The sequence below is a fragment of the Squalius cephalus genome (assembly GCF_949319135.1).
Source record: "Squalius cephalus genome assembly, chromosome: 8".
Classification (NCBI taxonomy): domain Eukaryota; kingdom Metazoa; phylum Chordata; class Actinopteri; order Cypriniformes; family Leuciscidae; genus Squalius; species Squalius cephalus.
Genome location: NC_137129.1, coordinates 32,538,105 through 32,660,053, shown reverse-complemented (window position 1 = coordinate 32,660,053; position 121,949 = coordinate 32,538,105). Strand labels below are relative to the sequence as shown.

Sequence of the window (121,949 nt, the reverse complement as noted above, 5' to 3'; positions counted from 1 at the left end):
TTTAGACATCAATTTTGCAAGATATATTAATACATATCTTTTCAAAGAATTGGTTTGGTTCTGAATAAATTGGTAATTATGTGCTGGTAGTTCAAATGATTAAAAAAATGATAAATTGTGGCATATTGCATGCATGGCAGCTTTTTGTAAATCAGCGTAATTTGGCCCGGTTGTTTATTTGAGCTTTATTACATCAGCTGGATATTTCACAAGGAGTTTGAAATTGAAAACTGCATGCAATCACAATCAGTTGCAGTTTACCATTGGTTATGTGCTTATGACCTTTTATTTTCCGCGTTCTTTCGCTCTGTCACAGACATGCATTTAAACAGGATGAGGCAGAAACACCCAAGATCTGATAGGAAGAGGTAGCGTTTTACATCCTGCGCTTCAGCATGGACTTTGACTACCAAAAAATTAAAGGTCAGCTATTTCTCACCAGCTTTTGAACTTACATACACATTCTTTGAGGTAGAAATTGACTGTTTTAGTATAGAAATAACAAAACACAATCCTGATGGTTTTGAGATGTTGTGTTTACTTGCTTTCTCTGACGATACACTGAAAACTGCAAAGGCTTTCTTTTAAAGCATTAAAATATGAATGCCAGAAACAACTGTTATTTTGTCAAGGTTATACATTTTTATTTGATCATTTGGTGAAGTTAAATATTCTTTTGGTTATACTTTATTTTAAGGTGTCTTTGTTACACTGTAATTATACATTTAAGTACTGAATATAACTACTGAATATAACTACTGAATATAATATAATTAAGTACTTACTTAGGATTAGGGTTTGGTTTGGTTTGGTTTAGGGTTGGTTGCATGTAATTATCCATAATTTATAGTTATTACTATAGTAACTACATGCAACATATGATTAGAATGAAGCTATATGGTGCTCAGGCTGTGCTTATTCTATTTTAATGTGTTAATATAGTTTATAGGCAATCTAGCATTAATATAGAATTGAGACAAAAAAGCAGAATTGTCCAAGACTTTTTGTTGTACAAAACATCAACACAAATCTACATAATAACCTACTCCTCAATATCCTAGACTAATTCTCAAAAACATCAACTGATTCTGACTGTATGTCACATAATCTTTCAACAGCATTAGTGCTATGGAGCCTGTAATATTTGTAACATTATTACTTTTTTTGATTTCTTTGATGTCTAAAAGTTCTACAGATATGCATGTTGGTGACGTGCTTGTAAAGAAAGTGACATTTCCGTTCGAGGGGTTATTTTGAGCCTGACTGTACTACTGTTATTCTATCTCAACTTCTTTAAGCTCACACACTGACATCTGCTATGTTCATATAAAGAATCTGAATGTATTTACAGATAAATAGATTTGAAAGAACATTCAAATCAGCAGGCAGCAGGCTGAAGGATTTATTAAGATAATCATTTTAACAAATTCAATTAGTTTCATGTCCATCTTTTTTATTTACTTTTATTTACGTTGATGTTTTAATGATCAAACTGCCCTTATTTTGTGTGAGAATGAGTAAATGTATTGCTGTACAGATGCTGAATCTCGGCAGAGAGAAGAGCGGCTGAGCGCTTTTTCTGTCCATCACCCAATACCAAAGCCCCGTCCATCTGTAGCTCCAGAGAACAATCCCACAACCAAGAAACCTCCAGTAAAACCCCGGCGGAGCATAAAGTGTCGTCCCGCAGCACAACAAGAGGCCGAGCAATTACACCAGGGCCAGCAGAAGGAAAATGAGGTGAAGATATGTAGACATGACTTAAAAAGTTTGAAAAGCCCTGTTCCATGAAATACCGTTAAAAAGTCATAATATTGAATTTAAAAATTGAAATAATGCTTAACATACTTAAACTACCCGCAGTCTGTAATATAGTACCTATTTATATATTAATATAGTATAGATTTTCTTAATGATTTTAAATACAACACTTCAACATCTGATATTTAAATGCATATATATATATATATATATATATATATATATATATATATATATGCATTTAAATATCAGATGTTGAAGTGTTGTTGTTGTTTTTTTGTATATAGATGCATTTGAAAAAACATATGAGGTTTGCAAAAACCTTACAATGCCCTCAAAGATTAAATATGCATACGCTACAATTTCCTCAAAACAAGATGACTTCTGTCAGCGGTTCTGCTGCTCTACATTATCTCTAAAGAGCCTTTTGAAGCAAAGAAATAGTAAATTGGTCAGTACAGCATACAACAAGGTCAAAACCGACGCTTTTAACTTTTAGGCAAATATATTATACAATATTTGTTTATGTTTTGTGATGTTTAACGTCTATCGTGTGCAGTTGACATGAATGTTTTCTTTAATCACAGAACGATATGCCCTGTAAATATTATTTGCATATTACAACAATATGTGGGGACTTTTGAAGCCATATTTACGGAAGCGTATTGCATTCACTTGAGGAAAAAAAATCTACTCTGTTTTTCTGAATTAATGAGTTAATTATCTCAGAATTACGAGATAATTTTTCATGAATAAAAAGTTTTTGCTCTGTTTTTCTGAATTAATGACTTAATTATCTCAGAATTATGAGATAATTTTTCATTTAAAAAAAATGTGTTCTGTTTTTCTGAATTAATGACTTAATTATCTCAGAATTATGAGAAAATTTTTCATTTAAAAAAAATTTGTTCTGTTTTTCTGAATCAATGACTTAATTATCTCAGAATTCTGAGATAATTAAGTCGTTAATTCAGAAAAACAGAACAAAATATTTTTTTATGAAAAATGATCTCATAATTCTGAGATAATTAAGTCATTAATTCAGAAAAACAGAGTAGATTTTTTTTCCTCAATGCAATACGCTTCCGTACATATTAGTTTAGTTTCATTTGAATTTTTGTAGCGCACTTCTTCACACTTCTTCATCTTTAGGTCTATTTACATCTCATGTTCCTCATGCGATTTTTAGTTTATATACACAGTACTCACTCTTAAAATATAAGGTTCTATATTGAAACTTAAAGGGTTCTGTCAGGATCTTCAGGTTCCCATCATGTGATCATTTTATGGATTTAGTCTTAATTAGATAATTTTGTTTTAATTAATTTGGTTAAATTTTATGAATTAAACAGCTCGTAAGCCTACTTTATCACTAGAAAAAAATGAAATAATCTGTTAAACGTAAAAGTATTATGTAATAATTTATGACATTTTATAACCTTTTTGAGTCAAGAACCCTAGGGTTCTATATATAGCCTATTTTCTAAGAGTGTGGTATTAAATTTTCTTGTATAGCAAAGGTACATGTAAAAGACATTTAAATGATCTAAATCACATCATACTTGGATTCTCTATGTTAAAGCCGACAGTGAAGCGAATGGATCCTGCTCTGGTTTTGGGTCCCGTGGGGCCCCTGGAGGCCCTGACTTCATCTCTGCGAGCTCACACTCTGCTGTGGTTTGAAAGGACGCAGCTGCCTCGCCTGCACTCACCCGGACAGCCTCTCCCCTGCTGGCTCCATGGTTTCGCTACACGCAGGTTACACCCACATTGGAATATTCTGTAAAAAATATTACAGAAAAAACATGTGCACAAGCAAAGTTGCACACGTACAGGTGTGAAACAGTGTCAAACACATACTACTCGGTTTACATTTTCACACAACCTGTCTTTCTCACCATCTCAGGGAAGCGGAGCAGCTGCTGGAGGATAAGCCGCAAGGCTGTTTCCTGTTGAGACTCAGCGAGTCAAAGATAGGCTTTGTGCTGTCTTACAGGTAGGCCTACTTTCACTCATACGATTGGTTGTCTGATACGTATTTTGGACACTGAAAACCATTCTTAAAATGTCATTCTTAAGGCCTGTTCACACTATGTTACTATAAAGATAACTATATCAATAACATCTCGGTTCCGTATGTAACCCTTGTTCCCTGAGTAGGGAACGGAGACGTTACGTCAGTGACTGACGAAATTGGGGTTTCGCTTAGAAGCCTATCACATTCGAGTTCTACACAATGACCCAATGGCATGGGAAATGCCATGGGTCTGCGGAATTTGCATGAGGGACGTAACGTCTCCGTTCCATACTCAGGGAACGAGGGTTACATACGTAACTGAGACGTTCCCTTTCGTACGGTCACTACAAGTTACGTCAGTGACTGATGAAATTGGGAGTCCCAGTATAATCACGCCACATCGGCTGTCTTCCAGTGCCCTGCGCAAGACTGAGCTTCCTGTCGTGAGACTAGCACGGACGAAGGGCTAGGCTAAATGCAGGAATACCAAGGCCGGGGTCTCAGGATCACGTGAGAGTTAGCCGGCCCGAATTCCAAGCACGCTTCATCAACCGCAAATGCCTGCAGGTCCCCTACCCTCTTGATGGAGGCCAAAGTGTCAGGAGCGCTGTTGACAGGAACTTAAGCTCCACTGACCATCCATTTATAATCACGCGTAACAACACAGAATAATTGTAATTTGACCATCGGGTGCAGATACTTAAATCAGAGAAAATTATTGGGGCGGGTGGATGATTTATTTTTGGCTGCGGATTCCGGTGACGTTGGACAGACTAAGGAAACCGCACGGACGGATGACAGTCGTTGCAGAAGGGCCTCAGTCTGCTTCTGGGCGGTCGAAAACTGTTGGACGCAGTCCTCAACCACACCGCCGAAGATGGCGTTCCTGGACCACACACATGTGGACATCACCTGGCCGAGGGATCACGCAGTGACCTACGTCGCCCGTAGAGTAGGCCAGGGAAGGACGAGCGTTCCTCGGCGGCCCGGGCTGACAGAAGTCCCGGGTCAACACTTCCTCACCCAGGGAGAAGCACACACACTATCAGCAGATCACTGCACAGATCAGCAGCAGGCAATGTGATCTCGCTAGAATGCGCCGTTGCACTAACACACTGCGAGCCACTCGTCTCGTAGAGTGAATATAATTCAGAATGGTTTGTGGGAGTGAAGAAAACTCTTGGCTCCAAAGCGAAAACATAATGCGAGATTGCCGGCGCTCCTCCTTTATACCCACGCGGTGGAGCGGAGTTGCGCCATGCAAATTCCGCAGACTGATTTCCCATGCTATTGGCTCGTTTTATAGAACTCGAAGGTGATAGGCTTCTAAGCGAAACCCCAATTTCGTCAGTCACTGACGTAACTCATAGTGACTGTAGTACGAAAGGAAAATATATTACATAACATACAACATAACGGTTATTAAAGCGCATACTGCAGTCATGTTGTCTGCCACTTTTTAAATGCTCAAGCTCTTGGGGTGGGGTGGGGTGAGGTGGATTTTGATTGGCTGTCAATGTATTTCATCATTTTTATCAGCTGAGAAAAGTTCTGAAAGTGATTCCAAAGATTTCGTTCCTCTTTGTCGTCAATGGTGTAGTTTTAATTCCCTATTAGAACAATTACCAAAACTTTATAGTTGTAGTTATAATTGTTCTTGGTGTGAATGGGCCTTAATAATGTGGATTTAAAACTAGTTCAATAAACATACAGTAAATATTGAGTAACTTACATTTTGGACACAGTATTGTCATTTACATTGTCTATTTTTGCTCTGCTTAAAATGGTTCTAAACAAAGCCAAAAGCTGAATCGTCCATTTGCCCATTAGTCAAGTCAAGTCAAGTCAAGTCAAGTCACCTGCATTTATATAGCGCTTTTAACAATGTAGATTGTTTCAAAGCAGCTTTACAGTGATCATAGGAAATTAAAGTAACAGAGATTGTTTTGGCTTTATATCAGCTCTAGAATAAAGTTATTGTCCAGCTAAAGTTAGTTTTGATTGATTCACTTCCGTAGCAAAGATCATTAGTTATTAAGGGGCCGCTAACATGGCACCGTTCTAACAGAAAACCCTCAATGCACTCCGGCCAGCTCATTTGCACAACAACAGTGCCTGGTTCCAAGGTGCAAGCCTTGAAAAAATTTAGAGATTTATATAAGTTTATAATGTGTTATGTGTATGCTAGGCCAAAGATATGTGTTTTTAGTCTAGATTTAAACTGAGATAGTGTGTCTGCTTTTCAGATAATGTTTGGAAGACAAAGTTTTGGTAAATAGGAAAAGGATCTTCCGCCAGCAGTCGATTTTGATATTAGGTATTATCAACTAGACGGAATTTTGAGATCGCAATAGAATTGAAGGACTATAATGCGTTAAAAGCTCACTCAAGTACTGCAGATCTAAACCATTTAGTGCTTTGTAAGTGATCAGCAATATTTTAAAATTTAAACAATGTTTAATAGGGAGCCAATGCAGTGTTGACAGAACCGGGCTAATTTGGTCATACTTCCTGGTTCTAGTAAGAACTCGAGCTGCTGCGTTTTGGACCAGCTGTTTATTAAGCGTGCAGGGCAACCACCCATAAGAGCATTACAATAATCTAGCCTTGATGTCATGAACGCATGAACTAATTGTTCCGCATTAGTCATTGAGAGCATATGACGTAATTTAGATATATTTTTAAGATGGAAGAATGCGGTTATACAGATACTAGAAATGTGACTTTCAAATGAAAGATTGGTATCAAAGAGCACACCCAGGTTTCTAACCGACGACGAAGACTTGACAGAGCAGCCATCAAAAGTGTTAGACAGTATTCTAGGTTATTACGTGAAGACGTTTTTTGTCCAATAATTAGAATCTCTGATTTTTCAGAATTAAGTTGTAGGAAATTACTAGTCATCCAGTTTTTTATATCAGCTATGCATTCCGTTAATTTTGTGAATTGGTAAGTTTCGACAGGGCGTGAAGAAATATAGAGCTGAGTATAATCAGCATAACAGTGAAAATTAATGCCATGCTTCCTAATGATATCTCCCAAGGGTAGCATGTACAGAGTGAACAGCAATCTGTTCTGTTCCTTAATAATTAATAATAGTGGTGTTTAATAATAGTGGTGTTTTTGTTCCTTAAAAAAAATCGGCATTTTTGAACGAATTGAGTAGCCTACATAATCCAGTGACTCACTAATATAATACTAACTTATTTTGTTCCTGTCTGAATCAGTGTTGGAATAAATTGGTTGAGTGAATGATTCAATGACTCTCTAATAAAATAGTCCCTTGGGGTGCTTCTCAAATGTAAGGCTGCATCCTAGTAAGGCTGTGTCCTTCCTAGTCTAGAATGTCTAGTAAGTGTGCATTGCTACGTCACACATGTTCCAGCCCCCACGGCATGAAAATATTAATAAGATATATAAATGTATAAAAAAATACTGTCTGTGGTCTCCCAATGGCTTATATTATATTTCAATTATATTTTAATTAAATATATTTTATTTATATTATATTTTAATTAAAATTCGATCAGAATTTTTTTATGACGGATGAAAGTTCCGGAGGCAGTGTGTAAACAAGACTGACACAAAGTGAGGTTGTATTTATTTTTTTTACGTGTGAAAAATTTCGGAAGAGAATTTCGGACTGCACTCAGTGTGACCATTGTTTTGTTCCTGCAAGAAATCAATGTATGAATTAATCAGTTGAGTCAATGATAACGACTCATAAAGACAGTTTTTTGTCGCTTCTTATACTGGGTACCAATGTTTCTTTAATCTTTAAAAAGCTGCAGAAGTGTCATCAAGTGTCATCTGCTCACACTTCCCTTTTCTGAGCAATTTTTTGGAATTGCAATACTTTTTTTCTTTACTTTATCTATTATCTTATCATTTAAAATCTAAAAAATAATTAAATCTCCAGAGGAGAGGACCGATGTCGTCATTTTATCATTGAAGAGGAGGAGAGTGGAGCTTCTGGTAGTGTATATCTAATTGCTGGAGAAAACAGCCGTCATAAAAGCCTGGACAACCTAATCAGCTACTACACCCTTAATCCAGTGGGGCCCTTTAATGAGTTGTTGACTGTGCCTTGTATGCAGGTACACACACTTTTGTATGATTTTTAATAAAGAGAGGGGGAAATTTAATGATTTTATTTGTGAATTTTCTTGTAATCCCACTTCATATACTGTATTTTTTGCTATCTAGCCTAGTGGTGGCTTTGAGGAAATTAATAGGTGGAAGGTGAATGACAGGGAAGCAGAGAGTAATGGAAAAGAAACTGATCAAGAGGAGCTGACAAAACTGCCCATGGCCATCGGTCCAGCTGTTCTAATCCCATTACCCACAAACCTCTCCAATCAGATCACTTCTGCTACAGGAGAGTCTGTGCAGTATGCAGCAGTGAGAAAGCAACTAAAAAAGAGCTACTCGTTGCCAGAGTGCACAGCGCCTCCTGGCTTAGAAGTGAGTAATTACTGACAATGAAAGCTAAAACTTTTTCCTCTTACATTTCTTGTACTAAACTCTGCAGAATGATACAAAAGTAAAAATAAAAAAAGCAAACAAACTTAATTTAAATTCATATCTGGGGACATTAATATCATCATAAAATTGGGCTTATTTGTCAATTAGGCAACCTTTTTTTATAACCAATAACCTTTATAACAAACCACCTAGTTATACCATAGCAACCAAACCAAATCACCATTGAGACAATAACAACAAACTAACTGATTGACTCTGATTCTTTTAACCCCATAGCTGTCACCACCAGTGAACACTTTAAAATGCTATGTAAGTTACCTACTCACATTTTCTAGTTAACATAGCTGTTGGACAAAGTTTCTATTGTCCTGTGCCATCTTCTCATTATTACAGTTGTCTCTGTGATGTGTTACACAAAGCTTGACTAACAAAGGAGGTGGCTTGTGCTCATGACTTTTTTCATTTGTAACTTTTAAAGTGTTTAATGGGAAAGTTATTATATTATACACTAACAAGTCACACTATTTATTTGCCGTCTGCTAGAATGACAGTTCTGAGCTTGCTGAAAGACCCTCAGATGATCAAGTTCCTCCTGTGGATGCCCCATATGCCCGAGTTAACAAACCCCCCAGAGCAGTAGGCCCATCAGAAAATACCCCCAACTTCAGTGCCCACCCTCACCCAGACCAACAGGGAGCGACAGCTGCTTTTACCTCTTCATCCATCCCAAGCTTTGACACAACAGCAGCAGACCATAAGTACTGGAAAATGGAGCCCATGCACACCTATGAGGAAACCCCACACATACGCAGCCGTCCTGAGGAGATTGACTGCTACGCCATGGGGTGGAGGAGGCAGGTGGAAGGAGATGTAGGTAAGAATGAGAAAAACAGGCATCAAAACTCACTCAAGACTTGCTGATTTGAATCAGTTTCTGTTATGTAGTTCATACTTAAAGGGATACTCCACTTTTTTTGGAAATAGGCTCATTTTACAACTTCCCCAGAGTTAAACAGTTGAGTTTTACCGTTTTCGAATCCATTCAGCCGAGTTTCTGATATTTAGAAGAATATCAGTAGCCAGACAGTTTCTGGTCTCATTGACTTCCATAGTAGGAAAAAAAATATACTATGGAAGTCAATGAGACCAGAAACTGTCTGGCTACTGATATTCTTCTAAATATCTGAAACTCGGCTGAATGGATTCGAAAACGGTAAAACTCAACTGTTTAACTCTGGGGGAGTTGTAAAATGAGCCTATTTCCAAAAAAAGTGGAGTATCCCTTTAAAAAATGATTGGAATTGGTTTCAAAAGAACCACATACTCAATAGTCAGTGAAATAATATACAGTATTAAGCATATAAAAAAGATATATTAAACATACTTATTTGGTTTCGATAAACCTTTATCTGTTTTGATCCTTTCCTCAGTGAACGTTCCAAATAATCATCTGTATTCAGAGGTGAACATTAAGGGCGCCCAAGAAGGCGGTGCTGTACCAAGACCCGGGCCTAATCTTCCTCTTAGACCACCCCCAAGATCTCCTCATGGCCCTTTGCGACCAGAGATCACTGGGCAGGTAAAGTTATGTGCAATATTCATTCAGTATAGTATACAGTGTTGTCTATTATAAAACAGATCAAATTTATGATTTTTCCCTCAGAGTTTTGGTGTGCCCCCACTAATGGCTCAGACCCAGTGCTCTGGTTTCCATCATTCAGAGCAGCCACATCTGGATGAGTCCTCCAGCTCTATTTATGAGCAGATTCCACAGAGACCTACCAGCTCTAGACCATCTCTGCCCCCACCTCCCCTCAAACGCTGACCTCAGGGTTGTATAGACCTCTAAAAATAAACCAAAGCAGCATTTAGTTAACATATCCTTGAAAAAGCTTAGTGATAAACAATAGGATGACATGCATATCTGTACCAATTACTTATAACCTGTATATACATTTATAACTTAACTTATATATAAAACTGCAGGCTTGTGAATACAGTTGTTGGCATGATCTGCAAACATCAAGGGATTATTTAAATTTATTTTATGAAAAATATATATCCAGATTCAGTCACTCATTCAAATATGCAATTACACAGCAAATATTTTATATTTTGATTAAACATAATTCAGATTGCTCACTACTGTTTTCATTTGTTTCTTATTAATGTATATGGACTGCAGTCCTCTCTAGTCCTTTGTAATCAACCCAATGTTTGATGATAGCCTCAAGTGTGTTTAATAGAACTTTTTGACCAATGATAAGACCAAGAATGCACTAACCACGGCATGAGAAAAACATCACAGAACACAGATGAAAGCATTTTTCAGCAAATGACCAGACACACAACACCATCTCTGTAAAACCTTTTTATTTCCACAAACTAGCCCTACATTGATCATGAAGGGCTGTAATACAGTTCCGTTGAGCATTTGAGCATCATTACAAATAAAACAAAACAAGATGGTGCACCTGAGGCCGCCATGGAATGGCCACTTTAATGTCAAAAGCAAATGTCATTGATCCTACTTTATGCTTCCATCCCCAGATCTCTTAAACAAATTATCTGATGAAGACCAACATCACTTAAAATCTGGTTAAATCATTGACCATTTACCCCAATATGGGTAATTAAATGTATTCAAAAACAACATTTTATGCCCACCATAATTCTCTCAACACCCCCCTCCCTCCACACTCACACAATGATCCCTGATCTGTTTTTGTACTGTGATATCTCAGTTCTTTTTGCTCTTCGGTGAGTCGTACTTCCTCTTGCTGGAGTACCACAGGAGCAGAGGAATGCCAATGGAGGGAAGGGTCATGACACCAAAAGCTGCCCAGTCCAACTAATAAATAGGAAAAAAAAAGAAAAGAAAAAAAAAGAATTACACTTAAATTTCATAACAGGACAGGATACATTGATGGCCACTTTCCATATTAAAGTATTGATGAGTTACTTACGTAATGTGGAGAAAAACGTCTGTCAAACTCTCTCTGGGCGAGAATGCCTCCCTGACCCGGAGCACTTGTGTAACCAACCTGAGAGATGTGAAGAATGAGAAAGACTTAGCTAACAACCAGTAACTATAATGCAATATTTTGCACAATTTTAAGTTAATTATTTTTTTAATACTGTAATTTTAAAGGAACACTCCACTTTTTTGGAAATAGGCTAATTTTCCAACTCCCCTAGAGTTAAACAGTTGAGTTTTACCGTTTTCGAATCCATTCAGCTGATCTCCGGGTCTGCCGGTATCACTTTTAGCATAGCTTAGCATAGATCATTGAATCTGTTTAGACCGTTGGCATCTGTCTCAAAAATATGACCAAAGAGTTTTGATATTTTACCTATTTAAGACTTGACTCTTCTGTAGTTACATCGTGTACAAAGACCGACGGAAAATGAAAAGTTGCGATTTTCTAGGCCGATATAATGAAGGAACTTTGCTGCCGTACCATGGGTGCAGCAGGCACAATGATATTACGCAGGCCCTGAAAATAGGCTAACTTCCGTCAACACAACAACCTGACAACCTGCTTTGTCGGCTGCAACTACACAAACTTAGTGCCGGTCACGTTGGAAGTTACCTAGCTGGGGACTATTTTCAGGCGCTGCGTCATATCATTACGCCTGCTGCACACATGGTACGGCAGCAAAGTTCCTTGATTATTACACAGGAATGAGAGTATAGTTCCTAGCCATATCGGCCTAGAAAATCGCAACTTTTCATTTTCCGTCGGTCTTAGTATACAATGTAACTACAGAAGAGTCAAGTTTTAAATAGTAAAAATATCGAAACTCTTTGGTCATTTTTTTGAGAGAGAAGCTAACGGTCTAATCAGTTTTTTTCCCCCTCTCTCTCTCTCTTTTATTCTATATATATAAAAAATGAATTATGGTATAAGTAATTAATATATTTTGCACTATTTTTCAATAGAAAATGCTATCATACCATTATTACCATTCAATATTATGGTCTGGTGTATCTAACTTATTAATTAGAATAAAATCAATGGTCAGATTAATGCAGAAAAATATTCAATGGTGTAAAAAAAGCCTTACTGACTTGCATTTGAATCTGACTGAATAAGATGATTGTGTATTAAGCCACAATCAAGGCCATTTTCATATTATGGCTAATTGAGGCAGTGAAAAAAAGATGTCTTCCTTATGCTGGCTGTGTATATGAAAGGTATCGGATGACTCAACTTACCACAACCTGTCCACCTTCCTGTGCCAGGTAACTAACTGAAGCAGAGGTGAAGTTGAAGTATCCAGCTTTCAGTGGCCGCAGAACCACTGTGTGAGAAACATTACTGGCACTATAGAGAGGAAGAGTTAGGGAACATAATCTACTAAAGAGCAAAAGTAAAAGCACTGTGACAGTTCTGATGATGTTAGAAGGTTTAATGGGATTACTAATAGAGTGTTTAGTACTCAGAATGCACCTAAACAGTGTAAAAAAAGAAAGAAAAAAGTGTAATCTTTATACTAAGCTTATATACACATACATTTATAATATTAAACTTGTATACATATATAGGCTACACAGAATGTGTGTTTATTATAAATATATATGAAAAGTTTAAAACGGGATAAACAGAACAGCTATTGATTTTAGGAGGATACGGAGCAATACGATCCCATTTCACATTCAGCATTCCTGAGACAATGCCAAAATCTTCAGGAGGGAAAGAGTCATCCGACAACTCAACCTCCAGAGCAGCACTAGGCAAAACAACAAAAACAAAATATTCAATACAGTTAACTAGATTATAAATCATTCCATTAGCCATTACCATCTGTTGAAAACGATGTGCTTAACTTCTGAGAGAAACAGGACAATACCTGGTGCCCACATTGTAGATGCTGTACTGCAGGGTAAGGTCTCGTCCTTCTACAGCGTATCGGTTCAACAGGGACTTGGAGGCCAACAGACGAGCCCCTTCTTCTCCTGCCACCAGACTCACCGCAGCAACCAGAGCAAATATACACAGCAGTCTCATCTGTGGGGGAAATGGCATATTTAATATACATAACAGACCAACTGCTAACAAAATACAAAGATAATCAACATTTAAAGTCACTCGATAAAACAGCGATTTATATTCAGTCTTACAGTTGGTTGAGCTATAATATAGAATAGAGTGTATTCTATGTAAGGCAGCATCAGAATGCAAGGAACGATCAATGACATTTCCAAATAAAAAGCACATGTTGTCAAATATCGGTTACATAATACAGAGACCTGTTCTTAAATATAATACATATTTTTAAACTGAGATTTAATATGTTTTTTAAACAAAGAGTTCATTTTGTATGCTTAACGTTACGTGTACAAACCCCTACAAACTACTGATTTTCAGCATCATTACTGAACGCGGCTAATTGTATTTAATGCACTAGAGTAAAAATATTAACCAAAACATTTAAATTAGTGGAAGGATGAAATCCTTTTATAAGTTAATAATTTAAACAAGGTGACAAACTGTGATTACGTGTACTTCGCATTCGTCTTACGACTATTATACAGACAACGTCTACCGTTTACTTGTATACAAATACAATCACAGAGCAAAGTGTTTTCATTTGTCATTCTAAGCGTATACGGTTTTTTTTTTTTTAAATATAAAGATTTAACAGCCACTTTACCTTCATCTGCTGGTTTGAGCCTCAAAATTACGAAGACAGTTCAACGCACGCGCAGATGATTTTAGTCTTCCGCTAGCATGACGTGTCCACTGTGTGTACGGATACACGCTGAATCCCACAGCGCCGCCTATTGCTTCGGGTGGAACTTTGTTTCAAAAGAATTACTAGACAGCAGCAAGAAATCGTTATAGACAACTATAGACTCCAGATGGTGGCGGTAATGCACCGAAAGCTGGTTGCCAACCGCCATATAAAAAGAAGAAGAAGAAGAAACAAAGTTCCACAAGTTAATTTTTGCTTTAATTGTAGCCTACTTTTAATTTCAGCTTTACTGTATTTAATATTCACCTCTATTTCAGGCTTCTCTGCTGCTTTTTTCGCACATTTGTCAGCCAATTCATTACCTCCTACACCTATATGAGCTGGTACCCATATAAATGTAGTAGCCTACTAATACCAAACTTAATCAGATTGTTTGCTAGTTGCATTATTTCAAACACTATGTCCTGTCTAGACTCAGAGTGAAGATGCTTAAGGCTTATCAATGCTGAGCTGGAGTCTGAAGCTATCACAGCTTGTTTAGGTCTATTGCTCTCTACCCACATCAATGCCATCCATATTCCTATCATTTCTGCTGTATATACAGCTAAATCATCATTAATTCTTTTAGCAAATTCAATGTTTAATTGAGGGATAACATACGCAATTCCCATTTTCTTATCAATCCGTTTAGACGCATCAGTATACAATATAATTCCTTCTTTATATTTGCTTGTTATATACTTCTGAGCCCTGTAATGATCTATTCCATTAACCTCCTTTTCCTCCAATAAGCCTAAGTCGACTGAAACTTCTGACAATATCCAAGGAGGTACCACTGGATATATTACCGTAGGGCTTATTTTCAGATCACTGATTCCCATTGATATTACCTTCTGCCTTATTGTCCAATCAAAACTTATTAGGTCATTTTCTCTCTCTTGACATTGCCCTAGAACTGACTGACTCATATGTTTTTCAGTATGACCCCTCAGATTTGCCCAGTACACAATAGATAGCTGATCTCTTCTCAGATGGAGAGGCATGAAGCGGCAGTGGATTCCAGAATCCACTCTTTCAATTTACCAGTGTTTTTCCTGACCAAAATTTCCTGACCGTGACATCCCTAAGCACATGGTTAGCATGAACGTGTTGAGATTAGCGCACTAGTCCGCTATACGTGATAAATGATCAATATAGCTATAATTTCAATCAATATGTCTTTATTAAATGCAATTCATCAGACATGATGGATTGAAGAGTATTCATTTGATAGCATGCGTTATCTGATTATATTAATCTGTTTATTCAAATGTATTGTTAAAAATGTGGTTTAAACCAAGTAAAAGAGAATTCATATTGTTTTTATACATTGCCTTAGAACATGATCAATCTGTTGTATAGTATATTGACATTTGTTATGATGCTATGTTTTAAGTTGATGTAAATGTTTCTTTTATTCAAGGTAAACCACCATTGAGGAAGCACTGCATTCATGTCGTTCCTTTAAATATTTTCTCCTGTTTCAGGAGTATTACACCCACGTGAGTAAAAATTTCCTTTCGCGAAAATTATGCTGACAAATGGGCCATAGATGAAAAATAACTATATATATTAAAATATTTTATATTATCAATAAATTATTAATTGAATGACTCACTTCAATAGATCACCGCAACCCCTTTTCTTTTAAGGGTAGGGATTTTTAGGGATTATTCATGAAGATCCTGTCACTACCAAAGACGTTTTATCTGCAAAGATTGCTCAGGTTGTAAGAAGAGAATTTCCTGACCCATTTGAAAATGACAAAAAAAGTCACGGGCACAGACGAAGATCTTTCTCAGGACTGTTGGACATAGCGAGAATAATACCTTTGTTGAACAATTAATTAGCTCCAGTTTGGAATTACTTGTGTTTTAGATTATAGCAATAGTTGTTGTTTTTTTCTACACAAACTGACAAACTTTCAAGCCATTAAAGCCATTAGCACATTTCTGGCATGTTATTCAGAACTCTCTTCAGCATCACTGAGAAAATCTATATTGAAAATATCTATTAATTATAAATGCTGTTGAATATGCCTGTCACATTTTAAGTCTACACTTTAGTCTCCAGTGAAGCAATTAGTACAGTTCTGGCATCTTCTGCTATGTCATTCAGAGCTTTCTTCAGAATCATTGAGACTGTCAGATAGGACCTTCGTCCTGCCACCACACTGCCGAGAATGGGTATAAACTCAACTACCTCTCCAGCCACAGACTGTGATGTAGCACCCAGTAAAGAAAATATTGGGGTTATCCCACCATGCAGAGGTGACTTCATAAGACTCTTCAGTTCCTCAATGTTCTTCCCAGATTTCTCACAGAGCTTCTGTAGGGATGGATCATCTAGACCAAATGTATTGTAGTACTTTTCAATCTCTTTTTTGACAATGAGTAAATCCACAGCAACTGAAAGACCAGGAACAGGAACTGCTGCCAAAAAAGCAGACACTAAAGCTACTTTTCCAATATTTGCCTCTAGAGATTTCTTCTTTTTCTCATTAATCTCCAGTGTAATATTCTGCAAAGCCAACATCAGCACACGTCTCTTATGCTGTGGAAGCTCTTTCTCCATCCTCTCCTGCATCTGATTTAAATCATACTTGCCGAGCTCAAAACTAGAGATCAGGAACACAACAGGATCCTCTATACCAATTTTTCTCAGACCTACAGAAACAAGAAAGGCATACATGACTGTTGTGTATTATATAGTTGTTAATGTATCTTAATAAATTATTATTTGGATAATAATATTATATTCCTGAATCATTAATGGATAACTGTCGCCAAAATGCAACCTAGGGTCTTTTTGTTAATCTACCCGAGGCAAACTTTGAACAAAAAGAACGATTTTGAACAACTGACTGTAGCTGTTACGTAATGCAACGTAACAGGGAGGAGAGTAACTTTGGAAAGCTCCTATAGATTAGTTCCATATAAATTCACTAACTTGTACTAATTTGTTGTTTTGTCGTTAGTGAAAATCAATACTGACCTTGTATAATATTTGAAAAAGGATCCTCATATAAGAAACAATACTAAAATTCAGAGTCAGTTCATTCACATTCGGAGATTGATTATTTTTGACTGTCAAAATGCCGGCGGATTTTCTTTTTAGTAAACTCTGTGTACACAAACAATCCCTGCGTCCCAATGTGCATACTATCCACCCTATCTGCCCTAAATAGTATTTACAATTACTAATGTCACATACTATTTAGGATGGATAGTATGCACATTGGGACGCAGGCAATGTTCTCAATGCTCGAATTCATGTGTAGGGCCCCTGGTGATACTTCGAGCAAAGTTTCATGTTGTGTCGAGCCTCATAAGTGTTTTAAAAATAGCGATTTTGATGCTATCATAGTAGTGCCCCAAGCACTCCTATTCAAAAGGCAATTTGACCAAAAACGAAAATACTGTCAAACTTAAAAGCAAACCATTCTAATTATACTTTTAAACTAAAGTTTGCCTCGGGTAGATTAACAAAAAAGACCCTAGGTTGCATTTTGGCGACAGTTATCCTTTACAGGAAGACTTTACAATAAGGTTAATTGGTTAACACTAGTTGTGTATTAACTAACATTCAATAACAATGAGCAATATATCTGTTACAGTATTTATTAAACTTTGTTAATGTTAGTTAATAAAAATCCAGCTGTTCATTGTTTGTTCATGGTGCTTAACTAATGTCAACAAATACAACCTTTGATTTTTATAATGTAAAAGTAAATGATGAATTTAATATTAACTAAGATTAATAAATGGTGAACAAGTATTATTCATTCTTAGTTCATGTTAACAAAGGTAGTTAACTAATCTTAACTAATTAACCTTATTGTAAAGTGTTACCATAATGACAATTTTTTTGGATAGACAAAATAAATGTATTCAGTACAGCAGTTTTTATTTAATTACATGTTCATCTCTATTATTACATATCACTCCCACTCAATTTAACACATTCATTATAAAAGAACAACTACTAAAGTAAGTTACTAGGTATCATAAGAGAAGATTCCAGCATTCCTATTTGCAGAACTGCTTTAAGATTTTTCTACAACAGCATCTAAAGAATGGAATTTATTGCCAGTGCATTAAAGAAATTAATACTTATTGTTCTTTTTTCTTTTTTTTTTTTGGTTAGTTGAAGGTCAAAGGTAATCAAAGGTGTGAACACTGTGATATCCTAACTCTTTACTGATGTTTTACTTTTTTGTGCTTTTATATTGTGGTTTGTGCTGTATTGTTTTTATTTTGTGGTACTGTTTGAGAATTGATCTGTATGTATAATTTGATGTGACAACATATTTTATCTTATTTTTAGATTGCCTTTTTAAGAACTGGCCAGGGACAACAGAAGATAATTAGCCAATATTGGCTAACTCTGGCTCATTTACAGTGTCTGTTGATTTATGAGCACTGTCCCTGTAAAATTGTATATATATATATATAAAAGTAAATAAAGAAATTAAAGAAATGCAAAATAAAGGCAATATTAGAATGTGCTCTTTCTGCCAAAATATTGTCATGTCATTAAAACTATAAATGAACTTACAATTTTCACAATCCTCTCGGATGGTATCCAGTGCCTTTTTCTGGTCAAAGTTCTTCTTTCTCTTCTCAGCAATAATGCATGAGTCAATCTTAGAACGAACAAAATAAAACTTTTTCCCCATGTTCTTGATCTCTTTGGCCAGCTGAGTGTGGCATTCTCTGAACCGATCTGAAGCAATGATGATGAAAAAATCATAGCGTTCAAACTGAACCAGTTTAAGATACTCGTCGGCTTTGAAGTTTGGTGTTCCAATGCCAGGAAGATCCCACACTTTCACATTTTTGTATTTAGGGTGAAGGTAAACTTCAGGCTCCATAGTGGTTTCTACTAGGCCAGTTTCAGCAGAGCCTTCATCTTCATCCCCTAAACCCCTGAATGCATTGACAAACGTGGACTTTCCAGAACCTGACTCTCCCGTCACACCAATGTTAAGTTCTACAAGATCTTGCTTTTTGAGGTATTCTTTGATTGTGTTTATCGCTGATGGGAGATCCTGAGTAGATATGGATTCTTTGAGATCTTCCAATTCCTCCTGTGATATTGTACAATAATCTTCAAATGCAGTCAGCTAAAAATGAATCACATCAATTGTGTTATTAAAAAAACATTGAAAACTTTTACAAATATAGGTATATACTGTATGTGCTCAACATGATGAGGGATGCAAAAAGTGAACACTTGTATAAATACAATATGAAGTTGACAAACAATATTCGAAGTTGACATTTAATATGCTTAAAATCGCATCACTCCACCAGATTCCTGTAATTCTGTAAAAAAAGGCAGCTCATGTTGCCAACATTATGCAATTTTAACATTTAAAACATGTTGTAATTTGCAATATATTTTGTGTAATATCTATTACAAAATTATATGTAATATCTTTGTTTCACAAATATATATTTTTCTATATACTGTATTGTAGAATTCCTATTGTGAATTCAGGTAAAAAGGACTACTTTTGGATAAATCCTCAAAAGCAGCATTAAATGTAAAATGCATTTCCAGACAGATCCTTTAGTGTTAAATCAGATATCTTACCTGCTCTCCTCTGATCCTTGTAGTTCTCTGAAATAAACATAATAATTAACAACATGCTCCAAATGAACAACAACTTAGATAAGTTACATATTACCCGGTTACATATTGTATTACAAATTAATCTACTGTTACAAAGTGGGATACATTTATTTCCCTTTATCTGAAATTTTATTGTTAATCATACCTCTCTGATAACTTTGACATCACTGTATGCATTGTAGTCCAGTTTTCCCACTGCCGCACATTTAATCTCATACTCAGTGTCTGGACTGAGATCAGTCAGAGTAACTGTCTCTTGATTCGGCAGAGCAGGCTGAGATTTCCCTTCTGTCTCTTCTTTCATTTTGTACAGCAACATGAACTCCTCTGTAGCAGGACATGGTGGAAGTTTTAAAGGTGGAGCAAAGCAAACTGCTTCATCAGATCCTTTTTCATACAGGAGAATGCAGGAACCAGGATGGTCTTGGTGATCTTTTGAAAAAACTATACATTTAGTAGACTGATTGCCATTTGAAGTCATGAGCTCTTTAAATATTATCAAATGTGTTTTCATTTTCAACCGGATGCCTTCAGTGAGCCATGTCTGAGATGCTGAATAAGGGGTCTTCTTTAGATTTCTCCTTATCATTAGAGGTCTTAGGTAATGTTCTTGTTCAGTAAGCAAACAATCTGGCTGCTCAAGAGAACTGAATGTGTAGCACAACAGATTATCCACCTTAACATCTGACAAAAATGTATCAAAGCTCTTGACCATTTCTGCTCCTGAGTCTATTAACTGCTGAAGAAACTCATCAATTTCTTTCATTTCTTGTTCTTTGATTGTAATCCACTCTACAAGACCACTTTCTTTAAATGGAGACTCCTCGTGAGCTTGTAGAAGATCTGTTAGAGCACACATCTCCTTTTCACAGGCTTGAACAGATACAATCAAAGATTTAATTTTGTCATTTAAAGATTGTTTGTATGTTTGGCAGTATCGCCTCATATCATCAATTTTCTTTTGAAATGCAATAAATGTCTTTGCCCTGGGGTCTCTCAAAAGTTCACTGCACTTGTTTTCAGTCAAACTCAGATGTTCAATGATAGACTCTAAAAACCTGATGAGATTCTTGTCTATGACTCTGAGGTGGATGACATCACTGTGTGCATTGTAGTTCAGTTTCCCCACTGCTGCACATTTAATCTCATACTCAGTGTCTGGACTGAGATCAGTCAGAGTAACTGCATCTTGACTCGGCAGCACAGGCTGAGATTTCCATTCTGTCTCTTCTTTCATTTTGTACAGCAACCTGAGCTCCACTGTAGCAGGACATGTTGGAGGTACCTTTAAAACCACATTTCCATCTCTGAGCTGTTCAATAATGGGAGTGTCTGGTTTTGATGGAGGGGTAAAGCAAACAGCTTCATTACATCCATTTTCATACAGGAGAATGCAGGAACCTGAATTATTACCCATTTCTTTTGATGCAATGATAAACTTGGCTGGTTTTCTGTCTTTTGAATTGATCAAGCATTTAAACAACTTCAAGTTGCTCCTCATTGTTTTTTTTATTTCAGGAGTGAGACATTTATTTTGCTTGGATTCAGCAATGCTCTCATTGTAGTTTCCCCTTGATGAAGGACTCAGGTAGTCATTTTGTTTAGAAAGGAGCACATCTGACCTCTCAAAGGATGTAAAAGTATAGCAGACCAAATTTTCAACTTCCAGATCCATCAAACTTTTATCTAGGTTGATTTCTACCCTTGCTCCAAAATCATTCAGTTGTCTGAGCAAAGTTTTAATCACATCTGATTCCTTTTCTTTCTCTTTCAGCCAGTTTACCAGATCACTTCCTCTGAATGGAGACTCCTCATGCTCATGCAGTAGATCAATCAGAGCTGTATCATTTTCCACGTCCCCACGGATTTTCGGCAAAAGAATCCCAAGTTTTTTCATGAGACTCAACTTGTAGTTGCAACAATTTTGCTTCATGTTTTGTACTTTGTCACTAAATGCAGCAAAAGTCAAAGCAAGTGTGTCTTTTAGAAGGTCACTGCATTTCATCTCAATTGCACTTAAACTCTCAATGACTGATTCAAAGGTTTTCATTAGATCTATGCTGATGTTTTTTTTAAGTTTTGCAGCTCTCGAGTGTAGTTTATCCAAGGGATAAAGCCACACTCTCAATGGAACGGCCAGTTCTTTCTTTTCTCCCAACAATTTCGGAAGTTCAGCATAAATCTTCAAAGCATCTTCAAAAGAGGCTGGATTAGATGGTAACTGGAAGTCACCATAAAATGTACAACTGAATTTTTCAACTGCAGTTTTCTGATTGTCATCCATGTTCAGATTGATGTTTGCACCTACTGAAATGCCCTTTAGTTTATCCAAGGCAACTTGTACTTCTCCTGCTATTGTCTTTTCATTCTCTTCTGATGAGACTTCTCTATCAAACACAAAGCAGGCATCTGCCCCATACAGCACTGCAGTCACTACATGTGTTGCTGCATCATTCTCAAAGACCTCATGGTGAGTTATATTTCCAGATGCCAAATGGTTCATGCTCAGTTCTTCAACCTTAGAGGTTGAATGATAATGCAAGGTCAGTCTTTGTTGTTTGAAGGACGTCTTGGTGTCATTAAGGTACTTAGCAGCTCCACTAACATGAAGGAGTCCACCTAAAAGACTCAATTTCAGACAGCTGTCAATGTTTAGTATGTTAGATTTGTCTTCAATGGAGTCTGAAGCTGTGACTTTGAAATCTGTATTGATTTGGGGACGAGAGCATATGCTCTGCTGCAGCTGCTCTTTATCCCAAAGTGTGATTCCTGTAATAAGAAAAAGGAAAGCTTTCTTACTTTCAACAATTACAAATAAAATGTATGTCTAAAACTCAAAATATTAAAGAGACATGATCTACTGTATGAAAGCATATTTCTCTACATCTTTCGATTGATTATATGTCTAAAACAATAGTTACGTTAGCAAACTATAAATATGTTAAGACACGTGGTGGTGAACCTTACTGTCTATATTTTGTCTAAGATTTGTTTTTATTGTTGTATACTTTCTTTTCTGTTTGAATAATTGTGTCAGATTTTACCCCAGTTTCCTTAATAAAACTGCTGCTTTTAGGGCTGACCTCATAACCATTTCCAAGCCAGCGTAACCATGGAGTCCATAGAAGTAAAACGTAAGAAGTAAAATGTAAGAATTAAAATGATTTTGGTTGGAAATGAAAGTCGGGTTGACTGTCCGACGTTGGATGTTGACGTCAACTCGACTTTCATTTCCAACCAAAATCCAATGTCTGTCCAACGTTGAATGTTGACGCCAATCTGACGTTGGGTTCTGACGTCAACCAGACTGTCATTTCCAACCAAAATGCAACCCCTGCAACCAAAATCATCCCCTGACTGATGTTACTACTTTATATCAAATGTAGTTAAAGTAAGTAAAGTTTCCAGAAAAAATAATACTCAGATGCTCAAAAAGTGTACTTAAGTACTCAAGTAAATGCACTTTGTTACTGTCCACCTCAGCATAAATGTAATCATAACTTGACTGAACTAAACTCACCTATACAGTGGTTCCATGAACAAGTCTAGACAAGAGACAATGAGAACATGAGGGCTATCTATACAAAGACTAATGACTAACAAGATACACCTGAATCTAACGAACCAATCAAAACGTGACACATAAGACGTGTTCCAAAAACAAGTTCACGGAAATGCAGAAATGGCAGAACTGAAACTACAGAAAGAGGCATCCTGTTTGTTTTCTTTATAATACAAAAGCACAACGTTTTGTTTGTATTGTGAGCGTACATAAACGTTTTTTTTTTAAAGTTGTTTCTGCTGTTATAAGGAGACAAAATCATTTGCCATTATGCCGATTTGTGTCGTGGAAGTCTCACTACAGTCCAGTGATGAAATTTGCATGTCCTGGAAATGGGAAGCCTCAGGAGCCGCTTCACTCACTCCCTCCTTGTGAAAAGGTGAAGTAGGCTCAGATGACAGATTACACTTTTTTCTTCTTCTTGCTCATCTTTCTGTGATTTCTTGAAAAAAACGTAATATTGAACTTTGTCTGTTTTCACTGCATGTTAATGAACTCTCACACGCAAATAATATTACAGCGTAGGCTGCACATAACATGCGATATAATCAAACCAATACATTTGAAAAAAAAAAGCAGTTGCATTTTACTATACAGCATTGGTCAATCTATCAATTAGAGTAATAAATCAACAATTCCTTAATTTGTTATTTTAAGCAATCAGAAATCTGAGGTCTGAACATTTGGATGAGGGCTTCCTCATGGCTATGCTACTGCTGTAGGATCTGTGAACAACTAAAACCGCTGAATTATGCATGCCTGGCCAGTAATAGTGGGTAACGTCACTTTGTAAAGAAAGAAACCCCACGTGCCTGCGCACAAATGCATTCTTTTACAGAGCACTTGTGCCAAATGCACATGCCTATAGACATGTTTTCACAGATTCATGTTTTTGTTGTTTACTCAGAGATGACAACGGTATCATTTTTAAAAACGTGCACTTTGAAACCCGTTTTCAAAAGTTTGCGTTTTCAGGCCCCCTAAACGGAGTTGTCGAATGGCCAAAACATATACAATTTTTCTGTTTTTTAGTTGAAAACGGTGTTGTGCAAATGTTTTAATTAGTCCATAGTTTTGTGTGTGTGTGTGTGTGTGTGGTCTATGTAAACCCTACATTATGGGGAGAAAATGTCTCCACAAAGATGGTAATATATATGAAATCCTTGAAAGGGGTAGATTTACGGTTAGGGGATAGAATACACAGTTCGTACAGTCTTAAAATCATTATTGCTATGAAAAGTCATAAAACACAAAAAAACAAAACATGTGTGTGTTGGTACCTGGTATTAATGCATCTTTTCTGCAGTCATACAGCATGCCCAGTTGGAAGGGTCTCCCCAAAGCAGCAGTTTCAATTACATTCACTCCCACTGAATCCATACTAAAGACCGAGCACAAGAAAGAGAGAAAATGACAAGTGCGATTACAGTTACCAGCTATCAAACCATGTCAAAACATCAGAGGTAAAAGAATAGTATAATGGTCGCACTCAAAAGGAACATCTTATTTCTTTTAATGTATAGAGTTCCATAAATTCTTTATTGCCACTGATTAAAGGTATAGTTCACCCGAAATGAAAATTAGCTCATGATTTACTCACCCTCAAGTCATCCTATAGGTGTATGTATGGAAGCGATGCGTTTGTGTAAGAAATATATCCCTATTTAAAAATGTATAAAGCAAAATAACTAGCTTCCGGCCAAGCGAACATACGGATTTCACTTAAGTCTAAAGCACAACTTAACACTACACTACTTCCGACGTCACAAGTTGCGCTTTAGGCATAGACTCCGTAGAATTTTACTTTGTAACGTTTTAAATATGAATATTTTTCTAATACAAACTTATCGCTTCGCTTGAGAAGGCCTTTATTAACCCCCCGGAGCCGTGTGGAGCACTTTTATGATGGATAGATGCACTTTTATGGACTAAATTCAAAACAGAAACGGCCATTCACTGCCATTATAAAGCTTGGAAGAGCCAGGACATTTTGTAATATAACTCTGATTGTATTCGTCTGAAAGAAAAATGTCATATACACCTAGGATGGCTTGAGGGTGAGTAAATCATGGGCTACTTTTCATTTTTGGGTGAACTACCCCTTTAAGGTTCAGTATCTGCCTTACATTTTTTAAGTACAATCAACTTGGCTGTATAAGTAAATTCAACTTAAATTATATTAAACTGACTTCCTTGTAACTTGAATCCCATATTACTTATAAAAAGTTGAAATTGCTAAAATTATTTCAATGAGTTATTTAATGTAAAAACATGTTGTCGTGACTTATGTGTGTAAGTCATAATGGTAAGTGTACATAATGGTAAAATTCTCTAAAAATCGAATCGTTTGATGAACATGCTTGTAATTTTACAATAAATTAGAATAAAATCATGCATGTTGTCCTTGGTTTAGAGTCCAGTGACTCCAGTCTTAAGTCATTATATTATGGTGACAGTTCCACATTTAAAAGATGAAATCTGTACATTACATTTTAATTTGAAATTAATTTGAAGTAAATAAATACATTTGTCAATTTGAATTATGATTTGTGCAGTGTACATGACATCATTAATAAGCTTCACCCATAATCGTTTATTGCAGCTATACTGTATCAATTTATATTTTTATTCCATATTTAAGAACATCTTTACAGCAAGAAACAGTAACCATATAATCTCATATAATTGAATCTAAATTCAGCAGTAGGTAGTGATGTTATTGTGACTTTGCTGTTCTTTGTTGAAACAGAAGGCTAAACCTTGCTTAGTCTTCAGATTCAATATGTAAAATATAAAAAAATAAAAAAATAAGCTGAATGTAAATGTTGCAACCCAGGCTCACTGAAAATGCCTGTGGCAGCATTTCCGCCAAATTATATCTTGCACATTTTGCGACACTTTTAAAGTGAAAGAATTTTAGGTCTATAGGTCCAAGTCCCTCATCGATTCAGTCTTCTATGTATTCTGTAGCTTATAGTAATACACAAATTTACAGCATATAAGCAGACACTGCAAGGCAAAGGTGCATTTTGTGTATAAGAGGCTGTTCTATGAAGTCCTTCAAAAGTCCCTTTGGAAGCTATTCAAATCCATTTGTCTTAAAAATCTGAGGGGGCATGTTTCCTTGAATCCTTGAGAACCTGGTCTAGGCTGGATGTCATATGTGTGACCCTGCGGGGATCCTATATGTTGCTTTTTTCCATGGTTGCTTCTAAACAGAAGCCTGTGTCTTTCTCTTGGAAGGGCCCATCTCTTAGGAGATTGGTATCACCCAAGTAATTCCATATGCAAACCCCACAAGAATGGTCCATATGTTATCTCAACATGACTCTTTCGGGAAAGGATATGGATTCCGCAGCGATCCATTTCCAATGGAAAAGGCACGCTTTCCCAGTTGTATCCAATAGTCTCACTGAGTCGTGTAGACTTGGAATTAAGCTTTTCCCCATTATTATTTGATTCACGGGACCGGACACCAGTTATCTTGCCAAGGAAAATCTTTATTCTTCATATGTCAGGAGAGAAACTTGTGAAAGATGTTGTATTCGTGCCAGGTCTATGTGTTTCCCGGTGTTTCTCTGAAGTAGTACAATAAGATTGAGCTTATATACACCACTGAGGGACTTACAACTTCCATGTAAGGTAGAAAAACATGTTGCTTATGTTTAAAATGGAATGTATACCTCATGTTTACACATGGTACAATCCACTTCCATATTAAGAAATTGTCCCTCAGTGTATACATTTGTGGTACATTCACATCAGTAGAAAACATTCCTTTCCTTGTAAAGAATATGCCAACTGTACATTATCATTGGAAAACCTTTGCATCAATGGAGTGTTGCATTGCACACATACTTCTATGTTTATATGACTCTCCCAACTTCCCTCCCTTTGTCTATCATATGATCCTTAAACATGTGTTCATGCAGTCTATAGTTTAGCTCATGCATTCTAAATTTCATAAGATAATACAACTGATTATGAATACTAAAGGAGGTTGTTCCCCAAAATCTCGCAATACATTTTCCTCACTGTATATATATATATATATATATATATATATATATATATATATATATATATTTTTTTTTTTTATTTTTTTTTTTTTTTTTTATAATATTTAATGAAACAGTAAAAATACATTGCAATTTCAACTACAACAACAACAACAACAACCTTTATTTATAAAGCACTTTTAACACAATACAAATTGATCCAAAGTGCTGTACATAGTGCATAACAGGACTACACTATAAATAACAACAATTACAAGTTTCCAAAAGCTAAAGAATAAAAATGTGCTTTCAGAGTAGATTTAAAAATGTCCAATGAAGGAGCAGACCTCACATGATAAGGGAGAGCATTCCAAAGCTTGGGCCCAGCCACAGAAAAGGCCCGATCACCCTTTAATTTGTAGCGACTTCGTGACACATTTAAAAGCAAGTGATTTGAAGATCTAAGTGCCCTAGCAGGACAGTATGGCACAATAAGATCACAAATATATATTGGTGCACAGCCAGACAATGCCTTATAAACAAACATAAGTATCTTAAAATCAACTCGAAACTTAATAGGAAGCCAGTGAAGGGATGCCAAAACAGGAGAAATACGATCCCTCTTCCTAGACCCAGTCAAAAGTCTTGCAGCTGCATTTTGAACAATTTGTAAACGAGATAGTGAAGATTGAGGAAGACCACAATAAAGAGAGTTGCAATAGTCTAATCGTGATGTTACAAATGCATGAATTGCAACTTCTAAATCTTTGCTTGAAAGAATGTTCTTCAACTTTGCAATAGATCTTAAATGGAAAAAGCTTCCTCTAATAACAGCACTAATTTGTTTATCAAAAATAGTGAAGAGTCAAAGATCACTCCAAGGTTTTTGATTTGTTTGCATACATTTGTTGAGAGAGGACCTAACTGGGCTTTCAGAGCAGGAGAGGAATCTGCCGGACAACCTAAAATTAAAACCTCTGTTTTATCCTCATTTAGCTGCAGAAAATTATTTGTCATCCACCTCTTGATATCATCTACACATCCCAATAACACATCAAATGGAGCAGTGGTGTCAAGCCTTACTGGAAGGTAAAGCTGAGAATCATCTGCATAACAGTGATATGAAATGTTGTACTTCTGAAAAATGAGGGCCAAGGGGAGCATATAAAGGGAAAACAATAAAGGTCCCAAAATAGATCCCTGAGGCACACCAAACAAAACAGGCGCAGATGACGAGGAACAATTTCCTAAATTTACAGAAAAAGTCCTCTTTCCGAGGTAGGAAGCAAACCACTTTAATACAGTGCCCTTGACACCTACCATACATTCTAGCCGTTCAAGAAGAATGCTGTGGTCAATGGTATCAAATGCAGCGCTCAGGTCTAACAAAACCAGCACAACACAAGAGCCTGAATCTAGAGCTAGCAAGATATCATTTGTAACCCTCAACAGAGCTGACTCAGTGCTATGTAATGATCTAAAACCAGATTGGAACATGTCCAAAATATCAAAAGAATTCAAATAAAACTGGAGCTGTGAGAAAACTACTTTCTCTAAAAGCTTAGAGATAAAAGGCAGTTTAGAGATCGGTCGATAGTTACTGCACATTTCTGGATCAAGCTGAGGTTTTTTCAACATAGGTTGCACAATTGCATGTTTAAAACTAGCTGGAACGACACCTTTGGCTAAAGAGCTGTTTATGATAGTGGTTACCATATGACTAATGGTAGAAAAAACATCCTTGAAAAGACGAGCCGGAATAATATCTAACTTAGAACCAGAACACTTCATAGTAGAGATAATATCAGCTAGCTGAGTTGAAGAGACAGGTTTAAAGTTAAACTAGTAGCATGTATCTTACCAAATTCTTCACACAGCAACAAGACATTTACAGAATTTCTGAAATGCTGAATCCTAACAAGGACCTAAACTTTTCCATTGACCAAAACAATGGCAGAGCAAGATCTGCTTTTTACTTTCATTGCCATAAGTCACCATCAAGAGTTAGAGGCACGAATGGCTTTACTACTGGATAATTTATATTTTTTGCATCAATATGCTAGTATACCACTGATTAAAGGGTTAGTTCACCCAAAAATGAAAATTCTGTCAGTAATTACTCACCCTCATGTTGCTCCAACCCCGTAAGACTTTCGTTCATCTTCGGAACACAAATTAAGATATTTTTGATTAAATCTGATAGCTTGATCACTCCTCCATAGGCTTCTAAGGGAACGAAACTTGCTGGCCCAGAAAAGTTATTAAAGAGATCGTTAATATAGTCCAAGTGACTACAGTGGCTCAATCTTAAGTTTATCAAGCGACGAGAATACTTTTTGTGCGCAAAAATAAACAAAAATAACGACTTTATTCTACTATTAATTTCCTTATCTCTGGGCCTCCAGTGAGTTCGCGTAGTGTTTTAGCACAGCGCGTCTGTGTTGTGCGTCACACGCATCACACACATGATCAGCGTCGGCCAATAGTGAGCCTACGTGGTGACGTGCAACACAGACGCGCTGCGCTAAAACACTACGCGAACTCACTGGAGGCCCAGAGAGAAGGAAATGGATAGTGGAATAAAGTCGTTATTTTTGTTTATTTTTGCGCACAAAAGTATTCTCGTCGCTTGATAAACTTAAGATTGAGCCACTGTAGTCACTTGGACTATATTAACGATCTCTTTAATAACTTTTCTGGGCCAGCAAGTTTCGGTCCCTTAGAAGCCTATGGAGGAGTGATCAAGCTATCAGATTTAATTAAAAATATCTTAATTTGTGTTCCGAAGATGAACAAAGGTCTTACGGGGTTGGAACAACATGAGGGTGAGTAATTACTGACAGAATTTTCATTTTTGGGTGAACTAACCCTTTAAAGCAGCATCCCAATTCAGAGGCTGCATCCTTTGAAGGATGCATTCACAACGGCGCAACTAAGGCTGTCCCAATTCGAAGGATCCTTCAAATGTGGCCTCCAACGAAGATACAGCAGATGGATCCTTCGCAACCTTGCCCACCGGTGACGACAGGATTTTTTGAGAGAAATTGCCGAAGGTGTGTCCTTTGAAGTCTGTGTCCTTCGAAGGATGCAGCCTCTGAATTTGGACTCAGCTTTCATCCATTTCTTTACAGGAACACACGCAACACCACAATAACTCAACCTGGAGCGCCCTCCATAGACAAATGGTTAAGGTTGAATTAACCCAAAAACATCACGCTATGTCCCAATTCAAAGGCTACATCCTTCTAAGGACTCGGATTTTAAAGGACATGCCTTCGAAGGCCATGAAGGTCAGACTGAGCATTGTTAAATGGGATGGTCCAGCCTGCTGAGGACTTTCCTTGTCGCCTAGCAACTGTGACAGCTGCCGTTGAGTGACTAACTTTTTTGCTGGACTTTTTTTAAAGTTGTAATAAATTGAAAATTGAAAACAACTGAAAACAGAACAGGGTTCACAAACTGTCTACTTATATTCACTATGTCCATTTCTGTATATAAGAGTATGAACTATACATAAACACATCTTAGATATGTCAACATTTGGCCTTCGAAGGATGCTGCCTCTGATTTGGGACGTAGCTGTGTTCCAAAAAGGCCATATATGAGACCTTCCCTGCACCCCATTCATAATTTGATTCTGAATTGATGCATGACCTTTGCTATCATTCCCAAAACAGAATTCCTGCATATGACATAGCAGAACATTTTTGAGTCTAGGACAAACGGTCTAAGAGTTATGAGCGATTTTGTACTTTTGGTTGCTGTAGCGCCACCTATGGGCCAATCGGGGTCATACTCTGATAGGTTGTCCCCAAATTGAGGCCTACCATCTGGCCAGGGGCACGTTCAAGTTCAAAACGGTGCGCAACGTTTTGCTACGGTTTCCGGGTTGAACGTCATGTTTCCTGGAAACGGCGTGCACCGGTGTGCAACGGGTTTTGAGATACGTTTTCTCTTGTTTGGTGGGTGTGTCAGAACTGCAGTCCAATCAGCAGCAACATGTATATAAAGCACGCGGTATTAAAGTGAACTCGCACAATGGGTTCAAGGAAAGTAATTTACAAATGTGTTCGATGCAGCTCGGTATACGCAACAACACAACTGAGGATATTAGAAGACATGTTTGTCGTAAGTTTTATTGTAAAAATATAGGATATCAACATGATGTAGTTGTTTATATTTTTAGCTTCATTGCAAGTGTATGACATTTGGTATAGAAATAAACAATGGTAATTAAGTGCTTTTCCTAAAAATGAGAAAGAAAATACAGGGTATTAAAACAGTATGAACTACAAATAAAGTCAGTATGTGAGGCTAAATAGATGTGTTTTAGTCTGAATTAGGTAAGATGTGTGCTTCCATTTCAGTTTCAGCAATCCCTTCACTCGATTGGGATGTTCTCTTTTGTTCTGGGCGGCAAGTGCAGTAACTGTAACATCGGGCATATTTTGTAGTATTAAACACATATTTATACCGACTTCATCAGGCTCAGAAAATTCTTCACAAAGAACACAAAGAATGGCCTTCTCAGCTGCCATAGTTGCAACTCTTGCGTCATCAGAACAGTGTGTTCAACGCGTCACCGTTTCTGTTTAAAAAACGTTGTGCAACGTTTTGTCAGGGCTGAACGCAGCCCAGGTTTCAAGTCTCTAGGCCTTACGGTTTGGCCTGCATGATGCGTTTTACAAATCCTTACAATTACAATAGGGTTTCAGCATTTCATGCTTGAACCCCTAATAAAACTAAACAAAAACGATTTACAGGCCAGAACGAGTTTCTATTTATAACATGTTTGCAGCGTTGAGCAATGTAGCCAATCACAGACATATGTGTTGATTTCTTGAACGCAATGGCCAATGAGATGCATTTAGGAAAGAATCCACTCACCACGTTACTCAGAAAACAACATGAATATTAATTAGACAGGCTAAAATCGACCTGTTCTTGGCAGAGCTCCTGAGAAAGGAGCTATAAAAATACATTGAGATGTTTTTTGGTACTTATACCGCAAATATATATTCTTATGGACATCACAACCTAAAATAAAACTTCAGAAAGGTGTACAACATGGGACCTTTAACAAACTGCAATATCATTTTAGTTGTTACTGTGGCAATAGTTTTAATAGCTTATTGTTGAAACAGCTGATATTAAATCTTAACCTTTAACACAGCTTTATCTGGCCCATTGTAGGGGAGACCGGGGACAGTTGCAACACTTTTTGCATTTCTCTCAATTACTCAGAGACTATTTGGACTAGACCAACCAAGTTTGTATATATTAAACTTGCATCTGTCTGCTAATTACCCATACCATTTAAATATGATTATATATGACATATCGTTCACAGTATTTATTTGAATGGAAGAAGTCAGATGTTGCAACTGACCCCGACCCAGGGGACGGTTGCAACACAATCCAGGGACGGTTGCAACATGTTAAAAATACCATAAATTTAATTAATTAACTTAAGCTTTTTGTCTCAATGAGCAAAGAATTCTGAAAATATTAACTGTTTTAGGCCTACTATAATATTATAGTATTATTTATTTCAATAATATTATTGTAGCCTATTATTTATTTATTTAGTCATATTTATCAAATAACAGTTATTGAGTTTTGTTTGTTCATGTGTAGAACATAGGCCTACACAGATTCAGTGTGCAGGTGTTACAGATGCTATTCAATCTCTCCATATTTAAGTGTCATACAGGAAGAATTGAACAATTTGCAATGCAACAAACTTTTATTAAACATGCAATTTATAACTTGTTGCAACCGTCCCCAACCCTATGAGCCATGACAGAACATCATATTCCTGCTAGACACACTGACTTTGACACATGCTAACCATGTCACTTAGAAGTCAACAAAACAATAATTCAAACAAAGTAAGTTTTGATTAATTCATACAAAATTTCAGGACAGTATGACAAAAATACATCTCATGAAAAAATTTACTTTCATACCTCCAAAACAAGTTTTGTTCAATAAATGCAGCAGCAGATGTTGAATATGTCTACTGTTTTCTTGGTAGGTGGAGGGTCTAACTGTGCATGTGCAGTGTGAGTGTCATCACTCTAGCTTGTTTCTGATTGGAGAAAAATGACATGTTGCAACCATCCCCTGTTACAACTTCCCCGGTCTCCCCTACTTTTACCCTATTTCAAAATATTGGAATGTAGGCTAAATAGCGCTTCTGGAGTTATTAGCTACATTTAATCCAAATAAAAAGTAACTGAATACGATAGAAAGGTCTTACCTTTTTCAGTCTCACTTTTGAGCTTCCGAGGACGAGACGCTGGAAGATTTAATATAGGCCTACCCAGAATAGAAGTGCGTAGTTTCCTTCACAGATGAGAAATTTACTGCTGTAGATAGGCCTACGAATAGATGTTTTAAATGCATTCAATAAATCGAATTACTCTAATGTAAAACTTGTTTGATTCGTTGTAGATTTGTCTGCTAAAAAGAGAAAATAAAGCTTCTCACAAAGGCATTTCACAGCTGTTAAATAGGTTTTATTTCATTTACATTCGATAATCATTCTGTCGGCCGGCCAAACTAGCCTAAATGAGATTGCTGTCAAATGTAAAAATAGCTGCATTGCAATAGAGACAAGTAGCTATAGGCTGCATCATTCTTACCAAATTCTTCTGAGCAATCCACACAGCAAGAATGCACTTATTGAAATGAAAAACGAATTACAAACCTAAACTTTTCCACCGGAGAGAAAACTGAACCACAGAAGAACGAGATCCACCCAAAAAAATACTTTCACTTTCACTGCTATAATCACCGCACGTTCATATTTATCCGGAGTAGGTAGTACATTTAATTTATTGAAATCTGCGCATTATAATTTACTAACCAAAACGCAACAAATCAGAAAGGTATCAGAAAGGTAGGTGTGTGCGCGTGCGCTCTCTTTTGCACTCACATTAACCCCTTCAGACCTGATTTTTCCCCCACTGAGCAACTTTATGTAGGCTACTTGATACTTGCTCTTCTTCAATGTAGAAATGAATCTAAAAGTAAAATACATTTTTTTTGCCAAATTTTTTTTATTCGATTTTTTACGTCTTCTAGGCCAGGGGTTTTCAAACTTTTTGTGTGTGGACCACTATTTGTAATCAAGAATTTTCACGGACCACCTCACACATAATAAAATATGTCTACACAGAGTCCTACCTGAATTAATCTGCACCTCTAAATAGGCTTACTAGCTCTAAAACTATCATTGGTCATCACATCAGTACAACAGAATTGTTAAAAGAAAGTTTACTGCACACAACGGCTGCCACATATTTAATTTATTTATTTACTCAAGCGCCCGAGGGCATAATCAGGTTCATTTGAACAACAGGCTTATTTCCATAGCAATGGCGTATGAAATCTATACAGTAATAAGAACACTGGAATATAGTCAACATTTCAAAACCTTTGGCCATTTTAGGGGATTATTAATCTTCAGTTTTACAAGTCCTCAAAAAGTGAGTTTGTCCACTTAACAGCACATCCGCAAAACATTTCAGAAACGCGAGATCAAGAAACTAACTGGAAATTAAAATAATAACAGGCCTTATTCATTCCATTTATAAATATTTCGTTTCATATAAACTGCCTATGCCTGACTGTGCGTTCACACCGGACGCGAGCGCGTCAAATTCAAAAAGGGATCATATGTCAAATTCGCGCCTGCCGCGTCTAGATACGCTTGACCACTTTGTATCAATTCTATGGAATTAATTTTGTTCCAATAATAATGAACGTAACTTTTCAAGAAACTAATTAAAATATAAATTGAAACTGAATAAAATATCTTTGAAACTGAAAAAGAATCGCAGGCAAATTTTTTGACTTCGTTTTTAATACACTGCATGTTTTGCTAACTATTTCTCATATTGCGTTCGCTGATCTGAACTTACAAATGCGCTCCCAGAGTTTTCGTTTGCTGTTCTGACACATTTCTCTCGTGGGGGCGGGGCTAGTAGCAGTGTGCTCTTATTGGCTACTGAGTTTTTGATTGACAGCTTCTTCACCTGGAAGTGAATACGTCAGTGCTGTGTTTATGTGTGGATGTGAGCGTCTGTAAGCGCAGCTTTCTATTTCATTTTAATGATATTAAGTTTATATCTGTATTTTTTTGCTGCTACACTATATTGTTGAGATGATTTCTTATAGAAGGAATAGTAGCCTACAGACGAATCATTATCATTATCATTAGCCATCGTCGCTATCAGGATACTGGATAGCCTACTCGTGGTAAGTCAGATTTATTTATTTTTAATCAATACTATACTAATACTATTTATAATACAGTACTGGCTTTTTTCAGGTGGAGAGGCATTTTAGAGCTCAGTGAGAGCCCATAACATTATACAGCTGTGTTGTCTTGATGTAACTTAGCCCATTACATGACTTGTTTATTTATCTACATTCGGTTACAGTCTTCGATTAGATCATATTTCCCCCCAGCCACCCCAAACAACATTGGGCTAGAGTAATGTACAGTATCTGTACTGTAGCCTACAGTACAAAAAGTACTGTATCAGTCAATGACCGATGCCAAAGGACCAGAGCGCTGTCAATCACTGCCTGATTCAACTTTGGCAATGTAAAGCCTTTTTTTTTTTACCATGCCAATAAAGCTATTTAAACCTGAATTTCTCAATTGCTGATTAATTTGCGATGCAGAGTTTTTGAAAGAGGAGAGACACGACTTGACCACAGAACACGTCTCTGTTCATAATAATAAACACTCAATTATTTTGAATCTTGAAAATTATTTAATTATTTAGAAATTATTTATTCTGATTACTTTTGTGTGATAAAGATGACTGATAGATAAAGCTATTATATGTAGCTAGTATGAGTAAATGCTTTTTCTGTGTCCATATTTGACTAATAATAATGCCAAAAATGCACTTCAAATGAACATTTCTGAGAAAAATGCTTAATCTTTAATAGTCTTTAATAATAAATATATGTCCAAATTAAAACCTTAATACATGCAAGTAATTATGACTGAAAACATCCAGCAACTAGGGAATACACAGCCATGGATGTTTATATAGGGCTATACAGCCATCTACTGGTTACACAACAGTATTACAGATGATAAATGCTTCATGACTCCCGAGGTAAATATTTAAGCTAGTACTGTAAAATCCCTTAAAACATTTATATAATTTGTTTGGAAAAAATATTTTAAATCTGCAACTTGTTACTGTATGTGGGAGTTCAAAGTAGTTTGTATTGTTAGATTATAATACATTTCCTCTCTCATTTTCCAGGGAGTGGAGCAGCTTTTCCATAAACAAAATTCTGATGCTGACACAGAGTGATGCTGATGGAGTGATAGTACCAGAGATCCACTGTCCCTGTCAGACAATAATCTTACTCTGTTCAGACACATCACCTTTGAATGACTGGGATCTTGATCTTCAGACACCTGATTTATTTCATTTTAATATAAACTAGCAAATATTTTAATTTCCTCTAGATTAAAACAAACACAGTTCACAAGAGGTTGCACTTTATTCTTATTAGTCTATGCTGATCTTGGATTAGCATACCAACAGCAAATGAATGTTAAGGGGATAGTTCACCCAAAAATAAAATTCTCTCTTATTTTACTCACCCTCATGCTGTCCCAGATGCATTTTACTTTCTTTCTACAGATAAACACGAATCAAGATTGTAAGGAAAGTAATCCATCTCTGCGAGTCCTAAAGACGCTTTAAAAACCACACACAGTGAGCGTGACGGTAATCCATGCGAAAAATCACTTCCGACCAACTGTCTTACGTACATGGGTTACAATCCACTTGTATTATGGACTCACAGAGATGGATTATTTCCTTAAAAATCTTTGTCTATGTTTATGTGAAGAAGAAAGTCATATACATCTGGGATGGCATGAAGGAGCGTAAATGATGAGAGAATTCTATTTTTTTGGGTGGACTATCCTTGTACTGCTTGTGTCCAGTCACTGCTTTGTTACTTGAACTGCAACGGGAACGGTTCAAAGAATCATTGCAACATTTAAAATGTATATGAATTTTTAAAATGTATTCTGTATTTGTAATTTTTCATTTTGTATAGTAATGTATCATGAGAATACTGTGCATTACATGTATAGTATGCAGTTAATGTTTTGTGAATTCTGGTCTTTCCTGTCACAACATAATTGCATCCAAGACCTTCACTCTGATACTTGTGTATATGCTTTGGTGATAATAAAGAATGTAAATTTAATTGAATTCATATTTTCAATTACATTAATTTAACTGGTTGTATAAGTCACAATTGAAATGGTTGATGATTGTTAAAATATATTTACAATTTTAAATCTTAGAAGATAGTATTAATTAAATGAAATAACTAAATACAATTATCAATTTAAAAAAAAATGGCAACAAGAACATTCTTTGGGTGACATATGTAATGAAATGCCCTTTGAGGTTTGTATCATCTGACAGCAGGCCACGAGTGTAATTTTCATATTGTTTAAATTCCTCTTATTTAAGTGACAATTAATTTTGATGGTGTAAATGTATATCATGCTAACAGTGAGTAGTGTGATGGCCATGGTTGCCAACCTTGATTACCTGGTTGAGGTTTGACTTTCTTGACGGCTGAATATATCAAACATGTTTACTAGTATTCTCTTTAAATTGTAACAGCTGAACCTAATCAGAGCCTAAAGGTGATGATACACAGGGCAACTTTTTGAGCAATGTTGCTGGGCAATCTTGCCGAGTGATTGTTGCTTGGGCACTTTCCCATTGAAAATGGGCAATAAATTGCTATCTGGATAATTTAGATGGGTCGTGGGCCCTGTGTCTCATCTGGTTGCCCGTTGACAGCAACGTTGCCCAGCAATATTGCTCAAAAAGTTGCCCTGTGTATCATCACCTTAACATGCAAAAGAATCATCAGGAATAAACAAATATTCTCCGAAAACATTGGACACTATACAATATTTTAAGTATTATACAGTACTTTAATGTACAATTACACCTGAATAGACTGAATAGATCTCTTGTGCTCCTAAAAGCTTCTGTCGACAAAGTAGTAAGGATGGCTGACACGAAACAGTCGTTCCGAAGCTTTGCGAGATCCCGAAGCGCAGATGTTTCGAAACACTGATCCGAAGCGTGATTCGAAACACCCATGTCACGTGACTATGACCAAACGAAGCCTCGAAGTGTTTCACTAAGTGTTTCATCAGGTGTGGTCCGCCGAATCAGCGTTTGATTGACACGGTCGGGAACAGACCACACAATCGCACATCTGTATAAAAGTGAAATCAACGCATATTGACCTCGTGGGTTTTTGTTTGGGAGTTTGATTTTGAGATAGCGGATTTTATTATATAGTGACATAGTGAGATTTGATTAGTTAGGCTATTTAGGCTTACATTTAAATTTACACAACACATTGACTGATAGGCTAGAGACTGACAGAGTAGGCTATATAGTGACACATTAATACATAAATATAAATATAGACAGCTAGATTAATAGATAGATACAGATAGATTATAGATAGGCTACATATATAAATATCTAGATAGATTTTATAGGTAGATACATATAGATACATAGATTATATCTAGGTACATATCTAGATACATAGATAGATTATAGATACATATCTAGATACATAGATAGATTCATATAGATAGATACAGATAGATAGATTTGGTTAGATAGATAAAATGGAGGCTCCGCAGTATAGAGATGCCGTACATCTGTGGTGTGGGAGCATTTCCGTTTAGAAACCCCAAATAAAGTGAGATGTGTGTATTGTGATCGGCAGCTAGCCTACTGCAACAATACATCATCCATGATGCGCCATTTGAGGAGCACTCATCCTGCCATTGTGCAGGGTGCAGAGGATGGTATCATTACCCAAGGCCTGCAACTGACACTGCTGGGCCATCTAAGCAATGCACTGTTTGAAATATAATTATAATTGAAATATAATTACAAACTTTTGGGACACTGTTTAGAAAGTCCATAGCCCTATGCCCTACAATCTAATGTCCCAATCACAACTGCCAATCATGTTAAAAATAGCTTCAATGTGAATATAATATAATATAATATAATATAATATAATATAATATTGTGTGAATATACATTTTATAGGTCTACATATGAGACACACAATGCTACAGCTGATGCCACAGTGGAAGTGAAAAAATACATCAGCAATGCATATTTGCCCAGAACTCATGATCCACTAACTTACTGGAAAGAGAGAGCAGTAATCTTTCCTCATTTGTATGTCCTAGCTAAAAAATATCTTTGCATGCCAGCAACAAGTGTCCCTTGTGAGAGAATTTTTTCAAAGGGTGGAGAAATTATCTGTAAAAAAAGAAGTAGGCTAAGTCCTTCCACAGCAGAGAAATAATATTTTTGAAAAAAAATCTCTAAAAAAAGTGAGACATTGTGGCTTGATTTCTTTTATTAATATTCATTTTGCAGGACCAAAATAACATTATGCACAGTGAGGAGCCTATAGGTTACAAGCTTCACATATTAGAAAAATACAATAATAAAAAAACAACACATTTTTTTAATGGCTTGTCAAGGTTGTTTTAGATCAACACCTGCAAGTGACCACTAGGTGTCACCGTTGAGACGGGTGTCGGATTGATTCGAAGCCTCGAAACAATATGGCACATTTGGTTCAACTGTTTCATTGCTTCACGAGGCCTCGATCTGGCCATCACTACAAAGAAGTAGCAGCAGCAGGTAAATACAGATAAAATTAAAAAACAAACCTCCGGTCAATTTTAACATTGAGCTCATTTTTTTGTACATTTGGAGTGCTGTCAATACAGAGAAAAACGACAAAAATCGGTGTTGCCTACACCGAGTTATTCTATTTTTAAAATTTGCACCCTGTTGACTTCAATGGGGCAAGTACTAAACCTGCTTTTAGCCTCTTAACATCCTTGATGTGTCATTACAAGTGCACAGAAAATGTGAGTGATTCCTTCTGAGTGAACACGAGTGAGTCTGACTGCAGTAGATGTGAAAGAAATGTATAAAAATGATGTTATTTAAGCCAGCGCAAATACCTTTGTTTACATCCTGTTTTTCGGTTGAAGTCCAAAGTAGTCGATTGCAGAGTTCACACGCATAGGTTTAATACCTATGATCACGCGCGTGAACTCGGCAATCGACTACTTTGGACTTCAACCGAAAAACAGGATGTAAACAAAGGTATTTGCGCTGGCTTAAATAACATCATTTTTATACATTTCTTTCACATCTACTGCAGTCAGACTCACTCGTGTTCACTCAGAAGGAATCACTCACATTTTCTGTGCACTTGTAATGACACATCAAGGATGTTAAGAGGCTAAAAGCAGGTTTAGTACTTGCCCCATTGAAGTCAACAGGGTGCAAATTTTAAAAATAGAATAACTCGGTGTAGGCAACACCGATTTTTGTCGTTGTTCTCTGTATTGACAGCACTCCAAATGTACAAAAAAATGAGCTCAATGTTAAAACTGACCGGAGTTCTCCTTTAATATCATTAAAATGAAATAGAAAGCTGTGCTTAAGACGCTCAAATCCACACATAAACACAGCACTGACGTCTTCACTTCCTGGTCAAGAAGCTGTCAATAAAAACCTCAGTAGCCAATGAGAACGCACTGCTACTAGCCCCGCCCCCACGAGAGAAATGTTTCAGAACAGCAAACGAAAACTCTGGGAGCGTAAACGAAAACTTCAGAAGCGTAAATGAAAACTCTGGAAGCGCATTTGTAAGTTCAGATCAGCGAACGCAATATGAGAAATAGTTAGCAAAACATGCAGTGTATTAAAAACGAAGTCAAAAAATTTGCCTGCGATTTATTCTTTTTCAGTTTCAAAGATATTTTATTCAGTTTCAATTTATATTTTAATTAGTTTCTTGAAAAGTTACGTTCATTATTATTGGAACAAAATTAATTCCATACAATTCCCGCGTCAAAACAAAAGTTTGAAGCGAAATTTCGTCCGGTGTGAACGTACCATTAAAGGCTATGCGTGTGATGTGATAATGAGATAATATTTGCCTCTGCCCTTTTCTCTTCAGAGAACCTGTTGCTATCCACCGAACCAATGTTGTGGTTCTAACGGCACGAACTTGAATGTCACGGCCGAACACCACTAGGCTATTTTAGTAATCACACAATAACTTGACAATTTAATTAAAATGTTATATCAATATAGGCCTACATATTCTTTTTACTTTTTTTTTTTTATGGGAATTTCCTGGTAAAATTAAGGTTAAAAAAAATATTACTTTATATTTTATTTTGCCTTTCCACGGACCACCTGCAGTACCCTCACGGACCACTAGTGGTCCGCGGACCACAGTTTGGGAATGGCTGCCCTAACGCATCATTTTGATTATCTACGTGTATGTTAAAATCTCCAACAATTAATGCTTTATCGACATTGACCAATAGGTCTGAGAGAAAATCTGCAAATTCTTTTAGAAAATCAGCGTAAGGCCCTGGCGGCAGGGGCGATTCTAGGATTTTATAAATGGGGGGGCACAGGGGGACCAAGAACCAGTGAGGGGGGGCCCATGGGAAATCAGAAAATTCAACTGGAAAAACTTCTAAAGTAGAACAGTCTTTTTTTTTCAATTAATGATTACAGTCTTTACTTACATTGTTTATTCTTTCAAGCAGATATATTTATTTGTATGAATTAAATATAATTAATCTTTATTAAAGCTATTATTACAGTTTTTTTCAATCGCTAACAAGCGCTTACCCATACTTCAGATAATTTTTCTAAACTCTTAACACAGACTCACACCTACAAAACACAATTGGCCAAATGGTTAATTGTCTTCTCAAAAACACATTTTGTTAAATATACACTAACTCTTCATTTCAAAACAGAACACATGTTTCTCTGTGCACACACTAACTTTACCAAAACACTGGAAATCTGACTCAAAATGAAATTATTCTGTCAAAGAATAACACTTGTTTTCACTTCACAAGGTACATGCAGTCAATCAAAGTACACCAGGTTTCAAAATACTGGCTATTGTTGACATTACTAAAACTGCATAGACTTTTATGTTTCAGTTTTACAGGTATCTGCATGCAAAACATGCAATCCACCGTTTTACACTAAACTTCTTGGTTGGGAACTGTATGTCCACATGTACAGTACTGTTCACATTCATAAACATTCCAGTAAAAAGCAAATCAGTTTTTATTCCTTTACTGTTTACTACAGGAGGTACAGTAGAAAAATATCCATGAAACACACAAGAGCATTCTGAACAAAAAAACAACAGCAAAAACATTACATTTTGTCCAGGTCGACGCCTTTTGGCCAGATTGAATCCTGCCTCATCTATGTATATGAATTCATGAGGGGCCTGGTTGGCCTCCAATTCCATAACTCTCAAAACAAAGTTTATGTAAATCATATCATCACTGTATACTATACTGTACTGTAACATATTACTGTGTAGGTTACCTACTTGCAAAGTGCAAAGCTTATAGAACTGGACATTGAATTGAATATACAGTACACTATATCTGGACATATTGTCGTTGTAGCTCCTTGACTCTCTCACTGATATATTGTTTTTGAACTGATATCATTGCAGAAGCAGAGTTTTTTAAAAAAAAACTTTCATATTGTAAAATATTAGTACAATTTGAAATAACTGATTTCTTTTTAAAAATATGTATGTCATGTGTAAAATGTAATTTACAGTATTCCTGTGATGAAAAGCTGGATTTTCAGCATCATTACAGGAAGATGCATATGGACTCGAAAAGCTTGTTTCTTCATGACATTGTTCAAAAGCAACACATTTTGCTAGCAATCAAAATCACATTTTGCTAAAATCATGAAATTTACAAAAATGGTAAAAGTTTCATGTAAATGGTAAATAAATGCAGTCCATACTGTATCTAAGGTTTGGAATATTGTTTTTGCTGTTGTGGGATGTTGTGTGTTAACATTTGTAAATACTACAAAAACACTCTATAATTTTGTTGGGAGGTATAGCTTGTCTGTTAAGAAAATTTAAGCATTATGGAAATGTGTTCACTGACTGCATATTGTGTGAAAAATACAAGAAATATGTGAATGGTATGGCCACAAAAGACTGATGCTGTGCTAATTGTGTTTAGAGTTTTGAAAATGTGAACACTGGTTGGACAAACGCTTGTTAGCGACTGAAAAAAACTGTAAAGAGCAGTGGATGCTTTTCTCTTTTTATTTTGTTGTTTGAACAATATTAAGTGTACAGAAGGCATTTAGGTTTATTACGCACTGTCACTTTAAGACCGAGTGTGCAGATCCAATTGCACTGCTAATGCACATCCGATATTCTCACAACTGTACGTTCTGTAAAGACATAACCGACTGTGTTTACGTGAATACTCTCAAAAACTGACATGTTGTGTGTATTTGTCCATTCAGACGCGAAAGAGAGCTCAATTCAGTCCTTTGCGCGAAGCGCGCTTAGCTGTCTGCAGGGCTGCACTCTTCGGGTCGCGTGTGTGTGTTCGCACAGAAAAACATACCGAATAAAGCTCTCTTTCGCGTCGTCACTCTTATTCAGATCTGTCCATATGTCTGCCCTTCTCTTTCTCCCAGACGTTTACATTTTTGAACGATTTGTGAGACATGCAGCATCAAGCGCATTCCAACTCGTGTGCCGCTGGGTAGATCAGCACGTTACAATTCAAATGTGCGCATCTACCACAAACGCAAATTGTTCTGACTGGATCTCTTCCCCAATCGTCCCTCCCTAACATTTTCGTCTATTTTTTATTCGTTGACGAAAATGTCAATACATTTTCGTTATAGTTGTCGTCATTTAAAACTGTTTTTGATATAGTTATCGTCTCGTGTTCGTCTGTGAAAAAATGTCGTTGACGAAAATAATGGCGAACATTTTTCGTCAACGAAATTACCAATATAATATACTGTAATTGAGTGTGTATACCATAAACAGTGACATGTCGAGGTGTCCTTCTCCTGACTCCTGTTTGAAAAACGCGGACCAGAGATTCTGCTTTGCGAATGGCAAATCAAGCAGTGATTGACAGCGCTCTGATCCAATGGCGTTGGGCATTGTCATGTTGACAGTAAATCTAGCCCAATGATGTTGGGGGGGGGGGGGGGGGGCACCAGGGGGGGCCAATCATATTCCAGGGGGGGCCGGTGCCACCCCGTGCCCCCCCTCTAGACACGCCCCTGTTTAAAATAACAATCAATATAACATAAATATAATTATATTTCTGTCATGACAACTCTCAGAGTGATTGGCATGGTAATGGGTATGACAATGTTGTATGTTTGGTATTGGTGGAATAGATCTGCTACGCTGCTGCTGCTTTTTTTTGCTGCTGCTGCTGCGGCAGAGCAAGTACGGGACTTGCTACTGCCAATACATACACGACACGCTGCTGTGAGCAAGTGAGACATGCTGCTGCTGAACAATATAGCACATGAATTACCCGTAGCAGATCTATACAGGTGGAGCTGGGGAAGGTGGAGGTTTTCTGAAGCGCGCTGCACTGCTAAGGCAAATGCTATATAGAGCAGAAGGTTGAGCAGTGAACTCATTGGCTACTGATACAGCAAGAACCAATCAGCTGTGCCCTATAGATAATGATGTGATTATGAACAGGTGAGTAAAAAAACCTTTTAGCCTGCACCATCTAGAGTTTCATGCCAGAACTTTGTATTTATGAACTAGTATGTACTTTCCGAAAGAATTAACTTGTAAGTATGCAGAATATTACAAACTTTGAAACCACTGGTTAAATATGCTGGTATGTTAAATCTGTCTAATTACACTTCAGTCACCAGTAAAGCCATTAGCACATTCCTGGCATCTTCTGCTATGTCATTCAGAGCTCTCTTCAGCATTGCTGATACAGCCCAATAGGACATTCCTCCTGCCGTTAAAGAGCCTAAAAAGGGCACATACCTAACAACAGACTCAACAGCATCTTCTGTTACCTGCAAGGATACATCTGTTAGTATAGATAAGAATGAACCTGTACATATTCCTTTATGCCAAACTGACTTCATCAGACTCTCTATACTCTTTCCAGACCTTTCACAGAGCTTCTCCAAAGATTGCTTATCAAGACCAAAGACTTTGCAGTACTTCTCTATCTCAGATGCTATGATGGCTAAATCTGCAGCAATCGAAAGACCAGGTACAGGAAATCCAGCCAGACAAACAGACAGCAAGGCTACTCTTGAAATGTTTTCCTCTAGAGATTTCTTCTTTTTCTCATTAATCTCCAGTGTAATATTCGGCACAGCCAACATCAGCACACGTCTCTTATGCTGTGGAAGCTCTTTCTCCATCCTCTCCTGCAGCTGATTTATATCATACTTGTCGAGCTCCCATCCAGAGATCAGGAACACGACAGGATCTTTCGCAGACCTGTAAAAAGGTATAAAATAAAGGTATTATGAGTGATGTAATCATAATTAAAGGAATATTGTATTATTCATGGACAATATTTATCAATAATTACATGCATGTTAATATCTGTTTTACCAAAGATATATATAATGTTATTGACAACCTGATTTTTTTTTATTGCTCTGTTTGTCAAAACATTGCCATATCATTAACTGAATAAACTAACCGTTTTCACAGTCCTTCCGTATGGTATCCAGTGTCTTTTTCTGGTCAAAGTTTTTCTTCCTCTTTTCAGCATCAATGCTTAAGTCAACTTTGGAGCGAATAAAATAAAACCTTTTCCCCATTTTCATGATCTCTTTGGCCAGCTGAGTGTGGCATTCTCTGAACCGATCTGAAGCAATGATGATGAAAAAATCATAGCGTTCAAACTGAACCAGTTTAAGATACTCGTCGGCTTTGAAGTTTGGTGTTCCAATGCCAGGAAGATCCCACACTTTCACATTGTTGTATTTAGGGTGAAGGTAAACCTCTGGTTCTGTAGTGGTTTCCACTACACCTGTTTTGGCAGAGCCGTCTTCTTCATCCCCTAAACCCCTGAATGCATTGACAAACGTGGACTTTCCAGAACCTGACTCTCCCGTCACACCAATGTTAAAGGAACACTGACACTCCACCCATTTGCATTAAGCTTTGCATTGTTAGAAACCCAGTCATACTATTGAATGGTCATGCAACATTTTTTCATTTTCCCCCGAGACGAGAGAAATCTGTATTTACCTCTTTACACTTCCTCCTACAATGACGCAAAAATCGTCATTTTGCGTCATTGTAGGAGGAAGTGTAAGAGGGGGGGATTTCTGTTAAGACTACAAGCACTAGATCCACCCTTTCAAACCCGCCCATAGGGGGTTGGACCTAATGCGCTAACAGACCTATCACAGATCAGTGCGAGTGCGTTTGATTTCAACGGCAGAAACCTGCAGAAAACAGGGACGAAGAAAGCTGAGTAGTAGGGGTTACCATACTCTATTTCCCGGACATGTCCGGCCGTCGAGATCGACAAAAATGTCCGGGATTCAGCTTTTGCTTTCTGCGGTCGCCATCCATTGTTTACATGCTCACCTTTTGTTTCAATCTAACTGAATTCACCCCGATTGGTGAATCTGAATGGAATGTTTACATGAATGCTAAACAAGTGATCGGTTGATTTGCGTTTTAACATTGCTAAGAAAATACCCGCACCTCCGTGAGAGATAGCCCATGAGACCGGTGCATCTCACAGGCGCGCTCATCAGTAATCACAGTAATACAGGGAGCAGGACGAGGCTAGCGCCGCGGGAGAAAGACGCGAGGCCGGTGGCGTGATCGGTTGAAAGACGCGAGGCCGGTGGCGTGATCGGTTGATGTGTGTTTTACCATTGCTAAGAAAATACCTGCTCCTCCGTGCGAGATACGAGAACAGTGCCTCACAGGTGTCGGTCGTCAGTAATCACGCCACCGGCCTCGCGCCGTTCTCCCGCGCCCCTCAGCCTCGTCCTGCTCGCCACAGTAAACATGATGAATGGCGACTGTAGAACGCAAAAGCCGAATCCCGGACATTTTGGGCAAACTCGTCACGGAGACTCACTCGTAGCCTAGCCTTGCCTTGATGTTTTTGTTTTCAACTGCGCTCAGCGCTGTCTTACCGGTAGGCGTGGCTTGGGAGTGGCCTTGTAGGGCAGCGAAGCAAGTGCATTCTGGGAGTTGTTGTCTTTCATCCACATAAGCCAAAAATACATTTTCTGGCTTTTCTCAGTCTAGAAAGCTCCAAATTCAAAAATAATTTCACATTTCTTCTACATAAATGACCCACTTTCAATACACATTCATGTCTCCACGGGTGAAATGACCCTTTAAGTTCTACAAGATCCTGCTTTTTGAGGAATTCTTTGATTGTGTTTGTCGCTGATAGAATATCTTTTGTAGAAATCATTTCTTGGAGCTTCATCAGCTCGTCTGTTATGTCAAAGTAATTGGCAGATGACATCTAAAAATGTGTTGGAATACAAACATAAGCCTCATGATTGGAATATCTTGACATTATTGATGTATTTAACACAAGTACAAATGTGTAGATATCTCATCAGAGACAAACTCTTACCTTTATGCTTACAGATCAAATGCTTGAAGCACAGTTGGTTCCTTCACAAAGGGGTTCTAATGGTATTTGAAGAAAGTTTCATACATTCAGTTAGAGAATTAGTGGAGGGACCTATATAGTAACAGAATACACATAAATTATATTAAATTTAATCATTAGAAAATGTGTTTTATATATGTAAAAAAAAAAAAAAAAAAAAAAAAATTGATGCAGGACGATATACATTTCTCATTCTTACCAATTTTTTTCTGAGCAAGAAGTCTCTGAAAGATGCAACTCGAAGTATCAAAGCTTGTGAGAGTATACACCTAAAAATCAGATATATGATCAGAGCAGGATACACCCAAACCCTTCCACTTGCTTTCACAATCACCAGTAACTAGTCACATGGACAAATAAATGGTTCCTTTGTTAAAGCATATATGTGCAAATGGCATGAGAGGACCAGCACTTGTTATAAAGATAGGACAACAACCTGTAGATTTAATAAATTATGCATGGGTAAACCGTGCAGTTTGATATTGGACTGATAAACAAAATAACAGGAGTACTGGTCTGTAATTGCATCAACTCTGAATTATATTTACAACACAATATTTGTCAATGCTGACCTGTCCCGGGGCACGCACCCCCTGGAAGAAAATGTATAACTCTGGTGCACTTTGAAAGTTAAAAAGAAATTAAGAGCTCCAACCCATATTCAGTGAGCAAATTTACTTGTACCTGAACTGTAAAAGGGACTCAAACCTCTTTTTAGTTGTGATATAGTGTCTCAGTCTACATTACACTACATACTACTACTACTACCACTATTATCCTTATGACAGTAATAGCCATATATTGTAAAACAAATGCACTGAAAAATAAATTAAACTTTCATGATTGGTTTTGTCCTAATTTCTATTCATGCAAGAGATAAACCCGTAAGCTTTTATTTTGGCTGAAAACAAGTTTACAAACACGTCTCATTTCAAATCAAGTAAAATACTGTAATCGTCAAATATGTAAATGTGAAAATAATGCGTAACAGCATTCCTAAACGCACGCTAAACTCACATGCACAGATGGAGTTCACTGCATTCATTCACTGTGAACTGAGACGCGGAGCAGATCAGGTGCTCATCACATCAGTGAAGTGCGCACTTCTATTTGTGCAGCGCAAACAGGCAGTTTTTTGATAAGGACATAAAGCCTTATCGCGCTTTCAATTTTAGTTTGTTTGACAGCAATTGTGCAAAACAATTATTATGAGAAGTTTAAATATATTTTCCGGCCGCCACTGCCTAGTTAATGAATGGGAATGTAATCGCATCCACTGGAGGCAAGATTGGAGAACCCAAATGCAGTTTATTCAAAATGAACACGGAACACGGAACACTAGTGATGTTACATTTGACACACAAGCTTCAAAGCGCGTATCGAGAACGCAGCGCAATTTCTCATGAAGCTCAGTGCCGGAGCGCGTATTACTTTCAGAGAAACATGTGACCAATGAAAAACGAAGCCTCACTTTCTTTCCAGTCATGTGAATGCTTCACTTTGCATGTCGGAATGTTTGAACCCAAACCACTACTCTCACTGTAAAAACTAAAGGAGCCTCAAATATCCTGTCGGATACTCAAGGAACTTAAAAATGTAATTTAAGTGCCTCAAAGCTCTTTCTCCTATAGTAGGGTTACTGGAGGAGCATTGACAATATTTGAGGTTCTTGCTGGAACTTATGGGATCCTTTAAGCACTTTGTATTTAGTTCAGAGGTTCTGGAGTCACCTTTTCATTACTATGAGACCTCGAAGTGCTTTGGGGGAAAATAGAGGAACTTGAATGTGATAAAAGGGTTATTGGAAGATCTTTTAACATTTAAGTGGTTCCTGGAGGATCTCTTATGTTAAAGCCAGCATAGAGCCCTGCACGGGCCTCAAATTTAGGCCCGAGCCCGGCCCTGGCCCGAGACGCTCAAGCCCTAGCCCGACCCGTGTCCGACAGCTCATCAGAATTATCAGCCCGAGTCCGACCCGAGCCCGTTTTTTTTTTTTTTTTTCATTACACAGCGGCAGCCTGCCCTATTTGCAGCCATTAAAATAGCTCAGTTTTGTTAGTTATGTTTCTTTGTTAGTTATGTAAATTAATGTTTCTTTTCATTTCTTTATTAGGTTAATTTAGACAAATGTTTGGAGCATTTTTTTTTTTAAATGACGACCAAGCAAACCGAGCCGACAGCGAGTAAAACATGTTTGATCAATTGAGCCTCTCAAATCAATGCTATAATACTTTACTTGTCTACAATAAAATCAATAGATATAAAAAACTTCAAGCATATCACACAGACAGTTAGTTTAATAAATGTTTATTTATTAAACCACAGTGAGTCAATTTTTTATTATTTTTTTAAATACTGAGGCAGGCTCAGGCTGCTCGCAACAGCGCTTGCAAACGAAATGAGCAATAGCCTATAAACAAATTAAATTAAATTAATTAAAAACAAACTTGCAGATTATCTTACCTCAAAAATGCACCACAGAACATGGCCATTCTTTTTTTCCAGTGGTTTCCAACAGTTAAACGAAAACAAAGTCCAATCAAACGAAAAACATCAGAGGTTTCCAACAGTTAAACGAAAATAAAGTCCAATCAAACGAAAAGTTAGAACAGTCTCTAACAGAGCATCATGGAGAAAAAGAATAGCTAAGCATCCACAGTGGAAGGTTTTAACCCAGTCCTCCTTTCTTCTATCACGAATTTTTCTCACGCACGCGATTTTTCTCTTAATATTCTCCATTATTTGCACATGAGGTGAATCGTGTGGGTCGCGCTGACGGGAAACCTTCTGTGTGCGTGCGTGAGACAGACTGTCATGTCAGTCATATGTCAGTGTAATTTTAAGATTAGCTGATGGCTATAATGGCCAGTATTTAAAACACGTTTTAAGTGCAGGGCACGTCCAGTTCCCGCGCGCGAGCAGAGAGATTCGCGCTCGGCACATTATACTCCGTGTGCGAGCAGAGAGATTCGCGCTCGAGCATTATATTAATGTAGCCTACTTTCACGCTACAATAATGCGCTCTCGACATTTGACAGGAAAATAACGCCATAAGTTATGAGGTTACGAAATTTCTTTCTATGTTTGTTTTTCTATCGTCAACGTCAACTTCTCATTTTTTTTTAATTAATGTCTAAAAATATAAAAAGCAGGATAACCCAAAAAAGGCCCGAGGCCCGGCCCGCATTTTAACTATGACGTGAAAATTGGCCCGAAGCCCGGCCCTAGGGGCGTAAAAAAGTCGGGGCCCGTCGGGCTCGGGCTGAAATGCAGGGCTCTAAGCCAGCATCTGGAGGAACCCAATGGTTCAGTGAGGCCAGAATGATATTATTATTATCCTATTATTACTTAAGTTTGATTCAGTATACATACCCAGGTGAAAAATACGTAGGCTACTTTTAAAAATGTACTTGAGTGTGTTTTTAGTAGGCCTTCAATACAAATATAACCTACTTTAATGCATTTTAATACATTTAACAGTAGCCTACGTCTTTTTCACCTGGGTAGCTTACATTTATTTAGTATAGGCCTATTTTATTGATTAATTTAAACCTTAAACAACAACACTAAATAATAATAATAATATTAATAATAAAAATTCATTAATTATTATTGAATAAATAATAGTAATAAAATAATATTTTTTACTTCTTCATAAATTATTATTTGAAGAAGAAGAACCAGGAGGATAAAGGTTTTATTCTGTCACGAAACTGCTGCTATTCCTCTGCTGTCGTCGCTTCAGTGAAGCTCGCGCTGCTCTTTTTTTTAAATTTTTTATTTTTTTATTGCACTTCAAACAAAACAATGTCAATGTACAGTCAGAATTGCAATATATACAAAATGGAGAAAACAAAAATAAGCAAATAAACAAAACAAAAGAACATACAGCCAGGGGGGGAGGCTAAACATTACATAAAAATATCAAAGGATTCACAAACCAAAATTGTTTTAATTGCTTTCTTATTGTGGGAATGAAAGATAGTTTTGGTATACAATTGCATTTCTTTTTCAAGAACCAAAAACAAAGGTTTGGTTTTACTGTACTTACATTTATGTATAAGGAATTTAGCAAAAATTAAAATTAAATTTATAATATAGTACTCTTTCCTTTTATTTGAGGGACTATTATTAAAACCAAATATAACATTTTCTAAACATAAAGAAAAAGAATCAATTATAAATCTAGACAAATCTTTCCAAAATTTGTTAACATGAGCGCAATGCCAAAACAGATGAAACAAAGTTTCAGGCAATGTATTGCAAAAAGAACAATTCAGATCAATATCTTTTTTAAATTTGACAGCTCGCGCTGCTCGCGCGCAACAAAGCTCAGCTGATCGACGTCATCGAGTTTGAAAGTAACGGCTCCCCTCATCAAAGCTTCCGCCGTTTGTTCGGCTCTCCGTTACAAGGTTTGTAAACTCGCCAAAGAAATATAAATACTCACTATATATTCAAACACACATATATATAAACTCAATTTATTATACATTAGGCTACTACGTTCTCTTACGAGAGGTTCTCTCGTATTGCGTAAGGAACTTACGCTACGGGAAAAGTCATCTTTTCTCGAGATACTGAAGCCAAAAAATTATCCTTAATTTTTCATAATTTGTCAACGCAGTGCAGCAGGCGGCACAGCAGAGCTAGAGCGGGCAATACTGCATGCTCATTGGCTGCCGCGCGGCAACTGCTTAAGCCTACCAGTGAGCCCCGCGTGACGTCACGCCCAATCAGGGCACGCGCGCCCTCGCGCGTCACAGCCCGCCAGAAGGGGCGGCGTCAGAGCGTATAAAAACAGGGCTCGGAGGCTTAATTCTCTGATTTCTGTCTCTTCAGCGAAGCTCTTCGCATCGCTGCACTCTGAGAGAAGCCGTCGCCGTCGAAACCAGCAACGAGCCAGCCTAGGACAGCCTGAGGAAGCCGGTCGAATCTTCGCCGCCTTCAGCCTGCCGTGCCAGCTCAGCTATCCGGCGATATATCCTTTCTCGCTTGCTTTGTGTGTGTTTTTCTTGCAGCACTCACTAAAAGAGCAAGGCGTTTGTTTCAAAATGCCTCGAGTTTCATGCGGTTCATGCCGCTCTCCGCTCAGCGACAGAGACCGCCACGTGGTCTGCGCTCTCTGCCTGGGACGTGACCATGCAGCCGTTGCCTTGTCTTCGGGCGGCTGCGAACTCTGCGAGGAACTGCCGATGTCGACCCTGCGGGCTCGACTCGCCTTGTTCAATGCAGAACCCGCTCCAACTGTCTCCGGGCCGCGTAAGAAGAAACGCCGCTCGCAGAGACCACCGGAGCCGGAGATTCGAGCCAGGCCCTCGCCGGAGCACCTCCCGCGAGCCTCGCTCTCTCCCTCGCCTCCCCCGCTTCCCGACGCGCAGCCGCCGGCTACGGCCCGCGATGCCGTCGCCTCTCAGGATGAAGCGGAAGTGGACGCGCTTCTGGACAGCTGCTCTCTTCTGGCGTCAGACAGCGAAGAGTGGTCCGGTTCACTCCGCTCCGCCTCGTCTTCAAGAGAGTCTGGCAGGACCCATACCGGTGTGGACGCCGAGCTTCTCCGCCTCCTCAGCCGTGCACACGATGGCGGTCCTTCAAGTCCTTCAGGCCGACCTCCTCCGCCAGCTGGACGAGAAGGGCCCCGACCAGTCCACCTTGACCGACCTGCGCAGCGCGACAGATCTCTCTCTCCGCGCTACCAAGGTAGCTGCACAAGCTATCGGTCGCTCAATGGCCTCGCTCACCGTCACAGAGCGCCACCTGTGGCTGACGCTAGCCGATATGGGAGAATCAGAGCGGTCCGTCTTCCTTAACGCCCCGCTCTCCCCCACCGGCCTCTTCGGACCAGCAGTGAGTGGCCTTGTGGACCGGTTTACGGAGGTGCAGAAGGCATCACAGGCTATGAGCCTCTTCCTGCCTCGCCGCTCGAGCTCCGCTGCAGGCCGCTCTAGCACAGAGCCTCCTGCACGCAGCTCTGCCCAGCGCTCTTCCCGCCCTCCGACCACACAGCAGCGCCAGCGCGGCCGCCCTAGGTCCCGCTCAACCAGCCAGCGCAGGCCGCCGCCCCCGCGAGGGCCTCGGCCTCGAGTCTCGCTGAAGCCCGAGCCTGCGAAGTCCTCCTAGCACTCGTCGGGAGGAAAAGACGGCCGGGTCCCGCTGCGGCCGGACCGCCGTCAAAATTCATCTGTCTTCCTCTGCCAGTCCCCTTAAAAAAGGCTACTGCAGTAGTGTTTTCAGCAGCCAACGAGCCAGTCTGTCGACTCACTCGCCTGCACTCAAACGCTGTTTTTACGGCGACCCAGATAAATCACAATATGAGCATAATATCTGGCCATTCGGCTCATGCCGACAGTGTTATGAGTGTAGTAAATATGCCCACAACCCAGTGTTCATTTCTACACACAAGCACAAATCCCCCTGTGTACCCTACAGAGCACACTCGCATAAAGCGCGCTCTTGCCGCTCGAGCGATAAGTGTAGGAAATGTGCCCGCTCACGAGTGCTCACAACCACACACTGCTCGCTCTGTCTCACACATTCAGGGTTCAGATATCGCCACCGCCACCGGCCGTGTTTTAATAAAGAGTCCTGTGCCCGCTCCCCCGCGTTCACACTCTGCTGTAAACACTCACGCGCGCTCTCCCAGCGCAATTCGGCTGGTCACTGCTATCAGCGAGTCCCCGTCTCGCAGCACTGTCTCAGCGCGCAGCGCGCGCCCGCCACTGCAGATTCCTCGTCCCGCGCTATGCGACGGACGGGACTCAGAGGCCATTCGACCCCTAGCTATGAGTGCGAATGCATGGAAGGCTATTCCGGGTGTGTCGACATGGGTGCTGGACACGGTAATACAGGGCTATTCGCTACAGTTCAGTCGTCAGCCTCCGCGCTTTCTAGCCCGGACCGAAACGAAAGTGAACGCAGAAGCAGCCCATCTGCTGCATGCAGAGATAGCGAAGCTGCTGCGAAAAAAGGCGATAGAGAGAGTTCCTCCTTCTCTGACCGAGGCGGGCTTTTACAGCCGTTATTTCCTTGTGCCCAAGAAGGACGGCGGGCTCAGACCCATATTAGATCTGAGACATTTGAACAGAGCCCTCATGAGACGGCCGTTCAAAATGCTTACGACCAGGCAGATCCTCGCGCTAATTCGCCCGAGGGACTGGTTTATATCTCTCGATCTGAAAGACGCGTATTTTCAAATCCAGATTATACCCCGTCACAGGCCATTCTTGAGATTCATCTCTCACAAGATAGCGCTTCTCAGTCATCTGGAAAGCCTGGGTCTTTCGGTGAACTGGGACAAAAGCTCACTTATCCCCAGTCAGTCTATTTCCTTCCTAGGAATAGAACTGGACTCGGTGGCGATGACTGCCAGGCTGTCAGATCAGCGCGCGCGCTGTGTTCGACACCTCGCCGCATCCGTCCAAAAGGGCAGATACCTCCCTCTGAAACGTTTCCAAAGGCTGTTAGGCCATATGGCATCAGCCGCAGCGGTCCTACGGCTGGGTTTACTTCGTATGCGCCCGCTACAATGCTGGCTGAAATCGAAAGTACCCCGCGGAGCGTGGGTTTCGGGCAGCGCTCGAGTCAGCGTGACTCAGGTCTGTGTCTCAGCCCTGCAGCCCTGGCTAGCGCCCGAATGGTACCGTCAGGCAGTGACAATGGGAGCCATCTCACACTGCAAAGTGGTCTCGACAGACGCGTCCAACATGGGTTGGGGAGCGCTTTACGAGGGCAGACCAATCTGCGGCCCCTGGTCGGGCCCAGAGCGGAACCTCCATATAAACTGTCTGGAGATGTTAGCGGTCGAGAAAGCTTTGAAGCATTTTCTCCCATACTTGCGGGGACACCACGTGCTAGTTCGCTCAGACAACATGTCAGTGGTGTCCTACGTGAACCGCCAGGGCGGACTCAGATCCAGAGCCCTGCGCGCTCTAACAGAACGCCTTTTGGTCCGGGCTCAGGGCTCGCTGCGCTCGCTGAGAGCCGCGCACGTGCCCGGGCACCTGAACGACGGCCCGGACAAACTGTCCAGGGACAATGTTCCCCCAGGGGAATGGGCGTTACACAGCCAGACGATACAGACGTTGTGGCTCCGCTTCGGCGAAGCGAAATTGGACCTTTTTGCCACAAGCGAGAACGCTCAGTGCAAAAGGTTCTTTTCGAAGAGCGAGGACGCGCTGGCCCAGGCTTGGCCCAGTGTCCCGTTGTACGCTTTCCCCCCGATCTCAATGCTGCCTCAGGTATTAGCGAAGATCAGGGAAACGCGCTGCGCAGTGCTCCTCATAGCCCCGCACTGGGAGAACCAACCCTGGTTCCCGGAGCTGGTGAACATGTCAGACACAGCCCCGTGGCCGATTCCGGTGAGGAGAGACCTTCTCTCTCAAGCCCGAGGGTCAATTCTGCATCCCCATCCAGAGCACTGGTCTCTGCATGCGTGGGTAATCAACGAATATTCGTTGATCTGCCAGAAGGGGTAGTTAACACGATCTTGCAGTCCAGAGCCCCCTCAACGAGGCGGCTCTATGCGTCTAAATGGTCAGTGTTTAATAAATGGTGTACAGGGAAGAGTTTGAACTCTCAGTCCTGTGAGGTTCCACAGGTTCTGAACTTCCTCCAAGAGCTCTTGGACGCGGGCAGGTCCCCCTCCACGCTCAAGGTATATGTTGCGGCGATTGCTGCGTTCGCCGACTCGGCGCGCGGCCGCGCACTTGGAAGAAACGAACTCGTTACCCGTTTCCTGCGAGGCGCCAGGAGGCTGAACCCTCCGCGGCCACCTTCGGTTCCGATATGGGATCTGTCTTTGGTCCTGGAGGCCCTTAAAGCTTTTCCCTTCGAGCCGCTAGACTCTGTGGGTCTCAAATACCTCACTTTCAAAACCGTTTTTCTGCTGGCCCTCGCCTCAGTAAAACGCGTGGGTGACTTACATGCGCTATCAGTTAGCGCGTCGTGTCTCGAGTTTGGACCTAACGACTCGTTAGTCATTCTCAAACCCAGACATGGCTATGTCCCTAAAGTGTTGGGTACTCCTTTCAGAGCACAGGTTATCTCCCTCTCAGCCCTGCCGCCGGCAGCCAGCGAGGTCGACAATAGCCTCCTTTGCCCTGTCAGGGCATTAAGGCTTTATATTACGCGCTCTGCAGCCTTCAGGCTCTCAGAGCAGCTCTTTGTTTCGTTTGGTGGGCGCACCAAGGGTCTCGCCGCCTCGAAACAGACGTTATCCAGATGGATAGTGGATGCTATCGCGACAGCATACGCGTCCAAAGACCTGCAGTGCCCTCTGGGCATACGGGCTCATTCCACCAGAGGCGTTGCCTCATCGTGGGCATGGTCCAGTGGGATTTCCATTTATGACATTTGTACGGCAGCAGGCTGGGCCTCCCCGTCTACATTTGTTAGGTTTTATAACCTGGAAGTTCCCGCCCTGCAGGCTAAACTTCTTACAGTCTAAAATCATGTTCATGCCCTGCTCTTCGCAGGCTGGATATTAGATTTGACTCTTCTGGTCGAGCCGCACTTTCAGGGAAAGCTCTTATATACAGACCGGCTGCGCCGCTCTGTTTCTCCCTATGGGTGCTTATGTACATGTGTTGGCCCGCGTTGCTGGCCACCTCTCTCCCCACTCTTCACTCCCCGGGCCCCCTCCCCCTGGAGTTGTGTGTGGATGCATGGCGCGCACGGCGTTGACAAAGGGTTCCCGTAGCGTAAGTTCCTTACGCAATACGAGAGAACCTCTCGTAAGAGAACGATACTTGGTTACTCACGTAACCTCGGTTCTCTCTAGAGAGGGAACGAGTATTGCGTTCCCTGCCGTGCTTGCGCCTCGAGCTCATGTCGCTTCATTCGACAGAAACCAGAGAATTAAGCCTCCGAGCCCTGTTTTTATACGCTCTGACACCGCCCCTTCTGGCGGGCTGTGACGCGCGAGGGCGCGCGTGCCCTGATTGGGCGTGACGTCACGCGGGGCTCACTGGTAGGCTTAAGCAGTTGCCGCGCGGCAGCCAATGAGCACGCAGTATTGCCCGCTCTAGCTCTGCTGTGCCGCCTGCTGCACTGCGTTGACAAATTATGAAAAATTAAGGATAATTTTTTGGCTTCAGTATCTCGAGAAAAGATGACTTTTCCCGTAGCGTAAGTTCCTTACGCAATACGAGAGAACCTCTCTAGAGAGAACCGAGGTTACGTGAGTAACCAAGTATCGTTTTTACAGTGTTTACCACTCGTTTATTGTACAGTATCTGGTATGAAGGTTTTAGCCGCGATGCTAACTACGTTGATCTAACGAACAAATGGAAATTATTGACTTATTGTCTTAGATTGATTTAGTCATTCAGTTCAACATATTCTGTACAACTGTGTCTTCAAATTGCTGATATACAGCCTAACTAATTTAGCTGATTCCTGCTGTCGTCATTGGCGTTTGTTATGAATAACAAAAGCAGGTTAATATAGTTTGGTCTGTTTTTGTTTAGCCTAACTTTACTTACTACAGGTGCCCTCATTCTCTCAAATACCATTTTAAAGCCATTTACTGGTCAATAAATATTATGTTGTGAATAATCAGCTTTGTTATTTTGTTTCCCCAGAACAACCAGTACAATGTTTCAGTGGCAACATTGAATTACAGTAAGTTACCTGCACCACATGCAAGTACTTTATTACTATGAACTCTGTGTGCAATTGTATTGTTTGACTGTGTACTTGTTTTTTAATCAGTTATTCTCTGAAAATCTTCTTCCCTCATGCTCTCAAATCTCATTCATGTTACATTCATGTAATATCACAGGTTTGGAGCCAATAATGCTATGCATTTTTTATAGGCTATACCTTAATCATATGCATTTGAATATAAGACATTTGAACCCTGAATTATAACTTCAAGTTTGGTCTTTTTCGACAAAAAAAGGAAAAAGCTATTAAATGGCTTCATAAGACTTACAACACAACCCATAACACATGAGTTGTGAATTCATTGATTATATTTAGGATCTTTTCTGGGACATTTTTGGAGCTTAACCATTTTTACATAAATTGTTGCATTGAATTGAACTAGACAAGTGTGCATAAGAATGGTTTCATGAATGATTTACAAAAATTTTTTCTGCTTGTGTTTCATGCAGTAAAATTGAATGGTGACAGGGGTTGCATTATGCCTGAGATCTGCTTTTGGGTTCCACAGACAGAAAGTCAAACAGGTTTGGAACGTCACAAGGCTGAGGAAATTATTTAAATTTCACAACTATCACTTTAATAACCTTACTAACAGTAAATTTTGTACTTTGCAGGGATCTCGGTAAACTGAAATACAAGTTTGAAGTTTGAACAAGAATAAAAATCCTCCTGTAGACCTAAAAATCATTTAAGTGCCTGGACCATCCACCAGAAAAGAGGAAAAACAAACAGAAAATGAAGCTGATGCACCTTTTCACTTTTCTAACTCGTTAAGTACCTCACATGTCCCTTGTGAAGATTTTATAATTGATTGCATTTTATGTTGCAGTGAGTAAAGGTGCGGTCACATTTTTGAATTTCGTGAAATTGCACAGGCAAAAAGGTCCATTGACCACTGTCAGCAGTGTAGCAATGTAATGTATGAAGCACCACACAAAATTGCTGATCGTGTGGATTCTTATTGAAATGACTGAATTCACCAGTAAACATTCACAGAACAACAGATAATTTTACTGCACCTTAACTCTGTTAAAATGGAAAATGTTTTCTGCTTGTTGTGACATAAGGAATACTGTTTCCGGGTCGAAGCCTCTACTTCTACTTCCTTTATCTTGTTTCTAGATATTGAGAATACTCAACAACCATTTATGGGAACTGTTGATTCAAGTCACACATTTAAGCTTTTCAAAAGCCATACTGTACATTACAGTCTCCAGTCTCACGGCATCCAAGACTTCAACATTTTATGATTCAAAATAGCTGAATAACTAAACCATCTGAGATTTCGGTATAGAGATAAAATTTAGGATCATAATTTTCAGGAATATTACAGCACAATGAGTGTATATTAGCACTGTTATTTGTTTTTGGCATCTGAGAGAGCTTTTGGACTTGGAAACAGTAGCGTCAGACTTAAAGGAGAACTCCGGTCAATTTTAACATTGAGCTCATTTTTTTGTACATTTGGAGTGCTGTCAATACAGAGAACAACGACAAAAATCGGTGTTGCCTACACCGAGTTATTCTATTTTTAAAATTTGCACCCTGTTGACTTCAATGGGGCAAGTACTAAACCTGCTTTTAGCCTCTTAACATCCTTGATGTGTCATTACAAGTGTACAGAAAATGTGAGTGATTCCTTCTGAGTGAACACGAGTGAGTCTGACTGCAGTAGATGTGAAAGAAATGTATAAAAATGATGTTATTTAAGCCAGCGCAAATACCTTTGTTTACATCCTGTTTTTCGGTTGAAGTCCAAAGTAGTCGATTGCCGAGTTCACGCGCGTGATCATAGGTATTAAACCTATGCGTGTGAACTCTGCAATCGACTACTTTGGACTTCAACCGAAAAACAGGATGTAAACAAAGGTATTTGCGCTGGCTTAAATAACATCATTTTTATACATTTCTTTCACATCTACTGCAGTCAGACTCACTCGTGTTCACTCAGAAGGAATCACTCACATTTTCTGTGCACTTGTAATGACACATCAAGGATGTTAAGAGGCTAAAAGCAGGTTTAGTACTTGCCCCATTGAAGTCAACAGGGTGCAAATTTTAAAAATAGAATAACTCGGTGTAGGCAACACCGATTTTTGTCGTTGTTCTCTGTATTGACAGCACTCCAAATGTACAAAAAAATGAGCTCAATGTTAAAATTGACCGGAGTTCTCCTTTAAGCGAACTGAAACACGTTTTAAAATTAAGTGAAGATGGACATTTTTAATTAGTCAATTTTAATTTTTTACATTGATTTATTACATCGAACATGTGTTTTCTATGCATTTTGTTGAGATGTCTTTTCTTGTGTAGCCTATTGTATACACATGGTTGATTATTCATGTTACTTATGTATTATACAATTTTTTTTTTGTGTGTATTCATTGATATTAATCTATTACTAGCTTTTTTCCCCAAGTGCATTGAAGTGTATGTATTAAAATGGATCTAAAATATGTAATAAACAATTCTTATTTTATATATTTTGTATTTGGTTCAGTTTGTTTATTATAATAGAAGTTTATGGTAACCGTAGTAACAACATGAAATTAATTTAATAAAAAAAAAAATAAAAAAAATTGAAATTTGGTTCCTGGAGGCACCCACAGTGGTTCCACACAGTGCTTCATATAAGAGTTCCTCAGGAAACCTGTGTGGTTCCTCAGAGAACCACCCCTTTTTAAAAGGGTGCCTAGAGGATCTACAGATGGTTCCGCCGGTGTGGCAAAGTGAAGAACCCCAAAAGGTTCCTCCAGGCACCTTTAATTTTTACAGTGATACAGGTTTTTGGAAGTTTAAGTCCATTGACTAACATTTATATATATATATATATATATATATATATATATATATATATATATATATATATATATATATTCCTATATATATATATATATATATATATATATATATATATATATATATATATATATATATAGCCTATAGCCTATGTTACATGATCATATATTCTGACATATAAACAGCATAGAAACCATAAAATAATTAGACCACCATTTACTTGCATCAAGCAACTCTGTTGATATTTTTATAATTAGTATTAATATAATTGTTACATTTAATTTATTACTGTTTTCGACACTCTTGATGCTTCGAATCTTTTCCCGGAACAATTAAGAAAAAAGCCTTATGAGGCTTCATTTGCCCATCTCTACGGAACCACGAATACAGTGGTTACACAAACAATACTTGACAAAGTAACAAGGCATACATGAGGGCTTAAATACACACTAGACTAATGTCTGAACAAGACACACCTGTGCTGTGCACAATGAAACAAAGAACCAATCAGAACATGACACATAAGACAATGGAACACATGGCAGGATCACATGACTATAACAGGGAATCACATGACTATACAGGAAACATGACTGAGACATGAAACAAGAACATGAAACAAAACCAAAACAAGACATGACAGGAAAGCACTGAAATTGTGGCGGTCAATGTTGATATTGTGGTTGGCCGCCACAGATAAATCAATGTATGGAAAACACTGCAAAGGACAAGACAAAATAATTAAATCAATGTTCGTGTATCTGTGTGAGTGCGATTTCATACTTTTTGTTATCCAAATGCAAATATACTCAAATATACTCATGCATATATACTCATGTAAATTCAACATCCTGTTTTGATCTTTATCTTCGACTAAGAAAGTAAGCATGAGTTTGTTTGCCAAAACCTGCATACTTACCGTCGATCCCGATCTTCCTCAGCCTGTCTTCAGTCTGTCTACAGAGTATCTTCATCATCTGCATCTGCGAGAGAGAGAGAGACTTGGTTATCATCCAGTTAAGCCTCATACGATTATCTACTTGTTTTCTCACCTTTCACGCTGTGACCGATCCATTCTGCTATTAAAATATCAAACTTACCTTCTTGTCTGCTTCGTTTGTGCAAACCTGACAGGAGCAATTTAGCGAGAACATACACTGTGTAGCTTTTTTGTAATAATAATGTACCTATTATACTAAAACTTAACTAATTTTTAATATAACTAATATATGTAGTTACAGGGTCAGTGGTGCTTCTTACCTTCTTTTTCTATTAAGTTACAGGGTAAGTGTGGCATCTGTGGGCTGTAGGTTAAAGTGGTGCTTGTTACAAGAGTATATTATGTCCCTGGTATAAAAAAAAAAAAAACAGTTGCAATAGTTTTAGTTTTACTTGCCTTGAAACACGGAAGACCAAACTTAATCAATGCAGTCTGTTTCTTCGGCTCAGCTTCAAAGGGCGGGCATATCAGTACAAGATCCTTCCCTTCGGGTTGTGCCTGTCTCCTTGCATCTTTACCAAAGTCGCAGAGGCTTATTGAAATCTTGAAAAAAAAAATGCTATCAGTCAAATTCATCTTTAATTTTTTTTTGTAAAGAATCACACCATTGCATACAAAAGGAACAATTACACTTAATGGCAACCAAGTTGAAATAACTTCCTTCTGTGAACTGATGTGGTTTTATCGTATTCTATACAGTGCTAAAGTCTATGTTGATTGGTATTGCATTATAGATATGTACATTATCCTTATGAAAGTACCCGAGATGTCTTAAAGAACACAGATATACAGTACCACATTGTCTCAATGGTAATTCTCTTCATGTTTCATCATTCAAAATGTCTCTATCTGCATTTTATAGCTGGATGTCTTTGTACATACCGGTATTAGGGATTTTATAGAACCTTGTGGACTTTTTGCGCGAGAGCAACCTCCGTCGTCGAGTATGAATGAAACAAATTACATGTAAGAGTTTAGAGTTCCATAATGCTCACATCGCCCAATTTTGGTTAAAAAAAAAAAAAAAAAACCTGCTCTCTAAAGATATTTGAAGTAAACATACGATAATCCTATAGTTTTCATCAGAATGAGCACACTTTTTGACTAAAGGCCAGAGGAATAATAAAACACAGAAAGGCGTCAGTAGTTAAGAGGCTGATGCAACTTTTCCCATTTTAGGACCAGCAAAATAATTACAACTTGCTTTCTGTACAGTGGCCAAATCTGGCGGAAGGCCTATATTGTGACACTCCTAAGCTTTATATCTTAGCATTTCTCCATTTAGATCCTGTCAAGACATGATTCATGAAACCATTAGATGTTCAATAGTTCAATATGAGTAAATCATACACTCATTTTAAGTTTTGTAAAATGATTTTCCCTGCACGCTTTTCAATAAGGGGTATTGTGTTTATGCAAAGTAAACGTGTAGACATCACAAGACAGAGATCTTAAATGCAAAATTGTTTTCAGAGCACGAGACACACAAAGAATTTAGACGAAGAATAGAGGAGCTGTTGTTTCCTCCACATTCACAAGTACATTCATTCCAGCAGTCCAAATGAATGTATGATTATACAACCTGATCTCACGGGAAAACGTACAAATTCTACGAGGTGGCTAATTCGTACGAATTCATACGACCTCACTCGTACGAATTAGTAAAGTATTTTGCAAAATCGTACATATTTTACGAATTGCCCAATTCGTATGAATTCATACGAATGACCTACCCCTGACCCCGCCCCTAAACCTACCCATCACGTGGGTTTAGACAAATCGTACAAATTCGTACGAGTGAGGTTGTACGAATTCGTACGAATTAGCCAACTTTTTATCATTCGTACGAATTCGTACGAATTGGTCGTGAGATAGTGTTGGATTATAATGTAAAAAAAAAAAAAAGCTTCTAAAATCGATTTTACATTACAGCATTAAAGGAGACTTTATATAAATGAATGTAATTTTTTTTATAAATAAGAAAAATATATTGTTGTGTATAAGATATAGCCCAAAAATTCAGAACATTTCATTTTACAAAAATAAATATTCCTGTCAAAAGGTTTTTTTTTTTATTGTTTTTTTTTTTTCTTCCAAGTCTGTATCTTTCTTACCAAATTCGTCTGAACAATCCACACAGCAAGAAGACACTGACAGCATATGATCTGATATGAAGCGCAGATGACCTTTTAACTTTTCCACTGGACATAAAAGATCCGCCCCCTCCCAAAATAACTTTCACTTTCACTGCCAAATCACCCTAGTAACAGTCAGAGGGACATAAATATTTGCATGGAGTTTGCTGACATATGTGCATTAACACCCATGCGTTGATTTAACTGCAGTCTAAATGTAGGCTACTGAAAAGATTTTGGTTCTGATTGCAGTAGCATGATAATTCTTGTAGATTTCTGTCTGTTGTTTTACAATTGCTAAGTGTCTACAAATCCACAGCAAAATGAAAGACCAGTTGCCACACAAGGCAAGGAAGGCTAATACTCTTACAATATAAGAGTTGAAAAACGTCACACACAATATAGTGAAATGTGATCATTTCAAATCAAGTAACTGTGTCAGTTGTATTAAATAAATGTGATTGCATTGAAAATATAATTAATCTTATTGATTATAAATACAATAGAACCACCAAAGTATTTATAGATTCAATAAAGATTCATAAATGTTTGTAAATCTCTAAAGTTGTTCATAAGTAAATGATGCTGTCAGTAACATTGTGCATTTCGGGATCTATGGAAATATTTGGTTGAACCCCATTTGACGTAAAATACAAGCAAATACTCATGAAATCACTGGGTGGATATCTGCATTCACTGAGGCTTAAAATAGGATGGCATGTATATTCAGCGCTTCATTGACCTTCTTTCTTGTTTCCTGAAAGGAATTAATGAACTATGACTAAAGTACTCTCAAATACACATGAGATCATGTGACATAACACACAAGAAAAATCTGAAAAAAATAAAATAATGTGATTATTGAGCAATGTAAGGGAAACCCAGACTAGAGGATGAAGCTTGAACCCAGATGCAGGTTTATTCAACACATTATATTCACAGGTGAGTGACGACAATGACAGTATATGCAGAGAAATTGGATGACTGAATAACTGACCTTTTAGGTTGAACTTTTGCACCATGTAATTACAGCTGATTTATTTTTTTATTTGTAAACATACTAATAGTATAAATGCTGTTGAATAGACCTTTTAGCTGCCTTAAACTGACTGTTATTGTTTATTGTATTGTTATCGTTTTCATTTGTGTAATTTTTTATATTTTCTCCAACAGCCAAAAAAAAATCCAAAAAATTTGACTTAAAAAAGCAGCTGTAGGGCTGAGCAAATATGGGCAGAACTCTTTACTGCCCTAGTACTTCAAAAAGCTTTTTAAAGGTATATATGTGAATTAAACGTGGTACAATGGCCTTCATCATCACAGTATGCTAATGCCTATCTATTACAAGGGTTTCATCAATATGCTGATTGAGGACTGTTGGGACACTCCAGGCACAGGATGGTTCTGTCGGGAGAGACAGAGTCGTTTGCACCTCAATGACACGTCTGTACCATTTGCTTCACAGGACATATGCTTTAAACTACATACTGTTTATTTATTAGTGTGTTCTAATATGTAACTACGCCATGTTTGATCTCATCTGACAGCTTATAAACTGAAATGAATGGTGGTGAACTTAATAGAGATATTAAAGTATCCTAATGTACAATCTAGGCACTATTGCTTAAACATACATTGAGGAGAATATGTTAATGTTCTTCTCCCCTTCTGGATCTCCACCCATTTGCCTCATCTTTTGGTTTCCTGTCAGTTGGGTTTGGTGTTGGTATTCCACTCATGTTTAACAATGCTTTGCTCAGGGTATAAGAAGGAAAGGTAACTGCTGATCTATGAGAAACTTTAACCCCGCCACTCTCTCACACCGGTGCGTAACCTCATACTACAAGAAAGGCTTTTACGGCATCTTCTGCACGACAGTGCATTATTTGTTACAACTAAGTTTATACAGTATGTTGTTCCATTCTACTGTCTGTATATTAAATGTAACTTAATAATAACTTTGCCTGCTTTAAAGGCTTTGAGAATCTTTCCTTTTATCACTGATTATGTTGAAAGCTAAAGTGATAAATATAAACTTTCGTTATCTAAACGTTCAGGTTAAATCCTACTTTTTCCTATCAGTTCTAAGACCTTCACCTTTAAAGAATAAGAGGTTAAAGAATAACAACAACTTTAATGGAGTCAGATTAATTATATTGGAGTCAGATAAATATTTGAATTATACATGTTATCCTTCAACTGCCTTTTGTTCCGATTATTGGTTTAAAATAGCAGCGTAAGCTTCCAGCCTTACAGTTTTTGGTGAGCCCGACGTGATACATTTTTCACGAGTTTTAATCGCCCGGTACTTTTTTGTATCCGCAACTACTTTGGTTTTTCTCATTTGACACTGGATTATTTTATCCTTGGAGTAATGGCTTCACAGCAATTGGTCATCGAAATGGGATTAATGCTGATATAGGATGGAATAACCTTGAAGTGGGTAAGCCTGTTTTCATTGCTTCATGGCATTGGTAGGGAAAGTCTCCATTTGCATGAATTGTATGAAACAGAGATTAGAAGTATCAGAATAATCTAAGTAGTCCCATTATTGTGAAATCTAAGTAAATTTCCCCAAATATAAATTGGAACATGTGTAATGATCATGTCCTGTTTAATGGTCCAAAAAGGTTGAGCCTACACTGTACAAACTCAGTAGAAAAGGTCTTAACATGGACTCTATTGACAATTAAATTTTCACTTGGTGGAAAACAGTGGGTAGTAAGCAGAAGAAATCAAAACATGGAGAAATAATTGAGGCTTTAAACTTCATAAGTTTTACACGGCTACATGAGTTAACAACGTGTCTATCTTCAAGTATAGATGCTAAATGTAAAGAAGAGCAATCTAAAAATGCAGAGGCACAAAAGTCTGAGGCAAAGATTCAAGATCTTCAAACACAGCTAGATAGATTACTAGCTGAGCTGTTAGCCTTGACTGAAAAGTGTAAAAATCACAAAGACACCATTGCAGATCTTAAGGCTAAGCTAAATGCTAAAAAGTCCAAGTCTCCCAAAACGCGTAACAGCAATGGGACTAAAAATGTGCACTTCTTAGATGAGGCAGCCTGCTCTAATAATCCTGTATCCTGTATCGATATGAAGCATGTGATAAAGTTTTGAAAAGAGTGCCTGTTTCAGCCCTTAAGGTGATACGGCACCCAAATGGCACAGAGTCAACCATTCGGCGTCCTTTAACGGTAACTGAATGTAACTTGTTTAAAGCAGAGATCGGATCATTCCCTTTGAAAGGGCCATTTGAACCATGGTGGAGATGCATTGTTAGTCAAAAACATGCATTTCAGCTTGAACCAAAAGATATTTGGCAAATTGTTATCAGCTCAATTCCAGATGTTCTGATCTATAAGATACCACAGGTTTTGATGACAGGCACCATTGTGCAGTCAATGTATCAACATGAGCCTGAGAGTGAAATCTTTAATAGACTAAAACAATGCCTTTGTGATCTGTGTGATTGTAGTCCTATTGGATGGGAATTGATTTTCAATCGGAAACAGAGTACGGAAGAATCGTTTGAGACATATGCAGAAAATATGTTTGAACTTTTTGAGGAGTATTCTGGAATTGAAGGTGTTAACCACAACAATGTACAGTAATTCTACTTGAATTACTGCTTACAAATGCAGGGCCGCATGTACAGCAATCGCTCATGTGTGGTGCTTCTCCAGCACAAAATACATTTGAAGGTATTGTTAGCTGGGCAACAAAAATTGAGTCAGGCAAACAAATGCATTGTGAGGTAGCTGTGTTAGAATGTCATGAAAATCCTCCATCTGCAGGAGAATTCAGAAAGCCACACTGTGGCAAGCTGAACAGATTCTGTAATTCCTGTCACAAAACAGGCCATACAGAGGAAAAGTGCTGGTCACTGGGCAGAGGCAGACCTCCTCCCTATTTCATAAAATGCAGACAATCACAATCTAATGACACAAACCAGCACTCTGCAAGTAACCAAAGCTTAACAGACTATTTAACAAACACTCTCTGCACAGTTCACATGCCCTAGCCCAAAAAACATGTGGTGACAGGACAAGGCACCCGCCTTGCAATTCTCAGTACTAGGTCTGTAGGCCACGGTGAAGTCGAACCATGTGTAAAACAGATCCCAACGGGCTAGTCTTGGGTTGAGTCGTTTGGCTTCTCTGAGATATTCCAGGTTCCGGTGATCTGTGATGACTTCGAAATGGTGGTGAGCTCCCTCCAGCCAGTGTCTCAATTTCTCCAAGGCGAGCTTGATCGCCAGCAGCTCACGATTTCCAATATCATAATTCTGCTCCGCTGGAGACAGCTTTGGAGTAAAAGGCGCACGGATGGAGTCGAGGAGGCTCACCCTGCTTCTGGGATAGAACTGCTCTAACCCCGCTGGTAGAGGTGTCAACTTCGACCACAAATGGGAGTTCTGGATTGGGGTGTACCAGGATTGGAGAGGTGATGAAAGCATTCTTCAGGCCAGTGGTTCCCAAACCTGTCCTGAAGGCCCCCCAACACTGCACGTTTTCTTTGTCTCCCTACTCAAACACACCTGATTTAACTCATCAGCTCATTATCACATGGGTTAATTGAGCTGATGAGTTGAATCAGGTGTGTTTGATTAGGCAGACAAAGAAAACGTGGAGTGTTGGGGGGCCTTCAGGACAGGTTTGGGAACCACTGCTTCAGGCGTTGGGAGGCTTCTGTGGCCAAGGGGTTCCAGGACAGAGACTTGGGCTGGAGTGAGGTGAGAGGTGAGCTGAGAAGACTGTAATTCTGGATGAATCTTTGGTAGAAGTTCTTTGGAGTTCCTTTATATTAACAGGTTGGGGCCAGTTCTGAATGGTGTCCACCTTCCTCTGGTCCATCTGGATACCTCGTTGGTCGATGATATATCCAAGGAACTGGACGGATGGCATGTGGAACTCGCACTTCATCTTGAGATAGAGATGGTGTACTCTCAGCTTTTGGAGGACCTGCGTCACGTGTTGGTGATGTTCGGCCAGGTTCCGGGAGTAGATCAGGATGTTGATGTAGACAATGACGAAGCATTAGAGGTACTCTCGGAACACCTTATTCATATACCCCTAGAATACGGAGGGGGAGTTGGACAGGCCATACAGCATCACCTGGTACTCGTAGTGGCCTGTCGGATTAATGAATGTCGTCTTCCATTCGCCTCCCTCGAGTATCCGAATGAGGTTGTAAGCACTCCGCAGGTCCAACTTGGAGAAGATGCGAGCCTCACTGAGCTGTTCCAGGGCGGCAGGGACCAGAGGAAGAGGATAATTGAATTTGACCGTCTGAGCGTTGAGTGCCTGGTAGTCGATGCACGGCCGCAATCCTCCGTCCTTCTTGGCTACGAAAAAGAAGCTGGAAGCAGCAGGGGACATCGATGGTCAGATGAAACGTTGTTTGAGAGCCTCCTGAACATACTCCTCCATGGCCTTCTGTTCCGGGATGGACAAAGGGTAGACCTTACCCTTCGTGGAGTAGCCCCAGGCAGTCCCATCGCCGATGAGGTGGTAGACGGGTCGCCAACTGCTTGCTGAAAACATCCTGGAATGCCTGATACTCTGGAGTAATTTCAGTTTTGCTCTCGGTTTCTGGGCTCTCAACAGAGGTGGAGTTCACCTGAATATTGGATGAAGACTTCAAGGTGTGTTGACAGGTCCGGCGGATAGACGGTTTGGGCACAGAAGAAAGGCAGTCCTTGAAGCAGGAATCACCCTATTGCAGAATTTCTCCAGAGTTCCAATTGATGGTGGCTTCATATTGGTTCATCCATGGGCGTCCCAGGTAAAGCGTAACTGTGGGGGAGAAATGACGAATGCGACCACGGCACAGCGATTTGCTGAGAATGGTGTGGATGGCTAGTTCCTGGGACCAACATTTCCTCCGGAGGTTGAGTCTTTGGAGAAATTGATGAGAGATGAAGTTCCCTGCGGATCCGGAGTTGATAAGCGCTTGCGCTGGAATGGAAAGTTTTTGGGTGAGAATTTGGACAGGTGTACGAGTGAGGGGGGCGACTTTTGGGAGAAGCTGGATTATACTCACCGCTGGGTGTGGTGGTTGAATTGGGCAGTTCGGGATGACATGGCCTTTTCCCCCACAATACAGACACAAGTGTTGCAATAGTCTCCTTTGATCCTCCACGCTGGTGAGGGGATATGCGTTGACCTGCATGGGTTCAGGTGCTGGAAGGGCGACAGATGGAGAATGGGCGGTGGATGCGGAGCGGGTTGATCGAGGAACCAGGCTGACAGACGTTAAGAGATGCGCACAACTTTCTAAATTAAACTCTCCAATTCAACGTTATCATCATAAATGACCATCTGGTGGCACACTTCCGGTTTGAGACCCTGGCGAAAAGCTGTTAGCAGGGCCATCTCATTCCACCAGCTGGATGCTGCTAAAGTGTGGAATTGAAGAGTATATGCATTTATGGTGGTTTTACCTTGACGGAGGTTGAACAGCTGATCATGGACGGGATACTGCACATGATACTGCATGCTGCACATGCAGTGCCATATCTGATCACATATACTACATCTATATATTATGATGTGTACTACTGAATATAAAATTACAAACATTACCATATATTAGTATTTTTCAATATATGAAAAGCAGCAATTCCTTATGTATTATTCAATATATTGTAATATATTAACACAATATGGGCCCTATTTTAACGATCTGAAACACAAGTATCAAATGCGAAACGCAAGTAACTTTGTGGGCGGATCTCGGGAGCTGTTGATATTATACCGGCGGGATAAATGACTCTTGTGCCCGACGCAAATCTAAAATGGGTTGGTCTTGTAAGCTTGCGCTCGATCGGCCCAAAACCGGCATCCGACCAGTGCGGAAGGTCTTTATGTGTTACTGTCATTTTCTAGAGGCAAAGTATTTTTTGATTAAATACAATACATTTGAATATGTATTCTCTCATTATTTCATCTGACTCCATAAATGAAAAGGTTTTAATGATATCTGTGCATCATTATATGTGAGCGAATGTTTGACTATTCTTTTTAACTCTTTAATGAAAATAATGTCAAAGTCAGTTAGAATAATCAAATGTAACAATTTATTATGTCAGGTAAATGTATCATGCCAATTTCATAATCAATTCAAAAATAATCGATACAAAACATCAAATTGTTATGTGGTTGAAGGATGAACCCAATCGCAGACAGATTGCAGGACACACAAGGTTTATTTTATACAAATAACGGGGAAAACAAAGCCCACGAGGGGGCAAAACAAGACAAGACAGGACTACGAGTGACTAAACTGAACTATGACTTGACTACAAATAAACAGCTAATACAGAAACAGAACTCTCTTGACAGGGTACTCACAGTGAACAAAGTCTCATAATGAATGATAGTAGATAACATGAAACACTCAGGTTGGAATCACAATGAACCGACGCAAGACAGCAGACAAGAGGGGATTAAATAGGGAACTAATGATACACAACAGGTGACAAAGGTGAAGCAATAATGACAAAACGAGGATAACAAGGGGGCGGGGCTGGGTGACGAGACAACACAAGCACATGGCCCAAACAAATGGCCATGTGCTTGCACATAAAACATGGGCCTGTCATGATCCTGCCTCAAGACCAGGGAAAATCAGAGACAAGGCAGAATCATGACAGAACCCCTCCCTTAAGGAGCGGCTTCCAGACGCTCCCTAAGGGAACACTAAACACGAGACATTACAGACTGAGACAAGGACACAAACCAACAAAACATGACAAAAACTAACAACGGCAAACATGAATAAACAACAGGGTTGGGGTGAAAAATCAAAAACAACAAACAAGGCAGAGGAGGTGGAGACAACACAGAGTTCATGGGGGGCAGTCCAGGGTGGATGGGAGGACTGGGGGTCTTGGGCCTCCGTGACGAGGACTGAGGACAGGGAATCCGGGGGGACTTGACTGGAGATGCATGAGGGGATGACCTGGGGGAAACAGTAGGCAGCTTGACAGGGGAGACAGGAGGCGACACAACAGGAGATAAGACAGGGGATACTGCGGGTGACGATGGAACAGAAACGAAAACAGAGCTCCCCGAAGACGGCTCAGTATTAACGCTCCCCATCACAGAATCGGGGAGATCGTCGTCAGCAGCCGACTGGGGTACGGCGCTCACGGCAGCTGACTGGGGTACGGCGCTCACGGCAGCTGACTGGGGTACGGCGCTCACGGTGCTCTTAGAATCAGTGGACTCAGGACAAGACATGACTGACTTGACGGGGACTTCAAGAATCTGGACAAGACGTTTAAGGTATTCAGACATTGTCTCGGCAGCGACGAGGACAGGCATCTTCTGAGGAGCAGAAACCGACCGCAAGACAGCTTCAGCAGCTGAATCGGCCGCTGCTCTTTCTGCAGCACTCACGACTGCAGACTCGGGAACAGCGCTTGCAGGAGCGGGCTCTGGAACAGCGCTTGCAGGAGCGGGCTCTGGAACAGCGCTTGCAGGAGCGGGCTCTGGAACAGCGCTTGCAGGAGCGGGCTCTGGAACAGCGCTTGCAGGAGCGGGCTCTGGAACAGCGCTTGCAGGAGCGGGCTCTGGAACAGCGCTTGCAGGAGCGGGCTCTGGAACAGCGCTTGCAGGAGCGGGCTCTGGAACAGGAAGAGATGAAGAACGGAAAGCTCCTTTCCTCCTCCTCTTTCTCCTAGGACGCGGTGCAGAATCCGTAGCCGGACTAGCGACCAGTTGGAGATGCTCAGCAGGGACCATAACTGGAGCTGGGAGGGCGTTCTCGGTCAGCGCAGACTCTGTAGAGGATGACTCCGAAGGAGAATCCCACGAAGTCCGTCTCCCTCGTTTGCCACGGAGCTCAATGGGTGCAGAAGAGGCCTCAGGAGAAGAAGTGGAACCAGCCTTATCACCATGGGCAACAACGGCCAGGACGCAACCCTCTGGGATCACAGGTAGCGAGGCAGATGGTGGAGACCTCGAGGAAGAAGCCTGCGGCTCCTCCCGGGAGAAACGATCCCAGAGTTGGGCATAATTCTTCAGGATCCACTCACCCTGGGACGAGAATGGGAGGTTGACCCTCTTTCTGTCGGTGGGAGCCGACAACCAGCATTGTTCACGGATCTCCATTTGTCGCTGGAGCTGGGAGGACACACTGTCTGCTGGGTTCTTTTGTGGTCGGTTCATTCTGTTATGTGGTTGAAGGATGAACCCAATCGCAGACAGATTGCAGGACACACAAGGTTTATTTTATACAAATAACGGGGAAAACAAAGCCCACGAGGGGGCAAAACAAGACAAGACTGGACTACAAGTGACTAAACTGAACTATGACTTGACAAAACTTGACTACAAATAAACAGCTAATACAGAAACAGAACTCTCTCTTGACAGGGTACTCACAGTGAACAAAGTCTCATAATGAATGATAGTAGATAACATGAAACACTCAGGTTGGAATCACAATGAACCGACGCAAGACAGCAGACAAGAGGGGATTAAATAGGGAACTAATGATACACAACAGGTGACAAAGGTGAAGCAATAATGACAAAACGAGGATAACAAGGGGGCGGGGCTGGGTGACGAGACAACACAAGCACATGGCCCAAACAAATGGCCATGTGCTTGCACATAAAACATGGGCCTGTCATGATCCTGCCTCAAGACCAGGGAAAATCAGAGACAAGAAGGCAGAATCATGACACAAATAATCTGGAAAATGAGAAGAGATGCAAACCCAACAATAAGAAATACATGAGGCTGAGAGTTTTGGCCACTCTCAGCCTCACAGGCTAATCTGAAGTACAGAAAGGCCCCGAACCCTTTGCTACTGTGATGGATTTTAATTAATCAACTTTAATTAATCAACTAACATTTGTTTTTCTTGCAGGAATAACATTCATATGCTTTTAATGTGTCAAAACTCTTTGGGAAAAACGTATGACTTTGAGTGTATGTGTCTATGTGTTATTAATAACAGAAAGGGGAACTGAAACTAGACATGACTAGTTCGCAAAAACCTTGTGATAAGTAATCAGAGTTTGCTTATGCCAGTGACAGAGGGAAAAGGTTGGGGCTTTTGAACCAATTGAACCAATTATATTGAAGGTGACATGTTAGTCTTATTTATTTTCTTGATTCTATAAAAACTGTTGTATCTGTGTTTTACGGTGGGATTCTCAATGGAATTTGTCTGAGATCCTCCGGCCTTGCTTCTTGGGAGAGATTCCCTGAGAACTGCTCGGGAAGATCTCCTGGCCGTGATTAAAGCATTTAAAGGACATTTGCAGGTCTGTTTGTCAATTTATTCCTGCGCAGGAAGCTAGTTTAGGAAGTAAGTTAGTTTAGAGAAAACAAGTTAGTACAGGTGATCTATAGAGTGGGGATGTCAGGAACGAGACCCAATAAATAGAAAGAACCAAAAAGCTGGTGATCTATAGAGTGGGGACGTCAGGAACGAGACCCAATAGATAGAGCCAGGTAGTCAGTTACAGGTGATCTATAGAGTGGGGACGTCAGGAACGAGACCCAATAGATAGAGCCAGGTAGTCAGTTACAGGTGATCTATAGAGTGGGGACGTCGGGGACGAGACCCAATAAATAGAGCCAGGTAGTTAGGTTTAGGGAAAATATCCACCACACTACATTCCATTATATAGACAGACCTCTTTCACATGGAAACATGTACTAACAAAAGAAATTTGCATTCAGAGGTTACACCTTTTGGGGGGTAGGAGACCATTTGCCAGGAGACCACCTTCCTTTGTGTGTCAGTTATCCCTAAACTCTTAAAAACCTGATTACCTTTTGTTTTACTTATTTGGAAATGAGACATTTGTACCAGTCGCAATGAGACATTTAAAATGATACTAAATATGTATAATACTCAATGTTAATCATTCACATTAAACTATACATTTTCTTGGGTGAATTCAGATGATCTGATCTGAGAGAGAGGGGGTGAGAGAAGGGGGAAAGAGATGTAGATTAGGATGACTCGGAGGTGAAACTTTTCGTCTCGATAGTGCACGAGGGCTTTTTGTCCTTTTGTCCTCTCAGGGTCTGGTCGCTCTTCAACCAGACTGTCCGGCATCTCCTAATTTCTCAATTCTTACAGGTCTGAAGTAGCTATTTTACTCATAGGTGTGGTTTGGGCGTAACATGCAATAAACCAATCAGAGCATCAGGGCCGTAAAAGACAGAGAAGTGACATTGTATGGGGATGGGAGAAACCCACCCAAATTAGCTTTGGTTAAACAGGCGTATAATAATTTGGTAGCTAGATTGTTGCCTATTTTGTCACATCTTCATGGACACCACAATGATTTCCCTCATTTGGTAATATTTTTCATATGTATGGTTTGCAAAAATGGGAACTGCTGCGTCTGTGTAAATGAGAGCAGCAAAGTGTATGCGCGTTTTGCACACGCTACATTATGGCCAATGCGCCCTTAAAATAGCATCTGAATAACGCGCCACTGACTTTAGACTAGGTTTTCCTTGTCTGTGGCGGAACTGTTTTCTGAAATAGTGTAATATAGCACCAGGGAACGTTTGCGCCGGAACACGCCTCCTCTTTTCGCTGAGCTGCCCCCGGGAGCGCAAGTTCATTCCTTAATTTACCAACGTGTGTCTGTGTGTCAGCTGTGCATCGGGTGCAAAATAGGAATGATACATGCGACGGTGCAAAGTGTACTGCTCATCCTTGCAATTTATTTGTTCACTGAGGTGCAAGTTACCTTTGAAATGAACCAATTTAAACCCAACTTATATCGCCTATCACCTTGTTGCTTTTACCAAATGCTAAATAAAGAGACAGTACACAGTTAAAATAAATTTGAATTAAAGGAACCGTATGTAAGATTGTGGCCAAAACTGGTACTGCAATCACTTTCAAATTACTGTAGAGCGGTGTTGGTTTCTGTTTTGTTTTCATGAACTTTTAGTTTGTAGATCTTTGTTTCCTGTGTTTCGCTTTTGTTTCCATGGTTTCTAGAATGTTCTTGTTAGTCATCATGGCAACCCATTGTTTGATTGATTTGTTCCACCTGCTCCTTGTGGTGTGATTATTATGTGTTTGTTATGGGCCTCTTTAAGAGACAGAGGCTGGGAGGAGCTGGAGGAACCGGGGAAGTTGTGATGGGTGAGATACAGTAGTTGTGCAATAAAAGATGGCAAGTGAGTTAACACGCTCAATGGGCCTGATCTATTTTGTTTAATAACGCGGCACTCCTTGTTTAGTTACTCTGTTTATTTATAGCCCTCAATTTGAGTTGTTCTTGGTCTGTTCTCGTTTATTTTTAATTGGTTTTTATTCTCCTGCATTCCAGTATTCTCCTGTGCCCCTGCATGTTTTTTTTTTTTTTTTTTTTTTGGTTTATTGTTAAATAAAGTGACTGTTGCATCAATAGTCTTCCTTTCTGCAACCTTCATATTTACAAGTGTGACAATAGACATTAAACAGATAAAATAACATCAGACGTAAATACACTTTATTTGACCCAAAACTTTTATTTCCACAACAATCTTAATTGCTGAATTTTCTAAAAAGTATGAATTTTGATGTTACCTTTAAAAGTAAAGTGAAAGTGACATATGGTTTCATGTAGGTGTTCCATAGGATATCTCCCCTGCACCCTTTAAAGTAGTGATGCTCCCTTTCGAATGGAATTTGCCCTACATTTATTTGATTCTAAACATAAATGATGTTTTATTAACAAGGTTCGGGAGGAGCACGTTCAGATAATTAACACAAGTGGAGAGCACTCAGCAATCAATGGTAAGAGGTGTGTATATATACTCAGCAGTCTCACCTCATTCCATTGACAGTTTTGAGCCCTCCCTCCGGACAGCATGCCAAATACTCATTAAACTTTACCCCCTCAAATTATATGTAAGTGTGAACTCGTGAATTTATGTAAGACCTTTGCTATCATTAAACATAAATCCTAATTGGCAATTCTCTTTGGGGCCATTTACACGACATCGTTTTCATCTAAAAACGTAAATTTTTAATGTTTTGCTCATTCATTTGCATGAAACACAGTGTTCTGGGGGCCTGAAAATGCAAACTTTGAAATCTTTTTTTCAAAGTGCAAGTTTTTGAAAACGAGACCGTTATCTACGGAAATTTGTGAAAACGGTGATGTCATGAGCATGCATAGGCCTATTGCTTGTTCAGTCTATAGACATGTAGTGTTTATAAAGTGACATCGCCAACTGGCCTGGCAGCATAGAAAAGCGTTTTTAATAAAAAAAAATTCGCGGATACTTGTGAACAGGGATCGTTTTGACAATGGAGTCGTCTGTAGGAAAAACATTTCCGTTTGTAGTAAATCTGTCACGGGTGGTTGCAGGAAAGCAGACGAAGATAATAGGCTAAGTATAATTCCAACACGAAGTTTAATGATGATAATACAAAGATTAAACAGACAAGCAAGAGGTGATGTTGCAGCATTATTTATCAAAGGGGGAAGTAAATTAAAAGGAAGAGAGGGCCAAAACCAAACATACTATCATTTAAATTTATAGTATATCATGTACATTTATTCCAGCTGGAAAAAAAATAAAATAACAAAAGACCAAAATGAAGAGAAATGCAAGATTGCGTTTATTAAACTAACACATAAATTTGCTACTCCTAAAAAATTTTTTTTTTTTAAAAACGAGCTGTACTTTTTCCCCTCAAATGAAGAAAAAAAAAATTTAGCAGCTACATGTAAATTTCTATCCTGGCAAGTTCTGGCATGTTTACACAGCAGTTCCCACTGAAGCCATAAGCACATTTCTGGCATCTTCTGCTATGTCATTCAGAGCTCTCTTCAGCATTGTTGAGACTGTCATATAGGACATCCCTCCTGCCACCACAGAGCCAAGAATGGGTATGAGGCTCACAACATACTCAACTGCATTTTCAGCTCCAAACAGGACTGCAGAACCCAGTAAAGATAATATTGAAGCTAGGTTTATCCCACCACGCAGAGGAGACTTCATCAGACTCTTTAGTTCCTCAATGGTCTTCCCAGATGTCGCACAGAGCTTCTGTAGGGATGGATCATCTAGACCAAATGTATTGTAGTACGTTTCAATCTCTTTTTGGACAATGACTAAATCCACAGCAACTGAAAGACCAGGAACAGGAACTGTAGCCATAAAAGCAGACACCAAGGCTACTTTTCCAATGTTTTCCTCCAGAGCTTTCTTCTTTTTCTCATTAATCTCCAGAGTAATATTCGGCAAAGCCAACATCAGCACACGTCTCTTATGCTGTGGAAGCTCTTTCTCCATCCTCTCCTGCATCTGATTTAAATCATACTTGCCGAGCTCCCAACCAGAGATCAAGAACACGACAGGATCCTCTATACCGATCTTTCTCAGACCTAGACAGAAACAAGGAAGGGCATCATAAAATACAAAAAAGTACAAAAAGAGATTTATTAAATATTTTATAATAATAATAATTATTATATCTAATAAATAGGCTGTGTACCATATCATCTTTAATATTATAATTGTTGTTTTTTTACATTAGTAAACTAGATTTGTTCAATGTTACAATTTTAAACACAAATCATTGTCATAAACTTAATAACTGACCATTTTCACAATCCTTTCGGATGTTATCCAGTGTCTTTTTCTGGTCAAAGTTCCTCTTCCTCTTCTCAGCAGTAATGCAAAAGTCAATCTTAGAACGAACAAAATAAAATGTTTTCCCCATGCTCTTGATCTCTTTGGCCAGCTGAGTGTGGCATTCTCTGAACCGATCTGAAGCAATGATGATGAAAAAATCATAGCGTTCAAACTGAACCAGTTTAAGATACTCGTCGGCTTTGAAGTTTGGTGTTCCAATGCCAGGAAGATCCCACACTTTCACATTTTTGTATTTAGGGTGAAGGTAAACTTTAGGCTCCATAGTGGTTTCTACTGGGCCAGTTTCAGCAGAGCCTTCATCTTCATCCCCTAAACCCCTGAATGCATTGACAAACGTGGACTTTCCAGAACCTGACTCTCCCGTCACACCAATGTTAAGTTCTACAAGATCTTGCTTTTTGAGGTATTCTTTGATTGTGTTTATCGCTGATGGGAGATCCTGAGTAGATATGGAATCTTTAATATCCTCCAGGTCCTCCTGAGTTATTATACAATAATCTTCAAATGTAGCCATCTAAAAAAGTAAAGTCAATTTTAACAGTGTTATAAAAAGAAACTGTTGAAAAAATGTTGCTTAAAAGAACAGTTTTAAATGTCAGAAGTCCATTTCTCTGTGTTGGCCCATTTTAGCTGAAACTTAAAATCCTTACACTTAAAGGCCCAGTTTTCCAGACAGGGCTTAGAATAAGCCAGGATAAGGTCTTAGTTTAATAAAAAAATGTAAGTAGCTTTTATAAAAGTGCCTTAAAAAACATTACTAGTGTGCATCTTGAGACAAAAGAATGGCATTGACATATTTCAGGATATGTCAGTGCAGGTTGATTTCAGGTAAAACAGCGCAAACATGCATTTAGTCTGGGACTTAGCTTAAAGGAACACTCCGACTTTTTGGGACTTTAGCTTATTCACATTATCCCCCAGAGTTGGATAAGTCCATACATACCTTTTTCATTTCTGTGCGTTCTGTAAGTGTTATTTGACGCACCCACCGCTAGCCTAGCTTAGCACAAAGACTGGATGTAAATGGATAGTGTTAGCATAGTAATCCCAATAAGTGACAAAATAATGCAAACATTTTCCTATTTACATGTTGTGATCTGTATAGTCACAGCGTGTACAAAAAACAAGGCTATATGAGACAGAGACCATTTTTAATCGTATAAATACTGGGAACTATATTCTCACTCGGCGTAGGAGCACAGCTAGCGTTACTTGGGCGGAGTGGCTACTTGGGCGGAGTGATCAGCGCAGCACACGAGACGCCCTGTTCTGTTGATGGTTCCGTAAACAAAACAAACGTGACTAACTCGCTAGACGTGACTCATGATCATGGCTGACTTTGAGGAATTGTCAGACTCAGAGGAATTTTACTGTGTATCAAACCAAGATCCCGAACCATATAGACGAATCCGACGAGCGTTCTGTGTAGGCTGCCATCTTGTGGCGACGCCATTACTGAGCTGTTACTAGTATAAACAAACCTCCGTGATAACGCACCCTCGATGACAGCTACAGCCAGGCAGTATGACTTGTTGGGTTGATGATGTTAGACAGTGGCCTCCAGTCACAGATGAAGGTACAAACGATCTTACAGATTATTTATGAAAATAGCTTGGCAATAACTATGCTAGCTAGGCTAGCTAACGAGGAAACTATAAAAAGATCTGTCCATTTGGCAACAATAAATAAATGAATATCAAATAAACGAATTCATGTTTTTCATTTGTGACCATTATTTATCTCATTTTCACATTTCAAAAGGAAAGGGTGGTACAGCTAACTGCTAGCGTTGTTGGTTCTCAGAGTGAGAGTCACAGTCAAGCAAATCAAACATTAACAACAGACATAAGTAACGTTAATGTTACTACTGCCCCAACGCGCCCCTTCGGTTGTTTTAAAGGTATTCAAGAGTATTTTCTCCTTCGCCTGGCATCCGATGATCAACAAAATGCCAACTACAGGTCACTGATAGAGGGTCAAAATGATCTGAGCTCCGGATGGTTTGGTTAGCTAAATAATGCACACTCTACCAGATGATAAACACATAACGTTAGTTCTAAAAGGACCTGTCCGATTTTCACAGACCATTAACAACACTCATACTGTACAAATAACTCGGCAGAGGAAGAATAGGAAAGTTGTAGATGTAACGTTAGTGACAGTCGTAAATCGCGGGCTGTTTATTCCAGTGGACGCAACCAAACCAATAGGAGGCAATGGCGCAACGCTACCCAGCAACAGCTCAGTAATGGCGCCCGCTTACTTCCGGTAGTTTCGCCGGATTCGTCTATAGGTTTGAGCCAGAATACACAGACGAGGAGTTACAAACTTTGGAAGCTGTAAGACAAGATGTCGAACAGATTGATGTCGAAGGGAGAATCAGAACGAACACGGACTGGTGGTGTAAATGTGGAACATGCCAACCTATGCCCACTATGCCCAATGTATAAAAAATTATTACAGGAATAGATATATTTGAAATGCAATTTATTACAGCTGACCAAATGTAATCAACAGCATATAATACAGTAATGTTAGATAATTGCATTACAATAGCCTAGAATATGGGGAGAGTAATTGCACAAGGCAAATAGTTTTTGCACAATGAACCCACAGACAGTAACGTTAGCCTACTATTTCACAAACATTTTCTCAAAAAAGAAAACTGCCCATCCCCCTCCAATTCATTAGCAAGTTGAATGTTATAACGTTAGTCCTGAGAGTTACATTTAGCGCCGCTCATTTGTTATTGAGCGATACAGTGTGTTCATGACAACACAATAATAACAATAAAGAGGATACACGGAGCCCCTATTCACGTAATAATTTCACTAAGTTTACATTACATTAGCATGGCACTGTTACAGTATGGCTAATGTTAGTCATCTCAAAACATAACGGAACACTTACCGCAGCAACAGGTGATCCAATTTGTCCTGTCTTTATCGATGGGATGGCTGTATCCTTTAGCACACGTTTCATGGTCCGTGTGGCAACTTGCATTTTTTCAAAATAGTCGTCCTCAGTGAAATGTTCTGAGCAAACTAAATACTTCTTGATGGTGTTTACAGGTGTGTTTGGATCGATACCCAGAACAAGTAGCCATCGATTCATCAGGTCAGCGTTTTTGGTTGGAATTCTATGAAATATCATAGTATTACCTGGTCTCCCCTGTTTATTGTCGCAGCTCTTTACAATACAGCGAACACCCATGACTGTAAACTATAAATTTACTATCTAGTAATTGCTGACTCTATTACTCCAACTCTGAGCGAACTCTCTGCTCCTCACCACAGGGCGTCTCGTGTGCTGCGCTGATCACTCCGCCCAAGTAGCCACTCCGCCCAAGTAACGCTAGCTGTGCTCCTACGCCGAGTGAGAATATAGTTCCCAGTATTTATACGATTAAAAATGGTCTCTGTCTCATATAGCCTTGTTTTTTGTACACGCTGTGACTATACAGATCACAACATGTAAATAGGAAAATGTTTGCATTATTTTGTCACTTATTGGGATTACTATGCTAACACTATCCATTTACATCCAGTCTTTGTGCTAAGCTAGGCTAGCGGTGGGTGCGTCAAATAACACTTACAGAACGCACAGAAATGAAAAAGGTATGTATGGACTTATCTAACTCTGGGGGATAATGTGAATAAGCTAAAGTCCCAAAAAGTCGGAGTGTTCCTTTAAGCCTTGTCTGTGAAACTGAGGAAAAATTCAAATTTTTACTGATGGGAGGTCAAATGGGCCATCAACTAAATAGTCTTTTAAAGTTTTTAAAAATTGCTTACACACAATTTCTGAAATGGCTCCATTTCTCAAAGCTCTACACACACAAACTCAAAACATGCACACAAATGGAAAACTTCACACATCTCTCACAAAAGCAAACACTTCATTCAAAACTATTTTAACTCGTCTAATGGTGTTTTTGCATATAACTACACACAAACGATTACATGGTTTTTCTGAATTGCTAAAACACTAAACCCCATTCTCTGAACCAAATTCTCAATAGCCTAAACCAATTTGTCAAATAAATCACCCTTTCTGTAAAACATTAAACAAGTTCAGGTAGTTAAAACACTGTTTGCAAATCTCATGCACTCTTTTTTCAAAACTCTAAACATGTTTTTCACTCACTAATACACATTTCACACTGTGATGCACTTATGTTCAAAACGCTAAACACAGGCAGGCAAAAATTTAACACAACTACAACACAGTTATCATCGTTTACACACAGCGACTAAAAATTGTTTACACTTATTTCTGATGATGTGACCAAACCAATAATAAAAAGTCAGTTCAGAGTCCCAAAATGGACTCAAAATGTTGCACTGAATGTTGATACCAATAATGGATGGAAACAATATACAGTAAGAGGGAAGAGTTTGTGTAAAAGAGTTGGTGAACAAGGAGGAAGAGGATGAGGACGAGGAAGAGCAGGTGTGGAGAATGTTGTCAAGGCTGGATCTGGCTTTAGGGTTTTTCCCTTTGCCTGCAGAGATAACATTGTCTGTGATGTGGACAAAGTCCTCAGGCCATACCCAACATGAATACATGATGCAGCTGAAGCAGAATAAAATCTCTCTCACTGACTGTGATTTTGCAGTTGCAGAGAATGGGGTTTAGTATTTTAGCAATTCAGAAAAACTGTATTTGATTAAATGGTTCTCTGAATGTGGTTTGAAAATTTGGTTTTGTGTTTAAGGTTTTGAAAAATGAATGATGGTTTCAAGAAATGTGTTCTTTTAGCAATTCAGAAAAACTGTAAATGATTAGCCACATAACTGCACACAGATGTGAAAAATGTAAAACAACTATATTGTATCTTTTAACAAACTAAAAGTCAATGAAAACAAATCTAAAGAAAAACCCAACGGAATGTGTGTAACATAGACCTGCTTTGCAGCAGAATTTGACTATTGTGAAGCTACTGCGAAATAAAGGTGACTTGACTTGTATGCATGTATATATTTACAAAATATACAGACATGCAAGGATCAAAAATATATTTGTTTCTCAAAACATCGAGTTTGATTTCTAAGTGAGCAATTGATGTATAAGTATTTTCACATGATAACTGATAACTGTCATGATAACTTTTTCTTTTTTCAACGGTTCCGGATGGCATACTACCTACTGCAACACACAACAATATCTGTCCAACACAAATCCTCATTCACTCAAAATACAGTACACGGGATTGTAATAACTATGATAATATGCAAACTATACAAATAATCCAACAGACTCTTCAAGTTTTTCAAGAATTCTTCGAAACCGTATTGTGTGGCAGCCTGTACACAGCTAGCCAGAATCTTTTCGTCTCAACCACAGCCAGTTGCTGCTCCTCTCTGCTGCTTCAGATAAGTTCTTCACTGTGCAACGCAACTCTTGGCCACTGAATCTGACGTCTCTGAGAAACCGGGTAGTAGAGTGTGCCACAAATCCTCGACAACCCACTTTCACTGGATAAACCCGGACTCTCCATCCTCGCTGTTCTTCTTCAGTGGCTAGATGAGCATACCGCAGTTTCTTCCTCTCATACGCCTCATCTACAGTATCCTCCCATGGCACTGTTAACTCTATCAGGTGAACAAGGCGTGCTGATCCAGACCACAAGACAATATCTGGGCAAAGGTTAGTGGTGGCAATCTCAGGTGGAAAAATAAGCCGTTGATCAACATCTGCCAGCATTTTCCAGTCTCTAGCAGCTTCCAGTTGTCCTAGGCGAGAATTGGTTTTAACGCCTTTTCTTGGTGATTGCTTTCCTGGGCGGAGGAATATTGTCTTCTGTGTGTAATGTTTTGCTACAACAGGTGGCAACTTATTGGTCATGTTACGCTTGTCTTCCAATGCTAAAGCCAAACATTGCAGTTCCTGGTCATGGTACCAAGTAAACCGTCCTTGGCTAAGAGCCACCTTACATCCTGTCAAAATGTGCCTTAATGTGGCAGGTGATGAACACAAAGGACATGAGGGATCCTCTCCTACCCAGAGGTTTGGGTTCTGTGGTGATGGGAGAACATCATATGTTGACCTGATACGGAAACTGATCCTACTCTGTTCCATTGACCATAGGTCTTGCCAGCCCATCTTGCATTGTTCCACACTCTCCCATCTCATCTATTTTCCCTGCCTGGCCTGGGAAATGGCATTTAAACACCTCATCCTCTCCTCCTGCTTTCGCACCTCATTGACTACATAGGCTGCCTTGTGCCATGTAGGTGGAGCTAAACTGAGCCCAAAACCCCCTCTTCCATGCTGTACTTGCCCCACAATATCACCAATTTGAAGGGCAGCCTTTGCATCTTCCACAGCTTTCTTTGCTGACCACTTTCTTCCAGTTTTCAACACAGGTGCTGCCTCCCTTACACATTTGTTGTGTGCTAATGTAATTTCCAGTCTGACCTTGGCGCACTTAAACTCCTCGGTTAAAAGACTGGTAGCTGCAATATTCCTTTACTATAAAGTCCCACTCTGCTGAGGCAGTGTGGAACTCCCAACCATTTCCTGATGCATGAACTTATTAAAGCTTCCAGCTTCTCTACTGTTGTCAAAGAAACCTCGTGCACAGTCAGTGGCCACAGCGACCTCGGCAGTAGACCAAACTGAAAGAACCAGAGTTTTAATTTGTCTGGTAGAGCGCAGTTGTTTATGCTCTTCAACCCTTCCACTGCTTCCACACCTGATCACTATGTCATCAGTAAATGAATGTGGCATTTAAATGGCAGTGTTTTCCAAATTAAACAAAAGAGCTGTTTTGAGTCATGAGTCTAATGTAGAGAACTGTGAAACAGAGTTTTGCAAAAAGTTTTACAATATCAAACTGAGTTTAAAGCATGTAATGACTTGGTCTGAAGATTAGATACATGAGTGAATGGTTTCGCTAAGTGGGCCTCAAGTTCCCCCATCGCCTATGTATTTATTGTGCAATTTATACGCGAAAATTTGTTTTTACGTGCATAAGATACACACTGCAAACCCCTTGGGTAATAAGAAATTTTGGTTTATTCGTTAAAATCTTTACAGGTGACATGATATTTATCTTGAATTCAAAACAAAAATTTTGCGCTATAGTACAAAAAGAACTTAATACCACACTCACTGCAAAGTGCTACATTTTTTTTTTAATGTAAGGCATCATAAGTGTGTATAGCAGTGGCGACAGAGGTGATGTTGCAGCAATTTTTATCCAAGGGGAAAGTAAATTAAAAGGAAGAGAGGACCAAAACCAAACATACTATCAATTAATTATATATTATTTCATGCATTTCATTTATTCCAGTTGACAAAAAATGAAACAAAAAAACAAAATGAAAAGAAAAGAAATGCAAGATTGCACTTATTTAACTAAATAAGGAGCAGTTCCTGGTTAACTAAATAAGTAGCAGTTCACTTATTTAAGTTCACAACACAACCAAATACAGAAACACACTGCAAATAACACAGACCACAACGGAAATGTTTCCAGGGGACCCCAATAAGTAACGAACCCGGCTGGGACGTGCTTACAGCTCAAAAGTCTACTTTATTTTATTTTATTTTATTTTATTTTATTTTATTTTATTTAACTTTTTTGTTACAGTGATTACATTTTTATGACATACAACTTGTATGCAATATACAAAATGTATTAACAATATGTTCAATGTCATCAGAATACAAATGAAAAAAGAACAATGAGCTGAAAACTAAAATAAAAAAATAAAAAAGAGAGAAAAAGAACATGAGGGAAAGATATTAATCTATACATCAGTTACAGTGTACACATTTTTTCATGTTATGTTTAAATTTACATAAAGAAAAGTTTCATAAGAAATGTTAGGTAATGTAGGGTCCAAAGTTTTAAAGTTGAGACACTCGTGTATATATATAACGCATATTTGAAAAAAAAATTTGTAAAAAAAATAATAAAAATTATATTATATTTATTTGCAACCGTTATGTTAACAGCAGAATTTGGTTGTGTTGTGAACTTTTGCAGAGCGTTTCTGTATTTGGTTGTGTTGTGAGTATTTGTAGCACACGTGTGTTGTAAAACTAATGAAGACGTTTTCTTAATTTGCAGGGGTTCTCTTACATTTACATTTTACATTTACATTTACATTTAGTCATTTAGCAGACGCTTTTATCCAAAGCGACTTACAAATTAGGACTAAATTAAGCGAGTCATCGTGAAGAGGCAAAAACAACGCAAGAAGTGCTCAAAATACGAAGTTCAGGCATTATTCAGAGTAGCATAAGCCCGATAAGTGAGGTTTTAAAGGGAAAGGGAAGGTTTTTTTTGCTCATGGAAGTGCTCACGGAAGAGATGGGTTTTCAGCTGTCTTTTGAATGTTGTCAGGGATTCTGCATTCCAGATGAGGGTGGGGAGAGCGTTTCACAAGCATGGAACTGTGAATGAGAATGTTCTGGAAAGTGATTTTGTGGCTCTCTGTGATGGAACCACGAGCCGTCGCTCGTTGACCGATCGTAGGCTTCTGGTAGGGATGTAGACTCGTAGGAGTGAGTGAAAGTAGGAGGGAGCTGAGCCTGTGATAGATCTGTAAGCAAGCGTCAATGCCTTGAACTTGATGCGAGCAGCGAGAGGTAGCCGATGCAGAGAGATGAACAGAGGAGTGACGTGGGCCCTCTTGGGCTCGTTGAAGACAAGACGAGCTGAAGCATTCTGAATCATTTGTAGAGGTTTAGTTGCACATGATGGAAGTCCGGCCAGAAGAGCATTGCAGTAGTCAAGCCTAGAGATGACCAGGGCCTGGACGAGAAGTTGTGTTGCATGCTCAGTTAGGAAAGGCCTGATCTTCCTGATGTTGTGCAGTGCAAACCTGCATGATCGAGCTGTCTTTGAAATGTGATCTGTGAAGGTCAGCTGGTCATCAAATGTTACTCCAAGATTTCTGACAGACCTTGATGGGGTGATTGATGCTGAATCTAGCTGGATAGTGAAGTCGTGCTGTAGAGGATTGGCAGGGAGGACGAGAAGCTCAGTCTTTGCCAGGTTGAGCTGCAGGTGATGTTCCTTCATCCATGTCGAGATGTCCGCCAGACAGCTTGAGACCCGTGCAGCTACTGTGGGATCATCTGGTTGAAATGAGAGGAAGAGCTGTGTGTCATCAGCATAGCAGTGGTAGGAGAAACCGTGTGCTTGTATGATGTGTCCCAGTGATGTGGTGTAGATGGAGAAGAGGAGGGGACCAAGAACTGAACCTTGAGGAACCCCTGTGGTCAGTTGATGTGTTCTGGATACCTCGCCTCTCCATGCGACCCTGAAGGACCTACCTGTGAGATAGGACTCGAACCAGTGGAGTGAAGTTCCTGTGATGCCCAGTGATGAGAGGCTGGACACAAGGATCTGGTGATTCACAGTGTCGAAGGCAGCAGACAGATCCAGGAGAATGAGGACTGAAGATTTGGAAGCAGCTTTTGCGATCCGTAGGGCTTCTGTGACCGACAGTAATGCAGTCTCAGTTGAATGCCCTTTCTTGAAGCCAGATTGGTTGACATTCAGCTGGTTGTTCAGAGACAAGAAGGATGTTACTTGGTTGAAAACCGCTCTTTCAAGTGTTTTCGCAATGAATGGTAGGAGAGAGATACTGTAGGTCTGTAATTCTCTACAAAGGATGTGTTTAGTGTTGTTTTTTTAAGCAGTGGAGTAACCCGAGCCTGTTTGAATGCTGTAGGGAAAGTGCCAGTATGGAGGGATGAGTTGATGATGTGTGTGAGAGCTGGTAGAAGTGTGGGAGAGATGGCTTGTAGAAGGTGTGAGGGGATGGGGTCTAGAGGGCAGGTGGTAGGATGACTGGAGAGGAGAAGTGTAGATACTTCTTCCTCGGTTAGCGGAGAGAAGGAGGACAGAGGGTTATTGGCTGTGGAAGGGGTCAGTCTGGGTTCCTGTGTGTGTGGAGCTGAGAACTGACTGCTGATAGTTGTTGTTTTGTTGGTGAAGAAGTTTGCAAAATCGTCAGCAGTTAAAGAGGAGGCGGGTGGTGGTGGAGGTGGACAGAGGAGAGAGTTGAATGTCTTGAAAAGATTCTACTGACAGGATGCAGGATGCGGACAAGCAGCCTTTGTCTTCTTCGGTTGCGCGCCTAAACGGCCAAATAAACATAGAAATATTTCAAAATGTCAAGCCGAGTATTCCCGTAAACACAGTAGATGTATGTAGCTACTATGTGCATTCTCTCTCTCTCTCTCTCTCTCTCTCTCTCTCTCTCTCTCTCTCTCTCTCTTTTCATGATGGTCAGCACGATTCCGTAGCCACCGCCCCCCCTCAATGATATCATCGTTCATCGCGATGTTTTACTGTAAACATCGTCAACTGGCAATTTAGGGGACATCGCCCAACCCTATTGCAGAGCCATTCTCAGCGACGGGGACCGCCATTTGCTTTGCGCTTCCTGCCTAGGAAGGGACCACGCACTCACTGATGGCGGCTGCCAGGAATGCGAGTCTCTGCCTCTCTCGACCCTGCGGGCTCGACAGGCTTTGTTTCGCGTCAAGTCCGCTTCTCCCATGCCTTCTGTTGGGCCCCGCCGTAAAAAGCGCCGCTCTCAAAGGCCACCAGAACCTTCGGTGAAGGAGAACTCGCCGGCGGCGTCCCCGTGACCCTCCTTCTCGGAGTCCCCTGTCTCATTCCTCGACGGCCAGCGCCCCGCTTCGGTCGAGACAACAGAGCGGGATGCTATGGAGGAGGACAGCTGCTCTCTCCTGGCATCCGGGAGCGAGGATTGTATGGGCTCTATCCCTGACCCCACCCCGTCGACACAGGAGTCCAGCGTGAGGGCCTCGGTCGACGGCGAGCTTCTCCGCCTTCTCACGAAGGCCGTTGAGGACCTCGGCCTTGACTGGACCACGCCCCAGGAGCCTGCACCCAACAGGTTGGATGGCTGCTTTCTCTCAGGACGCCGCTCTGCACCTGTTTCTAGGCCCGCTCCCTTCCTCCCCGAGCTTCATGACGAGCTCTCCAAATCGTGGGGAGCCCCGTACTCAGCCAGGCTGAGATCCTCTGTCTCTTCCACGCTCTCAGCAGTCGACGGCGCGAAGGACAAGGGATATCTCTCTGTTCCTCCGGTTGAGGAAGCAGTGGGAGCGCACTTGTGTCCGCCCTCCGCTGGATGGCGCGCCAAGTCAACTCTGCCCACCAAAGCCTGCCGGACCACGTCAGTCTTGATCGGCCACGCCTACGCTGCCGCCGGTCAGGCCGCATCTGCACTACACGCCATGTCTGTTCTGCAGATCCACCAGGCCAACCTCCTCCGCTCTTTGGACGAGGCTGGACCAACTAAGGAGTGTGTGACGGATTTGAGGAGTGCGACGGACTTAGTACTTAGAGCCACTAAAGCCGCCGCCCAGGCCATCGGCCGCAACATGGCTTCTCTCACCATCACGGAGCGTCACCTGTGGCTCACTTTGTCCGACATGTCAGAGTCCGACCGCGCCACCTTCCTGGACGCTCCTATCTCTCCGACGGGTCTCTTCGGTCCCTCTGTAAAAGGCTTTGCGGAGCGTTATTCGGAGGTGCAGAAAACATCTCAGGCCATGAGACACTTTCTGCCACGGCATTCCAGTTCTGCAGCAGGCCGTGCTAAGAAGCAGCCGCCCGCTCGAAGAACGGCCCCCCCACCGCCTCCGCCTCCCGCTCCCGCTCAGCAACAGGCCCGGGATGCACGCCAGCGCTCACGCTCGTCGAGCCGTCGCAGACCGCCGCCTGCCCGGGGACCCAGACCCAGGATCGCGCCCAGCTTTGAGCCTCCCAAGTCTTCCTAGCCCTCCTAGGAAAGCGCCGACGGCTAAGTCCCTCTGTGGCCGGACTGCCGTCGAAATCAGCACGAACCGCTCTCGCAGTTCCCTCAGCAGAGGCGACTCGAAGAGTGTACTCGAAGAGCCGGTTCCCAAACTCGCTTGCCTGCACACAAACGCTGTTTTTACGGCGACCCATATAAATCTCAAAAAGAGCATTATGTCTGGTCATATTCCGGCTCAGGCCGAAGGTGTTTTAAATGTAGCAGTGGGTGCCCACTGCCCAGTGCCCACCCACGCACATAAACACTACCCTCTCTGTGTATCACACTCATCCAGGGTTGAATGCAATAAGGGTTGACCACTAAGTGTAGGAAAAGTGCCCACTGCCCAGTGTTCACCCCTACACACAAGCACTACCCATGCAGTGTCTCACACCACCACGGGGTTCATATCAGTCAAACCGGCTCACGCCGTTCATGTTTTAAGTGTAGGAAATGTGCCCGCTGTACAGTGCTCACCCCTGCCCGTGAAAACGACTGTGTCTGCACTACGCACACACATACCGCCTCAGCGTATGAACCCAGCACGAGCTGGCAGTGTTTCAAGTGCAGATCACATGTCTATCTTTCAGCGCACACACTTTGTGAAAAACTCTCTGCGCCTCCAGGTCTATGATAGCGCGCCTAACGCGATGGAGCGCGCGGCGGCAATTCAGCGCTTTGCAGCAACATTCACCATGGGGAAAAATCTTCCCCTCAGAATGTTTCAGAGGATGATGGGTCTCATGGCCTCAGCCTCGACGGTGCTGCGGCTGGGTCTGCTACACATGCGCCCTTTTTAGCTGTGGCTGATACGGCGCGTACCAGCGAAAGCATGGAAAACAGGTTCACTCCGTCTCACGACAAATCAGACATTGCAGCTCTGAAAACGTGGATGAGAACCGGCTGGTACCAGACCGGTGTGAACTTGGGCGCCGCCTCTCAAATCAAAGTCATCTCGACAGACGCCTCCAACACGGGTTGGGGCACCCTGTACGAAGGGAGACCTTCCATGGGCCTGTGGTCAGATGCAGAAAAGCGTCTACACATAATCTGTCTAGAGATGAAAGAGGTCGAAAACACCCTTCAGTTCTTTCTCCCTGTGGTAAAGAACCACCACGTTCTGGTCAGAACAGACAACACCTCGGTGGTGTCGTATATAAATCGCCAGGGTGGCCTCAAGTCCCGGGGCCTTCTTGCACTAGCAAGACGCCTCCTCATATGGGGCCAGCACAACCTGCGCTCCCTGAGAGCGGCGCATGTGCCGGGTGTCCTGAACGTTAGGGCTGTATTCTCCCAGTCGATTAGTCGATTATTTGGTCGATACGTTCTGGCTAGACCAAAATTCTGATTGGTCGATTTTTTGCCGCGTTCATTTCATTAGTTTTGTCGCGTTCATTTACCGGTAATCAGTTTTGCTGCGTTCATTTCATCAGTTTTGCCGCGTTCATTTCATCAGGTGGAAAGCACTAATTGCTAATGGGGGTGTTTTCAGAGCACCCCTGTTTCACAGGTAACAGTCTGTCTTCAGAACACCCCCCTTGTTTTCACTTCTTTTGGATTAGCCCAACTCACCGGAGAAGACGGACAGATTGATGAAAGTAGGCTACTAGAAGGTTTGCTGAATATTACTTGATCTGGTTTGTTTAATAAATATTATTTTTTTATTAAAGTGGACGTGCCTTTTGTGTTTAAGAGTAAAAGCTTTAAGTTAATAGTCTATTCGTGTCTCAGCCGCGAAGCTGAGCTCCTATGTTCAGCCCATAGACTGTAAAAAATAGGTTCAGCCTCACTCTGTGTGCGAGCTGCACAGAGCGGCTGAAATTATAGTGTCTGTCAGTTATTATAATACATATGACAGAAACAGTTGTCTAAATTATGTTACATATTCCTCAAAAGTTCTTGTCATGATATCACTAGTTGACAACATAGTACTATTTTCGGAAATCATAGGCTATGATATTGCGCAGGTGCACGTGATGCAACGCTGTCAGAGCCGACAGCCGACAGACTCGTGTGTCAGACTCATTTCAGTGCAAATTAATTACGTCAAAAACGATTTATTACTGCAAATAGCCTACTAGTTTTTTTATGTTTATTTATAATTCATTTAGGTGGACAACAAGGCTACCAAGTACTGCGCACAGTGCGCAGCTAATTAATTTAACGTTTTTTTTCTAACGTCATTTTTAGTCGATTTTAGTCGATTTTTAGTCGAAAACTTCAGGACTTCAGTCGACCAAGATTTTCTTTGGTTGAGTACAGCCCTACTGAACGTGGGCCCAGATATGTTATCCAGGGCCAACCTCTCCCCAGGAGAATGGGCTCTGCATCCCATGACGGTGCAAAATATCTGGGACATTTTCGGCAAAGCAGAGGTAGACCTGTTCGCGTCACAGACCAACACTCACTGCCCAATGTTCTTTTCAAAAGAAAGGGACGCGCTGGCCTGAAATTGGCCCAAGCGCCCTCTCTATGCGTTTCCCCAGGTCACCTTGTTACCACAGGTAATCAAGCGAATCAGGGAAACCAGATGCTCGATACTCCTGATAGCCCCGCTATGGGAGAATCAAGTATGGTTCCCAGAACTGATGGAACTGGGGAACACAGCTCCATGGCCGATTCCGCTGAGGAAGGACCTGCTGTCCCAGGCCCAGGGTGCAGTTTGGCACCCGTACCCCGAGCTGTGGGCCCTACATGTGTGGGCGATCAACCATCACCATTTCACCTCCCAGAGGGAGTACTGAACACGATCACACAGGCTAGAGCCCCGTCTACTAGACGGCTCTATGCGTCCAAATGGTCAGTGTTCGCTGAATGGTGTTCAGCTCATGACTTTAACCCGCTAAACCCGCTGGTGAGGTAGCGGTGGTGCTTTCTTTCCTGCAAGAGCTGCTGGACAGCGGTAGAACACCATCCACACTCAAAGTGTATGTGGCGGCTAAAGCGGCTTTCGCGAAGCCCGCAAACGGCCAGTCACTGGGAAAGAACGACCTGATAATCCGTTTCCTCAGGGGTGCTAGGAGGCTGAACCCTCCTCGACCACCCTCGGTTCTAGCATGGGACCTTTCCACGGTCCTTGAGGCCATGAAAGGAAAACCATTCAAACCATTACATGCGGTGGAACTAAAGTACTTATCCTTCAAAACCGCTTTTCTACTGGCGCTAGCCTCAGTAAAGCGAGTGGGCGACCTGCACGCTCTCTCAGTGAGCATTACGTGCCTGGAATTTGGGCCTAACGACTCTAAAGTTATCCTCAAACCAAGGCATGGTTACGTCCCGAAGGTGCTTGCGACTCCGTTCAGAGCGCAAGTTATTTCCCTTTCGGCACTCCCTGCGTCCGACAGTGAGGCTGGGGTTAACCTGTTCTCAGTCTGATGTATCATATTAACACTGTCTACCCAACTCAGCTGGATTAGACTGTTGGTATGCTGCAACGTCCTGTGGGCTTATGCAGTTATAAGGTTGAGGTACAGTCATAACTGTATATATGCGCGCGCACCTATCACGTTACCGAGTTAGCTAAACTAAGCTAAACTTACGCAACACTCATTCCCTCTCTATAGAGAACCGAGGTTACGTTAGTAACCGAGTGTTGTTTTTTTTCTGTTTGCATGTGTTTTCTTCAGTTGCAGCACGTTGAGCTCTCTCGGCCACCATACCACAAAACCATCACTCTTATACCTAATCTACAGACCAAGTCAGCAAAAATACAAGCACATCACATGCTTTAAACTCAGTTTGATATTGTAAAACAAACTTTTTGCAAAACTCTGTTTCATAGTTCTCTACATTAGACTCATGACTCAAAACTAACAGCTCCGTTTCATTTGGGAAACACTGCCATTTAAATGTCACACTCATTTCCTGAAGACCCACACTCAATGATCATGTGAAAATACTTATACATAAATTGATCACTCAGAAATCAAATTCAATGTTTTGAGAAACAAATATATTTTTGACCCTTGCATTTCTGTTTATTTTGTAAAAATATACTGAATATGAATACAAGTCAAGTCACCTTTATTTCTGTAGCACTGTAACACAATACAGATTGTTTCAAAGCAGCTTTACAATAGAAAAAAATCTAGGCTAATTCTGCTGTAAAGCAGGTCTAACAAGCAGTGCCATTATTCAGCTCAAATCAGTTCAGTGTTGATTCATTTCATTTCAATAACTGTAAAGTTCATCAACTGTGCATTCATATATAGTGTATTTGTGCACATACATGTACGTGTGACAAACTCCTGTACACTCCACTGCACACTGAACAAGCAAAACATTTTACATTTTTCACATCCGTGTGTGGTTAGGCGTGTGTGGTTAAAAATAGCATTTTTAGAAGACTTAGTTTTGGATGAAGTATTTGCTTTTGCAAGAGATGTGTGATGTTTTGCATTTTGTGTGCATGTTGTGGTTTTGTGTGTAGAGTTTTGAGAAATGGAGCCATAGTATCAAAAATTGTGTTTAAGCATTTTTTAAAAACTGTACGGTTTGAAAACTGAACTGTAAAGTGTTATACAGACCCCCTTTTATCTTTTAAATCTCACCTTTATGTTTCAGAGCACGAGACACAGGAAGAACTTAGACTAGAATAGAGGAGCTGTTGTTTCCTTCACCAACATGAAATTCACTGTTGTAAAGAAAAGTTTGAAATATTTAATCAAGGACTGAATAACAAATGAATACATAAATTACTCTGATAATATAAAGCCTTATTGATTCAGCAGGGATTTTCAATGTAACATTTGATTGCTAAAAAAGCTTATAAAATGGATTTGACATAATCATAGATTATTTTGGATTATGGATTATCCATTTAAAGGAGACTTTAAATAAATTTATACTAGATACATTTTTTTATTTCGCTTGATCACACTAAACGTGCATGAGGAAAGCACAAAAATTCTGAACATTTCCTTTTACAATCAGAAATACATTGCTGTCAAAAGTTTTTAAAAGTTCTATAAACATCTTTCTTACCAAAATCTTCTAAACAATCCACACAGCAAGAAGACACTGACCGCAGATCTGAAATGAAGCCTGTTGTTGCACAGACCTATTAACTTTTATACTGGTTATAAAACAAAAGCAGAGTGAGATCCGCCCCAAAAAATACTTTCACTTTCACTGCCACATCACCATAGGAACTTGAATCAGAGGGACATAAATATTTACATGGAGTTCATGTGTTGAAATATGCACATTAACACAGAGGGGCGTTGATAGACCCATTTAACTGCAGTCTAAATAGTGAGAAGATTTTGGTTCTGATTGCAGTGGCATGATAATTCATGTAGATTTACAGTATATCTGTTGTTTTACAATGGCTCAATTTCTACAAATCTACAAAAAATTGAAGACCGGGACAGACAGACAGAAAGGCTACTCTTACAATATATACGGCACAAAAAGTCACACAGAACAGCGAAATGTGATCATTTCAAATCAAGTATCTGTCAGGTCCATTAAATAAATATGATGGCATTGAAAATAATATAATTCATTTTATGGATTATAAATACAACAGAACCACCCAATTGAGTATTTATAGATTCAATAAAGATTCATAAACGTTTGTAGATCTCTAAATCTTTAAATGATAGTCATTTTAGATGCTGTCAGTACCTATGTTAATATTGTGCGTTTTGGGATCTATGGAAATGTTTGGTTGAACCCCACTTGGTGTAAAATACAAGCAAGTACTCATGAAATCACATGGCATAAGAACAATCACCAAAACTCATTAGCCCTTAATAAATAATTACAAATGATTAAACATTTAATATAAAATTATTAAAAAAAAACAAACAACACATTAAAGTTACTATTTGACAGTAAGACATTTTCCATACATTTTTTAATCAGAATTAAAGCACCACTTCAAGGACAAAGAAAGTGGATAGGAAAGTGGATGAAATGCTAAAAGTTAGTTTTGTAATCATTTTGATTTAATTTAAAGTGGTGGTTGAGTATGATTTCACTTTTCTAACTTTAGTTAGTGTGTAATGTTGCTGTTTGAGCATAAACAACATCTGCAAAGTTACAACGTTCAAAGTTCAAAGCAAAGGGAGATATTTTCTTTTAAAGCTTTTTAAGGACTACAACAAACGGCTGGTAGGAACTACACAAGCTTCCTCCCGGGTTAGTGACATCACCAACCCTAGAATTTACATAAACCCCGCTTCCTGAACACAATTTATAGATTATCATGACAGAATATGCCAATCAGTGACTAGAAGATAACTACACATAAGCTACATAAATCCATCAACTAGCCATTCAGAAATGTCCAGTTGCTTCTACATGTTGTCACTTCTTCTTGTGTCTCTTCATCTTTCTGATTCCGGTTTGAACATAAAAGACTAAACGTTTTTGAAATTGTCAGTGCATGTGTGTGTGCAAGCTGTTGAAACTCTGCCCCCTGTGCTGGGAGCAGCAGCTCATTTGCATTTAAAGGGACTGACACAAAAACAGTGCGTTCTTGCTCACCCTCAAAAAGTGACAATTTGATAATGGGTAATGGGGTATTTTGTGCTAAAACTTCACATACACACTCTGGGGACATCAGAGACTTATTTTACATATTTTAAAAGGGCATTATACCACCCCTTTAACCTTATTTTTTAACTTACCTGTTTTGGACACTGGGTGGATATCTACATTCACTGAGGCTTAAAATAGCATGGTATGTTTATTCAGAGCTGCATTGATCTTCTTTTGTTTCCTGAAAAGAAACAATGAAAGAATTGTGATGAAAGTACTTGCAAATATAAGTTCATGTGGCATATAACACACAAGAACAATCAGAAAAAAATCTCTTTAATCCTTAATAAATAATTACAAATAAATAAAAATTTAGTTTAAAATAAAATTACTTTATTTAAAGTTATTTGGCTGATTGGAGTATGACAGAGTATTCAAACCTGTTCTGTAACATTTATGAAAAGCAGTACAATGAGAATAAAGAGTGTCAGGACTTTTGTCAAAGGCAGGCACTGCCTCAAAAGAACCCGTCCCGAGAGCGATTGTTCACACAAAGGTTTGAAGATAATCTCAAAAGGCAAAATATGTTCACCGTAGTTATGAGTCTAAGAGATTTTAAGAATGCTTGACATTTACATCCAAATACACACATGCAAACCTTTTTTTTTTGGACTCATCAGCAACAAACAAAATAATGAAAAAGGCTAAATAAAATAATGTGATTACTGAGCAATGTAAGGGAAACCCAGACGTTTCAGCTGAAACTCCCATTTGAACTGTGAGGAAGATCATATGGATCTTTTTTTGTGATCATCAAGATATACTGTATATGAAATATACTGTATACTGTATATACTTTTTGCATTCATTTTAAGTTTTGTCCACTTTAACAAACGGCAATATCAGTTGATTTATGGCAGTTGTTACTGTGGCAACAGTTTAAATAGCTGATATATAGCTATATAACATATAATATCTGATATATAACAGATAATAGCTGATAGATAAATCTTAACAACCTTTGACACTTCAGCTTTATCTGGCCCATTGTACTTTTACCCTGTTTCAAAATATTGGGATGTAATTGCGCTTCGTAAGTTATTACATTTAAGTTTGAACCCAGATGCTATTTATTCAACACATTATGTTCGGGTAACAACCCACAGAGATCAACAGAGAAACTGGATGACTGAATCTGGAATATTGATCTTTGTATTGTCGTAGATTTTTCCCTAAACCTAACTATCTGGGTTGTCTCCAATCGACATTCCCTTTCATTTCTAAGTCTACCTGGGTTGTCTCCAATCGACATTCCCTTTCAGTTCTAAGTCTACCTGGGTTGTCTCCAATCGACATTCCCTTTCTATTCTACTGGGTTGTCTCCAATCGACATTCCCTATATAGTAGCTACCTAACTAACTTGCTTCCCTGACTAGCTTTTTTCCTGCGCAGGAATAATCGACAAACAGACCTTAGCAAATGTCCTTTAAATGCTTTAATCACGGCCGGAGGATCTCTCGAGCAGTTCTCAGAGAATCTCCCCCAAGAAGAAGCAAGGCCGGAGGATCTCAGACAAATTCCATTGAGAATCCCACCAACTAAAAATAATACAACAGTTTTTATAGAATAAGGAGGTATGGCAAAAATGTCATACTGCATTACATAATTTCCCCACAATTTGATTGGTTTTCATTGACAAACCCTTCTGTTACAGGTAAAGCAAACTTTGTTTTAATGATTACTTCATTGTTAATCACTAGGTTCAAATTTAGTCATCTGTCTAGTTTCAATTCCCAAATGTGTTATTTTTACACTCACACTACCAAAGTCAAAGGGGTATGGTAAAAATACAACATCCAGAATTCAAAAACACAGGACAGAACGTTTTAGTACATTGTGTTTCAAAGTGTTATCATGTTAGGCATGAAAAATGAAGTAAGGTTAGATGTAAGAGACATGGTTAGTTTAATGTTGCTTTGTATAAAAGTAACAGATAATTAAATGTAAACATGAAATCTATATCATAAATGTCTATTAGATATTTTGCGTTAAATGTCATAAATGTTTTTGTCTATAAATACCCCAATAGGAATTAGTTCTAAACACTGTTGAATATTCTTGTCTTTTACACTTCAGTCTCCAGTGAAGCCATCAGCACGTTCCTGGCATCATCAGCGATGTCATTCAGAGCTCTCTTCAGCATTCTTGAGACAGTCAGATAAGACAGTCCCCCTGCCACCAAACTGCCAATAATAGGAATAAAGCTCACAAGTAACTCAACAGTATCTTCTGATATAAGAACAGATGCAGCACCCAGCAAGGTTAATATTGAATTTGTGTTTATCCCTTGATGCAGAGGAGACTTCATCAGACTCTTCAATTCCTCTATGGTTTTCCCAGATCTTTCACAAAGCTTCTGAAGGGATGGATCATCCAGACCAAACGCACTGTAGTACTTTCTCAGCTCATCTGCTATGATGGCTATATCTGCAGTGATCGAAAGACCAGGAAGAGGAATAACATACAAGCAGACAGGAAAGCAACTTTTCCAATGTTTTCCTCTAGAGCTTTCTTCTTTTTCTCATTAATCTCCAGTGTAATATTCGGCAAAGCCAACATCAGCACACGTCTCTTATGCTGTGGAAGCTCTTTCTCCATCCTCTCCTGCAGCTGATTGAAATCATACTTGCCGAGCTCCCAACCAGAGATCAGGAACACGACAGGATCCTCTATACCGATCTTTCTCAGACCTAGACAGAAACAGGAAAGGGCATCATGAAATATTTAAAAAATAAAGGATTATTATATATTTTATAATCATAATAAATAATATAGGCTAATAAATTATTAGCAGTGTGATTAAAATTATGATTGTTTTACATGAGAAAAACATATTGGTTTACTGTAATACATTAATCATAAAGATAACATCTAAATCTCTTTGTTGCTCAAAACATGTGAACTGAATAAACTAACCATTTTCACAATCCTTTCGGATGTTATCCAGCGTCTTTTTCTGGTCAAAGTTCTTCTTCCTCTTCTCAGCAGTAATGCAAAAGTCAATCTTGGAACGAACAAAATAAAACTTTTTCCCTATGTTCTTGATCTCTTTGGCCAGCTGAGTGTGGCATTCTCTGAACCGATCCGAAGCAATGATGATGAAAAAATCATAGCGTTCAAACTGAACCAGTTTAAGATACTCGTCGGCTTTGAAGTTTGGTGTTCCAATGCCAGGAAGATCCCACACTTTCACATTGTTGTATTTAGGGTGAAGGTAAACTTCAGGCTCCATAGTGGTTTCTACTGGGCCAGTTTCAGCAGAGCCTTCATCTTCATCCCCTAAACCCCTGAAAGCATTGACAAACGTGGACTTTCCAGAACCTGACTCTCACCTGAATCAGCCATTAATACAGTGAAGGATTACCTTTTAAGAGCAACACTGTGTTGTGTTCAATATTGGTTTGACCAATATTGAACACAACACAGTGTTGCTCTTAAAAGGTAATCCTTCACTGTATTAATGGCTGATTGTAGATCTTGAATATGAATTCTTTAAATTCATCCCAGTCCTCCTGTGCTATTGCAAAGTCATCATCAGATGTAGCCGTCTAAAAAAAAAACCCTGATAGTCCTACCTATAACGATAAACTGAATAAATATGTATTAAAACAACCAAATTTAACACATTTTTACCTGTATTCTAAAGAGATTCTGGTTATTTTTCCACCTTAATCATAACCTTGATCAGATAAAGGTTTTGACGATCATTATGACTTATAGGGTATAGGCTATACAACAGAGGTAGTAGGTTTGTTGGTTTAACAATTTTCACTCATCGCACTGGTACAAAATGAACAGATGTTATTTCTTTAACTGCTTTAGTTTTTTAGGCCTAGTGTATGATTAGCACCAAGAACAGTTAAATGTTTTTGGTTTCTTTTTTATTAACTGTAAATGAAAATAAATTAGGACACTTTTTACTTCTGAACAGCAATATGCCAAAATGGCAGGGAAAGCTTGTGATTGTGCAGATGTAAACTTTGCAAATCAATCACAGCATGAAGTGACCTATATTAGCCTATAGCTACTTTATATGTTATATTTAAAATTTTATACAATTACAAATTTTTTATATTTTATATAATTTGTAATATTTGTTTTATTTATTTATAAAACAGTGTGACAGTGTGACAAGACAGTGTGCACTGTATCAGCATGCAAATTAAACATTTGCAAGTCTCTCTTTTATCTTAGACTTATGACTAAAACACCTATACATACAGATACCTAAATTTACCTTTAAGGTTGCTTGGATTCAAATCTAAATAATACAGTTTTAACTTGCTGAATACAGTTTAAACTTGCAGAGAGATCTGGTATCAAACCTATTTAGATCTGTACAGTCAAACAATGTTCTTTTCAGTCATGCAATATCACTGCAATATATATAAAGGGGTATTCTGGAAACAATATAACAGCAAACTAAGAAGAAATGAATGAACATCACAATTGAATGTGTATTTCCCTCATATGATTATGTAGTATTCACAATATACAGTTTTCACTACATTGTAGAATGTGTATCCTGTAAATTATTCAAATGATGAATTGCCATGACAGCTAAGGAGCAAACAGGAACATTGAACAAAGTAAACAGGAAACAAAGATGAGCAAACTAAAAGTCCATGAAAACGAAACCAAAACAGACTAAACTGTGACAACCAAAGAGTAAGATAAATATGTTGAAGTACTTCATCTATTTCATTTAAATCATCTATCCATGTTTAAAATTGCAATACATATGTATATATTTCTAAAATAACTTAATTGGAAAATAAATAATAAATTATATTCCATATCCCTGTTGCAGAAGATCTAAGTTTACAAAAATGAAAAACATATTCACTAATGGGAAGAGAACTGCCTTTAAAGCTTTACTAGTGAGTTGATAACTGACACACACACACACACACACACACACACACACACACACACACACACACACACACACACACACACACACACACACACACACACACAAAAAAAACCCTAACCCTACCACCACCCCAAGCAACAACATCCCAGCAGTGAAAAGCCATATACTTTAACTGAAGTAAGAAGATGTAAGCTGCATCTTTTAGAAGCTATATTGGTTTATGTTATTTTGATTTTAAAATAACAATCAATATAACATAAATACGATTATATTTCTGTCATGACAACTCTCAGAGGGATTGGCATGGTAATGGGTATGACAATGTTGTGTGTTTGTTATTGGTGGAATAGATCTGCTACGCTGCTGCTGCTGCGGCAGAGCAAGTATGGGACTTGCTACTGCCAATACATACACGACACGCTGCTGTGAGCAAGTGAGACATGCTGCTGCTGAACAATATAGCGTACATGAATTACCCGTAACAGATCTATACAGGTGGAGCTGGGGAAGGTGGAGGTTTTCTGAAGCGCGCTGCACTGCTAAGGCAAATGCTGTATAGAAGGTTGAGCAGTGAGCTCATTGGCTACTGATACAGCAAGAACCAATCAGCTGTGCCCTATAGATAATGATGTGATTATGAACAGGTGAGTAAAAAAACCTTTTAGCCTGCACCATCTAGAGTTTCATACCAGAACTTTGTATTTATGAACTATTATGTACTTTCCGAAAGAATTAACTTGTAAGTATGCAGAATATTACAAACTTTGAAACCACTGGTTAAATATGCTGGTACGTTAAATCTGTCTAATTACACTTAAGTCTCCAGTAAAGCCATTAGCACATTCCTGGCATCTTCTGCTATGTCATTCAGAGCTTTCTTCAGCATTGCTGATACAGCCCAATAGGACATTGCTCCTGCCGTTATAGAGCCTAAAAGGGGCACATACCTAAGAACAGACTCAACAGCATCTTCTGTTACCAGCAAGGATACATCTGTTAGTATAGATAAGATTGAACCTGTACATATTCCTTTATGCCAAACTGACTTTATCAGACTCTCTATAGTCTCTATACTTTTTCCAGACCTTTCACAGAGCTTCTCCAAAGATTGCTTATCAAGACCAAAGACTTTGCAGTACTTCTCTATCTCAAATGCTATGATGGCTAAATCCACTACAAGCGAAAGACCAGGTACAGGAATTGCAGCCACACAAGCAGACAGGAAGGCTACTCTTACAATGTTTTCCTCTAGAGATTTCTTCTTTTTCTCATTAATCTCCAGTGTAATATTCGGCACAGCCAACATCAGCACACGTCTCTTATGCTGTGGAAGCTCTTTCTCCATCCTCTCCTGCAGCTGATTTATATCATACTTGTCGAGCTCCCAACCAGAGATCAGGAACACGACAGGATCCTCTATACCGATCTTTCGCAGACCTGTAAAAAGGTATAAAATAAAGGTATTATGAGTGATGTAATCATAATTAAAGGAATATTGTATTATTCATGGACAATATTTATCAATAATTACATGCATGTTAATATCTGTTTTACCAAAGATATATCCACAAGAAAGCATAATGTTATTGACTACCTGAATTTTTTATATTGCTCTGTTTGTCAAAACATTGCCATATCATTAACTGAATAAACTAACCGTTTTCACAGTCCTTCCGTATGGTATCCAGTATCTTTTTCTGGTCAAAGTTTTTCTTCCTCTTTTCAGCATCAATGCTTAAGTCAACTTTGGAGCGAATAAAATAAAACCTTTTCCCCATTTTCATGATCTCTTTGGCCAGCTGAGTGTGGCATTCTCTGAACCGATCCGAAGCAATGATGATGAAAAAATCATAGCGTTCAAACTGAACCAGTTTAAGATACTCGTCGGCTTTGAAGTTTGGTGTTCCAATGCCAGGAAGATCCCACATTTTCACATTGTTGTATTTAGGGTGAAGGTAAACCTCTGGTTCTGTAGTGGTTTCCACTACACCTGTTTTGGCAGAGCCTTCATCTTCATCCCCTAGACCCCTGAATGCATTGACAAACGTGGACTTTCCAGAACCTGACTCTCCCGTCACACCAATGTTAAGTTCTACAAGATCCTGCTTTTTGAGGAATTCTTTGATTGTGTTTGTCGCTGATAGAATATCTTTTGTAGAAATCATTTCTTGGAGCTTCATCAGCTCTTCTGTTATGTCAAAGTAATTGGCAGATGACATCTAAAAATGTGTTGGAATACAAACATAAGCCTCATGATTGGAATATCTTGACATTATTGATGTATTTAACACAAGTACAAATGTGTAGATATCTCAACCAGAGACAAACTCTTACCTTTATGCTTACAGATCAAATGCTTGAAGCACAGTTGTTTCCTTCACAGAGGGGTTCTAATGGTATTTGAAGAAAGTTTCATACATTCAGTTAGAGAATTACTGGAGGGACCTATATAGTAACAGAATACACATAAATTATATTAAATTTAATCATTAGAAAATGTGTTTTATATATGTAAAAAAAAAAAAAGTGATGCAGGACGATATACATTTCTCATTCTTACCAAATATTTCTGAGCAAGAAGTCTCTGAAAGATGCAACTCGAAGTATCAAAGCTTGTGAGAGTATACACCTAAAAATCAGATATTTGATCAGAGCAGGATACACCCAAACCCTTCCACTTGCTTTCACAATCACCAGTAACTAGTCAAATGGACAAATAAATGGTTGCTTTGTTAAAGCATATATGTGCAAATGGCATGAGAGGACCAGCACTTGTTATAAAGATAGGACAACAACCTGTAGATTTAATAAATTATGCATGGGTAAACCGTGCAGTTTGATATTGGACTGATAAACAAAATAACAGGAGTACTGGTCTGTAATTGCATCAACTTTGAATTATATTTACAACACAATATTTGTCAATGCTGACCTGTCCCGGGGCACGCACCCCCTGGAAGAAAATGTATCAATCTGGTGCACTTTGAAAGTTAACAAGAAATTAAGAGCTCCAACCCATATTCAGTGAGCAAATTGACTTGTACCTGAACTGTAAAAGGGACTCAAAACTCTTTTTAGTTGTGATAGTGTCTCAGTCTACATTACACTACATACTACTACTACTACCACTATAATGTTATCCTTATGACAGTAATAGCCATATACTCAAATATACTGTAATATGTAAATTCAACATCCTGTTTTGATCTTTATCTTCGACTAAGAAAGTAAGCATGAGTTTGTTTGCCAAAAAAAGTGCACCAGAACCCAGTTTTTGTACAATATGCATTTCTGATAACCTGTAAAAAAGAAAAGACGATGGTCTTCTAAAGGGCTTTTCACACTGCGCTTAACCCCAGTTAAAGAAACATTGGTAACACTTTAGATTACAGCCCACAAAGTACTGCATAAGTAAAACGAAATTACAGCGTAGCTTTCGGTAATTATAGTATAAAGTACGTACTTGTATAGGTATAAGGGAACAATAGGTAAAGTTTGAGGAAAAAAGGAGTATCAACCAGGAAAATCAACAAATTATTTATACTGTAAGTATATTAGAACTAAGGGGTACTTATTCTACTATTATAATAGGCAGAAATATTACATTTGGGAGCAGTTTAGCGAGAACATACACTGTGTAGATTTTTGTAATAATAGTGTACGAATACATGTTTTAAAATTATGGGGTACATATCAGTGCATTTATACAGTAATGTTTTGATAGCAAAGGTACAGCTGTTTTAGTTTGGGCTTTTTAGTTTGTTTCAAGGCAAGTAAAACTAAAACTTGAAACTTTTTTTTTATACTGGGGAAATATAACTAATATAGGCTATGTAGTTACAGGGTCAGTGGTGCTTGTTACCTTCTTTTTCTATTAAGTTACAGGGTAAGTGTGGCATCTGTGGGCTGTAGGTTAAAGTGGTGCTTGTTACAAGAGTATATTATGTCCCTGGTATTAAAAAAACAAACAGTTGCAATAGTTTTAGTTTTACTTGCCTTGAAACACAGAAGACCAAACTTAATCAATGCAGTCTGTTTCTTTGGTTCAGCTTCAAAGGGCAGGCATATCAGTACAAGATCCTTCCCTTCGTGTTGTCCCTGTCTCCTTGCATCTTTACCAAAGTCGCAGAGGCTTATTGAAATCTTGAAAAAAAATGCTATCAGTCAAATTCATCTTTAATTTTTTTTTGTAAAGAATCACACCATTGCATACAAAAGGAACAATTACATTTAATGGCAACCAAGTTGAAATAACTTCCTTCTGTGAACTGATGCGGTTTTATCGTATTCTATACAGTGCTAAAGTCTATGTTGATTGGTATTGCATTATAGATATATGTACATTATCCTTATGAAAAGTACCTGAGATGTCTTAAAGAACACAGATATACCATATTGTCTCAATGGTATGTTAATTCTCTTCATGTTTCATCATTCAAAATGTCTCTATCTGCATTTTATAGCTGGATGTCTTATTAGGGGTTTTCTAGAACCTTGTGGACTTTTTGCACGAGAGCAACCTCCGTCGTCGAGTATGAATGAAACAAATTACATGTAAGAGTTTAGAGTTCCATAATGCTCACATCGCCCAATTTTGGGTAAAAAAAAAAAAAAAAACCTGCTCTCTAAAGATATTTGAAGTAAATATATGATAATCCTATAGTTTTCATCAGAATGAGCACACTTTTTGACTAAAGGCCAGAGGAATAATAAAACACAGAAAGGCGTCAGTAGTTAAGAGGCTGATGCAACTTCCCCGTTTTAGGACCAGCAAAATAATTACAACTTGCTTTCTGTACAGTGGCCAAATCTGGCGGAAGGCCTATATTGTGACACTCCTAAGCTTTATATCTTAGCATTTCTCCATTTAGATCCTGTCAAGACATGATTCATGAAACCATTAGATGTTCAATAGTTCAATATGAGTAAATCATACACTCATTTTAAGTTTTATTAAATGATTTTCCCTGCACACTTTTCAATAAGGGGTATTGTGTTTATGCAAAGTAAACATGTAGACATCACGAGACAGAGATCTTAAATGCAAAATTGTTTTCAGAGCACGAGACACACAAAGAATTTAGACAAAGTACAGAGGAGCTGTTGTTTCCTTCACATTCACAAGTACATTCATTCCAGGAGTCCAAATAAATGTATGATTATAATGTATAAAAAAAATAAAAAAAAACCCTTCTAAAATCGATTTTACATTACAGCATTAAAGGAGACTTTATATAAATAAATGTAATTTTTTTTTATAAATAAGAAAAATGTATTGTTGTGTATAAGATATAGACCAAAAAATCAGAACATTTCATTTTACAAAAAGAAAGATTCCTGTCAAAAGTTTTTTTTTTGTTTGTTTTTTTCAAGTCTGTATCTTTCTTACCAAATTCGTCTGAACAATCCACACAGCAAGAAGACACTGACAGCATATGATCTGATATGAAGCGCAGATGACCTTTTAACTTTTCCACTGGACATAAAAGATCCGCCCCCTCCCAAAATAACTTTCACTTTCACTGCCAAATCACCATAGTAACAGTCAGAGGGACATAATTATTTGCATGGAGTTTGCTGACATATGTGCATTAACACCCATGCGCACTGTTAACGATTTTCTTATATTTTTACAGTACAGTACTGGCAGCAAGGTTGCCAGCAAGTTACTCTATTTTGATTTACAGTAACTGTACTGTAATTTACTTTACAGTATTTTTGTAATGTTTCTGCTTCTGCTGTAATTAATTATACAGTATTGTACTGTAATATCTATATTGATACATTATTGCTAAATATTATAATTTTCAAATTACTAAAAATGATAATATTATATTTATATGTAGTTATTACAGTATATAAATTTACAGGTAATAATATTATAATGCAACTTCAGAATAACTGCAAATCAATCAAACCAAACAATGTCATTGTCAAAAAAATTTTTTATTAATCAATTACACTGTGTATTTGTGAAAAAAAAAAAAAAAAATTTAATTTAGGAACATTGCATGTCCAGTACAGCAGCACTTTACAGGTAAACAGCTTTTAAAGGGATAGTTAAACGGCTCCAGCTAGCATACTGCTCCCAATAAGTGACAAAATAACGCCAACATTTTCCTATTTACATGTTATGATTTGTATAGTCACAGCGTGTTCAAATAACAAGGTCAAATGAGACACAACCATCTTATAACCGTATAGCCTACATACTGGGAACTATATTCTCAGAAGGCGGCATGTTAGACATGTTTGTTATCATAAGATCCTTCAAACGTAACATGTCAAATGCAGTAATTTTATCTCGCAGACCATCGTATAACACATTTAACGTTACAGTTTTTTACGATTGCTATGACAGATTTTTCAATACTTTTAACAATTTTCCAAAACTCTTAACACAGTTAGCACTACATCCGTCTGTGTAAGCTATACTATTAACACATTTCTTGTTGCTTTAACACAAAATGCATACAGTTAACACAAATTTAAAATGCTTGAACTTCTTTTACACACAAGCTCAAACAAGATCAAAACAATGGATTTTTACTGCCAAATTTACCAATGCTTTAACCCTGTATGTCAGAACAGATAACGCCATGTTCTAAACCTAACCTTACAGGCTAAAGTCAAGGTAAACAGCTGCTTATATTGTGAATTGAAACACAAATATATCCCCTGTATTTTATTCTATTCTTACTGAGAAACAGCTGATTGAATTATGCAAATAATTAGAAGATGACTTTTTTTTATTTTTTTATTCTGGTGCTTTTCTGTTCGTATATTTTGTATTTTCACATTATTCCATTGCTAGTGAGAAGCAGCTGATTGAATTATGCAAATAATTAGAAGATAACTTTTTTTTTTTTGGTGCTTTTTCTGTTCGTATATTTTGTATTTTCACATTATTCCATTGCTAGTGAGAAACAGCTGATTGAAGTTATGCAAATATGGGACAATGTGGCATTCCACCATTCCCGTCTAGTCACAGCCTGGTTTGACGCCCATCAGAGGATGATGTCCATTTTCCTTGCCCTTTACTTCCCTTTCCTCAACCCCATTGAGGAGTATTCTCAGCCTGGAGATGAAAGGTTTTTCACCATAGTCCACAGAACCAAATGTCCCTCCTGTATGCAAAAGATGCTGTATACCAAACATCACAGCTGAACACTGCAGGGGTGGATAAGGCATGTTACTGTAAAAGATTCTTCCCAAGATGCCTTGCCAGGGAAGATATCAGGTGTGATGTGGATGAGAACGTGGACAAATGCAGAAGACCGGGCAGATTAGAAGATGGCTTTTCTGTTTGTATATTTTGTATTTTCACATACCATACTGTAATACTGTAAATGGCAGCTATATTGCATATTGTTATCTTGCAGAAATGTCCTGTTGCAAATATAGCCGTTACTGCAGCAATTCTGTCTCTGTCTTCTTTTTTTCACAAACCATACATTCTATAAAGCTACTCTAAGAAGGGTCATTTATTTTGTTGTATTGAATTTCTGCTGCAAAAAAAACAACAACAAAATGCATACATTTACATTACAAACAAAACAAAAATATAGAGACTTCCAAAAAAAAAAAAAGAAAAAAAACTGCAGTGCAAAACACAATCTATGTATGATCAATACAATATACTGTCTGTTGTATAAGGGCAGACCTGACACATAAAATAATGCAGTTTCTGTAATTCCATCTGATGATAGTGTTTTTTTTGTCATTGTGTTATGACTGACTAAATGTTCCTGTTGGACGAGAACATGTGTTAGTGTTTTGAATAATTATTTGATTTTGAAACATGTTTGCAGTGTTTTGTTAGACATATTGTATTGTGTTAGTGTATTATTGTATTTTGAAAATAAGTTTTGGAGTTTAGTTTACAATGTGTGATTTTGAGCATGAAATTAACCGTTTTGCCAATTGTGTGTTTTAGGTGTGTTGGTGCGTTAAGAGTTTAGGAAATTTGTTAAAAGTATTGAAAAAATTGTCATAGCGATTGTAAAAAACTGTAATTAACCACCTCGATTTGTTCTTCCACCGTTCCAACAAGTCTGTTTTGGTCGAAATAAAGGTAATGTTAATTCAATGTTCAAATCTCGAGTTAACGTTAGATTTGAAAATGTCGGGACAAGCAACGGGGTGAAAGAGCAGATCTAACTAATGGTGTTTTTGCAACCGTCGCTTGCTAAACTTCCACTGTCATTTGTACACTATAGTGTAAAATCCTAAAACCTTATTATAAAATTCAAAATGAACTTACCAAATGTCCAGATATCCACAGAGTGAGATCCATCCATCCAGCGAGTGATCTGCGTCTGCCTGCAGTTGTGCTCTGACGTCAGTCGGGCGGCGTGCGCGCTCTCTGTTTACAGCAACCATGTATTATTGCCTGGCATATTACAGCCAGTTTACAGCTAGGTTACAGCAACACTAAAATTTACTGTAAAATGTTCCCGCTCAAACAAAATTACCCACAATACAATGCAAATTACGGTACTTTACTGTAATATAGAAATGCAGTATTGTACTGTAGGTTATTACAGTACTGTGCTGCTAAATCTACAGCGACATTTAACAGTCTAAATGTAGGCTACTGAAAAGATTTTGGTTCTGATTGCAGTAGCATGATAATTCTTGTAGATTTCTGTCTGTTCTTTTACAATTGCTAAGTGTCTACAAATCCACAGCAAAGTGAAAGACCAGTTGCCACACAAGGCAAGGAAGGCTAATACTCTTACAATATAAGAGTTGAAAAACGTCACACACAATATAGTGAAATGTGATAATTTCAAATCAAGTAACTGTGTCAGTTGTATTAAATAAATGTGATTGCATTGAAAATATAATTAATCTTATTGATTATAAATACAATAGAACCACCAAAGTATTTATAGATTCAATAAAGATTCATAAATGTTTGTAAATCTCTAAAGTTGTTCATAAGTAAATGATGCTGTCAGTAACATTGTGCATTTCGGGATCTATGGAAATATTTGGTTGAACCCCATTTGACGTAAAATACAAGCAAATACTCATGAAATCACTGGGTGGATATCTGCATTCACTGAGGCTTAAAATAGGATGGCATGTTTATTCAGCGCTTCATTGACATTCTTTCTTGTTTCCTGAAAGGAATTAATGAACCGTGACTAAAGTACTCTCAAATACACATGAGATCATGAGACATATAACCAGTGTTGGTCAAGTTACTTGGAAAAAGTAATTAGTTACTGATTACTGATTACTTCTCCAAGAAAGTAATCCAGTTACTTTACTGATTACTTATTTTCAAAAGTAATTAGTTACTTTACTAGTTACTTTACTAGTTACTTTTCAAAAACATGATGCACGAAATGAATACGCTATAAAGCAATATACCTTTCTGCTTAATTATATTCTTTCTGCATATTCCATCATCTAAAATTGAATTAAATGAAACATTCTTTTTTAAAACTTGTTTTATTAGTTTCAGTATTTTAACTTTATGCACATTGCATCAATGACTCACTCATTAAGATGGTCTCCTGCCGCCTCCTACTGGCGGTTTATAAATATTATTTCTATGCATAAATAATATTTCTTATTTGTATATTCAAAAAATATTTTAAATAATCTCATTACATTATTTATTGCAGTTTATTTGATTGGTAACAGCCCTTTAGCATCTTATTATTCTATTGTAATTTATTGATCAAATTTAAGAATTTTAAATCAAAGATGAAGCAAACGATTAGGGAAAAATGCCCTTTATAAAGGTTACAATATCATAAATATGCCGATTTATATATGTTAAAGCTGACTGAACTGATGAGAATACTGATTCGGAATAAATTATATTTACAACACACAAAAAAATCTAATTTTTTTCCTGTTCTAACAAATGTTTTTACTCGGACAAGTGAATGACCGACTGAAGGACAAATGAAAAGGCTTAAATGTTGAGCCCTGGTATATATTTTTTATTATTATTCATTTATTTACCCATAAACCTGGCTTTAGGAAGCCATAAGTTACAGTGGCAAGAATAACTTTGTGAAACCTTTGGGGGTGGTGGACAGGGTTTACATTAAGACAGGAGTTTGCCTTAATCTAGTTGATCATGCATTTCTTTTCTTTTATTCCACAGCTGATGTGTGCAGTTTTTTATTGCTTGCATTAAAATAATTTTCTCTTGATTTGTTTTTTAATTGCAGTCTTTTTCTTCTGCCATTCATGCTTATCAGCTCCATGCAATCTTAAGTTTTTCTTGGTTCAGCTGCACACAGTCTGAAAAGGTTTTTTGGCAGTTTGCTAAAATAAAAGACCCATTCTAAGAGCTGTTGACTTTTCTACCTTGGGAAAGAACGTTAAACGAACAACTTAAAAGGCATGACAAATCATGACATAAGACTGACATCACTCACAACGTACCAATGCATTATCCCTCATGAACAAATATAACGTCTGATGTTTGCACGTGCATACAGTTTACCATTACGACATCGTTCATGAATAAACATGACGTCTGAACACGGACAAACGATGCGTGTTGACGCGTCAAAATTCACGCGTTTCGTTTAAAGACTTTTGAACGCGATCGCTTGCCATAGTGTTTACCACTGACTTCGCGGCGCTCATGTCATTGTCACTCACGAGTCACGGCTCACGTCGCGAGACAGTCTCGCAGTATAACGCAGTAACGCAACCTGCTTACGGGGAAGTAACAGTAATCTAATTACTGTTTTTGCAATTGTAATCCCTTACTTTACTCGTTACTTGAAAAAAGTAATCGGATTACAGTAACGCGTTACTTCTAACGCGTTACTGCCCATCAGTGCATATAACACACAAGAAAAATCTGGAAAAAATATAATAATGTGATTATTGAGCAATGTAAGGGAAACCCAGACGAGAGGATGAAGCTTGAACCCAGATGCAGGTTTATTCAACACATTATATTCACAGGTGAGTGACAACAATGACAGTAATGCAGAGAAATTGGATGACTGAATAACTGACCTTTTAGGTTGAACTTAATGTAATTACAGCTGATTTCTTTTTATTTGTAAACATACTAATAGTATAAATGCTGTTGAATAGACCTTTAAGCCTGTAACATTTTACATTTAAACTTCAGTCTTTAGGGAAGCTATCAGCAAATTTCTGGCATCTTCTGCTATGTCATTCAGAGCTCTCTTCAGCATCACCGAGATTCCTCTCTTTATTCCTCCTGCCACCACAGAGCCTATAATGGGTATGAGGCTCGCAACATACTCAACTACATCTTCAGCCACAGCCAGCGATGCAGCACCCAATAAAGATAATATTGAAGCTGGGTTTATCCCAAAACGCAGAGGTGACACAGAGTTCATAAGACATACGATATGCTCTAACCAGATTTCTCACAGAGCTTAAAGGGTCCAAACGCACTGTACATTTCCGTCTGTTTTTTAACAATCGCTAAATCCAAAGCAGATGAAAGAGCAGGAAAATGTATTTTGCTGAACGAGATTCATAGACCAGAGTCTGTAAAATTATCTCAACTGAGCTGCATCCCAATTCAGAAGCTGCATCCCAATTCAGAGGCTTTGAATGCGGCCTTCGAAGGATGCAGCCCCTGAATTGGGACGTGGCTAATACACTTCAGGCAGATCCATAGACCATAATGCAACATGATTCTGAGGTCATGGCAGATTGTGCTTAATTTACCCCCACCCCACACAACTCTAGTGTATGATATTGGAGTTATTTTGACATTTAACTGCATAATACCATAGACAGTAAAATAAATGGACACAGCGATCCCATTGGATTCAATGGAGAAAATTGAAGTCAATTAGAAGCACTCACTTCCTGATGGCCGAGCGTACTGCGCAGACTCAAACTGAGCTTGATGATGTAGATGTGACAATAATGGACAAATGGAGTCTTTAAACGCCTCAGATGTAAAGTTATTCGCTGTCAAAGTGACGCCAAAATGAATGGGAGTCAATGGAATGCTAACAGCAGGTGATGGTCTGCTAATCAATGGTGGCGCCCGGGGAAGCTTCAGTTTTTTCCGAAACATTGGCCCCCTGCATAATACTTGAAGCTGCCTTAAACTTACTGTTATTGTTTATTGTATTGTTATCGTTTTCGTTTGTGTAATTTTTTATATTTTCTCCAACAGCCCAAGCATACATAAAGGTCTATAGAATGAACAACAAATTCAAACTGTAAATAATAATTCAGCTCCATTGCATTCCAATTAATCAAGGGATTAGGGCATTCCATTTAAACACATTTCAAGGGTTCCACCAGTAGTGGGCACTTCTGCACCGTAAGCAGTGATTTACATCTGAGCGAATGAGACGGAGGAGAGTGAGTGAGGGAAGGGCATAAAAAATTAGACTTAAAAAAGCAGCTGTAGGGCTGAGCAAATATGGGCAGAACTCTTTACTGCCCTAGTACTTCAAAAAACTTTTTAAAGGTATACGTGTGAATTAAACGTGGCACAATGGCCTTCATCATCACAGTATGCTAATGCCTATCTATTACAAGGGTTTCATCAATATGCTAATTGAGGACTGTTGGGACACTCCAGGCACAGGATGGTTCTGTCGGGAGAGACAGAGTCGTTTGCACCTCAATGACACGTCTGTACCATTTGGTTCACAGGACATATGCTTTGCATATTGTTTATTTATTAGTGTGTTCTAATATGTAACTACACCATGTTTGGTCTCATCTGACATCTTATAAACTGAAATGAATGGTGGTGAACTTAATAGAGATATTAAAGTATCCTAGGCACTATTGCTTAAACATACATTGAGGAGAATATGTTAATGTTCTTCTCCACCTCTGGATCACTACCCATTTGCTTCATCTTTTGGTTTCCTGTCAGTTGGGTTTGGTTACAACTAAGTTTCTATACAGTATGTTGTTCCATTTTACTGTCTGTATATTAAATATAACTTAATAAATAACTTTGCCTGTGTCGTAGATTTTTCCCTAAACCTAACTAAGTCCTATCTCATCTGACCTAAGCCTATAATATTTATACTCTAGCGCGTCTACACATCGACGTCGGCTGGGTGCAAATCCTATACTCTAGCGTGTCTACACATTGACGGTGGCTGAGTCTAATCCTATACCCTAGCGCGTCTACACATTGACGTCGGCTGGGTCTAATACCTGTTCCCGTAACTAGCTTACTTCCTGCGCAGGAATAATTGACAAACAGACCTTAGCAAATGTCCTTTAAATACTTTAATTACGGCCAGGAGATCTTCCCGAGCAGTTCTCAGAGAATCTCCCCTAAGAAGAAGCAAGGTCGGAGGATCTCAGACAAATTCCATTGAGAATCCCACCAACTAAAAGAATACAACAGTTTTTATAGAATAAGGAGGTATAGCAAAAATGTCATACTGCATTACATAATTTCCACACAATTTGATTGGTTTTCATAGACAAACCCTTCTGTTACAGGTAAAGCAAACTTTGTTTTAATGATTACTTCATTGTTAATCACAAAGTTCAAATTTAGTCACATGTCTAGTTTCATTTCCCAAATTTGTTATTTTTATACTCTCACAACCAAAGTCTGGGTATGGCAAAAATACAACATCCAAAAACAGAACGTTTTAGTACATTGTGTTTCAAAGTGTTATCATGTTAGGCCTAAAAAGAGAAGTAGCGTTAGAAACATGGTTACTTTAATATACAGTTTACTATTTTATCTAGCCTATTAAAAATCTACCACACCTGCTTTAAAGGCTTTGAGAATCTTTCCTTTTATCACTGATTATGTTGAAAGTGATTATAACTTTCGTTATCTAAACGTTCAGGTTAAATCCTACGGTTTCCTATCAGTTCTAAGAAAGACCTTCACCTTTAAAGAATAAGAGGTTAAAGAATAACAACAACTTTAATGGAGTCAGATTAATTATATGGATTCAGATAAATATTTGAATTATACATGTTATCCTTCAACTGCCTTTTGTTCCGATTATTAGTTCAAAATAGCAGCGTAAACTTCCAGCCTTACAGTTTTTGGTGAGCCCGATGTGATACATTTTTCACGAGTTTTAATCGTGCAGTACTTTTTTGTATCCGCAACTACTTTGGTTTTTCTCATTTGACATATATTTTATCCTTGGAGTAATGGCTTCACAGCAATTGTTCATCGAAATGGGGAAACTTTTGAACGGATTAATGCTGACCTTTTAACCTCGGAGTGGGTAACTGTTTTCATTGCTTCATGTGATGGTAGGGAAAGTCTCCATTTGTATGAATTGTATAAACAGAGATTAGAAGTATCAGAATAATCTAAGTAGTCCCATTACTGTGAAATCTAAGTAAATTTCGCCAAAAATAAATTGGAAATGTCCTGTTTAATTTATGGTCCAAAATGGTTGAGCCTACACTGTACAAACTCAGTTATTGAAAACTCACTGTATTAAACTCAGCTATTGGCAATGAAATTTTCACTTGGTGGAAAACAGTGGGTAGTAAGCAGAAGAAATCAAAACAAACATGGTGAAATAATTAAGGCTTTAGACTTCATAAGTTTTACACGGGTACATGAGTTAACAACGTGTCTATCTTCAAGTATAGATGCTAAATGTAAAGAAGTGCCATCTAAAAATGCAGAGGCACACAAGTCTGAGGCAAAGATTCAAGATCTTCAAACACAGCTAGATAGATTACTAGCTGAGCTGTTAGCCTTGACTGAAAAGTGTAAAAATCACAAAGACACCATTGCAGATCTTAAGGCTAAGCTAAATGCTAAAAAGTCCAAGTCTCCCAAAACGCATAACAGCGATGGGACTAAAAATGTGCACTTCTTAGATGAGGCAGCCTGCTCTAATAATCCTGTATCTTTTCAGACATATGAAGCATGTGATAAAGTTTTGAAAAGAGTGCCTGTTTCAGCCCTTAAGGTGATACGGCACCCAAACGGCACAGAGTCAACCATTCGGCGTCCTTTTAACGGTAAGTGAATGTAACTTGTTTAAAGCAGAGATCGGACCATTCCCTTTGAAAGGGCCATTTGAACCATGGTGGAGATGCATTGTTAGTCAAAAACATGCATTTCAGCTCGAACCAAAAGATATTTGGCAAATTGTTATCAGCTCAATTCCAGATGTTCTGATCTATAAGATACCACAGGTTTTGATGACAGGCACCATGCAGTCAATGTATCAACATGAGCCTGAGAGTGAAATCTTTAATAGACTAAAACAATGCCTTCGTGATCTGCGTGGTTGTAGTCCTATTGGATGGGAATTGATTTTCAATCGGAAACAGAGTACGGAAGAATCGTTTGAGACATATGCAGAAAATATGTTTGAACTTTTTGAGGAGTATTCTGGAATTGAAGGTGTTAACCACAACAATGTAATTCTACTTGAATTACTGCTTACAAATGCAGGGCCACGTGTACAGCAATCGCTCATGTGTTGCTTCTCCAGCACAAAATACATTTGAAGGTATTGTTAGCTGGGCAACAAAAATGGAGTCAGGCAAACAAATGCATTGTGAGGTAGCTGTGTTAGAATGTCATGAAAATCCTCCATCTGCAGGAGAATTCAGAAAGCCACACTGTGGCAAACTGAACAGATTCTGTAATTCCTGTCACAAAACAGGCCATACAGAGGAAAAGTGTTGGTCACTGGGCAGAGGCAGACCTCCTCCCTATTTCATAAAACGCAGACAATCACAATCTAATGACACAAACCAGCACTCTGCAAGTAACCAAAGCTTAACAGACTATTTAACGAACACTCTCTGCAGTTCACATGCCCTAGCCCAAAAAAGACATGTGGTGACAGGACAAGGCACCCGCCTTGCAATTCTCGGTACCAGGTCGGTAGGCCACGGTGAATTTGAACCATGTGTAAAACAGAGCCCAACGGGCTAGTCTTGGGTTGAGTCGTTTGGCTTCTCTGAGATATTCCAGGTTCCGGTGATCTGTGATGACTTGGAATGGTGGTGAGCTCCCTCCAGCCAGTGTCTCCATTCCTCCAAGGCGAGCTTGATCGCCAGCAGCTCACGATTTCCAATATCGTAATTCTGCTCCGCTGGAGACAGCTTTGGAGTAAAAGGCACATGGTTGGAGTCGAGGAGGCTCACCCTGCTGCTGGGATAGAACCGCTCCAACCCCGCTGGTAGAGGCGTCAACTTCGACCACAAATGGGAGTTCTGGATTGGGGTGTACCAGGATTGGAGAGGTGATGAAGGCATTCTTCAGGCGTTGGGAGGCTTCTGTGGCCAAGGGGTTCCAGGACAGAGACTTGGGATGGAGTGAGGTGAGAGATGAGCTGAGAAGACTGTAATTCTGGATGAATCTTTGGTTGAAGTTGGCGAAGCCTAGAAAGCGTATCACCCCATTGCAGAATTTCTCCAGAGTTCCAATTGATGGTGGGTTCATGTTGGTTCATCCATGGGCGTCCCAGGTAAAGCGTAACTGTGGGGGAGAAATGACGAATGCGACCACGGCACAGCGATTTGCTGAGAATGGTGTGGATGGCTAGTTCCTGGGACCAACATTTCCTCCGGAGGTTGAGTCTTTGGAGAAATTGATGAGAGATGAAGTTCCCTGTGGATCCGGAGTCGATGAGCGCTTGCGCTGGAACGGGAAGTTTTTGGGTGAGAATTTGGACAGGTGTATGAGTGAGGGGGGCGACTTTTGGGAGAAGCTGGATTATACTCACTGCTGGGCGTGGTGGTCGAATCGGGCAGATCGGGATGACATGGCCTTCTCCCCCACAATACAGACACAAGTGTTGCAATAGTCTCCTTTAATGCTCCACGCTGGTGAGGGGATATGCGTCAGCCTGCATGGGTTCAGGTGCTGGAAGGGCGACAGATGGAGAATGGGTGGAGGATGCGGAGCGGGTTGATCGAGGGACCAGGCTGACAGACGTTAAGAGATGCGCACAACTTTCTAAAGTGCTAAAGTGCGGAATTGAAGAGTATATGCATATTACTTGTTCAGTCTATAGACATGTAGTGTTTAGAAAGTGACATCGCCAACTACTGGCCTGGCAGCATAGAAAAGCGTTTTTAATTTTCTTTTTTCGCGGATACGTGTGAACAGGGATTGTTTTGACAATGGAGTCGTCTGTAGGAAAAACGTTTACTTTTTTAGTAAATCTGCCACGGGTGGTTGCAGGATAGCAGACGAAGATAATGAGTATAATTCCAACACGAAGTTTAATGATGATAATACAAAGATTAAAGGTCCCGTTCTGCGTGATCCCATGTTTCAAACTTTAGTTAGTGTGTAATGTTGCTGTTAGAGCATAAATAATATCTGTAAAATTATAAAGCTCAAAGTTCAATGCCAAGCGAGATATTTTATTTAACAGAAGTCGACTACAATGAACGGCTCGATTGGACTACACCCCTCTACTTCCTTCTTTAGTGATGTCACTAGAACCGTTTCTTGACTAACCTCCGCCCACAGGAATGCTCCCTCAACTCTACTGGCTACTTGCGCACTTCTTATAACTTAGGCTACTGTGTTTACTCAGCTCTTACGGTGATTTTCTGAAGTAAAACTGACGCTTCATCTTTTGTGTGATGTACAATAAACTTTATTAAACTCATCAGTACATGTTTGATCATCATTCAGACAGCAGACTTGTAGGCTATTAATAAATAATGGATACATAGCCTACAAGCAGATGACAAATACGTTATAATAACCGTAATTAAACTACTAAACCATACCTGTTTCATCTCTATACAGCACTCTGACTCTGTAGGCATTATTGTCCGACTCGAAATGAACGCCGTTACTGAGAGTTTCTGATATTATCATCATTCCGTGAGATGAATTTTTCCTGACAGACTGAGCGCGAGCTCATGAAGCTCCGCCCCCTGTGTCGTCCAGCAGCACCTCATTTGCATTTAAAGGGCACACACTGAAACAGCTCGTTTTTCTGAGCCCCAAAAAATGTCAATTTAAACATGCTGTAAAAAATGATCTGTTGGGTATTTTGAGCTCAAACTTCACATACACACTCTGGGGACATCAGAGACTTATTTTACATCTTGTGAAAAGGGGCATATAACGGGACCTTTAAACAGACAAGCAAGAGGTGATGTTGCAGCATTATTTATCAAAGGGGAAAGTAAATTAAAAGGAAGAGAGGGCCAAAACCAAACATACCATCATTTAAATTTATAGTATATCATGTACATTTATTCCAGTTAAAAAAAAATAAACATAAGACCAAAATGAAGAGAAATGCAATATTGCATTTATTAAACTAGCACATAACTTCTGCTACTTCTAAAAAAATAAATTAAAAAAAAAAAAAAAAACGACCTGTACTTCCCCCCCCCTCAAATGCAAGTTTAAAAAAACAAAACCCTGCAGCTACATGTAAATTTCTATCCTGGCAAGTTCTGTCACGTTTACACAGCAGTTCCCACTGAAGCTATTAGCACATTTCTGGCATCTTCTGCTATGTCATTCAGAGCTCTCTTCAGCATTGTTGAGACTGTCATATAGGACATCCCTCCTGCCACCACAGAGCCAAGAATGGGTATGAGGCTCACAACATACTCAACTGCATTTTCAGCTCCAAACAGGAATACAGAACCCAGTAAAGATAATATTGAAGCTAGGTTTATCCCACCACGCAGAGGTGACTTCATCAGACTCTTTAGTTCCTCAATGGTCTTCCCAGATGTCTCACAGAGCCTCTGTAGGGATGGATCATCTAGACCAAATGTATTGTAGTACGTTTCAATCTCTCTTTTGACAATGGCTAAATCCGCAGCAACTGAAAGACCAGGAACAGGAACTGTAGCTAAAAAAGCAGGCACCAAAGCTACTTTTCCAATGTTTTCCTCCAGAGCTTTCTTCTTTTTCTCATTAATCTCCAAAGTAATATTCGGTAAAGCCAACAGCAGTACACGTCTCTTATGCTGTGGAAGCTCTTCCTCCATCCTCTCCTGCAGCTGATTGAAATCATACTTGCTGAGCTCAAAGCCAGAGATCAAGAACACGACAGGATCCTCTATACCAATCTCTCTCAGACCTATAGACAGAAACAAGGAAGAGCATCATAAAATACAAAAAAGTACAAAAAGAGATTTATTAAATATTTTATAATTATTATTATATCTAATAAATTGGCTATAATCCTTAATATTATAATTGTTGTTTTTTTACATTAGTAAACTAGATTTGTTCAATGTTACAATTTTAAACACAACATCTTAAACCATTTGTTGTTCAAATCATTGTTATAAACTTAATAACTGACCATTTTCACAATCCCCTCGAATGGTATCCAGTGTCTTTTTCTGGTCAAAGCTTTTCTTCCTCTTTTCAGCATCAATGCTTGAGTCAATCTTAGAACGAACAAAATAAAACGTTTTCCCCATTCTCATGATCTCTTTGGCCAGCTGAGTGTGGCATTCTCTGAACCGATCTGAAGCAATGATGATGAAAAAATCATAGCGTTCAAACTGAACCCGTTTAAGATACTCATCAGCTTTGAAGTTTGGTGTTCCAATGCCAGGAAGATCCCACACTTTCACATTTTTGTATTTAGGGTGAAGGTAAGCTTCAGGTTCCATAGTGGTTTCTACTGGGCCAGTTTCAGCAGAGCCTTCATCTTCATCCCCTAAACCCCTGAATGCATTGAGAAATGTGGACTTTCCAGAACCTGACTCTCCCGTCA

At 39.2% G+C, this 121,949-nt stretch overlaps 6 protein-coding genes and 2 pseudogenes across 19 annotated transcripts in view; 1 reads left to right on the top strand and 7 right to left on the bottom strand.

The window, feature by feature from the left end:
- The first annotated feature begins 325 nt into the window (after positions 1–325).
- On the top strand, positions 326–10,746 carry LOC307162557 (uncharacterized protein). Of its 2 annotated transcripts, XM_079877960.1 has the most exons (10): positions 326–423; positions 1,538–1,740; positions 3,344–3,519; positions 3,668–3,757; positions 7,698–7,875; positions 7,985–8,242; positions 8,540–8,572; positions 8,807–9,137; positions 9,694–9,842; positions 9,927–10,746. In XM_079877960.1, the coding sequence occupies exons 1-10, from the start codon at positions 396–398 to the stop codon at positions 10,086–10,088; spliced, it is 1,608 nt and encodes a 535-aa protein (XP_079734086.1). In that variant the 5' UTR covers positions 326–395; the 3' UTR covers positions 10,089–10,746. The 2 variants fall into 2 exon arrangements, with proteins under 2 accessions (XP_079734086.1, XP_079734087.1); XM_079877961.1 differs by lacking the exon at positions 8,540–8,572.
- On the bottom strand, positions 10,622–14,040 carry ssr2 (signal sequence receptor, beta). Its single transcript, XM_079877972.1, has 6 exons — positions 13,922–14,040; positions 13,118–13,275; positions 12,899–12,997; positions 12,483–12,591; positions 11,230–11,307; positions 10,622–11,114 (listed from the first exon to the last, which is right to left on the bottom strand). Exons 1-6 carry the CDS (start codon positions 13,925–13,927, stop codon positions 11,004–11,006), a joined length of 561 nt encoding a protein of 186 aa, XP_079734098.1. The 5' UTR covers positions 13,928–14,040; the 3' UTR covers positions 10,622–11,003.
- A 1,771-nt stretch (positions 14,041–15,811) lies between these two features.
- Positions 15,812–62,271, bottom strand: LOC307162554 (uncharacterized protein). 7 transcript variants are annotated; one of them, XM_079877951.1, is made up of 8 exons: positions 33,912–34,137; positions 33,462–33,582; positions 24,482–24,582; positions 23,500–23,643; positions 19,785–22,408; positions 19,601–19,627; positions 18,560–19,127; positions 15,812–16,668 (listed from the first exon to the last, which is right to left on the bottom strand). In XM_079877951.1, the coding sequence occupies exons 4-8, from the start codon at positions 23,522–23,524 to the stop codon at positions 16,058–16,060; spliced, it is 3,855 nt and encodes a 1,284-aa protein (XP_079734077.1). In that variant the 5' UTR covers positions 23,525–23,643; positions 24,482–24,582; positions 33,462–33,582; positions 33,912–34,137; the 3' UTR covers positions 15,812–16,057. The 7 variants fall into 7 exon arrangements, with proteins under 7 accessions (XP_079734077.1, XP_079734079.1, XP_079734073.1 ...); XM_079877953.1 differs by lacking the exons at positions 33,462–33,582; positions 33,912–34,137 and adding an exon at positions 62,206–62,217; XM_079877947.1 differs by lacking the exon at positions 23,500–23,643 and having other exon boundaries at positions 33,847–34,217.
- LOC307163317 (interferon-inducible GTPase 5-like) lies at positions 45,052–47,669 on the bottom strand (annotated as a pseudogene). Its single transcript has 3 exons — positions 47,547–47,669; positions 45,863–46,305; positions 45,052–45,658 (listed from the first exon to the last, which is right to left on the bottom strand). The product of its transcript is annotated as an interferon-inducible GTPase 5-like (transcript).
- A 14,518-nt stretch (positions 62,272–76,789) lies between the features above and the next one.
- LOC307162559 (interferon-inducible GTPase 5-like) lies at positions 76,790–96,003 on the bottom strand. Of its 2 annotated transcripts, XM_079877963.1 has the most exons (4): positions 95,844–95,992; positions 95,411–95,493; positions 79,012–79,579; positions 76,790–78,794 (listed from the first exon to the last, which is right to left on the bottom strand). In XM_079877963.1, the coding sequence occupies exons 3-4, from the start codon at positions 79,577–79,579 to the stop codon at positions 78,166–78,168; spliced, it is 1,197 nt and encodes a 398-aa protein (XP_079734089.1). In that variant the 5' UTR covers positions 95,411–95,493; positions 95,844–95,992; the 3' UTR covers positions 76,790–78,165. The 2 variants fall into 2 exon arrangements, with proteins under 2 accessions (XP_079734089.1, XP_079734090.1); XM_079877964.1 differs by lacking the exon at positions 95,411–95,493 and having other exon boundaries at positions 76,796–78,794; positions 95,844–96,003.
- A 2,826-nt stretch (positions 96,004–98,829) lies between these two features.
- On the bottom strand, positions 98,830–101,114 carry LOC307163316 (interferon-inducible GTPase 5-like; annotated as a pseudogene). Its single transcript, XR_013824072.1, has 3 exons — positions 101,109–101,114; positions 100,323–100,731; positions 98,830–100,096 (listed from the first exon to the last, which is right to left on the bottom strand). The product of XR_013824072.1 is annotated as an interferon-inducible GTPase 5-like (transcript).
- A 407-nt stretch (positions 101,115–101,521) lies between these two features.
- LOC307162561 (interferon-inducible GTPase 5-like) lies at positions 101,522–107,738 on the bottom strand. Of its 4 annotated transcripts, none has more exons than XM_079877970.1 (5): positions 107,672–107,738; positions 104,843–104,911; positions 104,617–104,672; positions 103,940–104,501; positions 101,522–103,719 (listed from the first exon to the last, which is right to left on the bottom strand). In XM_079877970.1, exons 4-5 carry the CDS (start codon positions 104,499–104,501, stop codon positions 103,097–103,099), a joined length of 1,185 nt encoding a protein of 394 aa, XP_079734096.1. In that variant the 5' UTR covers positions 104,617–104,672; positions 104,843–104,911; positions 107,672–107,738; the 3' UTR covers positions 101,522–103,096. The 4 variants fall into 4 exon arrangements, with proteins under 4 accessions (XP_079734096.1, XP_079734095.1, XP_079734093.1 ...); XM_079877969.1 differs by having other exon boundaries at positions 104,617–104,727; positions 107,672–107,727; XM_079877967.1 differs by lacking the exon at positions 107,672–107,738 and adding an exon at positions 106,279–106,405 and having other exon boundaries at positions 104,617–104,727.
- An 11,590-nt stretch (positions 107,739–119,328) lies between these two features.
- Positions 119,329–121,949, bottom strand: part of LOC307163415 (interferon-inducible GTPase 5-like) — a 14,220-nt gene continuing 11,599 nt past the window's right edge. Inside the window, exons 3-4 of the mRNA XM_079879440.1 lie at positions 121,530–121,949; positions 119,329–121,301 (exon numbers count right to left, since the gene is read on the bottom strand). The exon at positions 121,530–121,949 is cut by the window's right edge and continues 148 nt beyond it. Of these exons, the coding sequence (XP_079735566.1) occupies positions 120,673–121,301; positions 121,530–121,949 (1,049 nt within the window). The 3' untranslated portion in view covers positions 119,329–120,672. The remainder of the gene's footprint in view (positions 121,302–121,529) is intronic.

What these genes read in the sequence shown, in the direction of transcription:
- LOC307162557 (XM_079877960.1), top strand. Translation starts at nt 396, where the DNA reads ATGGACTTTGACTACCAAAAAATTAAAG. An exon ending in CAGCGCCTCCTGGCTTAGAA is followed by an intron (nt 8,243 to 8,539) that starts GTGAGTAATTAC and finishes TTAACCCCATAG; the next exon opens with CTGTCACCACCAGTGAACAC. An exon ending in GCAGGTGGAAGGAGATGTAG is followed by an intron (nt 9,138 to 9,693) that starts GTAAGAATGAGA and finishes TCCTTTCCTCAG; the next exon opens with TGAACGTTCCAAATAATCAT.
- ssr2 (XM_079877972.1), bottom strand. An exon ending in ATCTACAATGTGGGCACCAG is followed by an intron (nt 12,998 to 13,117) that starts GTATTGTCCTGT and finishes TGTTTTGCCTAG; the next exon opens with TGCTGCTCTGGAGGTTGAGT. An exon ending in AGGAAGGTGGACAGGTTGTG is followed by an intron (nt 11,308 to 12,482) that starts GTAAGTTGAGTC and finishes CACATCTCTCAG; the next exon opens with GTTGGTTACACAAGTGCTCC.
- LOC307162554 (XM_079877950.1), bottom strand. Translation starts at nt 24,581, where the DNA reads ATGGATTCAGTGGGAGTGAATGTAATTGAAACTGCTGCTTTGGGGAGA. An exon ending in CAAGGATCAGAGGAGAGCAG is followed by an intron (nt 19,128 to 19,600) that starts GTAAGATATCTG and finishes ATTCATTTTTAG; the next exon opens with CTGACTGCATTTGAAGATTA. An exon ending in CCGAGAGGATTGTGAAAATT is followed by an intron (nt 16,669 to 18,559) that starts GTAAGTTCATTT and finishes TTGTTTCTGTAG; the next exon opens with GTCTGAGAAAAATTGGTATA.
- LOC307162559 (XM_079877964.1), bottom strand. Translation starts at nt 79,579, where the DNA reads ATGGCTACATTTGAAGATTATTGTATAATAACTCAGGAGGACCTGGAG. An exon ending in CCGAAAGGATTGTGAAAATG is followed by an intron (nt 78,795 to 79,011) that starts GTCAGTTATTAA and finishes GTTTCTGTCTAG; the next exon opens with GTCTGAGAAAGATCGGTATA.
- LOC307162561 (XM_079877970.1), bottom strand. Translation starts at nt 104,501, where the DNA reads ATGTCATCTGCCAATTACTTTGACATAACAGAAGAGCTGATGAAGCTC. An exon ending in ACGGAAGGACTGTGAAAACG is followed by an intron (nt 103,720 to 103,939) that starts GTTAGTTTATTC and finishes ACCTTTTTACAG; the next exon opens with GTCTGCGAAAGATCGGTATA.